Source organism: Schistocerca cancellata, chromosome 2 (assembly GCF_023864275.1).
Source record: "Schistocerca cancellata isolate TAMUIC-IGC-003103 chromosome 2, iqSchCanc2.1, whole genome shotgun sequence".
NCBI classification, from domain to species: Eukaryota; Metazoa; Arthropoda; class Insecta; order Orthoptera; family Acrididae; genus Schistocerca; species Schistocerca cancellata.
The window spans coordinates 46,664,315-46,808,493 of record NC_064627.1 but is presented as its reverse complement, the minus strand read 5'-3'; the positions used below and the strand labels follow the sequence as shown (position 1 = coordinate 46,808,493).

The window sequence follows — 144,179 nt, the reverse complement described above, 5'->3', positions numbered from 1 at the left end:
TTTGTTGTCCTGGTTTATGGGTGCATGGCAGTTGATTATAGAGTATCCTTTGTTTTTACATTTAATCTCAAGAATGGATAGTCTCTCAGAACTCGAGTAGAAGTTAGTAACTGAATCTAAAATTAAGTGATGAACCAGAAATGCTGTTCCCAGGTATGGCATTTGTTTCATTAAGATTTTACCTGGTTTTCCTTTAAATAAACGATAGTTTTCAAAATCTAAAGCAGTTTCATCTACAAACCTTGTTTCTTGCAATGCACATATTAAAATTTCTTTCTGGTTCAGCTTTTCAATCAATGATTTCAATTTTCCTACTTTAATTAGAGAGTTTACATTTAGGGTTGCAAACATAGTTGCTTTCTTAAATTTCAGTGTTGAGGGCTGCATACATGTTGGTTGGGGTCCTCCAAAATCCTTTGACCCCTTTGCATTGTTTCTACGAACAACGGAGGATTTGCCATTCAGTCTACCTCTTGGAGTAGTGTCTATCTTTGACGACGTTCCCATCATGCTTTGCAGTAATTGTTGGATAATAAATTGGGGGATCGGGTTGCCCCGAATCCGAAATTAAAACCAAGGTAGTAAGCCCTGGAGTTAGCTCATCCGCTCTCTCTGCCGTTGGGAAATTGTTCCTCTTCCGCCATTGAGACCGTTGGCTGGGTTTCACCTAGTAACCCTAGGCAGGGGCCCTATGACAGGGTGCTACCATCTGGAGCCGGACGGACCCTGGTTTTTTTACGAGGTTGTTACTCCTCCCCCTCCACACTTCCCCATCCTCTTGTTTTTAGATGGGCCCGGGCTTGTTTTGAAACACAGTGAATTATAATGTTGTACTGTTTTTGTGCAAAACTTTGGCACTACCTATTATACACTCCTGGAAATTGAAATAAGAACACTGTGAATTCATTGTCCCAGGAAAGGGAAACTTTATTGACACATTCCTGGGGTCAGATACATCACATGATCACACTGACAGAACCACAGGCACATAGACACAGGCAACAGAGCATGCACAATGTCGGCACTAGTACAGTGTATATCCACCTTTCGCAGCAATGCAGGCTGCTATTCTCCCATGGAGACGATCGTAGAGATGCTCGATGTAGTCCTGTGGAACGACTTGCCATGCCATTTCCACCTGTCGCCTCAGTTGGACCAGCGTTCGTGCTGGACGTGCAGACCGCGTGAGACGACGCTTCATCCAGTCCCAAACATGCTCAATGGGGGACAGATCCGGAGATCTTGCTGGCCAGGGTAGTTGACTTACACCTTCTAGAGCACGTTGGGTGGCACGGGATACATGCGGACGTGCATTGTCCTGTTGGAACAGCAAGTTCCCTTGCCGGTCTAGGAATGGTAGAACGATGGGTTCGATGACGGTTTGGATGTACCGTGCACTATTCAGTGTCCCCTCGACGATCACCAGTGGTGTACGGCCAGTGTAGGAGATCGCTCCCCACACCATGATGCCGGGTGTTGGCCCTGTGTGCCTCGGTCGTATGCAGTCCTGATTGTGGCGCTCACCTGCACGGCGCCAAACACGCATACGACCGTCATTGGCACCAAGGCAGAAGCGACTCTCATCGCTGAAGACGACACGTCTCCATTCGTCCCTCCATTCACGCCTGTCGCGACACCACTGGAGGCGGGCTGCACGATGTTGGGGCGTGAGCGGAAGACGGCCTAACGGTGTGCGGGACCGTAGCCCAGCTTCATGGAGACGGTTGCGAATGGTCCTCGCCGATACCCCAGGAGCAACAGTGTCCCTAATTTGCTGGGAAGTGGCGGTGCGGTCCCCTACGGCACTGCGTAGGATCCTACGGTCTTGGCGTGCATCCGTGCGTCGCTGCGGTCCGGTCCCAGGTCGACGGGCACGTGCACCTTCCGCTGACCCCTGGCGACAACATCGATGTACTGTGGAGACCTCGCGCCCCACGTGTTGAGCAATTCGGCGGTACGTCCACCCGGCCTCCCGCATGCCCACTATACGCCTTCGCTCAAAGTCCGTCAACTGCACATACGGTTCACGTCCACGCTGTCGCGGCATGCTACCAGTGTTAAAGACTGCGATGGAGCTCCGTATGCCACGGCAAACTGGCTGACACTGACGGCGGCGGTGCACAAATGCTGCGCAGCTAGCGCCATTCGACGGCCAACACCGCGGTTCCTGGTGTGTCCGCTGTGCCGTGCGTGTGATCATTGCTTGTACAACCCTCTCGCAGTGTCCGGAGCAAATATGGTGGGTCTGACACACCGGTATCAATGTGTTCTTTTTTCCATTTCCAGGAGTGTATAAACCAGTGAATTAATTAAAGAAAGTAGACAAAACAAATCACATACAAGGAGGCACTGCCAGTGTGCTTTTGTAAGCACTAGAATATATATATTTCGCACAATGTGAATTGATGTTTACTTCTTCTTGCAGAACATATTCTCTGTGCAGCAATTTTTTATGTCTAAGTATTTCTAAAGGACAATCGAAAAGTTTCCATTCGAAGACCGTACAAGCCAGAACCGGTACGCCAATCAGGCAAAATCGCCGTGAACATTAAGATAATCATCACATCTCTGAATCTCTGACCAGAGAGTTATTTATCGTTGCTAGTCTGCGCTTGACCGCGCGAGAGACAGTAGTAGTAGAGCGCGGGAGACGGTAGTAGTAGCGTGTTGCGAGTCGGCAAGTTCAGTTGCGAGTGGCTCTTTGTCGGCAGTAGTTGTAGCGAGTGGACGGTTGCACTGAGCGGGCGTCGACATGGGTCGGCGGCGTGCTCTCCCTCCATCTCTGGTCACGATTCAGGACGAGGTATTTTGTTATAGAAGGTAATGAAGCAGCATTGTGCTCAGCTAATAACATATGTTAATTGTAATTAATTTGTTCAAGAATTGCCCCAATAATAATTTTTTATAAAGTAAATCTTTTAAAGAAAAATAATCATTTCAATTTAAAGAATTTTTCCACCCTTTTGAAGAAAAAGATTCATTTCAATTCAAAGAATATTTTCTATGTATTTCCTCCAAGAATCAGAATTAAATATACGCCAGCATTGCACGAAGCTGTGCCAAAAATAAGAGCAGATGGAGTTTTACAGAAGTAAGAATTTATCAGGTTTAATTATTTCACAGGGCCGTAGGTCAGTGCTGCTGTGCCTATAAAATTTGTCAGGTTTAATTATTGCTGTTGAGATGTTACATCCAGTTCATGCTTCATAATTCAATTAACATTATTGTGGGTTTAATGAGCAATTTTCATTTATTAATTTTGTGGAAAGTTCACGCTTGGTTCCATTTCAATTTATTGTGTTGGCAGAAGAGCCAACACCGTGTTGCTAGAGGAGGCCGAAATGCACGCGTTAAAGCTCACGCAGACTGGCGTGAGGTCTGGAACGGTTAAGTGAATGTATAGTAGCAAATAAAGTACGTAGTTGATGTAATACTTAACTTTAATCCATAATTGGAGAACATCGGTCTGACGGTACAGGCATCAAGATAAATAACAATCTCAATATAAACTGGTCATGGCGCCTTGCTAGGTCGTAGTAAATGACGTAGGTTAAGGCTATGCTAACTATCGTCTTGGCAAATGAGAGCGTATTTGTCAGTGTAGCATCGCTAGCAAAGTCGGCTGTACAACTGGGGCGAGTGCTAGGACGTCTCTCTAGACCTGCCGTGTGGCGGCGCTCGGTCTGCAATCACTGACAGGGGTGACACGCAGGTCCGACGTATACTAGGGGACCGCGGCCGATTTAAAGGCTACCACCTAGCAAGTGTGGTGTCTGGCGGTGACACCACACAATTTAACGATATTTGGCTCCATTTTTTATTTCATTAATATTGACAAAAGTTATTCTGAGGTGGTTACACTTGGCGACATCCGAACCAGGATCGTATTTCTTTGTGAATCTTCTGATAAGTAGTCAGATATCTGCTCTTATTTATTTAAATATAATTAGGATTTGGCGCAACGCATTTACTAATTTTGTCATTTTCTTCCACACATCATCGGCAATTCGTTGCTCTTTGTTGTATTTGTGTCTTGCATTTTGTATTGTCTTTGTTTCATTATTGAATAATTGTGATTTGTGTAAAGATGCCGCGAAAAACTGTTAATAGTACATCGCGAAGTATAATGAGTGAACTAACCGACTTAAACAACTTGACCGATAGTACTTGCGACATGCAGTGTAATGATGACAATCATCCATTTTCAGACAATCTGTGCGTACCGACCACTAATAATGATTTTGATTTTAGTGATGAACAGACGAATTCCATTGTGTCCCCTGTTAATTTAACGACAATTGATGACGCGGGGCGTTCTGTTGCAATGAGCGCTGCCCAGCTTAACACAACCGGTTTGCAAAATTCACGTGACGAACAGACAAATTTGTCTAATGAAACCGAACAGTGTAATCAGAATGCGTCGGATTTATTTAATTTCGATTTAGTGAATAACAGTGCACATCCGACTGGCGAACCTTTTCAAGAATCACAGAATAACCAAATTGTTACACAAAACGTCACAATTGCAGGTATGTCATCAAACAGCACAGAGAATAGAGCCGGTAATATTGACTTGGAACAAATTATGGCAAGATTGCTACAACAACAATTTAGTGAAAATTTCAAACAACTTAATGAAAATTCCAAACAACAGAATGAAAGGCAAGACAACAATCTCAAACAACTTAGTGAAAGTCTCAAACTTCAAATTAATGAAATTAATGAGAAACAAGATAATAATTTCAAACAACTTAATGAAAATAACGAAAATCTCAAACAACAACTTAATGAAAAATTAGACAACAATTCCAGACAGTTAAATGAAAAATTACACAACAATTCCAGACAGGTAAATGAAAAATTAGACAACAATTCCAGACAGCTTAGTGGACAGATTAGAGCCGTTGCCGCGCAGTGTCATGATACTAAGGAACAATTACGTGAGGAAATTGAGACTTGTGCTAGGAAAAGTAGTGAGGAAATTAGATCTGTTGCTCAAGAATTAAGGGATATGCAAACAGCTACAACAGAAACACTTAGAGACGAAATTAGTGCAGTCGGTAAACAATGCTCTGAGAAGGCAACACAATTACGCGACGAGTTTAAGCTAATGACAGCAGAACTTTCGACCATAATGGATGCAAAGATAGACGCGAAATTCGACCAACAGAACACTCAAATTGACGAACGTTTTAATCTTCACCTACAAAACAGTGATACGCGCTTCCGTAAATTTATACAGGAACAGAATAAAGTAAAACGACAAATTATGGAAACAATCACAGCACAGAGGCAAGAAGACAAACGTAAATTGTTCGCGAAAGCAAAAACATACGTAGGCAACAATATTGCTACAATGTCCGACGAAATTAATACCATCAAACAGTTGAATACGGAATTACGTGATGAAATTTACGATCTTAAATCAAAAACAGATACACACACAGCAGATATTCAAACAGTGACAGACAGGTTCGAACAATTAGAACCAACACAGGATTCCGATGTCATCAAAGTTGACGTTAAAAAATTGAACGAAACCACACGTAAATTACAAAAACAGGTTAATGCTTCTGACACTAAAAACGATGATCAGGTAAAAATACTGACTGAAAAATATGATGAATTGGCCAGTCGTATCGACGTTATAGAAAATAATAATGACAACAAATCAGACGATACTGCACCGATTTTGTTTAACCAAACACCTGAATTCCAAAATCTACAACAGACAATCAGTGAGATAGATTCGTCTAATAATGCATTACGTAGAAAGTTGTCAACCTTACAGCAAGAAGTAACAGAGATGAAAAATATTTCAACGTGTAACACGTCACAAGGTACGTCACATTCCGAACATTTCTCACGATCACACAGCCAGTATAATTTAGGTAATCTACAAAGAGTACGTGAGTTAGATTCCGAACAGTCCCAGTCAAATAGATTTTCATTCAATCCTGAACCTGTTCCGTCATGTTGTTGTTGTGGTCTTCAGTCCTGAGACTGGTTTGATGCAGCTCTCCATGCTACTCTATCCTGTGCAAGGTTCTTCATCTCCCAGTACCTACTGCAACCTACATCCTTCTGAATCTGCTTAGTGTATTCATCTCTTGGTCTCCCCCTACGATTTTTACCCTCCACTCTGCCCTCCAATACTAAATTGGTGATCCCTTGATGCCTCAGAACATGTCCTACCAACCGATCCCTTCTTCTGGTCAAGTTGTGCCACAAACTTCTCTTCTCCCCAATCCTATTCAATACTTCCTCATTAGTTATGTGATCTACCCATCTAATCTTCAGCATTCTTCTGTAGCACCACATTTCAAAAGCTTCTATTATCTTCTTGTCCAAACTATTTACCGTCCATGTTTCACTTCCATACATGGCTACACTCCATACAAATACTTTCAGAAATGACTTCCTGACACTTAAATCTATACTCGATGTTAACAAATTTCTCTTCTTCAGAAACGCTTTCCTTGCCATTGCCAGTCTACATTTTATGTCCTCTCTATTTCGACCATCATCAGTTATTTTGCTCCCCAAATAGCAAAACTCCTTTACTACTTTAAGTGTCTCATTTCCTAATCTAATTCCCTCAGCATCACCCGACTTAATTCGACTACATTCCATTATCCTTGTTTTGCTTTTGTTGATGTTCATCTTATATCCTCCTTTCAAGACACTGTCCATTCCATTCAACTGTTCTTCCAAGTCCTTTGGTGTCTCTGACAGAATTACAATGTCATCGGCGAACCTCAAAGTTTTTATTTCTTCTCCATGGATTTTAATACCTACTCCGAAATTTTCTTTTGTTTCCTTTACTGCTTGCTCAATATACAGATTGAATAACATCGGGGAGAGGCTACAACCCTGTCTTACTCCCTTCCCAACCACTGCTTCCCTTTCATGTCCCTCGACTCTTATAACTGCCATCTGGTTTCTGTACAAATTGTAAATAGCCTTTCGCTCCCTGTATTTTACCCCGCTCCCTGAATTTTACCCTGTTCCGTCATACAGAGACGATAATTTTGATTACAAACATTTTCTATCTGTGTGAAAATTTATAGTGTTTAAAAATGACAGAACACAGATTCACCCACTGGATTGGATACAACAATTTAGCTTTGCTTTTCCACCGACTTGGCCCGTAACACATAAACTTGAATTTATTTGTAGTTTTTTGGAAGGCGAACCGGCAACTCGTATGAGACCGATCGCGAGGCAATGCTATTCGGTAGAAGAGTTTCAGAATGCTTTTCTGTCAGCGTATTGGTCGAAGACGACACAGCGCGGAATTAAGGATCAACTAATTAGTTTACCGAATTATGAGAACTCAAATTTTTCCACTGTCACGCAATTTTTTGAACACATGGTTCAACAAAACCAGTACCTAAGTGAACCATACAGTGAATCTGCACTTATACAATTATGCATTTCTAAATTACCACGGTCATTGAGAGTGTCACTTCTAACGGGTCAGTAGAAGGAAAATATTTCTGCATTCAGAGATCTCTTACAGCTTTTGGAAGTGCAGCAATCAGATTATTCCTTGGTAAACAAAAATTTTTCATATAACAACCAAGGCCAACAAAGTTACAGTAATTACAATCAGCCACGCAATTTCAATAGCAAAGGTAATAGACGCTTTAGGAACGACAACCACCAGAACTTTAATAGCAGACAAAATTTTGATTATCAGTATCGACAAAATTATCAGCAGGAAGAACCACATTTTAATAACAATAGACGTTTTTCTCCGCAACAGCATCAAAGCCAGCCGGTTAGCATACCTAACCAACAATGCAGTGTACAAGGTCAACCAAACTTTAATGTTTCGCCGCGTGCACGTATAGTCCCAGCTACAACAAATAGTAACGCACGCCAGCAAGGAAATAACTACGTGCAGAAAACACAGTATTTCAGTTCATATCGCAATGCACCGTATATGAATGACTATCACGACAGACGTAAAAATAATGAGCACAATTTTCAGCGTACGTTTAATAACAGTCGGTCTTACGTGCAACAAAATGATCAGCAACAACATATTCTCATGAATGAACCAGACAGTAGGTATCATCCAGAGCGTAATACGTCCGGAAGAAATAACAGAACAGTTCAAATAGTGGAAATGCCACAGCATCCTCCAGAAAATAATAACGCGTCAGATACAATTTGACTAGATACTGTACAGGTCGCATCTTCCAGTAACACAAGCACTATTTTAGACACGCAGAATGTTGTTCACGAAAATGTTATTACTTTTGATGACATCAGAGACACTCTTTTGCAGGAAAGACCAATTGTTCAGAAAACCATTTCACATCCTGTCATCGAAATTAAAATTGGTTCATCGAAATTTTCAGCAGTAATCGATTCTGGATCACCTATGTCAGTAATAAATGAAGAAACTTTCAACGAGTGTAACAAGAAAATACCTATCCTACATTACCATTAGGCAAAATGAAAGTGAAGGGAGCAGTATCGAGTAAAGGAGTAGACGTAAAATTACAGACGCATTTATCATTTTGTATTGCAGGTCATACATTTCACTCAAATTTTTGGATTGTTCCATTATTGACAACAGACGTTATTTTAGGCACGAACTTTCTGGTACAACACGACGCAGTTATTGATTTTCAAAATTCCTATTTAATGTTAAAGGATGAAAATGTACAACTGGCTTTAGAATTTCAGCACTCACTATCTGCGGAAGAACAAACAATTAATCGCACAGAGGTCATTTCGGTATCACGTAGCATAGACTGTAATTCCACATTGTTGACAGATACGTACGTACATAACTATAATACTCCAGACGAAGCTGACTATGACGTAATACAGATGATTATCAAAGTTAAACAGAGCAGTGCAAATACAGACGACGAACGCACGCAACTACACAAAATTCTTTTACAGCAAGCTCCAGTTTTTGACAATGTTCCTGGCACTATGTCCGGTTTTATGTATGAATTTCAAGTCAAACAGCACGATACATTTAAAGCAAAGCATTATCCCATTCCGTATATTCATAGAGATCAAGTTAAGAAAGAATTGCAAGCTATGCTTGACCAAGGTATTATTGAACCGGCAGTTAGTCCGTACATAAACCCGCTCCATATTGTTAAGAAAAAGGATGGCTCACTTCGCCTTGTACTTGATTCACGTCACATCAATGACATAATTATTAATGAAACAGATCGACCACAGACACTAGAGGAACTACTACAGAAATTTCACGGTACTGCTATTTATTCTACATTAGATCTGAAATCGGGATTTTGGCAAATTCAGCTCCATCCGAACTGCAGAAAGTACACAGCATTTCTCTGTTTTGGTGACTGTTATCAATTTTGTAAATAACCATTCGGTTTAACTATTTCTTCAGCAGCTTTTATTCGCGGTTTGAACACAATACTTCCGACCGAACTTAAAGGCAGAATCACAACATACGTAGACGACATAGTTATTGCAGAAGCTAACTGGTCTGAACACAATTTGATTCTTGAACAACTGTTACGAACTTTTCGTGCACAAGGACTTACAGTTAATCTCAGTAAATCGCACTTTGATAAAACTTCTATAAAATTTCTTGGACATGTGATTTCAGCAGAAGGCATTACGCCTGACCCGGAAAAACTTCAAGCTTTACGTGACATTACTGTGCCTACGACGAAAAGACAACTACGCAGCTTTTTGGGTCTAGTTAACTTTTTTCGTAAATTTATTCATTACTCTGCTTTAGACACCCCCAGATTATGTCAATTGACAGGTAAAAACACTATTTGGTCTTGGGATAAGCAAGCACATTCTGAATTTGTTAACCTGAAAGAAGCTTTGTTGAATGCACCACTTTTATCGCACCCCGATCTTACTAGAAATTTTTCCATTGCCACCGAGAGTTCTAACACCACTTTAGGCGTACATATTTTCCAGGAAATTGAAGAAGATGGTTGTACAGTAATTAAAAACATCGCATTTGCAAGTCGCATTCTGTCACCTGCTGAACGAAATTATTCTGTCACAGAACTGGAAACATTATGTGTTGTATGGGCTTTTACAAGATTTAGGCATTTTCTTTATGGAAGACACACCACCGTCTACACAAACCATAGAGCAATACAATTTTTACTTTCGGCTAAATTCACATACGACAGACTAAGTAGATGGAAACTTTGTCTACAGGAATTTAATTTTACAATTGTTCATATTCCCGGCACACAAAATGTTGTAGCAGACGCACTATCTCGTTCTCCCGGCAACAATCAGCAAGACATCGCAACCAATTTCTGCAAAGCAAATTTCAGCGTCATGTACATTCAACAAGTTGCATTTGAAAATTTCATTTCGTCGTCATTACAGGACATAGCACAAGAGCAGAATAAAGACAACGTGTGGAAAGAGATTAAACACCTCTGGCAAGATAGGAATAATCTTATGATTAGAAACCATTACACGGTACGCAATGACATTCTGTTTCTCCGCTCTCATCCTGACAGCAACAATTGGTTATTATGCATTCCTGACGAACTGGTTAACAAATTAATCTGGTATACTCATTTAAGTTACGCACATTACGGAGCTAGAAAATGTTTTCTTATACTGAGACAGAACTGTTATTTTACCAACATGGAGAAACGTATACGACGAGTTTTAGCGTCATGTAAAATTTGCCAGAAAGCTAAGTCAGACACAACTTCACATATTCCTCCATTATATCCCATTGTACCTGTTAAATTAAGACACATGGCCGCTGTAGACATTTTTGGTCCGATTCCTAGAACTAATAGAGGTTTTTGTTACATCTTTGTCGCTGTTGAACTCACTTCAAAATTTGTTACCTTCACTCCGTTACGCAAAGCTACTGCTAAAACCGTTTCGAAAGCATTTGTAAAACATTTTCTATTTCATGTAGGGCATGTGTTGAAAGTAATTTCCGACGATGGATCACAGTTTCGATCTGCTATATGGACACGTATGTTACGAGCTAGACACATTTCTCCGATATATATATCCAGGTACCATGCTTCTTCGAACCCTTGTGAACGATTAATGAAAGAAATTGGTAAACTGTGTAGAATTTACTGCCATAAAAACATATTGATTGGGACACACACATACACTCATTCCAGGATGTAATTAATTCCATACCAAACGAATCCACTATGCTATCTCCGTCTGCTATACTGAAAAATCTTGAACCACATAACAAAATTAAAGAATTAGTAAACTTTCCTACATCTCGTCGACTACGACACCGTGAAATAATTGACATTGCGCTGAACAACATCAAACGTGCCGCAGAGCGCCGGAGAAGACAACAAAAACAGGTTTGTATACGCCGTGACTTTCATTGGACAGAAAATATTAGTACGTACGCACTATTTATCCAACAGAGGAAAAGGTAGGTGCAGTAAATTTGAACTTCTATACGCAAGTCCATATCGGATTCGCAGCATTCCTCACCCCAATGTTGTACACGTCGAAACTTTGAGAACCAGAAAATCCAAAGGAAACCACCACGTCTCCAACATCAAACCCTTTATTGAATGAAGATACTTTATGATTTGACATGCTGTAATGCCATTTGCTAATTTTTATGATCACGTACGCAATTATACTTACATGAATACTTACTGATGATTATCGTATTTTTTCTTGGCAAGTGCCCGGCAAGGTAAGGTTAGCAGGTCGCTTTTCTTGTCGTTACACATCAAACCGTGCACATTTTCCATTTTTTTATGTATGTATGATTGTTTTCCTATTTTGTTAGTATGCATTATGAAATAATTAAGATATAGCAAACACCAGTTGACTTTGACATTTTTGCCCTATGGTATCTCAACATCGTGACTGTTTTACGTTTTTTATTTTGCTGCTGTATTGTGATATTCTGTGTACATTTTTGCCTCTGAACACTATCTACGTTTTTCACATGTTACGTGTTTTGTCATGTTATGCTGTATGCTTAATTATGTTACCATAAACCAGTCATTATTTAGTGAGTATGTGATGTAAATGCAAGACATTAATCTTTGTTCATCATTTTCAGAAAGAAATAACGTATAAAGGAAATAATTTAAACAAAATGGGAATTTCACCTTCGGAATGATCGAAAGAAGATGCAATACTTCGTGATGAAGAGTAAATGGATCGGAATTAACAAGCATTAACAAGAATATACTATACACATTGTAGAATAGCAGTCTCAACTAATTTTTTCTTTCAGAATACGAAGCGATTGATGCAGGCTGTCTGACAGAACTTCACATCTTAGTTTTAGTGATGAAATATGCTAGAAATAAGGAATAGTTGTATAATGAGTAATGAAGTGACTTTTTTGCAGATGATGATGAATGGTGATGAATGATGAAGAATATGATAATATGGATAATGAAGTTTTTCTTTGCAGATGAGGATATGAATAATGAAGTTTTTCTATACAGGTGATGATAATAATGGAGTTATGATAATATAGATAATGAAGTGATGGATAACGAAGTTTTTTCTTTACAGATGAGGATGATGTTGAATTTCATGTATTTATGCTATGTAGTTATTTAAGTATTTGTTGCAGTTCGTTTTGACAGTATGTGTTATACTGCATAGTAGGATGACTGAAGGTTTTGGAAAGGACAGCTAGGAAACACACATTTTTTATACACATTTCACTACCTGTTAATTCGAAGTTCACTACTTTTCAGCATGAAATGCGTTTCTCCTTTCAGATTAATATTCCATTTTTGTATATTTTTGCACGAGAAATTATTTATGAAATTAATGTGCTATAAGCAGTTGTTCATTAAGTCTATGTCATTTATGAATGTGATTACATATATTCTACTTATTTCATAATCTTGCTACAGCTGACTCATGACAAATGACGTTACACATTTTCATTTACAGCAACAACCCAAAAGTAATTTTTTTTCTATCCCCTGTAATTACCCAACGCAATGCATTGCTAGCACAAAAAAATGCCACCAATTTAAAAGAGTTATGAGTAATACTGAATGATGTTTTGCTATCACAGACTTCGAGTAATAGTTACAGTATAATAATAATGCTTTGTAACTGGGAAATGAATGCTACTGATTACTGTATTGAGATGACCAATGATTAATTATGAACATTATTCTGTAATACTATGTTATTGACTACCTCCTGTTTTATGCTTTGTAACTGGAAATGAATGCTACTGATTACTGTATTGACATGACCAATAATTAATTATGAACATTATTTTGTAATACTATGTTATTGACTACCTCCTGTTTTATGTAATGACTTCTGATGATTTGTAATTAGGGAATGAGTGCCAATGTTCTCTGTAATACGCCACATGAATATTATTATGTAATATAATTAGGTAATGAGTGCCAATGTTCTCTGTAAAACGCCAATCTATGAACACTATTCTGTAATACTAGATACATGGTACAGAAATGTTCAATAACTGGGCAATGAATGTCGCAAACTACTAATGTAATTCTCAGTGAAGACTAGTATGTAACTTAATGTCCTTCACCTTCTGGCCTAACTACCCTGAATTACTGCAATATCCGTTTGTCCTGTATATCCTCTTGATCACGGAGCACTATATTTGATTTTTGCACTAATTCTACGTTGGTGTACCTTACAAAGACGTGGTGTTGATACGACATGCTGTCCACCACCTTGAGCGATGGAGATGTTATTATGGTCCCACTGTTTGGTGTACCTAATGTACTGCCAAAATGATAACATGGAACATTACTACGACATTTCAGTGTCTTGGCTACACTGATTAATACTTCAAGGAAAAGAGCTTCAGATTGTCTCACTTGGTGTTGTGCTTCTGTAGAAAGATATGGACTTTCAGTGCAGCTGCGTGCAACCTAAAGTGCTACAACCATGATGCAATCCTTCCCTTTCCTATCCTAAGTCTTGTAACATAGTAAAGAAAAGTATATACAGTACATGTACATTTATGTCATTTGTTAGTATGATTTGTATTCATTGCCTTTACATTTTGTGATTTCTTGATATGTTCTAAACTACAGTGCATGTGCACTTGTGTTATTTTGTTAATATGATTTGTATCCATTGTCTATACATTTTTTGATTTGCTGATATGTACTGAACTACAGTACATGTGCACTTATGTCATTTGTCAAGAGATTTTTACTTATTATTATTTGTTGTGAAAACTTTGAAGAATTTTTCAGTGCATGTGCACTTATGTCATTTGTTAATATGTTTTGTACTCACATTTTGTTATTGCCTAATATGTTTTGTACTTGGTGCATGTGCACCATATTTACTTCATGCTCTATATCTGTATATTCTGTAATTGTAAAGTCAATTAATTATGAAAAAATATGTTGCTCATGGCAAGTCCAAATGACTCACCATCGCTGCCAAATTTTTGCCCCCCCCCCCCCCCCCCAGTGGAGGGTTAGGAAACGCGTACGTTCCATATGTATTCATTACCAGCGATGGCGAGGCATGACAGAATCTCTGACCAGAGAGTTATTTATCGTTGCTAGTCTGCGCTTGACCGCGCGAGAGACAGTAGTAGTAGAGCGCGGGAGACGGTAGTAGTAGCGTGTTGCGAGTCGGCAAGTTCAGTTGCGAGTGGCTCTTTGTCGGCAGTAGTTGTAGCGAGTGGACGGTTGCACTGAGCGGGCGTCGACATGGGTCGGCGGCGTGCTCTCCCTCCATCTCTGGTCACGATTCAGGACGAGGTATTTTGTTATAGAAGGTAATGAAGCAGCATTGCGCTCAGCTAATAACATATGTTAATTGTAATTAATTTGTTCAAGAATTGCCCCAATAATAATTTTTTATAAAGTAAATCTTTTAAAGAAAAATAATCATTTCAATTTAAAGAATTTTTCCACCCTTTTGAAGAAAAAGATTCATTTCAATTCAAAGAATATTTTCTATGTATTTCCTCCAAGAATCAGAATTAAATATACGCCAGCATTGCACGAAGCTGTGCCAAAAATAAGAGCAGATGGAGTTTTACTGATGTAAGAATTTATCAGGTTTAATTATTTCTAGGGCCTTAGGTCAGTGCTGCTGTGCCTATAAAATTTGTCAGGTTTAATTATTGCTGTTGAGATGTTACATCCAGTTCATGCTTCATAATTTAATTAACATTATTGTGGGTTTAATGAGCAATTTTCATTTATTAATTTTGTGGAAAGTTCACGCTTGGTTCCATTTCAATTTAACGGTATTTGGCTCCATTTTTTATTTCATTAATATTGCCAAAAGTTATTCTGGGGAGGTTACACACTGTCTCTTCTTGCATGAAGTAGTCCGTAATTGCCTGCTGCATATCCTCGTCCGACAGAAATCGTCCATGTTTCAAAGCATTTTTTTGAGCAGCCGAAGGAGTGATAATCGCATGGGAAGAGGTCCCGGCTGTAGGGCGGTTGCTCATGTGTCTCCCACTTGATACGGCCTTTCCTGCTTTCCGATTTCTGCGATATGAGGACGTGCGTTTTCATGAAGCAACAGCATCCCTTGGCGAACCGTTCCACAACGGAGGTTTCCCACAGACATCCTGCCCCATACACATTCTTCATTCTCCGATGGATGTCGGTTGGTGTTTGTACTTCGGTAGCCAAGAAAAGAAAAGCACCTAGTTGGTCTTGTTTGTATGCAGTTGCTAATAACGTCGCTCTAGTTCACGTCTCCTAATTTCCCGCACGCACGTCGGAAAGACATGATTGTCGCACTAATCCCTCGCCTATATATCGTTGCTAACATACTCGCTCTGAAGTTGCGTTATGTTGCATATACACCTCAGGAATGCCTTCAAACGGAAATTTTTATTTCTCCCGTACATTATAATTGTGTGAAAGGTGAGGCGAATCGGTGACACGTTGTGCGTATTTTTTCCCTGTAAAACACTGGAAGCCATTTCCAGAAGACCGGTTGAAGATTGTCTTAGGTTGCTCTATTTATGTTTCTACACCGACAAAGACGGAAGTAGCAAACAATCCCCAGTAACATGCCTAGCGCCTGCAATGGTGAAAGTGCGAAACTCAGCTGTCTGGTGGGTTGCCGCACGCCGTAGCTTTAGGCGTACAATGACGCCTTCTTTGCGGACAGAAGTGGGAATGGCGCGAGCTGACGCCTTATCCAGACGATGGGCACTGTCACAGCAAACGTGGTTGTTCACCATGCGCTAAATTTTGTGGATTACATTATTATTTTACCTTTCTTGTTGAGTGTCTGGCGGAGGCTGCCAATAATAGGTGAGTACAGAGTTGATGTTCAGGACCACTCTCTCCGCCGCCCCTGTGACATACCTATCATCTGCTTCTTAGACTTCAGCAAACCATTTGACACTGTCTACTTAGACATTAAAAATTTCTCGCCAAGTGCAGTGTAATAGTTACTCTCGTACCTCACGTCTCTGCAGCAATCCGTCGTGCCCGTCACCAAGAAGTCAGACCGGAGGCAGCTAGAATCAGGCGCCCCCAGTGTTCATTGTATGTCAATGATGCGTCATCACTGTTATACTATGAACACAACATGTGAGCTGCTAACCTCCGGTTGTATCTACCCACATCAAAAAAAGTTTTGCATCACCTCGGTTCCGAGAGTTCCGGAACCTGTACAGAAAATTGGAATAGAGATCAACGCCAACATCATTTCTGCCCTTTTAATTGCTCATGAAAACGACACATTGCATGGTGTACCTCCATACAGCAACACTTTCAGAGGTGGTGATCAAGATTGCTGTACCAACCGGTACCTCTAATACCCAGTAGCACGTCCTCTTGCATTGATACATGCCTGTTTTCGTTGTGGCATACTATCCACAAGTTCATCAAGGCACTGTTGGTCTAGATTGTCCCACACCTCAACGGTGGTTCGGCGTAGATCCCTCAGACTGCTTGGTGAGTCACTGTAATACCACAAGAAACCCGAAAACCCAAATAAGAATGTCACGATAATTTAAAGCAGGGAACAGTGTTATCCTGACAGGTACGACAACGTTGACAATAATATAACACCTTAAAGTTTTGATGAACACCAATTTCAATAATTACTGAGTATGTCATGATATAAAGCTGGAAAGAAAGTAAGGTTATTTTAATTAGCTACCAAACATCTTAGTAATAACTGCAAATCAATATGACGAAAGTTAAGTCCAAAGTAAAATGTCGGTCAGAGATAACATTTATTGTGAAAGAGAGTTGTAAACGCGGCGAAAAAGAAAATTCAATGCGCCTAAAATGCTCGTCATGGAAAAGTTAGTCGCTTGCTAGCTTGCTTGCTATCAAGTCGAGAAAGAGCACCGTTTGTTATAGTACTACAAACGGAACGATACGAGATTGTTTCTATTAAAAAAAAGCATTGTATGACAGAGATGCGCGGACTTTGTTCTCAGTTATTTTGACTTGAGAACTTGAACTGAAGTGATATTCTGATAGTGTATGACGAGTCGATGAACTTTAATTATTGGAGATAGTATTGTTGGACTCAATCTTCATCAAAGTGAACAGTTACAACGAAGAATGAGCATAGTCTCGAAGACTGCAATACCTGATTAGCCTGGAGTAGGAAACATTAATACGACCACACGAAGATAATACAAATACGAAGATTGTAAAAGTTGTCGTAATTGTTACGATCACCGAACTGAAAGGAATCGTAATTGATCTGATCCATCGACGTGCGTGTGGTGTGATGATTATAAACTAACTGCTAAGAAAGAACAATAAGATTGTTCGTCAGTAATGGGAACCTCACTTGTTGGCTCCATCATTAACTGAACTGTGTGATAGTTGATGATCAAAATTAATTAACTGTGGACATTTCAATTGAAGGAGTGACTTGATGAACATTGAACAGTGAAAGGAGTTTTTGCCGAAATAATAGCACGACGCACGAAAGCAAGATAGCATTATAGATTATCTCTGGATTTGCGTCGTGCCGTAGTGGACAATTCTGCCCTGCAACGTAACAACAACTACTGATACTGAACCGCAAATGAAATTTTTCTCGCTTCAGTGGTGTGAAACGACGCCGGTGATGAATGATTCACTCAATACTGCAATAACTAACTAACCGGGCATAGTAAATCATCATAAAACCACAACAAACAATTAAAATCAGCAGTTCGCATCGCTGAGAAGCCTGTGCGGACTCGCAAACGGACTTTCATATATTACGCGAGGAACAATTTTCTTTAGAGATTTTCGGGTGCTGTTCCACGTGATCCGACGGGGACAACCATCACTGCGCGTCGCGTCTCCATTCCACCGACCGAGCTGTAGCAGTAGCGGCTCAACATCAACAGCGACAACAAGGGGAGAGGGGACGTCACATCACGTCTCCATAAACAGCCCTTTTCAATCTATCCCACGCGTGTTCGATAGGGTTCATGCACATCATTACGGCGCCTTCCGTGACCACCAGCGGCGTACGTCGGCCCCACATAATGCCACCCCAAAAGAGCAGGGTACCTCCAACTTGCTGCACTCGCTGGACAGTGTGTCTAAGACGTTCAACCTGACCGCGTTGCCTCCAAACACATCTCCGAAGACTGTCTCGTTGAAGCCATATGCGACACTCGCCGGTGAAGAGAACGTGATGCCAATCCTGAGTGGTCCATTTGGTATGTTGTTGGGCCCATCTGTACCGCGCTGCATGCTGTCGTGGTTGCAAACATGGACTTCGCCATGGACGACGGGAGTGAAGTTGCGCATCATGCAGTTTGAGTCGTAACACGACGCCCTGTAGCCGCACGAAAAGCATAATTCAACATGGTGGCGTTGCTGTCAGGGTTCCTCCGAACCGTAATCCGTAGGTAGCGGTCATCCACTGCAGTAGTAGCCCTTGGGCGGCCTGAGTAAGGCATGTCATCGACAGTTCCTCTCTCTCTGTATCTCCTCTATCTCGGAACAACATCGCTTTTGTTCACGCCGAGACGCCTGGACACTTCCCTTGCTGAGAGCCCTTCCTGGCACAAAGTAGCAATGCGGACGCGATCGAACCGCGGTATTGACCGTCTAGACATGGTTGAACTATAGACAACACGAGCCGTGTACCTCCTTCCTGGTGGAATGATTGGAACTGCTCGGCTGTCGGACACCCTCCGTCTGATAGGCGCTGCTCATGCATGGTTGTTTACATCTTTGGGTGGGCTTAGTGACATCTCTGAACAGTCAAAGGGACTGTGTCTATGATACACTATTCACAGTCAAAGTCTATCTTCAGGAGTTCTGGGAACCGGGGTGATGAAAAAATTTTTTGATGTGTCTAAATGCAAAACCAATAAACTTGAAGATAGCTGTAGAGAATTTCAGTACTGACCGTTCTGCACTATCAAAATTGGCACAGAGTATAGGGTTAAAGCTCAATCCATCCAAAACGTAAGTTGTAATAGTTGTTCATTGTAGGTCCATGAGGCAGAAATATCGGGAACTCCAACCATCTCAACTTTTTTCCGTTAGCAAAGAAACTGGACGTAATAGTAGAGGAAAATATAAATTGGACTGAGCACGTAAATGCAATGTCCTGAAAGGCATCATCATCTACAAAAACATAAACAGCTCTTCCCGCATGATGTGAAAAAGAAACTTGTAAAAACACTTGTGCTTCCAATTATTGATTACAGCTATATTATCCTGCAAGGAGTTTACCAGGAAAGCTCACGGCGCATGGAACTGCTTATGAACGCCTGTGTTCGATATGTCTGGGACGTTCAACTCTTCGATCATACACTCCTGGAAATTGAAATAAGAACACCGTGAATTCATTGTCCCAGGAAGGGGAAACTTTATTGACACATTCCTGGGGTCAGATACATCACATGATCACACTGACAGGACCACAGGCACATAGACACAGGCAACAGAGCATGCACAATGTCGGCACTAGTACAGTGTATATCCACCTTTCGCAGTAATGCAGGCTGCTATTCTCCCATGGAGACGATCGTAGAGATGCTGGATGTAGTCCTGTGGAACGGCTTGCCATGCCATTTCCACCTGGCGCCTCAGTTGGACCAGCGTTCGTGCTGGACGTGCAGACCGCGTGAGACGACGCTTCATCCAGTCCCAAACATGCTCAATGGGGGACAGATCCGGAGATCTTGTTGGCCAGGGTAGTTGACTTACACCTTCTAGAGCACGTTGGGTGGCACGGGATACATGCGGACGTGCATTGTCCTGTTGGAACAGCAAGTTTCCTTGCCGGTCTAGGAATGGTAGAACGATGGGTTCGATGACGGTTTGGATGTACCGTGCACTATTCAGTGTCCCCTCGACGATCACCAGTGGTGTACGGCCAGTGTAGGAGATCGCTCCCCACACCATGATGCCGGGTGTTGGCCCTGTGTGCCTCGGTCGTATGCAGTCCTGATTGTGGCGCTCACCTGCACGGCGCCAAACACGCATACGACCATCATTGGCACCAAGGCAGAAGCGACTCTCATCGCTGAAGACGACACGTCTCCATTCGTCCCTCCATTCACGCCTGTCGCGACACCACTGGAGGCGGGCTGCACGATGTTGGGGCGTGAGCGGAAGACGGCCTAACGGTGTGCGGGACCGTAGCCCAGCTTCATGGAGACGGTTGCGAATGGTCCTCGCCGATACCCCAGGAGCAACAGCGTCCCTAATTTGCTGGGAAGTGGCGGTGCGGTCCCCTACGGCACTGCGTAGGATCCTACGGTCTTGGCGTGCATCGGTGCGTCGCTGCGGTCCGGTCCCAGGTCGACGGGCACGTGCACCTTCTGCCGACCACTGGCGACAACATCGATGTACTGTGGAGACCTCACGCCCCACGTGTTGAGCAATTCGGCGGTACGTCCACCCGGCCTCCCGCATGCCCACTATACGCCCTCGCTCAAAGTCCGTCAACTGCACATACGGTTCACGTCCACGCTGTCGCGGCATGCTACCAGTGTTAAAGACTTTTTTTTTTCACTTGCCGCCCTGATTTTACGACCCACTACCTAAGTGCTTAAGGTGGGTCTATTTTGACCACTTGGCCGCTACGACCGGTGTGCGGACACTGATGTAGTTGATGAAACTCACACCAGTTCCCGCATCCGGTCGCACCGTTGCCCGTGTCCCGCCACGTGGAGGCGGGTCTGTGCTTTTTTTTTTTTTTTTCTTATTTCTTTCTTTACTTTGGCAGCTTTCCCAAAACCGATTTAACAAAATTTTTACAAAAATAAATTTTGAATTAGAAGAAGGAAATACAAGGAATAGTTTAGACTGAAGAGGAGAAAAGACGATAGGAAAGGAAGAGATGATAGTCCCACCACCGTAGGGGACTGAGGATGAGCGCCTTGGGATTTATCTTCTAGCCTCTGATCCTCAGTCCCCTAACCTTAGCCTAGGAAGTTCTATTCTATTCTATTTATGGCGTTTGATATCTCTATTTATGTTCTATCTGGTTACTTGTATACAGGTTTAGAGTGCCGTGGTAGCTGATGGCAATTGCGACGGTACGCCGACACTGTTTATGTCTAATTTTATACATTAATCTATTGTCAGGTTTAGGTCTACTTATGTAAGTCTATTGCATGTCAGTTGTTTTATATTGAGACTTAGTTTAGTTCTTCCACACAATGGTGTCTGTCTGGGTGCTGCATATAGGTTTATTGTCTGTGTGGTCTTCTGTTCCTGTACTCTTTGTGGCATTCGTCAGAAATTTTGTCTGTTAGTGCGTTCAGTATGTCCCAAAGTTCAGGTGTTCTGATCGCATCGTATATGTGTTCCTCTGTCTGTAGGTGTTGTATCCCAGGTGTGTTCCTGTGCTGTCTGTATTTCCCGCAGAATAGGATTGTGTGTTCGGGGGTTCCCATACCTCCACATGTACACGTTGATGTGTCTCTAAGACTCACGCGATTTAAGTGCGTGGGATAAGGTCCGTGGCCAGTCAAGAAATGCACCATGCCGCGGCTAGGATCGGCATGTTTCATTCTTAATCTTTCCGTTATGTTCGGAAAAAATGTATAGACTCTCCGTCCCTTATCACTTGTGCCCCATTCCTGTTGCCATGTGTCGATTTTCCATTTTTTGAGGTCCCGCTTATTGTTCAGCGGGGAACCAGTCAATATGTTGACCTGGTCTAGTCTACCCATCTTTAACCAGTACAGAGCGGCCCGATATTTGATTGTGATATCTATCGGGAAGATTCCTAGCACGACACACAGTGCTTCAACTGATGTAGTGCCGAAGGCTCCCGATAGTCGCAGAAGGACGCTTCTCTGCCCTCGCCTAACCGCTGTTCTGTTTGTGACGAGGTTGAGCCTGTGCGCCCATGTACGGGCCGCAAAGCTTAGCACTGATTCGAAGAGTGCGCAGTGGTAAGTTCGTGTGACTGACAGAGGAAGTCTGTATTGTCCTGAATTAATCCTTGCCAGTTTATGTAGTAATTTTTCTGCCTTGTTTGTTGTTATTCTGATGTGTTCATGGAAGTTCAGCTTCTCATCTATGTATACGCCCAAGTAGCGGGTTACCGTCATTCTCTTTATGTTGTTGTTCTGTATTTTAATAGATGGATTGCGTCTGAGTTGCCCTTTGAGCAGTGTGTATGTTGTTTTGTTGCCCGCTATCTTGAGCTTGTTTGTGTTGCACCATTGTGTTATTGTTTGCAGTGTGCCACTCGCCTTCTCCTCTAGCTGGGCTCTTGTGTTTGCTGAGATAACCACCAATAGGTCATCTGCATAGGCGACAGCACCGTCTGTCCTCATATCCTCCTCCAGCAGTTGCAGGAGAGGTTCAAAAATTATGTCCCAGAAGATGGGTCCACAGATCGATCCCTGCGGACATCCCTTGGTAATTTTCCTTATTACCTTCCGGTTGCCCACGCGCCATTCCACTATTCTGTCTCTGCAGTAGTCTAAAAGACTGTTGTATAGGGCTGCGGGTACTTCCATCTGGCGTAACCTCAGAAACAGTGCTGGCCACCACAGGTTGTCAAATGCTCCTGCGATGTCTATCATGATTGCCAAAGAGTATGTTTTATCTGTGTTTTGTGTAATTTCTAAAGCTCTGTTTATTGCATCATCGATGCTTTTCCCTTTCCGAAATCCAAACTGGTGGGGATTCATTCCAAGTAGGGTTCTGTGAGCCTGCAAGCGGTCACACAGTAGCCTCTCTTGGATTTTTGCCATGGTGTTTATGAGGCATATTGGTCTGTAGGATTTCGGATCTGATTGGTCTCTGTCTGATGATTTTCGTATGATGGCTGCATTTGAGGTTTTCCAGACTGTCGGTACACGGCCTAGCCTTAAGGCGTCGTTTAGTAGTTCTGTTAAGTATGGGGTGATCTGTGGTGCTAGCCTCTTAAGCACTTCTGCATGGATCCTCTCGGGTCCAGGTGCTTTTTTATTCTTTAGCTCTCTTATCGCTACCGCAACTTCCTCGTGCGCAAAGGGACAGGTGACGGCGTCGGTGTTATACTGTTCATGAAGTTCTTGTCTGAGTGTGATCTGTTCCTGTGTGTCTGAGTCTGTGGCATCTTCCGGGAGGAGTTTGTTCAGCAGATATTGTGCTGTGTTTCTCCATCCCACTGTCATTGTGCCGTCATCCTGCCGTAGCGTGCTTAATGCCAATGGGGTCTTTATTTTTTCTGTCAGGATCTTGTATTGTTCCCCCCCAGATAATCTGTTGTGTGTGTGTGGTCAAGTAGCTCTCCTAATGTTGTTTCCTGGTCTGAAATAATGTCTTTTTGAAGAGTTCTTTGGCTTCCCTATATGCAGCTAGTCTTAGTAGTTTGTCTCTTTGTATCCATGTCCTCTGGTATAGTTTTCGTTTCCTTGTCATGTCACGTTTGAGTCTGGTTAATTCGTCTGACCATGGTGTTTGCTATGTGTGTGCGTAGGTATTGCTGTTTCTTGTGCTGTTTGGATGATTTGTGTCAGTTTGTGTGCTCTGTAGTCCACGCTTCCCTGTATGTTGTATATATTCTCATTTTGAACAATTTGTTGTAGTCTGTCCCAATTCGCTCTTTTAAAGTTGAAGTGTGTTGTATTGTGTGTGGTGCGGTAATTGTTTGTTGTGAGACTTATTTCTATTATGTTGTGATCACTTGTGGTCAGAGAGTCGTGTATGGTCCATCTTTGCAGTCGTCCTAATGTTCTGTCATTCGCCAGAGTAATATCGATTTTGGTGGCAGATCCGTCTGCACCTCTGTATGTAGGTGTAGGTCCGTCTTCATTTATAATATGTAGTTGTGTCTCCTGTATGACGTCGTTGACTTTCCGTCCTCTGTCGTCCGTTCTGTCCGAGTGCCATAGTGTGGATTTAGCGTTGATATCTGCACATATAATTAGGTTCTTATTTCTAGAATACTCAGCAATGTCTTGTATCATATGTAGGTATGGCTCTATGTTGTCACTGTACTGTGCGTATAGTGATGAGACCACCATGTGTCTCGACCCTTAGTTATTTCTGCCGTGGCCAGATGACTGTTACATAGCTGCGTAATCTTAGTGATATTTAAAGTTTTGTTGAGGACAACTATGGCAGCCTTGTAGTTTCGTCTGTCTGAGATTGTGACAGCGTCCCAGGGTAGGTTAGTTAAGTTTCCCTGGGTTGTCACATAAGGTTCTTGCAGGCAGAGAATATCCGCCTGCAAGTCCAGAGCTACTCGCGGCAGTTCTGCACTAACGAGTGTGCTTCTATTAGCATTAAGTTGTATTATTTTCATGGGTGTTTCACATGAAGGTAGAATTTGTGTCCTGTTTGCGAGTAGTCAAAGTCAGTTCTGCCATGTGCCCTCACTTGGTGTGGGTTATATGTTTCCCCCCTCCGACTACACGCTAGTATGACTAATTTTTCTAGCTCTGCTGGGTCTGTAGGTATGTTTGCGGTCTTTAAAGTCATTCTGTCAGATTGTTCAGTGGTCGGGAAGCATACATAGCTGCCTAGTGGGTGAAGTAGTCTGGTTAGCAGTCTTTGTGCTGTGATGAAAGTATCCTTATATTCTAGCCTACTTAGTCTTAAGTTTAGTTCTACATTGTTGTAGTCAGCATGCCATGGTGTTTGGCCGACTTTTCCCTTCTGCTCTTTTTCTACATATGGGATGATTCCGCTATATTTATCTCGAAGTGCAGATGTCACCGGTGTGGTGTCTTGTTCCGTCTTCAATGGTGGTGAGGCTGATGAGCTGCTACCTGCGGCCCTTCTTCTGTCACCTTTACTTTTTCTTATATTTACACTACCTATTGCACTGTCGTCACCTTTCTTTTTGCTATCACTATCTGTACACTCATCGTCACTATCGTGATCACCCGTAAGTAGGTTTGTGTCAAGGACTACTACCTTTTTCCTATATGTCTCGTTACATCCGGTCATCTGTTGTGTTTCATTATGTTGTTGAGGTGTTATGCGTTGTTGTGTACGATCTGCAGGGTTAATTATCCCTCCACATACAAAATTCACTGGTTTTATATATCCTGTACATCTTTTTGTATTATACCTTTTTGGTGTGTTGTTAAAGACTGCGATGGAGCTCCGTCTGCCACGGCAAACTGGCTGACACTGACGGCGGCGGTGCACAAATGCTGCGCAGCTAGCGCCATTCGACGGCCAACACCGCGGTTCCTGGTGTGTCCGCTGTGCCGTGCGTGTGATCATTGCTTGTACAGCCCTCTCGCAGTGTCCGGAGCAAGTATGGTGGGTCTGACACACCGGTGTCAATGTGCTCTTTTTTCCATTTCCAGGAGTGTATTTCATCATGCGCATACCTCCAGGTTGCGTGCAGGCAGGCGCAGAGATTGCCATGCTCTCTCTCTCTCCTCTGTCGTCTTATCAATGTACTCTGTTCTTCACATCTCCCCCTGACCTTAGCGCTCTTGCCTGAACAACCCTCAGAGGAAAATAATTTCTGTCACGCTTCATCCCTCAGCCACTTTCTCGAAGTCCTTGTCACTAGTGGAAACCCGACTCTGGAATAATTTCCGTCATTGTATTAGAGAACCGAACAACACATTTAATGAAACGTCTACGGAAGCAACAGTAATGACTACCATAGTCGCCATACACCCTAGATTCCTTTTTACACCCTTCTTTCCAGCAATATTTTCTTCATTTTCGAGCTTTTTAACTAGCACATGCAGTCTCCTTAAATTTCCCTTCCCCAGAACTTGCTATATCAGAAAATACGTAATTTGTACATCTATAAATTATTTTATATCTATCACTACATTATTAATATTATTGCCATTATTATTAGTGTTATTATTATTAACGTCATCATTATTGTTGTGAGACCTGAGTTTCTCCCGGCTTATACAAAGTTCAAATAGCTTATGGGAATGCATCCGGGAGTGCAGCCGTCGCCAACCTCAGTCTGTGCTCCTGTTGAAATATCAGCGGTTGTCGACGACGTTACCCGGGTGCATTCCGTAAGTTATTGATCATCATTATTGTTATTTTGAGCAGCAATAGTAGAAGTACTGCCAGTATTAATTTCATTAGCTTTTAATCAGTACTATTTATTCACATTGTCTCTACAGACACTCAAAGAATTTTATTACTATTTGTCATATGAAAACTGTTGTTATTTATTAGCTACCTAAGATGTAACAAAGATAATGTGTGTGTGAAACCCTGGTCCGATGTAAGGAGGGTTTGGACACCCTAAACTTATCAGGTCAAATAAATAAAAAGACAAATTCATAATCTACGTCACTTTAGCAAGGTGAGTGGAAAACCTCCTTAGCATGAGATATCTGGAGGATTCTGGTGGTCTGAGACGAAATTTTGCGAAACATACGGAAGGGAACCGATCCTGTCTCGAAACGGTGGCCTTGGCTTCAGGTAATGCTGTTCCATTAATATGTTAAACAGAGCTACGTGTTAACGTAACTGAAGACATGATATCTGAGAGGACCGTCACCGCTTGTAACTATAATCGACAAAGGTACGTTCTATTGGTATAACAGGTGTTGCCTTTTGATACAGGTAATTTTAGATGAATCTTCATCCTGGTAACTGGCTGCGCTTCACAGAATTAGTTGTATGGATGACCTGCAACACATGAGCAGCTCGAGGGACCAAAATGGTAAGCATCAATATAGGAGTTTGGAGATGCATAGCGTTAAAGTCTGCAATTGATCGACAAATGTGAATAGTTTTACTCTAACACACATTTTTTTCTGGATGACTTTTAACATCTGCATCTTGAACATCAAAGTCACCAGCTTCTCTGAATGTTTTGAACGTTTGCCTTACATTGCTTTCACCTAGTTGTTCAAAACATTTACACCGAAGACCCAAAGAAACTGGTACACCTGCCTAATATCGTGTAGGGCGCCCGCGAGCATGCAAAAGTGCCGCAACACGACGCGTATGGACTCGATTAATGACTGAAGTAGTGCTGGAGGGAATGGGCACCAGGAATCCTGAAGGGCTGTCCATAAATCTGTATGGGTGAGAGGGTGGAGAACTCTTCTGTACAACACGTTGCAAGCCATCCCAGATATGCTCAATAATGTTCACGTCTGGGGAGACTGGTGGGCAGCGGAAGTGTTTAAACTCAAAAGAGTGTTCCTGGAGGCACTCTGTAGCAATCCTGGAGGTATGGGGTGTCACATTGGCCTGCTAGAATTGCCCAAGTCCGTCGGACATGAATGGATGCAGGTAATCTGACAGGATGCTTACGTACGTGTCACTTGTCAAGAGTCGTATCTAGACGTATCAGGGGTCCCATACCACTCCAACTGCACACGCCCCACACCATTACAGAGCCTCCACCAGCTTGAACAGCGCAGAGTCCATGGATTCATGAGTTTGTCTACATGGAGGGTCCATGGATTCATGAGGTTGTCTCCATACCCGCACTCGTCCATCCGCTCGATACAGTTTGAAACGAGACTCGTCTGGCCAGGCAGCCTGCGTCCAGTCCTCAACAGTCCAACGTCGGTGTTGACGGGCTCAGGCGAGGCGTAAAACTTTGTGTCATGTGGTCATCAAGGGTATACGCGTGGGCCTTTGGCTCCGAAAACCCATGTTTCGTTGAACGTTTGGCACGCTGACACTTGTTGATGACCCAGCATTGAAATCTGTAGCAATTTGCACAAGGGTTACACTTCTGTCTCTTCAGTCTTTGTTGATCCCGGACTTGCAGGATCTTTTTCCGGCCGCAGCGTCGTCGGAGATTTGATGTTTTACCTGATTCCTAATATTCACGGTACACTCGGGAAATGGTCGTACGGGAAAATCCCCACTTCATCGCTACCTCGGAGATGCTGCGTCCCATCGCTCGTGCGCCGACTATAATACCACGTTCAAATTCACTTAATCCTTGATAACCTGCTACTGTAGCAGCAGTAACCGATCTAACAACTGCACCAGACGCTGCCCACCGCAGCGGCGTATGCCGCCCATTTACATATCTCTGTACTAAATACGCGACCCAATATCAGTTTCTTTGGCTAATGCTATTTTGTCTAAAACTGACATGGTGAGACCGTGGCTGTGTACAATTAATGTAGGTTAATTCTTACAAAGACGAAAACAGCAACCAGCCACTATTAATACTGCTATTTATTAAGGTAAATAGCGCCGTTACCGGTTTCGAACTGGCAAGTTCATCATCAGACGGATGTTAACATGATTTTCAAGATCCACTTTACATTATCGTCCGTTTTTGATTTTTATTATTCCATTGTGGCGAAGTATTTTTGGTGTGTTGTTACCCTACGGTAGAAAAATGAATCTTAGGTATGTTGTGGAGGATTCTGTCCTGAATACCTCGCTAGTGGCGTTTCATCCAACGATTTCTACTTGAAGTATTTTGCGTATCGTCTATAGCGGTAATGTGGTGTCTCTGTCAAGCAAATGAAAGAAGCGCAGCGGTTATAGTGCTAGTTTATCATGCCGACGGCATGGCTGCTCCCAGCTTAGCTATCGTTTTGTGGTTATTATTATACGCCTTGTCTTACATAAAGCCCCCACAAAAAGCAGTCGCTTGTGTTCAGATCCGGAGCATATGACGTTCGATCGAGGACCACTGGGTACCGCAGAGCCAGAATGCGGTCCCCAAAGTGCTCCTCCAGCACATAAAACACTCTCCAGCTCCGATGGGGTCGAGCTCCGTCTCGCATGAACCACGTCTCGTCAAAATCACGCTCACTTTGGATATTGGGGATGAAATCATCTTCCAAAACCTTCACGCGCTGTTCGGTAGGCACCGATCCATCAAGGAATATCGCAACGATTATTCCGTGACTGGAAATTACACACAACACAGTCCACATCTTGAGGGTGAAGAGACTTCTCGATCGCGAAATGTGGATTTTCAGCCCCCAAATGCACCAATTTCGTTTACTGGCGAACCCATTCAAATGAAAGTGCGCTTCCTCGCGAAACCAAAGTCGCATGCACAAACTAATTCCCATCATGCACCGCAGCCAACTATGCAATTTGAACGTCCTAACGCAAACCGTTCATAAGTTATGACGATTTTGTTTCACATAGTTCAGTAATTATGACCCTGCATAAGGGACAGGTGAAACAGCTCGCACTAACACAGGCCAGTGTACGGTTTCAGAGATTGTAGCTACATTTGACGAGTTACAAGAAAACGATGTTCTTTGTGTGTGTGTGTGTGTGTGATTAGAAGACGAACAACAATGAAAATCGTTTTAAATATCACTATGGATTGTTTTAATGCGACGAAAAGTTACAAAATTAATATTTACCCAACCCGTGTCCTGCACATTATATTAATTAAATTCTTGGGAAATGTATTACTTCATATATATATACACTCCTGGAAATGGAAAAAAGAACACATTGACACCGGTGTGTCAGACCCACCATACTTGCTCCGGACACTGCGAGAGGGCTGTACAAGCAATGATCACACGCACGGCACAGCGGACACACCAGGAACCGCGGTGTTGGCCGTCGAATGGCGCTAGCTGCGCAGCATTTGTGCACCGCCGCCGTCAGTGTCAGTCAGTTTGCCGTGGCATACGGAGCTCCATCGCAGTCTTTAACACTGGTAGCATGCTGCGACAGCGTGGACGTGAACCGTATGTGCAGTTGACGGACTTTGAGCGAGGGCGTATAGTGGGCATGCGGGAGGCCGGGTGGACGTACCGCCGAATTGCTCAACACGTGGGGCGTGAGGTCTCCACAGTACATCGATGTTGTCGCCAGTGGTCGGCGGAAGGTGCACGTGCCCGTCGACCTGGGACCGGACCGCAGTGACGCACGGATGCACGCCAAGACCGTAGGATCCTACGCAGTGCCGTAGGGGACCGCACCGCCACTTCCCAGCAAATTAGGGACACTGTTGCTCCTGGGGTATCGGCGAGGACCATTCGCAACCGTCTCCATGAAGCTGGGCTACGGTCCCGCACACCGTTAGGCCGTCTTCCGCTTACGCCCCAACGTCGTGCAGCCCGCCTCCAGTGGTGTCGCGACAGGCGTGAATGGAGGGACGAATGGAGACGTGTCGTCTTCAGCGATGAGAGTCGCTTCTGCCTTGGTGCCAATGATGGTCGTATGCGTGTTTGGCGCCGTGCAGGTGAGCGCCACAATCAGGACTGCATACGACCGAGGCACACAGGGCCAACACCCGGCATCATGGTGTGGGGAGCGATCTCCTACACTGGCCGTACACCACTGGTGATCGTCGAGGGGACACTGAATAGTGCACGGTACATCCAAACCGTCATCGAACCCATCGTTCTACCATTCCTAGACCGGCAAGGGAACTTGCTGTTCCAACAGGACAATGCACGTCCGCATGTATCCCGTGCCACCCAACGTGCTCTAGAAGGTGTAAGTCAACTACCCTGGCCAGCAAGATCTCCGGATCTGTCCCCCATTGAGCATGTTTGGGACTGGATGAAGCGTCGTCTCACGCGGTCTGCACGTCCAGCACGAACGCTGGTCCAACTGAGGCGCCAGGTGAAAATGGCATGGCAAGCCGTTCCACAGGACTACATCCAGCATCTCTACGATCGTCTCCATGGGAGAATAGCAGCCTGCATTGCTGCGAAAGGTGGATATACACTGTACTAGTGCCGACATTGTGCATGCTCTGTTGCCTGTGTCTCTGTGCCTGTGGTTCTGTCAGTGTGATCATGTGATGTATCTGACCCCAGGAATGTGTCAATAAAGTTTCCCCTTCCTGGGACAATGAATTCACGGTGTTCTTATTTCAATTTCCAGGAGTGTATATACACACACACACACACACACACACACACACACACACACACACACACACACACACATATATATATATATATATATATATATATATATATATATATATATATCATTTGACCATCTTCTTCTGTGCAGATGCACAAACAATGCCCGAACTCTTATGGGAATCGGCAGTAAAGCCGCGAGTAATGAGTATAATGGGCAGGGGCACTATGAATATAATGCGGGACAATAAGTTGCGAATGTGGGTCTCACGGGAGGCGTGCCAGAGATAAGTCTCTGCAGTCGCGCTATCCTCTGTGTCCTCAGTGGCTCAGATGAACGCCGGCACGGCAGCTCAGCGTGTTCGGTCAGAGGGGTAGCTCCCCTCTTTAATAAAAAAAAAAACTGAGTTTATGGATCAACGACGAACTGAAACGAGTGTCTTGCGACATCCACCCCGAGCAGATGTAACGAACGAAAACGAAAGAAATGAGATTACAACAAAAAAAAATGCATAGAGCGTCTCCCACGTAAGCAGGAGATCCCGGGTTCGACTTCCGGTCGGGGCACACATTTTCAACTGTCCCCATTGACTCATATCAACGCCTGTATGCAGCTAAAGGTATTCATTTCATTGTAAGAAATATTTGTAACAAACACAGTGCGCTCTAGATGTCTTGACTCACGACAAGTGCAGAGCGATAAACAGTCCCAAACGTGTTTATATTGACTGTCCGACGGACACTTCAACACACGCTAAGGGTGACCGTCTTGGCTCTGAACGCAGTGTGCCGACATTGTCATCTGCACATTGTTAGCGCAGCTAAAGTGAAATTTTATTCCCGGATCAGATGGAGCATGTGGAACCAGCATCATGTCATTAGTTCACATGTGTGTGAAATCTTATGGGACTTAACAGCTAAGGTCACCAGTCCCTAAGCTTACACACTACTTAACCTAAATTATCCTAAGGACAAACACAAACCGCCGTGCCTGACGGAGGACTCGAACCTCCGCCGGGACCAGCCGCACAGATGTCATCAGCCGTCAGAATATTAACCAGTGATTGGCGACTCTCTTTTTACCCCAGCAGGAAGAGAATTGCCTCGCAAAGTAAGAGGCGGTGACATCAAGAGTTCGTAACACACAAAATGGGAACGAAAGAGCTTTTCTGCACTCAGTAGTAGTACACAAGTAAATAGCTTTTCCGAGAAGCATATAATTCATTTCCTTCTCTGATGTAACAGCACTTGTTTCAGTATGAAGTGAGAGAATAAAGAATTTAGGGTTGTGAAACATAATATGACACCAGAATCTAATTGCGGTCCCGATCGGAAACATAATGAAACCCAAGAGTCTCGTTTCTTTCATGCATAACTACCGCTCACTAATTCTTATTTACGGATTTTCGGACATCGAGTTTTTCTTATGAATGACAGTGTGTTACGTTACTCATTTGGTATGAGGACATGGAAGGATGGAGAGCACGAACTCGCCCTAACTTCGGTGAACATCTCTGCACATGTGTGTATTCAGTACTGACACAAAGTTGGCACAACACGTTACAGAATTCACGCATGAGGCAAAAAAGTTGTCAGATCGTTCAGACGACATTTTGTAAACCGACAAGAAATGAACTGAAAATCAAATTAACGTCCTTTTCAGAGTTACATTCACCCCTGAGTATTTCTCAAAGCAGTCGAGTGTTCCAGCAAATGCGCTTAGATAATTCCCATAAGGATAATTTGATAGCCAAAAGGGCTCGTTAGTGTGAAATTGTCGGGAATTTATTAAGATCAAACTCAAGAATCGTGGCACACTGAAACTAAAAATTCTCATCTGTTGTTGTTGTGGTCTTCAGTCCTGAGACTGGTTTGATGCATCTCTCCATGCTACTCTATCCTGTGCAAGCTTCTTCATCTCCCAGTACCTACTGCAACATACATCCTTCTGAATCTGCTTGGTGTATTCATCTCTTGGTCTCCCTCTACCATTTTCACCCTCCAAACTGCCCTCCAATACTAAATTGGTGATCCCTTGATGGCTGAGAACATGTCCTACCAACCGATCCCTTCTTCTAGTCAAGTTGTGCCACAAACTTCTCTTCTCCCCAATCCTATTCAATACCTCATTAGTTATGTGATCTACCCATCTAATCTTCAGCATTCTTCTGTAGCACCACATTTCGAAACCTTCTATTCTCTTCTTGTCCAAGCTATTTATCGTCCATGTTTCACTTCCATACATGGCTACACTACATACAAATACTTTCAGAAACGACTTCCTGTCGCTTAAATCTCTACTCGATGTTAACAAATTTCTCTTCTTCAGAAACGCTTTCATTGCCATCGCTAGTCTACATTTTATATCCTCTCTACTTGGACCATCATCAGTTATTTTGCTCCCCGAATAGCAAACCTCCTTTACTACTTTAAGTGTCTCATTTCCTAACCTAATTCCCTCAGCATCACCCGACTTAACTCGACTACATTCCATTATCCTCGTTTTGCTTTTGTTGATGTTCATCTTATATCCTCCTTTCAAGACACTATCCATTCCGTTCAACTGTTCTTCCAAGTCCTTTGCTGTCTCTGACAGAATTACAATGTCTCGGCGAACCTTAAAGTTTTTATTTCTTCTCCATGGATTTTAATACTTACTCCGCATTTTTCTTTTGTTTTCTTTACTGGTTGCTCAATATACAGATTGAATAACATCGGGGAGAGGCTGCAACCCTGTCTCACTCCCTTCCCAACCACTGCTTCTCTTTCATGTCCCTCGACTCTTGTAACTGCCATCTGGTTTCTGTACAAATTGTAAATAGCCTTTCGCTCGCTGTATTTTACCCCTGCCACCTTCAGAATTTGAAAGAGAGTATTCCAGTCAACATTGTCAGAAGCTTTCTCTAAGTCTACAAATACTAGAAACATAGGTTTCCCTTTCCTTAATCTTTCTTCTAAGATAAGTCATAAGGTCAGTATTGCCTCACGTGTTCCAGTATTTCTACGGAATCCAAACTGATCTTCCCAGAGGTCGGCTTCTACTAGTTTTTCCATTTGTCTGTAAAGAATTTGTGTTAGTATTTTGCAGCTGTGGCTTATTAAACTGATTGTTCGGTAATTTTCACATCTGTCAACACCTGCTTTCTTTGGGATTGGAATTATTATATTCTTCTTGAAGTCTGAGGGTATTTAGCCTGTTTCATACATCTTGCTCACCAGATGGTAGAGTTTTGTCAGGACTGGCTCTCCCAAGGCTGTCAGTAGTTCTGATGGAATGTTGACTACTCACGGGGCCTTGTTTCGACTCAGGTCTTTCAGTGCTCTGTCAAACTCTTCTCCTATTTCATTTTGATCTACATCCTCTTCCATTTCCATAATACTGTCCTCAAGTACATCGCCCTTGTATAGACCCTCTATATACTCCTTCCACCTTTCTGCTTTCTCTTCTTTGCTTAGAACTGGGTTTCCATCTGAGCTCTTGATATTCATACAAGTGGTTCTCTTTTTTCCAAAGGTCTCTTTAATTTTCCTGTAGGCAGTATCTATCTAACCCCCAGTGAGATCAGCCTCTACATTCTTACATTTGTCCTCTAGCCACGTCTGCTTAGCCATCTTGCACAACTCAGTGCTCAACTTGACATCTCTGTTGGTAGTGCTGTCACAATTGTTCACCAGTTTGGATATTCAAAGGTTTGTTCCCGCTGGGTCCCTCGTTGTCTAACCGAACACCATAAAGAGCAAAGGAGAACCATCTGTGCGGAATTGCTTGCTCGTCATGTGGCTGAGGGTGACAATTTCTTGTCAAAGATTGTTACAGGCGATGAAACATGGATTCATCACTTCGAACCTGAAACAAAACGGCAATCAATGGAGTGGCGCCGCACCCACTCCCCTACCAAGAAAAAGTTTAAAGCCATACCCTCAGCCGGCAAAGTCACGGTTACAGCCTTCTGGGACGCTGAAGGGGTTATTCTGTTCGATGTCCTTCCCCATGGTCAAATGATCAACTCTGAAGTGTATTGTGCTACTCTTCAGAAATTGAAGAAACGACTTCAGCGTGTTCGTAGGCACAAAAATCTGAACGAACTTCTCCTTCTTCATGACAACGCAAGACCTCACACAAGTCTTCGCACGCGAGAGGAGATCGCAAAACTTCAGTGGACTGTTCTTCCTCATGCACCCTACAGCCCCGATCTCGCACCGTCGGATTTCCATATGTTTGGCCCAATGAAGGACGCAATCCGTGGGAGGCACTACGCGGATGATGAAGAAATTATTGATGCAGTACGATGTTGGCTCAGACATCGACCAGTGGAATGGTACCGTTCAGGCATACAGGCCCTCATTTCAAGGTGGCGTAAGGCCATAGCATTGAATGGAGATTACGTTGAAAAATAGTGTTGTGTAGCTAAAAGATTGGGGAATAACCTGGTGTATTTCAATGCTGAATAAAACAACCCCTGTTTCAGGAAAAAAATGTGTTGCATTACTTATTGAACTGCCCTCGTATATGTTCATGTTTATTACCTTGTTCTTTCATTTTACTATCGTAAAGCCTAACTCTGAATGACACTGTTTTCGTAGTCTTTATATTCATGACTGTAGACGATCCAGTCCCATTTATGTGACCACCTGTCAAAACGCTCAACAGCCACCTTTTGTAACGCTCACTTGCAGGCAGAGAGTCAGTGAGGCTCTGGAAGGTATCGACAAGGACGTGGAGCCGTGGCCATGGCCAGCTGCGCTATGGATTTTGAACCTCAAGATCAATGGCGTGAACAGCCGGATCGAGGTGGTCCCGTATAATAAGCCAGATCTTATATAGGGGCAGTTTGGTGATTAGGGGAGTCCAGAAAACTCATCCTGGTTCTCTTCGAATCTCACGAGTACACTGCGAGCTGTGGGATGGTTTGCATTGTCCTGCTGGTAGATGCACGAGAATAATGTCACCCAGGGGATGCCACGAAAATGTACTCCAGACCATGGTGCAGTCCGCAGCTCGTGGTCGTGCGGTAGCGTTCTCGCTTCCCGCGCCTGGGTTCCCGGGTTCGATTCCCGGCGGGGTCAGGGATTTTCTCTGCCTCGTGATGACTGGGTGTTGTGTGACGTCCTTAGGTTAGTTAGGTTTACGTAGTTCTAAGTTCTAGGGGTCTGATGACCATAGATGTTAAGTCACATAGTGCTCAGAGCCATTTGAACCGTTTTGAACCATGGAGCAAGCGCGGAAGCTTGCGACGAATGTCGCAGGGCCGTACGCGCCAACGGCAATCTGTACGATGAAGCAGAAAACGTGACCCACCTGGAAAGGCCACCCGTCGCCGCTCAGAGCACGTTCAATTGCGGTTCTGGCGTGCGAATTCCAGCCTCTGTCGGCGATGAACAGCAGTCAGCATAGGGGCAGGAAGCAGGCGCCTACTGCGGAGGCGCATACACAGCAACATTCGCTGAACAGGCATTGAGAAGACACACATTTAGTAAGGAAAGAAAAAAGGTTTGAAAATACCTCCCTGACACGATGTTTCTAACGTAAGAATTATAATATTTACTATTTAAAACAACTGTCACGAGCATGCGACAGGAATGACGAACAAAAAGCAACGTTGCCTAAACCTGCACTATGGAGAAATAGGAAACGACAAGGATGAAGAAGAAGTAGAAGACGAAGCTGAAAATGAAGGAAAATATGCAGAGATTAGTTTTAAAGGAACCAGATTTTAGTGACCCGTAAGGAATCCTAAAGATTCAGGCATATTGGGAATTTTCTTTGTTCATGGCGTCAGGTGAAATGTGAGGTGTACAAACGGAAGGTGAATACGAGAAATGAGCTGCTTGTTGGCTTCACTGAAGGTGCTGCTCTCATTATGGAACGTACAGAAGCACTCGGACAACCAACAGTACATGTCCTCCCAAGAGTGCGCATATGCAATGAAGCTGCCGGTGGGATACTCTAGAATTTATTGTCAACTATAAAACACTTGTAATGTGATATGTACAATAAGGCTTAAGGGGAGTCCTTTAAAAAATTTGTTTTGGAATTGTCACTCCGTAAAAAATGTTGTAACGTTTACAAACTGTTGTATGTGTATGCACGTGTAAACCCGATATTTTACTGATCAGTACTGCAGCTGTACATTAAACTCTACTATCTCGGAAACTATTACGAATATAGCGTACGTCCATATGATGAATTTGCCTTCAAATGATCGTTCTCTTTATATGCCTGAAAAGTGACCACACCTGCCGAGAAACCCTGGACATTAAGGGTTTGCAGTTTAATTGTTTCCGTGTTTACACATTTAATACTTGGTTGTGTGGACCAGTGCCTGAAGCTATTTGAACTGAAATAATAGTGTAAGGGACGTTCAGTGTGTAATGCAACAAATATTTCTGAAGGCAGGTTGGTTTGATTTACCATTACAGTGCAGGATATTGTTTCCCTCTCATTTGGATACGAAACTCTACTTTTTAGCATAATCCTCGTACAGTGAAAGGGCCTTACACCTCCCTACCACGCTGGCCTCTATGCCCGCATGGTACCACGTGCTGGTCGGCGTCGGAGCCAACGTCAATAACCTCCCCATCATCCACGCACTGGTTCTTGCGGAGTGCATTGTTCATTGGACTGGAGAGATGGACCTCGGAAAGTGCGAGATACATCCTAAAGGGTGAATGAGGAGTGGAGTTTTGTAAGCTCCTCTAGAATACGCAGACATGTGTGTTGTTATGGAGAGGGAGACAGTCATCTACATTTTTGTGGCAAAGAAAATACTGAAGTCGTTCCTTCAGTTTCATAAGTGCACCAGAATAAACTTCAGAGTGGGTTATTACATTATGAGGGGTACATCAAAGTGTCCACACTACGAACAGAGGTGTCCAGCACTGCAGCGAAGAGTGGGCCAGAATCTTGAAAACGTGTCCAAAAACGAAAAAAAAAGTTTAAAGATGGGGATTTTGGACTCTCAGGTTGGCAGCAGCAATGCTGGGACAACTGAATGCCGCCTGCGTGGACGACCAGATGTTCATTTGTTCGGTAATGTCTCAGGTCAAATGCGACAGTTCATTGTTAGCGTGCGCGCAGCTGGCCACGCTACAAAAACAGTCGTGTTCTTGAAGAAAGTTATTTATGTTTTGTGCAAGTGAAACCACCCTCCATGAACCACGGACCTTGGCGTTGGTGGGGAGGCTTGCATGCCTCATCGATACAGATAGCCGTACAGTAGGTGTAACCACAACGGAGGGGTATCTGTTGAGAGGCCAGACAAACGTGTGGTTCCTGAAGAGGGGCAGCAGCCTTTTCAGTAGTTGCAGGGGCAACAGTCTGCATGATTGACTGATATGGCCATGTAACACTAACCAAAATAGCCTTGCTGTTCTGGTACTGCGAACGGCTGAAAGCAAGGGGAAACTACAGCCGTAATTTTTCCCGAGGGCATGCAGCTTTACTGTATGTTTAAATGATGATGGCGTCCTCTTGGGTAAAATACTCCGGAGTTAAAATAGTCTCCCATTCGTATCTCCGGGCGGGGACTACTCAGGAGGACGTTGTTATCAGGAGAAAGAAAACTGGCGTTCTACGGATCGGAACGTGGAATGTCAGATGCCTTAATCGGGCAGGTAGGTTAGAAAATTTAAAAAGGAAAATGGATAGGTTAAAGTTAGATAGAGTGGGAGTTAGTGAAGTTCGGTGGCAGGAGGAACAAGACTTTTGGTCAAGTGAATACAGGGTTATAAATATAAAATCAAATAGGGGTAATGCAGGAGTACGTTTAATAATGAATAAAAAAATAGGAGTACGGGTAAGTTACTACAAACAGCATAGTGAACGCATTATTGTGGCCAAGATAGATGCGAAGCCCACGCCTACTACAGTAGTACAAGTTTATATGCCAACTAGCTCTGCAGATGACGAAGAAATTGATTAAATGTATGAGGAGATAAGAGAAATTATTCAAATAGTGAAGGGAGACGAAAATGTAAGTCATGGGTGACTGAAGTTCAAGCATAGGAAAAGGGAGAGAAGGAAACATAGTAGGTGAATATGGATTGGGGCTAAGAAATGAAAGAGGAAGCCGTCTGGTAGAATTTTGCACAGAGCATAACTTAATCATAGCTAATACTTGGTTTAAGAATCATGAAGGAAGGTTGTATACATGGAACAACCCTGGATATACTAAAAGGTATCAGATAGATTATATAATGGTAAGACAGAGATTTAGGAACCAGGTTTTAAATTGTAAGACATTTCTAGGGGCAGATGTGGACTCTGACCACAATCTACAGGTTATGAACTGTAGATTAAAACTGAAGAAACTGCAAAAAAGTGGGAATTTAAGGAGATGGGACCTCGATAAACTGACTAAACCAGAGGTTGTACAGAATTTCAGGGACAGCATAAGGGAACAGTTGACAGGAATGAGGGAAAGAAATACAGTAGAAGAAGAATGGGTAGCTTTGAGGGATGAAGTAGTGAAGGCATCAGAGGAACAAGTAGGTAAAAAGACGAGGGGTAGTAGAAATTGCTGAGTAACAGAAGATATATTGAATTTAATTGATGAAAGGAGAAAATTTAAAAATGTAGTAAATGAAGCAGGCAAAAAGGAATACAAACGTCTCAAAAATGAGATCGACAGGAAGTGCAAAATGGCTCAGCAGGGATGGCTAGAGGACAAATGTAAGGATGTAGAGGCTTATCTTACTAGGGGTAAGATAGATACTGCGTACAGGAAAATTAAAGAGACGTTTGGAGAAAAGAGAACGACTTGTATGAATATCAAGAGCTCAGATGGAAACACAGTTCTAAGCAAAGAAGGGAAAGCAGAAAGGTGGAAAGAGTATATAGAGGGTCTATACAAGGGCGATGTACTTGAGGACAATATTATGGAAATGGAAGAGGATGTAGATGAAGATGAAATGGGAGATACGATACTGCGTAAAGAATTTGACACAGTACTGAAAGACCTGAATCAAAACAAGGCCCCCGGACTAGACAACCTCGGAAAGTGCGAGATCCAGCCTAAAGGGTGAATGAGGAGTGGAGTTTTGTAAGCTCCTCTTGGATACGCAGACATGTGTGAGGTGTTGTGTTGTTATGGATGGGGAGTCAGTCATTTACATTTTTGTGGCAAAGAAAATACTGAAGTCGTTCCTTCAGTTTCATGAGTGCACCAGAGTAAACTTCAGAGATGGTCATTACATTATGAGGGGTACATCAAAGTGTCCACACTACGAACAGAGGTGTCCAGCACTGCAGCGAAGAGTGGGCCAGAATCTTGAAAACGTGTCCAAAAACGAAAAAAAAAGTTTAAAGATGGGGATTTTGGACTATCAGGTTGGCAGCAGCAATGCTGGGACAACTGAATGCCGCCTGCGTGGACGACCAGATGTTCATTTGTTCGGTAATGTCTCAGGTCAAATGCGACAGTTCATTGTTAGCGTGCGCGCAGCTGGCCACGCTACAAAAACAGTCGTGTTCTTGAAGAAAGTTATTTATGTTTTGTGCAAGTGAAACCACCCTCCATGAACCACGGACCTTGGCGTTGGTGGGGAGGCTTGCATGCCTCATCGATACAGATAGCCGTACAGTAGGTGTAACCACAACGGAGGGGTATCTGTTGAGAGGCCAGACAAACGTGTGGTTCCTGAAGAGGGGCAGCAGCCTTTTCAGTAGTTGCAGGGGCAACAGTCTGCATGATTGACTGATATGGCCATGTAACACTAACCAAAATAGCCTTGCTGTTCTGGTACTGCGAACGGCTGAAAGCAAGGGGAAACTACAGCCGTAATTTTTCCCGAGGGCATGCAGCTTTACTGTATGTTTAAATGATGATGGCGTCCTCTTGGGTAAAATACTCCGGAGTTAAAATAGTCTCCCATTCGTATCTCCGGGCGGGGACTACTCAGGAGGACGTTGTTATCAGGAGAAAGAAAACTGGCGTTCTACGGATCGGAACGTGGAATGTCAGATGCCTTAATCGGGCAGGTAGGTTAGAAAATTTAAAAAGGAAAATGGATAGGTTAAAGTTAGATAGAGTGGGAGTTAGTGAAGTTCGGTGGCAGGAGGAACAAGACTTTTGGTCAAGTGAATACAGGGTTATAAATATAAAATCAAATAGGGGTAATGCAGGAGTACGTTTAATAATGAATAAAAAAATAGGAGTACGGGTAAGTTACTACAAACAGCATAGTGAACGCATTATTGTGGCCAAGATAGATGCGAAGCCCACGCCTACTACAGTAGTACAAGTTTATATGCCAACTAGCTCTGCAGATGACGAAGAAATTGATTAAATGTATGAGGAGATAAGAGAAATTATTCAAATAGTGAAGGGAGACGAAAATGTAAGTCATGGGTGACTGAAGTTCAAGCATAGGAAAAGGGAGAGAAGGAAACATAGTAGGTGAATATGGATTGGGGCTAAGAAATGAAAGAGGAATCCGTCTGGTAGAATTTTGCACAGAGCATAACTTAATCATAGCTAACACTTGGTTTAAGAATCATGAAGGAAGGTTGTATACATGGAACAACCCTGGATATACTAAAAGGTATCAGATAGATTATATAATGGTAAGACAGAGATTTAGGAACCAGGTTTTAAATTGTAAGACATTTCTAGGGGCAGATGTGGACTCTGACCACAATCTACAGGTTATGAACTGTAGATTAAAACTGAAGAAACTGCAAAAACGTGGGAACTTAAGGAGATGAGACCTCGATAAACTGACTAAACCAGAGGTTGTACAGAGTTTCAGGGACAGCATAAGGGAACAGTTGACAGGAATGGAGGAAAGAAATACAGTAGAAGAAGAATGGGTCGCTTTGAGGCAGCAGAGGAACAAGTAGGTAAAAAGACGAGGGGTAGTAGAAATTTCTGGGTAACAGAAGATATATTGAATGTAATTGATGAAAGGAGAAAATATGAAAATGCAGTAAATGAAGCAGGCAAAAAGTAATACAAACGTCTCAAAAATGAGATCGACAGGAAGTTCAAAATGGCTCAGCAGGGATGGGTAGAGGACAGATGTAAGGATGTAGAAGCTTATCTTACTAGGGGTAAGATAGATACTGCCTACAGGAAAATTAAAGAGACCTTTGGAGATAAGAGAACCACTTGTATGAACATCAAGAGCTCAGATGGAAACCCGGTTCTAAGCAAAGAAGGGAAAGCAGAAAGGTGGAAAGAGTATATAGAGGGTCTATACAAGGGCGATGTACTTGAGGACAATATTATGGAAATGGAAGAGGATGTAGATGAAGATGAAATGGGAGATACGATACTGCGTAAAGAATTTGACACAGTACTGAAAGACCTGAATCGAAACAAGGCCCCCGGACTAGACAACCTCGGAAAGTGCGAGATCCAGCCTAAAGGGTGAATGAGGAGTGGAGTTTTGTAAGCTCCTCTTGGATACGCAGACATGTGTGAGGTGTTGTGTTGTTATGGATGGGGAGTCAGTCATTTACATTTTTGTGGCAACGGACATACTGAAGTCGTTCCTTCAGTTTCATGAGACCACCAGAGTAAACTTCAGAGATGGTCATTACATTATGAGGGGTACATCAAAGTGTCCACACTACGAACAGAGGTGTCCAGCACTGCAGCGAGGTGTCTGTCTGTGATCCGTCACTCACCACGAACGAAAACGTCCACACGTCCCAAAAGTGCAAGAGTCACAAACGTGTGCTGCGAACCGGCACCTCGGACATCGGTCAGGTTTCCACCAAGAGGAACATAATGACAGCACTCCGCTCTTTGAACGCACCTGCATTACTGATGCCATTTTGAAGGCTATGTATAGAGCCGCCACATATCGAAGCTTCATAAAACTACAGAAGCTGACGCACGGTATTCCACGATGTCCGCCAACAAATCTTCATGTTTTCAACAGGAAGGGACAGAGAAAAAAATGTGTTACATTACTTATTGAACTCCTCTCGTAGAACAATACCTTCATTTGAAATGTGGACTTTACTCCGTCGACGTTATGTAGCTTAACAAAACGGTCGTCTGCAAACAAATTGTTTGGAACAAATGCTGCTACGTTTTTATTTATTCACATACAGCTGCGGTCAAACCGAATGTCGATTTGAATAAGGCAGAAACTGCTCTTGTACCTGTTCCAGGTTCTAGAAGCTACTCGTTAAGGCGTTCCACAGAAGTCGTCCATCGGAGAGACAGATCTGTTTGCCCGCCGGCGGAGGGGAGTGTGGACTGCGGCCGGGCGATAACGGGCTGCCCCGCCGGACCTGCTGGGGCCGCCCGCCCTCTGGAGGGAACAGCCGCCGAGGCCGCCACTTGCTGCCGGGATGGAGCGGTACGCAGGCCGCGTCGCCCTGGTGACGGGCGCCAACTCCGGCATCGGCGCCGCCACCGCACGGGCGCTGCTCAGGAGGGGGCTCCAGGTCGTCGGCCTCGACAGGAGGATCGACAGGGTCCAGGTAGTTAACGAACCACCAGCCTCGGTACAGCATCTCAAAACTGGACAGGTCCAAAAAATTGTGCCAGTACTTCAGTTCAAAGTGTTATTTAGCTAACTGCAACAGAAACAGCATGGGTTTCAGAGCAATAGAGAAATGAATGTGATGTATTACGAGTAAGATATTACTTTTTTCTATTTTTAGCTCAGTCACTTTTTTATGACACAATCGTAACTGGTTTTTAGACTTCAAAGCCCATCCTCAGATGCTACTTTGCTTGAGTCATCAGTCTTCTGACTGGTTTGACGCTCCCGCCACGAATTCCTCTCCTGTGCCAAACTCTTTATCCCGGAGTAGCACTTGCAACCGACATCTTCAATTATTTGCTGAATGTGTTTCCATATCTGACATCCTCTACAGTTTGTCCCCTTTACATCTGCCTGTAGTACCATGGATGTCATTCCCTGATGTCTTAAACATATGTCCTACCTTGCTGTCCCTTCTCCATGTGAATGTTTTCCTTTCCTCTCCGATTCTGTCCAGACGCCCCTCTTTATTACCTTATCATTCAATCTAATTTTCAACATTCGTCCGTAGCACCACATCTCAAATACTTCGGTTCTCTTCGGTTCCAGGTTTCTCACAGCCCATTCTTTACTACTTCACAATGTTGTGCTTCAAATGTACTTTCTCAGAAATTCCTTCCACAATTAAGGCCCTTTTTACCGGCGCTAGTCTGCTTTTGATGTCCACCTTGTCCCGTCCGACACTAGTTATGTTCCTGCCTAGGAAGCAGAATCCACCTACTTCATCTACTTCGTAATCGGTCCTGACGTTAACTTTCTCACTGTTCTCATTTCTGCTACATCTCATTACTTTCGTCTTTCTTAGATTTACTCTCAATTCATATTCTGTACTCATTAGACTGTTCATTCAGTTCAGCAGATCATGTAGTTATTCTTCGCTTTCACTCAGGATAGCAATGTCATCATTGACTGGTATCATTGATATCCTTCCATCTTGAATTTTAATCCCTCTCCCGAACATTTCTTTTCTTTCCCTCATTGCTTCTTCGGTGGTACAGTAGGGGCGAAAGACTGCATTCCTGTCTTACACCCTTCTTAATCCGAGCACTTGGTTCCTGGTCGTCCACTCTTATTATTCCCTCCTGGCTCTTGTACATACAGTATATGACCCGTCTCTCCCTGCAGCTTACACCTACATTTCTCAGAATTTCGAACTTGCGTATTCCACTTCTTTGCGTATTGATTCTTCCTGACTAATCACTTACACTTCAGCCTGCTCTCATCACTACTGCATTCTGATCTGCTCCTGGCTACGCCTTACAATCGAGTATCTGATTTCGGAATCTCTGCATGTGTATGGCGTAATCTACCTGAAACATTGCCGTATCACCCGCACTTTTCCAAGTATACCTCGTCCTCTTGCGATTCTTGTACAGAGTATTCCCTGTTACTAGCTGAAATTTATTAAAGAACTGAATCAGTCTTGCTCCTCTCTCATTCCTTGTCTCACGCCAATATTCTCCTTCCCTTACAACTGTATTCCAGTTCCCGATTACTATTAGATGTTTATCTCCCTATTCGTGCTGTATTACCCGCTCATTATCCTCATATACTTTCTTTGTCTCTTAATATTCAGTTTGCGGCGTCGGCATTTACACATGAACTATCGTCGGTGTTGGTTTGCTGTCGATTCTGATAGAAACAACACTATCAGAGAACTGTTCACAGTAACACACTCTCTGCCCTTCCTTCTATTTTTAATGAATCCTACTCCCGCTACACCATTTATTGCTGCTGTCGATATTACCCTACACTCATCTGACCATAAATCCCTGTCTTCTTTCCATTCCACTTCACTGACCTCTGCTATGCCTATAATGAGCCTTTGAATTTCTCTTTTCAGATTTTCTAGCTTCAGCTTCCCGACCACGTTCAAGCTCCTGACAAATCCACGTCCCGACTCGTAGAACGCCATCCTTTCGTTGGTTATTTAACCTTTTTGTCATGGTCAGCTCCCCTTTCGCAGTCCCCTCCCAGCGATCCGAATGGGGGACTATTCTGGAATCTTTTACCAATGGATAGATCATCATGAAACTTTTTCAGTTACAGGCTACATATCTTGGGGATACAGGTTATGTTTCTTTAATGCAGTGATTTCCATTGCCTTCTGTATTCTTGATTGCGGTTACTTAAACTTATGGCCTGACTTTTTTCTGGTTCATAAACATTTTATCTTTACCTGTTATTACTTTTATGTTGTAATTTCATGTACTGACACGTTGCATGACCTTGGACATTTGATATTGTAGATTCTTCCGCCCTTAGGGGCAGTTTCCCAAACCGAGGACCAGAGGGTGGCCTTAACCTCCGCCCGCTCCTCCGCCCTCTTTGACAAGTCCGTTGGCAGAATGAGGGTGATTTGATTCTTATGTCGGAAGTCTTCGCCCGCCAATGCTGGTTATTAATCAACATTTAAGTAGTTTCGTGTTTCGAACTTGGGACCGAAGACGTCAATCAAATCAATAATCAAAGACGACACCCCTCGACCACTTGTGCATCACCAATGCTGCTATGGACAATACGAAAGGTTACAGTAAGATCTGAAACAAGTGCTATTTTTTCACTTGGTTTACTTGTGAGCTTATTAATGTGCTATAACAATGTACATGGTTTCATACATATGAGCGGCATTTGATGGGCAAGTGCTCATCACCGTCTTCACAAACGGCATGTTGTTTCTTCCAAAATGTATTAACAGTTCTTGCTGCTAACAAGTGAGTCCGACTGTAGGACTGTAAGACTATAAACACTATTCCCTGAACTTGTCATATTCACACAGATTCACAACTCGCCTAAAGTTTCTGATGTATTTGTGGGAAGACTGTTACACGCAGAGAAACAACAACCAGCACGATGATGAGTGGGCGTCAAGGTCCCATGTATGAGAATATCCGCATTTGCAGCTGTTACAGCCTGTATAATCACCGTGTATGTGCCCTTCAGCACAACACTAATAGTGTACCGAACAATACAGGAGTGTTTTTCCTAATCATCCGCATTAACAGACACTTTTATGCATTTGTAGCAAGCTGTCATTCATCATACCATATTGAAATTATCTCAGATTCATCCTGTAGCCTCTAACACACTCTACGAAAACACTGTCCCTTACACAGCAGTGTAGTCAGCAAACAGTTGCCTTATCCATCACATCGTTTATCCATATATAGAGAATAAGACAGGTTCCATCACTCGTCCCTGACATACTCCAGGTAATAACCTCGTCTCATTTGCCCTCTGGAGCAACGTACAAGGTAGTGTTCCATGTTGTCGGACCTTCATTAAAACACATTAGAGCACTGTGTGGCAATGTGTGGAATGCATTCTGTAAATCTAAAAAAAATTGAATTTGCCTGTTGCCTTTCATGAATGGTTCGCAGGTTTTCATACAAGAAAAGGACAAGCTGAATTTTTCACGGGCGGTGCGTTCTAAATCTGTGCTGAATTGCGGACAGAAACTTTTCTGTCGAAAGGAGATTTATTATTTCGCTCGATAGCGTTACGGATCCGTTCATTTACTCTTCTTACTAACACGAGTCACCTGCGGTTTTTTTCCACTCAGTTGAGACTTCGCCCTGAGCGGGAGATTATGCAAGCTAAGTAACAGACCGGTGTCAAAGACTACTCCCCGTAACACCGAATACTGCATTCCATACGGACCCGGCGACAGATTTCTTTTCAGCTTTTTCAGATGCTTATCTATACCAGAGATGACTATGACTATGTTTCCTGTACCGGGGTTTGTGTGACGGACAACCGGTGATGTCTGTACTATATTCCGCCGTGAATGATTTTTTAAATGCGAAATTAAAATTACTGTTTCCATTACTGTCTTCTGTTGTCACACCAGACTGGACTGTTCGATGAGTGACTGGATAGAAGCCTTCGACTCAGTTGCTGATTTTATGCACGGCCAGAATTTTCTCCAGGCCTCGTCAAGATCTGATAACTTATGGAGGTGGAATTTGTGTGCTTCTTGCTTCTTCTTATATATGCATGAACTTCTACTAACTTTTGCCTGTCGTCAGTTCCGTTTCTGTTTTGAACGTAGTGCAACATTCCGAATTTTCTTATTACACCACGGTGGGACTTGGCAGTCCTTAACCCACTTAATACGCGGCTAGCTGGGTTGTGGTGACAGACGGGTCTGTAGCGCGCCCCAAGGTCTTGGTTAAGGTTGTAAGGTGAGAGATGTGCTGTCTAGTGAACAGCGGGCGCCAACAATAAATAACTCGTAAGTGTGATGCAGCGTGTTGCATAATTGATGTTTCCGATGTTTTTGTTTCGAAGTCTCGGTTGTAGATGTCGTTCATGTGTTTTGTTGACAAAGTGTCTTTTCGTTCTTGTCGATGTGGCTTAGATCGTGTTGTTACAACGACGATCTTATTAAAATGGCGAAATTTTCAGTAGCAAGAAATAACGAACGAACGTCGACAGTAACACGAACACGAAAAATGTTTTAAAATACCAAAACTGAAAAGTGTAAGCTTCACGTTAATGGGTGGCCTCTTTTGTTAACTGTTTCTTGTCGTTGCCTAGTAGTGCAATGTAATGCATGAAAAACACAATGTTGTGTGTGTTCTACAGGATTAATTTATTTAGTTGGCCGGTGTACAAGGCCATCATTAGACTTTAAAACACTATCATCATCTAACGAGTTACAATATTTGTAAACAATATTCGAAAAGATGTTACTCATCTAGACTGATGAAAAAACACATAATAAATATCGTTTTTGAAAGTGCGGTAGCATCGCAATTAAAAGGTAAAATTTTAACAGTGAACGGATACAAAATGAGCAAACAAGGAAAAGCATTAACAATAAACTCACGAACACTGCCTATGTAACAATTTATATCAATCAAATGAAACTTCATCGTTCCAAAACAATTTTCTCAAGTCTGAAACATCTATTGTGTATGTATGGAGACAGACGTAGCGGACGAAAATTTGTACCAAGGCCGGGATTCAAACGCGAGTGCCCTGCTAGTTAGGCAGACGTGCCAACCACTACACCGCCCTGGCGCTGTGGGTTTGCACAACTGCAGGGCCTACCCCAGCAAGCCTCCATCCTCAACCAACCTCCCATTCATTTCTCCGTCCACTTGGCACAGCCTCTAAACTCGAACAGTGGAGAGACCCAGGTACAAACTTCCATTCGTGGCTTCAGTTTACATATATACAATTTATATTAAATTAACAACCCCAATAATGCTGGTACTTGTGAAGACTAAAAAAAAAGTAGCCTGAAGAGATATTGCATACGGAAAATGAGACAGCAACAGAGTAAAAGATAAACTGAAGAACTGTAACAACAGAATTTATGAAGTACTTAAAGAAGCACAATAAAATAAAAGTAGATACAGGAAACTGAAAGAATGGAAATAAACTAGGCAGCGTGAGATGGAATGGCAAACAAGATATTAAGAGAAGTTTATACGAGGAGAAGTGCCGAGGGGACTTTTATCGTTTAATAATTTGAATCAGAATTCTGGGCCAGATCTATGTTGGTTTCCAGGGCTTCCAATACACTTAGTTTCTCTCCTTAGTCTGCTAAGTGACGTGTGACAATAACTGGTAGATGTACATTCTTCTCAGTACATGCTCAGCGAATGTGGGGTCATCATTCTGCGACCTCTCGTTGATTTCATGTTCTGACAGCCAAGTTGCTATCCGTCTGCTTGATTGGCCAACATAAGTCTTATCATATTAAGGACAAGTAAGTTTTTATACCCTCTTCATCTGTCCTAGCTATGGTATTGTACTCCGTTCCTGCAGTCAATGCAAAGAGTAGCAGAGCAAGCATAGAAGAGGATTTAAATTTTCGGTTCTTGATTCCGATGAAAGTTGCGATCTATCAGCACAGGATTGTAGCTATAGATTATGACAAGAAATTTGTGCCTCAGCCTAGAAGAGTAGCTTCCATTCCAGTTTTACGATGTTGCAGTGCCTGTGTTGTTAAGAAGAACGATGAAATGTGCTTTCGGACATGCATGCATGTCTAGCATTGTGGCAACTACAGCCGTTATGAAATACATAAAATTTATTCACATTTGCGAATACTAAGAACCATCAGCTTAATAAGTGAATGACGACAGTGAAAATTTGTGCCGACCGGAGATTCAAACCTGGACTTCCAGCTTTATATGAGGATTCACGTTCACCGCTTTCGCTATCCGTAAAGGACTCCTGGCCTGACCTAAACTTCCATACGACGTCTTTTCTGCAACACAACCTGTACACACATTATGTGAATCCCGTACAGGGGAGGAAAGTTTAATTGAAATTCGCTGCCTGGCATTGGCAGATAAATTCGATATTGCAGTGCCTGTCGTGATAAGAAGGAGGATACATTGTCCTTTAAGACACGCATGCATGCACTTCTGAACCTCATGGACAGGAAATATAGCAGCCGTCCATCTCGCCTCCCTCCCCCACCCCCCTACCACCACCCCCAAGCAGTTTCAGCGTTCAATTTCAGGGCAGCTAACGACTTTTGCAATGTCTTACTGACGTCCAGAAAGAATTTTAGTCTGCATCAGAATACGTGCTGATCTGAAACGCCCTTTGTACCAGACTAGGACTCAAACCTAGAACCTTTCCCCTAACTGGTAAGTACTCTACTGACTGAACTATCCAGTCGCAGGTCGCGACTCACGACCCACCTACAAATCTATAGTTCTATCATAGTTTCCACACATCATAGATCGGCATACCTTATAGGTTCAGAACTCCTGGAAAAAAGGATATTGTGGAAAATTGACTTACCCACAGCCTGAATCATTGATCTTGGAATCAATTTAACACTTCAGAAGAGTGTTTGCTTGATCATTACGTCATATTAGAACCGTGTGCTGCACACTGGAGTGGACTTGTAACTAGAGAGAGAACAAATGTGTCAACATCCAACGTAAAATTTGGAGCGTTGATAGAAGAGATAAGACCCACGTGAGACACCAGAAGGATGAAGATGATGATATTTGGTTTGTGGGGCGCTCAACTGCGTGGTTATCAGCGCCCGTACAATTTCCCAACCTTTGCTCAGTCCAGTTTCGCCACTTTTCTGGATGATGATGAAATGATGAGGACAACACAAACACCCAGTCATCTCGAGGCAGGTGAAAATCCCTGACCCCGCCGGGAATCGAACCCGGGACCCCGTGCTCGGGAAGCGAGAACGCTACCGCGAGACCACGAGCGGCGGACACACCAGAAGGAGGTATACTGCGCATGAACAGGTGATGTTACAGGTTACAGCAGTAATAGGGCAGCCTTGGTTCTGGTGCACTTTTGATACCAAATTGATATGCAAGATAATTAAATTGTGGCAGTTGATTGATTTATGACGTTAACATATTATACTGCTAAGAGATTTTTCATGTAACGCCTCCCCCTCCACCTCGCCTTAACATATTGTTCTTTAAATTGATTTATGACATCCTTGTGGTTCATTTAAGATCCCCTGAGGATACTCTGCACTTCTGAGAAAACCCCTCAACATCCCTCTCCTCTGCCTCTTCCTTCGCCCCTCTACGAATTCTCTTCGCCCATATAAACTCACATTTGACGTCAAATTAATTGACTAATTAAATTTATTAACTGGTTAAATCCATGCCATCTGGGGAATGTTCTAGCCACACCTCCCTCACTCTCCCTCCCCTCCCTATACTAGAAATTAGTAGGAAAAAACTCAGTTGATTAGCTGTTTGGCGAGATATCGATTGCTCCATATGAAATATTGTTTAAACAATTTCTGCTAGACAAGGCAATGTGTGGAATATTGTTTATTCAATATTTGTGGTTGACGAGGCACTATGGAAATTTCAAATTATTGTGGTGCTTCTTTATTCCAATCATGCAAGGAATGCTGTCATCGAACACTCACCACACGTAACTACTCTGTCACAGATCGCCCTAAACATATCTGGCGAAACAAAGCAGCTGATCATGTCGCTGACTGCCAGACTGACCACACTGCACAGCGCACGCCACTGGCCAGGGACTGCCACAGCTACGGGATCGCGATAATGCTCCACGAACAAAGAATCGGGTACTGGCATCTGTCCCAGATTGATACCAGGCTCACTTCCTGTCCCTCTCTCCCTCTCAAGAGATTGCTTCCTGTTTGTGTGTACCAAAGTATGCAAATACACACACCAAGATATCCTCCCCACACATCCTCCCTTCCAAACGCACCTGTCCCCCTCAACATTCACGCAGACGAGACGCTATTAGTCGCTATGTACCTTTGTTCTCACACTTCCGCTGCTATGAAAGCCTGTAGCAGATGGAACAAAGACATTAAGACATTCGGGAAGAAGTAGGCAGAGTGTGTTGAGTACCACACTATTCCCTTGTTTGATATGAACGAAGTACTGGATACCTGATAAACCCGCAACTGTGGATGTCTTGGAAATACCCCCTCACTCCATAATATCGATTGAATAATTAATTAAACCGATACTCTTCGTGGCTCTACCCTTCATTCGAACCCTGTGAAACCCTACATTTCAGCAGGATAATGCACGACCGCATGTTGCAGGTTCTGTACGGGCCTCTCTGGATACAGAAAATGTTCGACTGCTGCCCAGGCCAGCACATTCTCCAGAACTCTCACCAACTGAAAACGTCTGGTCAATGGTGGCCGTGCAACTGCCTCGTCACAATACGCCAGTCACTATTCTTGATGAACTGTGATATCCTGTTGTAACTGCATTGGCAGCTGTAGCTGTACTGTTTGACTCAATGCCCAGGCGTATCAAGACCGTTATTAGGGCCAGAGGTGGTTGTTCTGGGTACTGATTTCTCAGGATCTACGCACCCAAATTGCGTGAAAATGTAATGACATGTCAGTTCTAGTATAATACATTTGTCCAATGAATACCCGTTTATCATCTGCATTTCTTCTTGGTGTAGTAATTTTAATGGCCAGTAGTATATTCAGCAATTACGTCAAGAGCCCCTGCATGATGTGAAAACAAGAGTGACCTGTGAAATTACTACAACTTGAATTACTGAGTCGGTCATTTCCCTCCAAACTGAAACATCTTAATCGGTACAGTTTACGTGATCAGTATACTGTAACCTTTGTCGAGAACTCTCTACTATTGAGAAGACCTACGGCTGTATCATGCAAAACAGTGCGAGAGCATGGAGAGCAATTGAGTCAGAGACAGTAGTAAGAGATACGGTATTTGTTCCTTAGCAAGAGTGTAACAAAATTTAATTTGCACCGATTTCAAAATGTAGTCTTACTATTTAACCAAAGCAGGGCATCGTCGTCTTTTTATTACCTACACAGAGATCTATAGTAAGTCTGAACGTCAGCCACAACTCGTCTATGATTTTGGAATTTGGAGTAAATGTTCTATTGCGTCTTGCAGGTAGAACTGTCTATCAGTTCCAATATTTGCGAATGATCCCCTTGATTTCTTTATAAATGTTTTCTCTTGGTGACCAACATCGCTAACCATGTTCGCCAATCACTATCTCTTCGTCGGCGAATTCAAGAACTTCTACTTTTCTTGCTGTCAGCAGGGCTAAAGTGTTTCTCTCACGTGATTGTTCTGAAACTCGTTTTTCGGAGCAGTTATCTGATGACGGATTTAATATTACTTTACAAGATTGTTTGTTCTTACTGTCGATAATGTAAGTGAAAATTTCCTGGTTTGTACTAGCTGCATGAAAGTAGCCCCTTTCTGCTAATGTATAATTGAGCTACATCCGTGTAATTCAATTTATGCTATGTTGAATGACTTTACGACCGGCGCTTCTAATTCTGGCATCATATGCAAGCATGCAGTTATCAGGCTAACTGGACCACCGTTAATTACTTTCGTCTGTGTGTACTAGCAGTTACGTTTTATTTGAATTTCGCCTAACCTAATAATTTTTCTCGCCCAACCACGAGAAGAGTTTCTGTCCCAACTTTGCGATGTATATTCCCTTTACTGTTGAACACCGTGTCTAGTGTTATGTGAGAGTTATTTGAAGCTCTCGCTCCGGCAGATGGCAACTAACACTTCAAGAACCTCACGTCCCATATTTGATATTACATCGGTTTCAGTTATTGGGTTTTCAGATTACGATTTTTTATCTGGAGATCTTGGGGAATTTCGAGTCACACTCAAGAAAATGTGTTCCACATGCCCTCTCTTCCCTCTTGGCCGCTTCTGGTCTTTGGTGGACACTGGGGTAACTGTACTAGTCTCTGTAGCTTGTGGATTCTTCAGGTAATCCCTGCACCGAACTGACGAAATTTCTGCTTTAGACAGTCCACTTGGCTCTAGTTCATAGCAACATGCTCGGGCTTTACATAGTCTTTTACTGTACGTTCGTAGTATACATATATCCAATATGAATATACCCTGAACTGGGGTAATTTGATGTCAAGCAATAGATATCCCAGTTCGCGTTTGTTATTCAGTACAAGATAATGAAGTTAGCAAAGCGGCGATATATACAAGCGACTTGAGACTCAACCGTGTCCAAATGATACTGCTTTTGGAAAGCCTGGCAAATAGTTGTTCACAGGTGGCTCGACGACATGAGGCATCCTTGCAGAAGCTGTGTACTTTGCAAAGATAAATATGAGCCGCTTCTGTCTGCGACCCACAGAAAAATCCGGGCTAACACCTATGTTACCTCCTTTCTCACAGATCATACAATATGAAACAAGTTGGCAGACTCTTGATATGTACCGATTCCATGAATACTTTCTTGCCCGTTGCGATGGCTGCTTGGAGAAAAATCTGCGAACTATATAGCGCAGGTCGTCCTAAGATATCTTGCTACATCGCAAGAACTCCTTAAATCCAAGTTTCGTTGAATAACGCGCTGCTCAGATTGCCCGACAGGAGCAACAACTGGTACACACTTTAATATTCCTTCCTCACCATGACAATTACCGACTGCATTTAGCTGAGACAACTGCAGAATGGTTGACGTTATGTTGCGACATCAGCTTTAAAGAAACTGGGTACCGAAGTATCTAACAGCACATATCACACTACCCCTGCTTCCCCACGATTCTAGTCTGAAGGGGAAGAAGATTTTCACCATTAATAAGTTAAGAGCACCGACTTGGAATCCAGTAAAATAGATATAGTTAAAATCCTACCCAAATTGTGATTACTGTTCAGATGAAGAGGTGGTCCCATACACTGACGGAAATCTCAAAACCAAGAAGGAGTTTTGCGACGTAAACGAAAGATGGAAATCGTGTGTCTTCGTATGAAAGATGATGTCGATTCAGATTTCGCCCCTGTCGCTTAAGATTTGCGCTAGTAGATCCACTGTGACAACGCAAAATGGATTGGCTTCAAATACACGCTGTAACGGTCGTAATGGTTAGTTACCTTTGAGATTCGACGTGGTGAGTTGATGTCAGTCAAGGTTGCCTCTACAGGGACAAAGACGCCATTATCAACACCTCACTGAGTTTAAACGAGGTCCTGTAATAGGACTACGAGGAGCTGGAGGTTCTATCTGCAATCCTGCAGAAGGACTTGCAGGGATATAAGCACAGTACATGACTGTCGGGAGCAGAGGTCACGAGAATGTACTGTCGCAAGAAGACTTTACTCCGGACGGCCACGTGGCATTTCCGAGAGGGAAGACCATCTGTTTCGGCGTCTGGCTCCGAGACATCGCTCTGCATCTGCAGCAGCCATTTGAGCAGCAGTTGGCACCACGATGACACAACAAACCGTTACAATTGGGTTGCCTCAAGGACAGCACCGAGCCAGAAATTCTGTAGCGTGAATTCCACTGACCCCAAACTACCGCCGTTTGCGACTTCAGTGGTAATAAGCGAGAGCTCGTTGGAGGGCTGAGTATAGGTCTGTTGTGTTTTCTGATGAAAGTTGGTTCTGCCTTGGTGTGTTGGTAAGAAGAAGGCCAGTTGAGGGCCTTCAGCCATCTGCATGCTAGACACACTGGACCTATACTTGGAGTTATGGTGTGGGGTGATATTTGGTACGGCAACAGGAGCCCTCTCGTGAATAGCCCACACATCCTGGCTGCAAATTTGTACGTCAGTCTGGTGGTTCGACTTGTTGTGCCGATATTCATGAATAACAGACCAGTGGTTGTTTCCAACAGGATAATGCTCTCCCACATACCGCTGTTGTACTATTCGTGGTCTGCAAAGAGTCGACACGTCGCCTTGTGCTACTCGATCAGAAAATCTGTCTCCAGTCGAGCACATATGGAACGTCATCGAACAACAACTCCAGAGTCATCCACCAACAGGATTAACCGTCCCTGTATTGACCGACCAAGTGCAATAAGCATGGGACTCCTTCCCACAAACTGACCTCCGGCACCTTTGCAACACAATGGATGCGCGTTTGCATGCTTGCATTCGACAGTCTAGTGGTTACACGGGTTATTAATGTACAAAAATTTCACATTTACAATGACTGATCTCGCGCTTAACCTATGACCTCGTAATGTTAATCACTTAAATATGTTAACTAGGCAAATGTATTCCGTAAATTTCATTACTCTACATTAATCATTTTTTGACATTGCGATTTTTCTCGTCAGTGTAGTTGTAAGCAGTAGGGATAGATAGATTGGAGTAACTAGTTTTCATTGTTCGACAGAACAGGTGGTAGTGTCATGAAATTTAGTCCATATTTATTAGCGGTTTCCCTCAGTGAAGAACCCACTATTACTTCCGTTGCTACTTCGCTCTATGTCTGTTTTTGTGTTATGTCTGTATCTGTCTTCCTTTTATAATGCTTTCACAATCAAAAGAACAAAATCATGAACTGCACGTGATACTGATATGTTGCTGTGTTGTTATATTTTGTAATAACATTGTGAATAGATTCCTGAAAGTGAGTCGTTATGTTGTGACATCAACTTCAGAGTACCTGGGGCCGAAGTATTTAACAGCGCATACCACATCACCGTTGCTACCCCACAATTCTAGTCTAAAGCTGAAGATTTTCGTCAACAATAGATTAAAAGCAGGCCACGTGGCTTCCATTAGAACGGCACACCTGACATAGTCGATATCCTATCTGAATTGTGGTTATTGTTCAGTTGAAGAGCTGGTCTTTTAGTTTCTGGTACACTAAGTACAACAGCGAACAGAACACCAACTGAAGTCCTAAAAATTGGTTATTTCTCATACCGATTTGCTTTAAGTTCTTTGAATAATTCTGAAAATGTAAGTTTTTGGTTGTTACCTGCTTCGTGCTTTAATTCGATTAGTCAGTGGTAAAAGCTTAACATTGAATGAATATGTTAAGTTTCTTTACACATACGATCAAGGTAAGTGAGGCTACCTATCTTCACGAATTCCGAGGTTCTGGGGGGAGGCACAAAAATATTATCATCCTTGGTGGCAACAGCTTCTTTGTTTATGGAATTACGACACTCACTTGTGTAGGATTGAAGTTTGTTAAATGGAAAACTTGATCTATCTCCTAATAATCTTTCTTCTTCTCTCCCTTGCAGATTCGACAAATGTGTCGTTTATTTGTTGCAGGCTCCAGAACTGAAGGACGCTCCGGGTACGCTCTATCCGTTGCAATGTGACGTCAGCTGCGAGGAGAATGTTCTACGCGCCTTCAAATGGATCAGAGAGAATTTAGGAGGGGTCGATGTTCTTATCAACAGCGCCGGCGTTTGCAGAGAAAACCTTCCAACAAGTAAGTGAGCTACAGTTCGTCTCCATTCAAGTAAGAACCTTGAGACGTCATGAAGTTGCAAAGAATCTGGGAAGAGATTTATAGTTTATATGGACATGTGGTAAATTACTCACAGAACCGGTGCTGTAAAGGTTCTTGTACGCTTACTGTTTCTCCCTGGCCACGCCTGGATGTATTGTTTATCTCGTGTGATATGTTTGAGACCCAGAGGAAGTATTCTATTATAAACCAACTAACAGTTACCAAGAATCTTGTCAAATTAATACAAATAATTGAGGTTTTTAAAGTAATATCACAATGCATAATGACATTTGCACTATACGTAAAAGTACAAGTGGTGCTCTAAGAACATGTCAACCGTGCAATACAGTGATGGCCCGATTAGAAAGGCGCCCGTAGTGACCGTGCGGTTTGAGGCGTCATGTCACGAAGTGCGCGCCCCCTCCCGCCGGAAGTTCGAGTCCTCCCTCGGGTATGGGTGCGTGTGTTGTTCTTAGTATAAGTTAGTTTAAGTAGTGTGTAAGTCTAGGGACCGACGACCTAATCAATTTGGTTCCTTAGGAATTCACACACACCGATTACAAACAACTGATGAAATAAACGGGCGGCAGGGCTGCGCCCGGTCGTCTAGCAGCATAACTGTGGGCCAATCCCACAACAGGACTTGAATTAAAGTTCAACAATCGTCAAATAAAGGACATTAAAATGCGTGCATCTCCACTGCAACAGTAAACTCCAGACCTACCTCGAGGCAAACATTGGACAGAAGTACATATAATGTTGGTGTCCAAAGTCTATTAGCCACACTAGTTGGTACACAATCATGTTAAATCTTCCTTTTACTTACAATAAGGCGGGGCGTAAGGCAAACGACAACACTTTGGTGTCATAAGACATTGTTATTCTGCTCCCATATAGACAAGGAAAGGAGAAGCTGACCAAACGCAATTGTCGTGTAAAAACCGTGCAAACTGTAATGCTTCACTGATTGGCTACAAGGCTGTTAGACACAAATCAAGTACTTAATAAGCTACTGGGCCCCTAAAACAAAATATACTACCGGGCCCCTATTAAAATCATAATGACAATTAAACCCATAATTTCTTAAAGAAATCGAGAAACTCTCTGCTCGGTTTTCCCAAAGGCTTTCATCACACTCCCACAAGGATCTTACAATAACAGACTCACTGACAAAATTACTTTCTCAAAATGACCAAAGCCATGATACCAAAAGAATGGCAATAAACTGCTCAGCCTGAGGTTGAAATGGGAGATCCAAAGAAGTGTGTGTGACCTGCCAAAACCTAGGCCTCGGGCGATGACGGGAAAGCCGCCGAAGCAGAAGGAAGATGGCTCAGATGGTTCAAATGGCTCCGAGCACTGTGGGACTTAACATCTTAGGTCATCAGTCCCCTAGAGCTTAGAACTACTTAAACCTAACTAACCTAAGCACATCACACACAGCCATGCCCGAGGCAGGATTCGAACCTGCGACCGTAGCAGTCACGCGGTTCCGGACTGAAGCGCCTAGAACCGCACGGCCACCACGGCCGGCTGCAGAAGGAAGACGCGTCCCTGCATCGGACCAGAAGAACAGCACCGCGTCAACCGCTGCCTATACAAAACTGTCAAGATATACCAAACGACAAACAGCAGACAAGTTTGACAGATATTAATATACACAGTAGTATTTAAACTGACGTTTAAAATTATTTCCAAGGAAACCAACTATTAAAACTTTAGTATAGCAGCACCCCGCTCATAAATATTGCAAGTCAACCTTCCTACAAATAACAAGGAACAATGTAAAAAGTCATTTAAAAGAAAAATTACATAATAATTGAAACAAGACAAAAAAAGTCAAACTTACACCTTTACTGGGACGTCTTGGTGACTAAAAGACACTGTAATTTGCTACGCACCAAATGGCAGATGGTCGGCCATAAGGTCTACAACAAACAAAAATCACACTCAGTAGTATCAAATACTCAATGATAACAGTGATTTCAGGTACCAGATTACCATTGAAAAATACAAGCTTGGCGCTTAAAGAAACCTCCAGACTGTCACACACAGGACCAGTAGGTGTCACTGAAAGGCATAAAAGAACCGGATTCCTGGTCAGTTAGCACCGGAGGAAAATTAACAGTCTTTAAGTAGAGTAGTTACTGAATAGTCTTCGTACTTGATTTCACATAAATGCGAAGGAGTCCAATAGCTTCAGGACTCCAAGTAGGCGCTGGATAATACTGCCCTCCTGCTCGTAGCTGCTAAGAAGAGGTTCAGTACATCTCGGTGTATTCAGCCCACCGCAACTAACTGATGCATTTCGCGACGAGTGCCGCTCTTTGCCCTCTCAGCTCACCGGTAGCAACAGTAAATGCTGCAGGAAAAGGCGGGCACCCGTGGACTAACGGTCAAAGGTTTCAACTCTCTGCAACCGTCAGTACGCCGGGTAATCAGACACACCCGTCCAGATCCGTCTTCCATACACCACTCCTTACTTCACAGCTCCAGAGATAACACACAACCAAGCAAAGATGATACGACGAGGGCCAGAATCGATGGAACGCGCGCAGAAATGGCGCCAGTACGATCGCGCTTGCGCACCTTCACAGAAGCCTCTACTACTCATTTTTGTTGTACAAATTGCGTGTAGCATAAGAAGTAAAGCTGTCACACAATTTTCGATAAAGCATTGTTCAGTTAACTAAGTCTGATACGCTCAGTCAGTGAAAGAGGAAAAGAGGCAGCAGGTACGACAAAGAAAAGAATCATACGCTACTCTGGGAAAATGCCGAAAGCAAACCAGCCGTCTACGACGTTGCAACATGGCAGATGAGGCAGTTCCATGATGAAATAGCAAAGACAGTGTGTGGTGGTAAGCCATATCATGTGCCCAGCTATAGACCATGTAGCCAAAGAAAACAAATAGTATTAGGCGTTCACAGGCGGGCAGATAAGGCAGTGCCATATTGAAATGGCAAACACACTGCGAGATAAACCAGTTGTTGAGACTAGAGATAGGACACGTAGCTGTTGTTCACAGCTCACGGAATTTGAACGAAAAATAAACAGGAGGAATCTCTTAGCAGACACACACACACACACACACACACACACACAAACGAGGGAGGCCTAATTTCGTCCTATATACGTATAAGCAGGAACTACCTCGAACTGGGACACAGGCTGACAATTGCAGTTAATGTAGTGCTGCGGTATGAGGGGGATACCAACGTATTACAGTTTCCGAATCTGTGGAATTAGTTTCAGATAAAGCCCACTTGCTAGTCTGCTTTGTTCTGAACTGAAGTAATATCCGTACAACGACAGTTACGATCATTCCATTATACAGCTGATGTTTGCCCATAATCGCATCTGCGAATACATTTCATGTTACTGAGGGCTGTCGTCCGTTGATTAACAGCAGAAGTAGCGGCGCAAGATTGAGCTGACCTGACTGGGGTTTGAGTGAGGCTCCAAGATGTGTGCTGTACAGGCCTAGACAGTTATCCTGGTAGGCGACACAGATTAATATAGCGTTGCTATAGCCAGAATGCACTGCCTTTCGGTAGCATTATCTCTGATCTCAGATACTTATTACTTTCCTCCATGCCTTACCAACAATTGGTAAAATCTTATTAAGTAAATATCACGTATTTTACACACACTTATGAGCCAAAACATATTGATCAATTGTCTGTCGGTCCACATTTGGAAAACAATACAGCGGCGACTCTGCGTGCAGTGGATTCTAGAAGCTCGTGATAGGTTTTCAGCTGTTTTCCCCGGTCAAATATTATTTTTAAGTATACCTGACGAAAATTTTAATTCCAAATGGTTACTGTGTGATTGGAAATCTTCACAAGTGAAGAAGAATCCTTTTTATTAATAATTCGTGGCAAAAATTTGTTTCCTGTTGTCGCCAATTCAAAATGGCTGAAAGCACTATGGGACTTAACATCTCAGGTCATCAGTCTCCTAGACTTAGAAGTACTTAAACCTAACTAACCTAAGGACGTCACACACATCCATGCCCGATGCAGAATTCGAACCTGCGGCTGTAGCAGCCGCGTGGTTCTGGACTGAATCACTTAGAGCCGCTCGACCACAGAGGACAGCTCTTGCCAATTAAGAACTTCCGAGCCGTCATTCAGCTTCGAATTTTGGAGCATGGATTATCCGGAAGACCAGCGAGTGATCACAAAGTCCCATTAGCAGCTACCGCGTGTCCGTATATTCTTAGATTTATGTGGTAACATGACAGAGGACAACTTTGAGGTTGTGTGACTGTTCTAAATTATTTATTCCGGAGTGTCTGGGTTCGCCATCGTTCACACAACACAGTATGGCGGAGAATTTCGCATCTTACATGTAAGAGAATCAAATTGCTGGCATGATGTCAGTAAACGTACGTCGAGCAGAATTCTTACGTATATCTGTCTCACAACGTGTGACAGAAACCTTCTGTTTAATGAACCCCCTAAAACGCATTGCTGAGAGCTTTCTAAAAACATGGTCTGCGTTCCATAAGCATTGCGCAGCGTGGAAGAAAATTTCTACTATCAGAAAGTGTGAACCTATTGGATTGAGACTGATAAAGAGAAGTTTGCAAGTATTGGAAGCCAATAAAGATATGGTTGGATCCCATCTACTGGCGGTGACGAATCGTGAATATACAGAGTTGTCAGAAACAGTGTAAATGCTGTTGCAGGGTAAGTTGTGCTGAGAAATAATTCGATACGTTGCACCGTGTCCGAATAAAAGACAATGGAATTCAGTTCGTTGCGACTTGAGTGCGTAAATTGAAGAGACCCGCCAGAGGCAGCGTCGCCAAACGTGTTTGTTTGTTTCCGGAATACCGAGCAAGAAAGCGACACAATAATTGGACATAGGACGGCAGTAAGGATCGAACCAGAGCTGAAGGCTGAGCAGTCTCGAAAGTCGGCATCCATGTTATAACGACTGATACTAATTGCATCTGGAGGGCAGCTTCAATTTGGGTGCTCAAGGACCTTCAGTGTTTACTATTTCGGAAACGGTGCAACGTATCGAGTTCTTTTCCTAACAAGTATTTCTCACCTCAGCCTACTCTGCTACACCCTCAAAAGCTTTTCAGATTGTTTCCGACCACCCTGTATATAATCCAAAATGAAAAAGGTCCGGGTAGAAGCGACGTATCTCCTTCAGAATACTAAACAAATGTAAGAGGCAGCTAGCGGCAAAAAAACCATTAGTTCTATTTTTGTAATGATAAGGACGCGTTTCTTGATTTTCTGTAATACCGCTGTTCATAAATAGCGAGAGACACTTTCATCTTTCACAAGCATACAGGCGTCATTACCACGAAGAGATTACACAGGAACACGGAAGCGATCCAAATTCACAATGGTAATGCAAAACCGCACGAATCTTTGGTAACTAATCTGACCTCTTCTTAGACTGGATCATGATCCCTTACGCATCGCACAGTCGAGATGTGACACCCTCCGACTTTTACAGGTTGGACCCCGTGGAAGACAGTCTTCAGCGTCTGAAATTGATGATACTGGTGACATAAATTGGCCGTGAAGAGGTAGATACAACACTATGCACTCGACTTCTTGCGACAAGGATTACAGAATAAGCTTAAACGACGATGCTCTGTCACCACATTTAAAATTTATCTGAGTAGCTTCATTGTATACAGGATCAGTAACTTTAATAGCATAAGCATTTCGAACGATGTGTCAGTTGACACGGTTCCAGTACAGTCCTCGTCCTTCGCTTTATTGCTGACTGATGATGGCGGCATGGTGTGTTCCCAGCTGGACAGACAGCCGAGTGGCGGCACACACTGGACGTCAACGTCCTGGGGCTGTCCGTCTGCACGAGGGAGGCCGTCCAGAGCATGCTCGACAGGGGGGTCGACGACGGCTTCGTCATCCACATATGCAGGTACACCTCAAAGCGTCTATAGCGATACATTTTCGTCTTGTGAGGCTGTATAGAGGTATTCTCAAAAACACAGCCATTCAGCATTTAGCTTCCGATAAACGTCGACATCAAGTACCGCGTGAGAATCATTGTCTCTGGTACCTCAAAACCGCCTTATGCTTGAATTCTGCTCTGACACCTGCCATAGCTCTGACATGAAGATCATTTCATGAGATACCTTAGGGAGGAAGTAATAAGTTTCTTGACAGTTCTTGGATTACAGTACTCCTCTTCGTCATATACAAGATATATGTTGCAATGTACAATCAGATCGATTCAGAATTCTCCAGTGCCCAACTGTCTATTGTGATTCTCAACGAATAATCCTCATAGATTACTTGGGAAAATGTACAACCGAACCTGAACCCTGTTATGCTTCATTCCTGGATCGTTTGAGACTTGTGTTGGCTGAAGAAAAACTTAGGCTGGCACACAAAAGAAGTGCTCTTTCACTAGTATAATGTTCCATCCCACACATCAACGATAATTGCGTGAAATGGGCCTTTAACTGCTTCCTCATTCGCCTCGTACACCAAGCTCAGCTCCAAGTTACTTTTTCCTGTTCCCTAAATTGAAATTTTGGCTTGCTGGGAAGGAATTTTCAACAAATGAAAAAGTGACAGCCGCAGTCAATGCGTATTTCGCAGAGTCTGACAGAACCTCTTACTATTGATGGGATGACAAAGCTGGAAGATCTCTGGACCAAGTGCGTGTCCCTCATAGGAGACAACGTCGAGAAAAGGTGAGTTGTTTACCGAGCAAACTTTTTCCCTTTATTTTTTACTACACTTAGTAAACCAATTTCGTATTACCACACAGCTTGAAATATATTGTTGCATTACGCCTGATTTGGAGTTAGCTGTTAGGTTGCAGATATTTGTAATCTTGTACTCTGTGTTTCGATTTTTTGTTGTTGAGAGCAATCATAACTATTTCGGTTTTTCACGTTCACCAAATTCTCAGAGCAGAAAAATGAACATCTTTAAATATACTTTTTTCAGGATATGTAGATTATCTACCCAGCCATAAAACTAGAAATGATTTTTCGTGATGTACAAATTGAATCTTGGTTTGAAAAACCACAAGCAATGTTATCTCGTAAACACACTCTTGCAAATTTTCGTACAGGGGTATACACTGGACCTGACGGGATAACAATTCGATTCTACACAGAGTACGCGAAAGAACTTGCCCCCCTTCTAACAGCCGTGTACTGCAAGTCTCTAGAGGAACGGAAGGTTCCAAATGATTGGAAAAGAGCACAGGTAGTCCCAGTCTTCAAAAAGGGTCGTCGAGCAGATGCGCAAAACTATAGACCTATGTCTCTGACGTCGATCTGTTGTAGAATTTTAGAACATGTTTTTTGCTCGAGTATCATGTCGTTAGTATTGTAACAAGGCCGGTGCCATTCCAAAGTACCATTATCCATGATGGCGGCCTTGACGTCAGAGTCATTATGAACTGTTTTGATAACACCGCCACCATTCCAAAGCATCGTTAGTCGACAACAACAAGGTCGCACGCAGTGTATCCGGCACGTGTTGACTCTCTAGTCTTTATTACCGCCACCAGAGTAATCTGTCATCAAGTCAGCTGATGGTTTTGTGGGGTGGTGGAAATGGCTGTATCCAATACAATCCCTTAATTGAGTCACATGTTCGACTTCTACCAATAGGATTCAACTATCCTATGACCTCATTGTAGGACATATATAGGTTAAGTTCCGGGACCTCAGTCTTGGTCACTCAGTCAGCGGGAGACTAAGAAGAACAATCATGAAGCACCAGTCGACCTCCAGTGCAGTCACTCAGAACAGGATCAAACGGAAAAGTAAGTATCATATTTCACATTATTCTATCTCGTTCATTATCCTTATTATTCAATGTTTTCACTTATTCGCTAATATCTAATCAATCATCTTCTTTTTTCAACAGAGTCAAACGCAACCATGCTTAGCTCCGCAGACACGTCCGAACCTGCATCATCATTAGCTTCGTTAACCATCTCATCCAGACCTACACCAGCGACAGCCAACTCATTTGATCCAGTAGCGACCACGTGGGATCCTGTAGCTCACATGTTGGAGCAGGACAAGGAGTTGCTGCTCTCCATCCCACTCAGCAACTTGTGTGATGAAGACGCTCGATCTGCTCACCACACAACGAATTCAACCACTGGTGGTGTTAAAGATCAACTAAATGGTGGTCAGTACTGGATGCCTACATATAACTCATCACAATCGAACACTCCCGTGATAGTGCAACCACCGAGTTTAGATACTGTAAATAAAAAGAATACGTCTAGTGCGGCTATGCTATTCACCACGACATATAATTTAACCTCCAGTGGTTCCAAACGTGTGAACATTGCTATAGACGTCCATCATGTCTGGGGGATCCAAGCTATAATGGAGATTGAAAATATTTCCAAAAGTGTTAAAGTCCCGATTTCCGAGTTCGACTGGGCCGGGATCTGTCATGCAAAGCGCTACATCAATCAACAAATGACCACCGAATATGATCCAACTCATCCCCCACCAGAAATTCGTCTTGCCGATGTCACACTTTCCATTATTACTGTATATGATGACTGCGCCTTATGCATTAAATCAGGTGTCGACAGCGTCTATCTAAGGCATCCATCAGTTATCAAATTATTCAACCTAGACTCCTCTATACGGTTTGCTCTCGAGAGACTGAATCGTTGGGTTCCTAGCATAGAGGCAGCATATAGTGATGTTAAAAACTCTCTACGTGTTAATAATATACATATTGACGATTTTGAGCAGCATCTTTGTTCGCATATGGCCATTAAAACTACAGACATCCAATTGAAATGCGTGTGTCAAAAACCAGAGTACTCAGAGTCACCTATCGGATTGCGTGAGATACGTGCAGAATTTATTGCCAACCAAAGAGAATTATTTGGTATATATTGTACAGGTTCTAAGAAGAAACGTGCAGATTATGATAACACCTCAGAAATAGTACATCCAATGTATGATTTTTAAATAAATAATTTATATTTAATCTTATCTCCTGTTTCTCTTTTATTTCAGACCACCACTCCTATTATAATCAAATTGATCCAATAATTTTTTAATTCTACTCAAATTATGACCATCTTACTCTTCATACATGTGTTCCTCGTGTAGGCAGTTAATTGATCGAACTATACTGGCTACACACAAATATTATTATTATCCTCTCAGTTATATTTTCTATATATGTCAAGTACTTGTTTGTACATGGCTCATTTACTATCATGGCTGGCTGGGTGAAGCACCCTCACCACAAGGACTTTGTTGTCGGTGACTGGTCATGTGAAGATTCAAGTGAAGAGCAGAAGAAGAACAAGAAAAACGGAATTCTCCTTCCCGATAATATAAGAGCAATTATTGTAGGCCCATCCAACTGCGGCAAGACTAATGTCCTCATGACTCTGCTAACTCATGTGCAAGGTGTCCGATTTGAACATGTCTGTCTATTCTCAAAAACACTCTTTCAACCCAAGTATCAGCTATTGCATGAGATATTTCGAGGTGTAGATGGCGTTACATACACAACATTCAGTGAAACCTCTGATATCCCCCCACCTGAAGAAACAAAACCAAACACAGTATTCATATTTGACGATGTTGCAGTAGAAAACCAAGACCAAATTCGCAAATATTTCTCTTTCGGTCGCCATATGGGTGCTGACGTATTTTATCTAAGTCAAACATATTCCAGAATCCCCAAACAACTTGTTAGGGATAACGCAAATCTCATTAAAGCCTTCAACCAAGACAATCTTAATTTAAGACACATTTACCAAGCACATGTGGGGACGGATATGTCGTTCAATGATTTCTTAAAGATATGTGCAGACTGTTGGAACCATTCACAGTATGGGTTTCTCGTTATTGATAAAACAAGAAAACTGTATGGTGGTAGATACAGACGAAACTTTCAAGAATTTTTGCATATATAACAAGGTAATAGACGTTAACACATCAGTCTACGTCATACCATGGACAAATTCGCGCGTATGTCCACCTCTCAACCTGAGATGATTGGTGTACACAGACAGAACATTCGCTTGTACATGGATGCGAAAATTCAAGCTATGGCTCTTAAAGTTGCAAGTATGCGCAGGGAACTAGAGACCTATTACCAAACCCTTCTGAGAATGGTGAATCAGTTAAATGAGCTAGTTAATCAAATCAGTAAGAAAGTAACCGACTTAACTGAAAAGGTCGATCATATTCAGAGAAAAATAGATGTAGACCTCATTGTTGTCGATAAGGGTGATCGTGATCATACTAAGAAGCTGAAGAAAATGAATGCATATATAAAGCCTCATGTCGCAGAGACGTCTGATTAGTATACGTTGAGATGTCGACGACCAAACAGAAAGTCATTCAAGCCCGTAAAGCAGTCCGAGAGAAATTACGGTTGCTTAGGTTAGGGTATATTGATCGTCAGCAAACACTAAGAGAGACCTTTAAGCCCGTTACTGAGTCTCTCCGACAGCTCTCACCAAAAACAAAAACGACCCAAAACGACAGTCAAGCCATTGATGAATTCATTATTAGTCACGCACCAGGCCAGATAGATAGAACATTCGGCGTTAGCCCGGGAAGACCATACATGTTGGGCACGCATCCCATAACTGTAACAGAAGACAAAATACAAATAGCTGATAGACAGTTTGACCGAACACCAGGCCTAATGAATCTTATTTTCCTAAGACCAACTAAAAAACCTATAAATTATTCAGTTAGTGATAAGGACACGTACCGTCAAATACTACACATGACTGGTGTACAAAAGGCCACCAAAGGCCTAACCAACAGGAAGTATAAAACCATTATAAAACCAATACTTGAAGACCAAAACAACAACAACGGTGCCAGCAGCGGAGATGGTATTGACATTGGTCTTAAGACAGTGAACAATCGAGTCCCTCAGTATATATATTATGACGACCCCAACGAACTAATAGATCGACTACGTCTGCTCATGGCATCAGCTGCTGCAGGTAATACAGCTCATTCGAATGAAGTTATCTCCATAATCTCTGAGCTTCGAGAGAGAGGTATCATCGAATAAGTATGGAGACCGTAGTTCGAGAACTACACAAACCAGCACGCAAAACATACCCGCGCAGGCATTTCATGATTAAAGGGATGGATGACTTGTGGCAAGCTGATCTTGTAGATATGCGACAATATTCACATGAGAATAATGGCTTCAAATACATTTTAATTGTTATTGATACATACTCCAAATTTGCATGGGCAGTACCAGTCAAGACAAAAACCGGACCAAATGTCGCTGATGCTTTTGAATGCTTGCTACAGATAGGAACCAATCGATGCCCGGACAATCTCCAAACCGATCATGGTGGTGATTCTACAATAGGTACTTCAAGACAGTGATGCAGCGGTATGGAATACATCACTACTCGACATTCACTCACCTGAAGGCAAGTATCGTAGAGCGCTTGAACAGAACAATAAAAGGCAGAATGTGGATGCGGTTTAACCTTCGTGGCTCATACAAATGGACAGATATCCTCCCAGAAATAATTGCTCAATATAATAGAACCAAACATAGCACAATAAAAATACGGCCAATTGATGTTCGTGATAACACACTCATGGATACGGTATACTTTCACATTAAGATACTGGATCCACGCAAACAGAAATTTAATGTAGGTGATTTGGTGCGTATCTCAAAACACAAGACCGCATTTGAGAAATCATACCTACCGAACTGGTCAACTGAGATATTTACAGTTTCAAATGTGCAGCGAACGAATCCTAGAACTTATTTATTGAAAGACAGTAAAGGTGAAGAAATTGCAGGCTCCTTCTACACTGAGGAGAAGCAGAAGAGCTCACAACCAGATCTTTTTCTCGTGGAGAGAGTCATAAGACGACTTGGAAATAAAGCCCTAGTCAAATGGCTTGGTTTTCCTGCTACACAAAACAGTTGGATTGATGCCAGGGATTTGCTATATAATGAACATTCATCGTCCACAACCACCACAGTAGCCTGACATGCGCGATCGAGGGCACATTAGAGGAGGCGGTGGTGTTCTGGACAAACTACCTTTGGAATTACACATCCCGGGGTATAACTACTGCGGACCTGGGACAAAGCTTCAGAAACGCTTGGCGCGAGGTGATAAGGGAGTGAATGTGCTTGACGAAGCGTGCATGGAACACGACATTGCATACGAAGCAAATAAAGATCTACCAAGTCGTCACATTGCAGATAGGATTTTAGCTGATAAAGCTAAGGCGATACGGAAAAGAAAAGATATTGGTATAGGTCAACGCATCGCAGCATTCGCAGTTATAAAACCATGCGCGGAAAAATCAAGTTAGGATTAGGAGGGATGAATTTCAAGCGCGTTATGAACGCTGCACGTCGCGCACTAAACATGAAGAACAAGAAGGGTTCTTTGAAGAAATGTATCCTGACAGCGATGTATGCAGCTAAAAACGCAATGAAGGACAAAGAATCACCAACGAGAAGATCCGTTAAAGCACCTCGCATTCTACCGATACCCAAGACATCCGGCGGTTTTATTCCTTTTCTCATCCCAGCCCTCTCCGCGCTCTCAGCGGTAGGTTCGCTCGCCGGTGGGGCTGCAGCTATCGCTCGAACAGTCAAGAATGCGCAAAACTCGCAAACCCAGTTAGAAGAGGCGAGAAGACATAACCGCATGATGGAAGCAGCAGTCATTGGAAAAGGTCTATACTTGAAACCGTACAAGAAGGGTCTTGGTCTATTCATAAATATAAAAAAAGCCCAATAGCGGTCCTACCAGATCGACCACTCACAAATACAGACCTTCTTAAGTTTGTTAGACATAAATTCAAGATACCAAGATTCCGTGGTGTGTTTATGAGGGATACATTACCTAAGACTATGTGGAAAACTGGTGAATGCGGTATTGTGAATTTAGATGTTGTCGGAGGTCCTGGCACCCACTGGGTGGCGTACGTTATGAAAGACGCTGGGGTAGTCTACTATTTCGACTCCTTTGGTGACCTGCAACCACCCGAAGAATTACAGCAATACTTCACTCACAGAAGACATGTGCTATACAATTATCAACGGTATCAGGACTTTAATACATACCTCTGCGGGCATCTTTGCATCATCTTTCTCTTGACGTTCACAAAGAAGAAGAACAAGAACTAACGTATATAAGCAGGATGTTTAAACCTTCATTCATCAGTTGACGTTCAGATGCAATGTCGTACACTTTGACGTTGAAAGGACGGTCATCTGTATTGCGTGCAAATTACTTCCCACCAATTGATTTGAGTGCAGGTCAATGGAGTGTTGCATTGATTGGACTGGAGACGTACAACAGCATCCCGAATATCACCAACACTAACAATAAACTGCATCTCGATATTAATGGTGAAAAAGATTTCTTGAAATAGAATCTGGTGCATACGATATTGACGATTTAAACGAACTCTTAAAACAGTCTGGAAAAGGTATTGAACTACGTGCAAACATCAATACACTTAAATCTGAAATAAGGACTCTAAATGCAACGATTGACTGTAGCCAGAAACATTCAATAGGACCCCTGCTTGGATTCACAAAAGGGCAGATTTTGAAGAAAGATCCAACTAAATTTTACAAGTCCAATCAGTCTGTGGATATACTCCCAGTAAGCACAATACGTGTCGAGTGTAACATTGCTACGAATTCCTATATCAACGATACTCTCATTCACACTATTTACGGATTCTTCCCCTCAGTTGCAGCGGGGTATAAGATTGTTGAGACACCTGCCAATGCAATATACCTTCCAGTGACTGCTCAGACATTGGGCTATTTGGAGCTGCGTATTGTGGATCAGAATAATAAACTTGTCGACTTTCGCGGTGAGGAAATCATTATACGATTACATCTAAAACAAGATGGGCTTGCGGTATAAAACAAGTGCACGCAATACACAGCGCGCCACTTCGCTACTGAACAGCAAACTGATAACACCTGTGAACTACGAATTTCTTAAATCAGTTGGTCTCAAACCCTGCAATGAAGTCATCACTCAATATAACCAATCCAGTAGAGTATGATGACAGAATTATAAGTCAAGAATACTTCTCTCATAAATCTTACGCTTCAACCACGTTTAACAAGAATGATGAAATCAGGATTGTCATACAACACCAGGACACACTCACCCTTCCGTGCAAGAGTTTCATATATCTCGAAGGGTCATTCAAGAAAACTGATGGCACCGATACAGTGGGGTCCAAGCTGACACGCAACGCATTGGCATTCCTGTTCCAAGAGATTCGCTATGAACTGAATGGTTCTGAGATTGATCGTACACGTAATGTTGGTCTAACATCGACCCTTAAAACATACGTCTCGGCATCACCAGCAGATCGGCACAGTTTAGAAAATGCTGGATGGTTCATAGACGATGCGGAGGGTAGAACACCCCAGGAGTACAAGCGATTTACTGCATGCATACCTCTAAAAATACTTATGGGATATTTTGAGGATATGAGACAGATTATTATGAACGCTAAACAGGAACTTATTCTCGTGCGGAGTGCGACAGACAATAACTCGTACATTCAAGGAGCTCAAGAAGAGAATAGCATGACAATCAACAAATTAATATGGAAAATGCCTCACGTCAGTGTATCCGACGAGGAACGATTGAAGCTTTTGAAAGTGTTGAATTCAGGTACATTTCTGTCACTGACCTTCCGCTCATGGGAGATCTTTGAGTATCCAGTGTTACCGACCGCGAGCAGACAAACATGGGCTATGGGCTATTAAGACCTCCAGTCATATCGAGACACCCAGATTCATTATACTTGCGTTTCAGACTGATAGAAGAGCAAATACATCAAACGATTCCACCGTGTTCGATAACTGCACGTTAACTAACGCCAAAGTCTACCTCAATTCAGAATTCTACCCATATGACAATCTACATCTGCAATGGAATGAAAATGTATACAGCCTCGCGTATGACATATATGCAAGGTTTCGTCCTTCTTACTATGAAATTGCTGAAGGAGAGGGAGGGGGGTGTCTACTGAGTCCTCGTAAGTTCAAAGAGCTTTCACCGATCATTGTAATAGACTGCTCTAAACAGAATGAGATAATTAAGTCTGGACCTATAGACGTTCGAATTGAATTTGAATCATCGACAAATTTCCCAGAACACACCGCTGCATATGCATTAGTCCTACACGACAGAATAATCAATTACTCACCGCTCACAGGTGTTGTGCAACGAGCTGTATAAATGAAAATATGCTGTCCTGTGCATTGATCATTTGACGATGGCAACTCAGCCTGTGAAGATCATTGCAGATGTTCAAGGATTCCATGATGGAGAGCGAAGACAGTTCGTATTTAAACAAGTTGCTTTTGTGTCCTACACACAAGACGCAGGAATAATTGAAACCTTCTCCGCAAATATTCGATCACCAAGACCGTTCACGCAAGTGAAATCTTGTAAAACACGGACCAGTGCATTGTGGTTAACTAATTTTTATCATGGAATTCACTGGGATGATCCCGGCATACCCTATAAAGATGTGGTGATCGTACTTAAATTATTCGATCACAAGGACACCATCGTTTACGTGAAGGGAAAGGACAAAACCTCCTGGATGCGTCAAATATTTAAATTTGCATCTATTCAAGACCTTGAATGGTACGGTTGTCCATCCATCCATCGACTGAAGAACCATTACCAAAAAAGTGCTTTTGTATCTGCATATGAGAATGTAAAATTACTTTTCACTTTTATTAGAAATAAATAATAATTTATAAGATTGAGTGTTTTTTCTTTCTATGACATCCAACGTCCCTAGTATTGTAAGTTTATTATTTTTATATTGTATATGAAGGGAACTGTCATAGTTAGGCGCGGATGCGTCAGATGCCGATCTCGCGGCCTCCGTCGAAATCGGCAGACACGCGCAGCCGCTAACGCTTGGTAGGGGGTTGCACGAGTTGCCGGCCTCGCGGCCGCTGTGGAAAGCGGTGTGTCAGATTACGATCTCTAAAGTATCTGTTGACATAGGACTGTAAGAGATAGCGCTGCAGTGGGCTGTGTGTGTTCGTGACAACTAGCAGAAGTCCGGCACTTGTGATTAAAAGCAGGAAACCTTATAACTTTATGCATTACGATGTGGCTGTATGTACGTATTCTGCATACACACATAAATAAATTTATAATATTTTTAATAAAAAGAATAATTATTAGGGTATCAAATAATAACAACATTTTTTAGAAGGAAATAACTGAGTTTATTATTGAATTCAGAATTTAACATTTTTCACATTATATATAAATATGAGTTTACAGATATATGATTGGTTTTTAACCAAAAATCTGAAATTCCACATCTTTTTAGATAATTTTTTTAACAATTTTAGATAATTAAGAAATATATATAAGCATTCTCTTCAGATAAATTATATATATATAATTTTAAAGCTAATGCAGAGGTACTACCCTATCTTACAAAGTAACTAGTATCGCTAATGAAGTTCCACCAGAAAAACAAAGCACTTTTAATTTATACCAAACCTATTTGCTTCAAGTCAATGGCTCTAAACATTTTCGAAAAGAACAACAACAAATTGAATTTATATTTTTTTCCAAGTAAGTCGATTTAAAGATTTTCAACTACAAGAACAAGGTGAACATATATATTTTTCTTTAAAGTGGACGTCTAGAAACATTTTCCGCTAGAACAAGCAATTGAACATATAGAAAGAATTTAATTAGTGGAACTCATACACTTAAAAACTAGTTCTGGCTGGGTGGCTAGCGGTAGGTGAAACTTACAAACTAAAATCTAAGCTCTATAATGACTAGAAGTGATGCATATATTACGTGAGAAAATTTTATTATTATTTTTTTTTGTTCATACAGAAGTTAATTGGCTAAATTTATAGCCTTTTCATATATATATATATATATATATATATATATATATATATATATATATATATATATATATATATATATATATAATGGTCAGCAATATGTAGATATAAAGACTATTTTATTTATTATGATTTTCTTTGAAAAAATAATGATTATATTTACATACACACACAAGTTCGCGCTCATTCGCACACTCAGACATGCATGGAAGCACGCAAACTGATACACGCAACAAAACACTCTCATCAACTATTTACACTATGATAAAAGAGCCATACTATTTCCACGCATAGCCCACATTCGTAACATTCACACGCTCATTCCCTCTCTATCACTCAACCAGAGTACCCCACCCCTACTTTCGTTTCAAGTAAATAGTGTGAGTATGGGAGGGTTCCCACCCCATCCTCACAAATGACTCTTTTATCGTCATGAGGAGACAGTCCGACTTTAGACTGCAGCACAGTGTACACCTCGTGAGCTCGTGATCGAATGCTAGTTTGTTGAACCATGTGCGGATGAGCGCCTTCAACGCTACGACCGTACAGGCACTGCAAGTAGTCCTCGACCGTAAGCGCACGAGACGCGATCCGTCTAACACCCTTTGCCCCTTCTCAGAGTGACCCCGTCTACTGTGCGATATGCATACATTTTCGATCTCAGTCCCACAAACTCTACAATTGGTAAACCATTCGACTCGTCTTTCATGAGACCGATAACCTTCTTGTTCTGTGGAACAATACCATAAGGATTATTGGCCTCATAAGAAGAGGTGTCGAATTCTTTACCATTGCACCTAATTACTTCATATGGATCACAGTTCTTCATCCAGTAGATAAAGCTGTCTGTATCCATATAAAGTAATTTTCGATCTACGAAATGAGGTTTCGCAAACTCATAGTGGAATCGGTACATGTAGAATTTGGAGATATCGAGTATACACATCCCCAAATAGATGGGTTTCATAAACTCTACTGCAGTCTTCGACATCTCCACAGCAACAAAGTTTTCATTGAAGATGGTGGCACGCTTAAAATTTGGCCTGGCTATACATTTTCTCACGCCGTAACGCCCTTCCCATGCGGTTCTAATAACAATATCGCGTTCATTTCTTACATTTTGCATAGTTTTCCCGAAAATGGAATTATTCATTAATTTATAAAAGTCTTTTTCAAAATCATTACTCGCGACCGCCCTCTTTTCGGTATTTAGTTCAATATACTCCTTCAACCAGGGGGATTGCTTGAAGGAGATTGCCCGGGTGATTTTAATGAGCTCCATTCCTAATCTGAGACACTGCTGGAGGTTACGATAATGAATAATATACCTCTGCTTATCCCCAACAGTGGCCATCAGTTTAGGGATTGTGCTTCCTCGTGGAATTTGTTGCTCTGGACATAACGGCAAGTCGCTTGTCTCTCCATGCAAATTATTAGGGTACGCGATGTCTGCCTCAAGCACATACCCTACATCAGAATCGGCCGCAAGACCCATTATCTGTCCACCTAATCCCTTCAATTCGTCTTCAGGCACCCATTGGAACCCGGCAACCGGCAGCGGTTGCTTCATAGCATGCCCATATAAATTGTTAACATCTAAGTACAAAATGTAACTAGAATCAAGGGATGCGTTGTACTCGACACCCATCCGCGGATTATTTGCCCTGGCGTGTCTGTGAACACATTGACAAAGTCCACTGCGGATCCCTCGCTCAAAAAATAGAAGCATTGGAGCATTAGTCAAAAGTTCAATGTTGCAATCCGTTTTTTTGAGCATAGCGTCCCAGGACAACCCAGGTGCCGTGTAATAAAAGGCAGGGTCCAGAGAGTACGTGGTCATACATACACTCCGGAACTTTTCGAAAACATCTGCAAGCAAACGAACGTCCGTGTCCATGTATAACCTTGCATATTCTCCCAAATTGGGGATGCTGAATTCCTGCCAGACATTAACGGCATGCTCATAATCTCTGATAGTTATGGTATCGCCAGTGAGAGTACTGGTAAAAGAAGTTATGTCGGGAAGCCTGGTTTCATTGAGTTTTGCCATACTATCAAGATACTCGTACGGGAAAACTCCTTTCCTCGTCGCAAGCTGAAACTTTTCCTCATCGGTAAATGCAGATCGAGTGATATGCATATCATTCCGAGGTAAAGTCTCAACCAGTTTCTGAAGCGAAGTTTGCATAAATCGTAGAGAGTCAAGGAAGCGGAGCGTAATTTTCGGCGTCATTCGTTTTGAAAAAGAAATGTACTTTTCAACACTTTCAGGCAGGATATTGACCTGATTATTCTTCATACCGAACTTAGCCAAGTGCTCAACGAGAAAATGAGCGTCATACCCGCTCAGATTATGAAAAAAGACGGGTATGTGTGTAGGTAACTGATACTTCAAGTTGCATGCATCTTACCCGTAAGATGACAATGGTCTCTACGAGGAGTCTCCGCTTTTCTATCTAAGACCAGCCCGCAAATATGACAATTAACAGCCTTTTCATACAAGTCATCATTTTCCTTTGATTTGGTCATGGGAATATTGATGCTGTAGAGCTTGTGAACTTGCCAAGAAAGTTTTTCAAGCTCTGTGAGAAGCCAAACCGCCGGGTCGTTCCCTACATAAGACTGATAGCTATTAAGTTTACAATCATATGCGCATACAACTTGGAACGCCGCCGCATAAGGTACGTGTTTTTGTGTGAAGGTTGTGTGTGAGGCTAAGGGGTTCCCTTCACAACGAGTAATAGGAGCCAGCAAGCATTCAAAATCGGCGTACACAACAAAAGGACAACGCTGCTGGTGGTGAGCATTTTTAAATTTAATGAAGTTATTTTCCTCAGTGGGCATAACAACACGTACCGGGTCCTTGCATGCACAATCTAAAAGATGTGTTGCTAATAACTCTTGAGATGAAAAATAATTCAAACACCTTATACAAATATGTTGTTTGTGATCATTTTTACTTAACTGGGAGGAAATGAGTCGGGATATGTCTTTGATCCAGACGTAGTGATAATTATCACGTTCGGAGAAGAGCAGCATGTTGACATGTAACTCTCGCTCACCTGCAAATTTTGATAAATGGAGGGGGCCTACTACTGTATGCTTGTTCTGCTCATCTGACTTGCTTTTCTTCTCCAGGCCATAAACGTGGACCGATATTGCGGTATTCTGAGCCTCAAACTTAGGTATGTCCTGGATTCTTAAAGGGAACTCTATTCCGTCAAAGTTATACTGTCTCTTAATATCTTTGACTTTGTAACTGCTGGGACGCTCGGGATGATGTTTGTAATTGTAATTTCTCTCGCAAGCCAGGACTGACCATGAAAAACGCGCATTATCATACTTATTTTGAACATTAATGCATGCTTGCTTTTTCTCAGTATCTATAGGGAGTTTAATATAACTGGACCCTCCATTCACTGGATCATAGACATGTATATGGATGTCGAGGTGTGGTATACTGCTGAGCGCTTTAGCGGATCCACGTACTTCCATCTCGGAAAATCGGGCCATAATAGCGCTCAAGGTGGATTCTCGATACCACTCAGCAATCGATGTGCTCCGAGAAATAACGCCATTGTCACCCCATATATAATGCAGAGTAGCCGTCTCCGCGTCACCTTGATGTTTAGGGGGTTGACTCAGTTCACAGCATAACACAGCACTGCATTTAAAAGCGTTAAATTCCGGATCTTCTAAGAGTTTGAGGAGCTCGGTCTCCAAGACGGGGAGGCACGCCTCCAAAAACCTTACAGGATCGCGATACCTCTCGCCTGGATTCTCAATTATGGTGAAAGAGATTCGCCCCTCAAACGCTCTAGCAACTGCTGAGTATTCTAAGGGAGTCATTACGCCGTTATTCTGATCGAATTCGTTATCGATAGGACGGGGGAGAGAACTACCGCTAGCCATAAGGAAATTACTATTATTACTGTTGCTACAACTAGGAGTCCACCCGATAGATGAATGGGCTGGTGATGGGTGATCGTAATCATCATCATTTGCGGGGAGAGGTATACGTCTCGGAACGCATACCTTGCGTGGGCGGCGGCGGCGAGCTGCTACTTCTAGAGGAGGAGGGGGTGACAGCCGGTTTGAAGGGCCAGGCTGTGGCGACGGCGGACGGGCTGCGCAGCCAAACGGTTGAGACAGCGCTGGGGGAGGAGCTGGTGCGTGTTCTGCATCCGCCTCCCGCGAAGCCCTTATAGGGGCCACGCAAGGCGCGGCGTGTCTTTGCGGTTCGGTGCGCCCGAGTCCCGCCCCTGCAACCACCGCTCTAGGAACACGGCCTACGCCGTGTGATATACCTGTAAGATAAATAAGGAAAAAAAATTAATTTAGTGATTTATATTTAAAAGAGCGATAAATAATAACAATAAGAGTAGATAATGGCGGTTATGTGAAGGAATGTTAATGTCCAAATTTTTCACCTTCTCCGCTCTGACTCCATGGTTTGAGCAACTCATTGCCAAAATCAAGTAGATCCTCAAACCACTCAGGTAGGTTGATCTCCTCCTCAAACGGGTCAGGCAGGTTGGTCTCCTCCTCCTCTAAAGACTGAGTGTCCTGTGTGGCGGGCACCGTTTGAGCGCTACCGGCGCCTCCTTTAACGTTTTGGGTGACTGAACCGAATGCTGAATTAGGCGCATCTACAAAGGAAAGACCGGTTTATGAGGACTAAATGTATACAATCAGGAAACGGGTATATATTACATGAAATTAATCAAGTTTAAGAAGTATGATTGTATTATAAATGTACTTACATTCGAGCTGCGCTTGAGCCCTTTCCATCTCGATCTGGTTGTCTAGATCAGCCATGATTTGCTGGAAGAAATCTGGAAAGATGGAGAAGACTGAATATAATATCGCATATGGAAAGGGAAGTGTGCTTTCAGTTAAGTGATAGAGAAATAAGCGGACCAGCAAATTTAAAAAAAAAAAGGAATGAAATGAAATATTTACAAAGAGCATTGCACAACGAATATAACAGATACACAACACGTGGAAGCTCTATCTTTATAGCGGATACGGTAAATTAATTATAACACATGCAACATGTGGAAAGTCATTCTTTACATAGAGATGTCCAAAACGGATATAAGACTTAACACATACACAAACAAAGAATCCGTTAAAAGACTTAGTAAACTTTACAGAGAGAGATCGAAAACGGGTATAACACGTAACATACAACACGTGGATGAACAATATTTATAGAGAGCAGTACAAAACAAATGTAACAGTTAAAATAAAAGATTCAGACACCCAAGTTAGAGGTAAAAAAAAAGGCGTGGATAAGCAATTTTTATAGAGAGAGAGATTCAAAAGGGTAAAAAACGTAAGCCGGAACACACACAGAACAAGTGGAGGAGCGATCTTTATAGAGAGCATTATAAAAGATATGTAGCACTCATACACAGACTTAAAGGGTGTAGATATCAGAATACTGAAAATGTACTTACCAGGGAATGGAACTTCGTCCACATGAGCACGTTTGCTGCTGCTGCTGCTGTCACTGGCGGTTCGTGATCGTTTCATTTTTACACGTTTAATTACGAAGACGTGACAAGTATTGGATGAATGAAGTATACGAGCAGTGTGAGAGTGAGGTAGGTCGGGCATTGATTTATATAGGTCCTGCCTAGCGCGTGTATGTATGCGCGGGGTTGCGGCATAGAGAAAGATGGCGCTAACTCTCTATCTATGTCACAACCCCGCGCCGGTAATAAAGACTAGAGAGTCAACACGCGCCGGATACACTGCGTGCGACCTTGTTGTTGTCGCCTAACGATGCTTAGGAATGGTGGCGGTGTTATCAAAACAGTTCATAATGACTCTGACGTCAAGGCCGCCATCATGGATAATGGTACTTTGGAATGGCACCGGCCCTGTCCCAATACTGTCGTTTTTGGAAACCCAGAATCTACTATGTAGGAATCAACATGGATTCCGGAAACAGCGATCCTGTGAGACCCAACTCGCTTTATTTGTTCATGAGACCCAGAAAATATTAGATACAGGCTCCCAGGTAGGTGCTATTTTCCTTGACTTCCGGAAGGCGTTCGATACAGTTCCGCACTGTCACCTGATAAACAAAGTAAGAGCCTACGGAATATCAGACCAGCTGTGTGGCTGGATTGAAGAGTTTTTAGGAAACAGAACACAGCATGTTGTTATCAATGGGAGACGTCTACAGACGTTAAAGTAACATCTGGCGTGCCACAGGGGAGTGTTATGGGACCCTTGCTTTTCACAATATATATAAATGACCTAGTAGATAGTGTCGGAAGTTCCATGCGGCTTTTCGCGGATGATGCTGTAATATACAGAGAAGTTGCAGCATTAGAAAATTGTAGCGAAATGCAGGAAGATCTGCAGCGGATAGGCACTTGGTGCAGGGAGTGGCAACTGACCCTTAACATAGACAAATGTAATGTATTGAGAATACATAGAAAGAAGGATCCTTTATTGTATGATTATATGATTGCAGAACAAACACTGGTAGCAGTTACTTCTGTAAAATATCTGGGAGTATGCGTGCGGAACGATTTGAAGTGGAATGATCATATAAAATTAATTGTTGGTAAGGCGGGTGCCAGGTTGAGATTCATTGGGAGAGTCCTTAGAAAATGTAGTCCATCAACAAAAGAGGTGGCTTACAAAACACTCGACCTGTACTTGAGTATTGCGCATCAGTGTGGGATTCGTAACAGATCGGGTTGACGGAGGAGATAGAGAAGATCCAAAGAAGATCGGCGCGTTTCGTCACAGGGTTCTTGGGACTGTGATAGCGTTACGAAGACGTTTAACAAACTCAAGTGGCAGGCTCTGCAAGAGAGGCGCTCTGCATCGCGGTGTAGCTTGCTCGCCAGGTTTCGAGAGGGTGCGTTTCTGGATGAGGTATCGAATATATTGCTTCCCCCTACTTATACCTCCCGAGGAGATCACGAATGTAAAATTAGAGAGATTAGAGCGCGCACGGAGGCTTTCAGACAGTCGTTCTTCCCGCGAACCATACGCGACTGGAACAGGAAAGGGAGGTAATGACAATGGCACGTAAAGTGCCCTCCGCCACACACCGTTGGGTGGCTTGCGGAGTATAAATGTAGATGTAGATGTAGATACGAGTCAGCTTTCATGTTCGTTAATAAAGCAACAAACCACTATTTTTCCCGTCCTGTGTCTAATTCACGATATAATCATACAAAATGTCAACAGATATCCGTACAATGGTGATCTGCATGAAAGATCGTATTCCGGTCAACAGACAAGCACACCAACGATGACGTCAGAGCACCCATCAAACGAGGCAGTATTTCTCGAGCAGTCCAACATCTGCAGTCGAGGAGTGCACTGCCACAGACGGTGCAGTGCGGCACAGAGAAGTCGCCTACCAGACTCTCTGCAGTGGAGAGCCGTACAAAGAACGGAAGCGGGACAGTCGTAAATTAATGTACCTCTATGGCTTAATGTGAACTGTTGTTTACAGAGATCAAAACCGTATCCCGATGATCAGGGCGGGGCCGACCACGTGTAATATCAGAAAGAGAAAACCATTATTTGGCTGTAAGAGCACGACGGACCGCCTTAGTAGTGCATGGCAGCTGGCGCCTGACGTTGCAGCACCTGCTGGACGTGTTGTAGCGAGGCATGCGTTGTGTAGAAGGCTGCAGCATACAAGCCTTTACTGTCTGACACCTGCTGTATGTGTACCTCTGACGCGTCTTCTCAGAAGGGCCATCAACATGCCATAGTGGGCCAATGTTCTTTTCACAGATGAGTCCCGTTCTGGTCTGGAGAGTGATTATCGACGCAGACGCATCTGGAGGGAACGTAGAACACATTTTCGGAATCCAAAAATTGAGGAAAGACGGCGGTATCGAGGAGGATTCTTATGATTTGGGCAGGGATTATGTTGACTACTCGAACACATCTTCATAATATTGTACGAGTGAACAGGCAATGTTTATCTGATGCCAGGTATCGCGACGAGAACTTGGGACCCCATGTGCAGTTCTTGCGAGGTGCTGTGGGCCCATACTTCTTACTGATGGATGACAGTGCTGACCTTTAAAGCACGGATGATTGATATTTTTTGTAAGCGGATAATACTGCTCGCTCTCCCGATTTGAATCCCACAGATCATGCCTGGCATGCGCTACGAAGACAGGTTGTATGACGTCAGCATCCACCAACCACTCAGCAAAACTTCCGAGCAGCTCTACAGGAGAAATTGGCGTTATTGCCTCAACATGAGACTGATGACATGATTCACAGCATCACCACTCTTAGTCAGACATGTATTGCTGCCAGAGGTGGTAACACCCGATGCTAAGCACGTTAACTAGTTGTCGGAATGTGTGTGAAAATGCGATATGTTGGAAAAAACGAAGAACATCTTTGTCTACCGTTATAAATGGTGCAGTTGTTTACGTTCTGTATTTTTTACGTTGTTTCTACTTTACTGTCACCTGTTTATATCGTTTTGTTGCAAAATTAACGCAATCTTGCACTATTTCTGTTTGTTGCTTGAATTTTGGGCACCGGTGTAGATAAGAAGTTTGATTTAACTCTTCACGCTTTCCCGGCGATCTAATGACATCTTGGGTTGTCGGGTGTTCTGCTGGATATCAGCGTCGTACTTGCACGAAATTTCGGTCACGTAGCTCGTGACCTTCATCAGGTGCGACCTGAGACTGCTCCTCGAGTGGACCTGGTCCAGTATTTATGCCTATGGCCTTCCCCCTCCACCAACGGCTGCAGGCGCTTCCTCTGTGGTCCGCGCCCATTCCCTGCGACCTGCTAGAGCGTTGCTGCTCCGTTTTCCGTCCGCTGCGGTTCTACGTGTTCCCTCTGCGGTCCGCGCCCACCAAACCCGCTCCTGGGGGTTTCATCTACGGTCTGGGGTACCAAGCGTTCCCCCTGCGGTCCGCGACCGCTCACCACGACCTGTTGGAGCGTTCCCGCTCCGTTTTTCGTCCGCTGCGGCTCTGGATGTTCCCTCTGCGGTCCGCGCCCACCAATCCCACTTCTGGGTGTTCCATCTTCGGTCTGGTGCGCCTGGCAGTCCGTCAGGGGCTCGTTTTCCATCTCTATCTCTCTGGTTCTGGAATGGGCGCGGACCACAGAGGTAGCGCCTGCAGCCGTTGGTGGTGGGGGAAGGCCATAGGCATAAATATTGGACCAGGTCCACTCGAGAAGCAGTCTCAGGTCGCACCTGATGAAGGTCACGAGCTACGTGACCGAAATATCGTGCAAGTACGACGCTGATATCCGGCAGAACACCCAACAACCCAGGATGTCAGAAGTTTGATTGTCAGAAGAAATTATTTGCGTTTTCCCGATTGAAGGAATCGCTACAACGGACCTATTTTCACTTCCCTTATAAGACAGCGTCTGTGAAAGTAATGTACCATTCGGGTACGATGTAGAATTCTCATGCATGTAAGGAAACAGGAAAATTCGCATTGCGCGAGATGGTGTGGTGGATAGAAATGGTGGAGGTGTGGATTTTAGATCCCCGTCCAGCGATCCCCAGAAAATTTCCTGTGGTTTCTTTGTTTATTTTAAGGCCCAAGCCAGAATAATTCCTTCAAGGTCACTGTTGATTTTCTAACATGATCATTGTTAAACTGAACTAGTAACCCCCATATCGACGGAGCATTAAAAGTTGTTCGCCTAGACCTGACAAAGTGCATTACAGATGGTATCCGCAACATAGAGAAGACTTTAATGCGAGGCACCTTCTCTGTCCTGTGTAGGGCCATTTAGCAAAAAATAAAAAAAAATCATGGTATACTTTTTTTGTTCACTATAGAAACGAAGGCGCTCAATTATTGTAACCTACAGATCTTCATAACATACTCTCTGTAGAGTTCCATGCATTTTGCTGTATCTGTGTACTAACGCATCATGTGCCAAAACCATTGCCCAGTAGTGCTAAATACTGTGACTTGCTCACTGTTACGACCAACAACATGCTGCAGAGTTGAAAGTAACATTCGTAATATTCATCAACGAAAATCACCACGGAGGAACTCAATGTACAGCACATCTGATGTATCAATTCCTGCACATGTCGAATCTATCAAACATTCTCCCCACACGTACCCCTCTGTTTCGTTCCCATGGTCGGTATGGAGGGATATGGAACTTCTTCAGTATCACACTGAAGTTTATGTATTTTGAGGAGAGAAAATAAAGATAAATACAGACTTGTGTTCATAAGGTCCCTGTCACTTCAGTGCCAATTGCGTGTGATTACGTGTGATGGCAGTAAATGACGTGATGGCAACGGTGTGGTAACGCCTAATAAGTGAATTAAATTAGCCTTGCCACTGAGAGTCCCCAGCTGCGGTAATCCCCAAGTTGCAACAAACTCCACTCTAAATTGACCAAGATCGGTGACTGGAGTCTAATTCTAGGAAGAGTAGAACAACCGGGCACTGACAATACTTTTATTATAAAAACAACTACCAGAGATACAATGCAAAGTGAACATTCACTCAGACAGAACGTTAACTCCAACTCACTAACCTAAATTGGAGATTCTCAAATCGTTCATGACGTGACTCGAAATCGCGTCCCCGCTAATACGACGGAAACACTCATGCGGCCGATACTGATTAACATCGAATTTATGAAAGCCTCTAGCCTTACTGGCACTGACAATGAAGGGCACTGCGATCAAAGAAATGTAACTTAACACACGTACTGTTAAAAGAGTTCCTATGTGCCGAGCCGTGGTGCGTATATCGCCGAATTCAATTCTGTGAAGAACAATTCTGCAGCGATTATCTGGGAACTGCTGCCAGTGGTCGCAGAGATAGTGCGTTGCGTAGCTGAAAATTCTGACTACACAGAGGACGTCAAATGGTGTCTGCAACCTCCTGGAGTCGAGGCCACTTCCGTCTAATGCTGGACACGAATTAAGAATTCTACTTCCTTATAAGCCCGGAGCAGAGACATTTCATAAATGTAAGGTCGTAAAGAAGCACTCTGTAATGACTTCGTCTCCCCCGAAGAAGCACAGGTTCGTATCTCTGCTCATAGAGAGACGAATGATGCAGTTCATAGTGGCAACATCAGCAAATTCGAATCTAATGCTGAGACAGTTCTCTGACACCTCGCCAGCAATGTCTCAAAACGCTATCCACCTAAGTTTATCACTCAGGAACACTCACCAGAGAGCTCTCAAAATCGCTTTGTAGCCAAATATATCCTACCGACACCACCAAGAGCCCCCCCCCCCCCCCAGAAGTGTCCAGTTAGTAGACCTCCCGTCGTTAGTGTGTATTCTCCTTACAGCCAATCACAGCCCCAACTAGAAATTGAGTACCTTCCACTCTACACATCAAGAAGCTATCAGTCAACCTCTTACAGCTCATGTTCATCTCAACAGAAACATATTATGACCCCTCCTCCATCTGCAATTGAACTAACCAAATTCGTTTCTGTGTCTTTTAGCAGGAATGTGGCTTGACCTTCTCATAAAAACTTCTTTCGGCCACTAGCATGCATTTGCGGCAGGCATTCCACGTACAAAAGGCTGTTCATGGCACTCTCTACAATCTCATGCTTTCAGCGTCATCTCGCCTAAGCCTCCTTAGCGACCACAGGTCAATCACGAGAATCCCTTTCCACCGGCCTCACGATGAGGCGACTGTCTTGGGCTGTAAACTACCAGCATTATCCTTTTAGATCCATGAAACTGGCTTCCCAGCAGCCCTTGTTCCATGTCGATCACAGGGACCATGAAGTCCCACTTTCGTCTTTCTGTCAGAAAATTACACTTTCAGTTTGCATCTCCACAGAAATGTTAGTATGAGGCTACCCAGTATCAACCAAGAAACGATTAATTATTCGATAGCTCCCGCCTCCCTAAAAAATGCGATCCCCTACTAAGTAAATGAAATACGAATTGTAAAAATTATTCATGTTTGGTGGTTAAATCTGGCAGTGTATAATCTGTATCCATACAGTACAGGCAGTACAAGTTTGTTTCTTTTTCTTGTTTCCAGTATAGCTGGCCACATCATGCCATTCGATCCATTGTGCTCGATGTACCACGCCAGCAAGCATGCTGTCAGGGCTCTGCTTGAAGGACTGAGGAAGGACCTGGTTGTCAGTAACAGCAAGATACGGTGTGGGGTAAGTTTCAAACGCATTATGTTGTTACGTTTCGAAGCCTCCGCGCAGGACTGGTGTTTCATAATTTTTTGATTACGTAAATACACTTTTCAATCATACAGAATTTTCCAGTCTGGTAAACACACAGTTCAAACAAGTATATATAAATTGAAGAAAAGGGAATGGATTGAACAGAACGTTAAAAAGCAAATTATAAGTATCCAGGCTTCGTGATAGAAATAGGAAGTTAATTAAAGAAACCATTGCTAACACAATCTCACAGACGAATTCTCCACTATGGAGCAGACTGTGTGCCCCTCTTAAACTTGCTGTCTGTCTGATACAGTGCTCTGAGTTTTCGACTCCAACCTGAAACCTTGACTTCGATAGCAAGACCCCTACTGGCTGACGTATCCACACAGAACCCGTCTTCTTACTTCCGCAGTCGCTCTGCCTCCCTCCACTCCCTCCTGCGCTCCAACCTTCACAGAAGCTTTCCATGGGCACCTTGGTTCACTGGCCTTCCTGAAAGAATGAATATGGGAAGAAATGCAATGAAGTAATCCTCTGTTGTGGCATAAGACTATTCGAATATTAAAGACGTGTAACAGTAATTGCTATTACGTGCTTGGATTCCACAAATAATCCGAATTCTCAGGCCTTGTACGATAAAGGGACTGCTCAGAAATTAGACTTGAAGCGAGGAATTGACCATTTTATGTGCCATGCTGAAATCAGTTGTGCACGAAGGCGAAGGTGTGCCGACATGACTTGTCAGTTTGCAGTTGGGGTTGCGTGGTGCCACGTGGCCGTTGACAGACATCCGGTGGCTTTTATCTTCGCATTTCTCTGTAGCCGGCCGTGGCTTTACAAACACCACTGAGAACAGCTCAACACGCGTCATGTGCTCAGTAATCGTTCTGCAGGATAAACCGTCACTAGACATTTGGCACAGAGCTGCTGTCCCATCGCCGGCCGGAGTGGCCGTGCGGTTCTAGGCGCTACAGTCTGGAACAGAGCGACCGCTACGGTCGCAGGTTCGAATCCTGCCTCGGGCATGGATGTGTGTGATGTCCTTAGGTTAGTTAGGTTTAATTAGTTCTAAGTTCTAGGCGACTGATGACCGCAGAAGTTAAGTCGCATAGTGCTCAGAGCCATTTTCTTGTCCCATCCAAATCGATCGTTTGCTGTCTCGCAGTGCAACATGAGGGGTATTTGATTTGCAGTAATTTAACTACAAAGGTGACATGCAAGCTATACTTTTGCAGTTTTAGGTCAGGTAACAAGAACACAATCGGAAAAGTGGACTGAAAGAAGAACCATCCAACACTGAACGGAAGCTGATAATGTCACAAAATGACAGTAGATCTTTGGATGAATGCAAGACTCAATCAGTCTGAAAACTGAATAGGAGACAGACTGAAATGTCCCCTAAATGCTAAGTCAGAGTGCCCTCTCTGAAACACGTTCACCTCTCCACTTTCAATGCCCTCAGATCAAACAATTCCGTCCCCTCGATGGCCCGTGATCAGGAGTTTTCTTCTTCTTCCCCCCAAATACTGTTTTTGATGGCACTGAATTTCCCATAGTGTTACCATGTTAATTGTGGGCTCATTTCCACAGTAGCACAATAAAGGGCAGAAATTAAGTAGCTCCACCCTGTCATTCGACGTTACAGGCTGCCAACCACTTCGATCCCACTCCAGAGAATCACTCCACAGCGACCAGTATCGAGACAAGATGTTTCCACGGCAGACTCACACAACTCGAGGCACCAGTCACAGTCTGCATCGAGTTCCCTACATACTCACACGCCAGCTTTTCGTGAATGCGTCCAGGTTTCTGTTCTGCGTATTGAAGAGTCGCCAAGATGGCACCAGCTCAAGAGAAGGTCCCTTAGTATCTACTGGGAAGGCATTTAAGGTTCCCTCCCAGGTTTATCAGGTACTTGGAAACTCGGTGTCGTCCATTAGCTGTCGCAGCCTTTTAATGGGACACACATTTCAGTGTGAAGTGAAACACAATTAGCAGTTTTCAGTGACTGCCGGGAGAGTCCTGATAATAAAGCGTGGCTTCACTGGAACCCTATTGCTCAGAGCGTTGCATACTTGTTAGTACACAGAAGAGGTCGTCACTTCTGTACATTCAAATGTACTTCTCTGTAATCACCTCCGTAATATCTTACATAGAATTGTTGTAAATATTTTATCAACTTATCATCAAAGCTAAATGTTTCGTGGGATGATAATCATTGAACACCTTTGAGTAAATGAAATCTGGTTTGCTGCGTTCTTTCTATTCCACATCACGTTAGCTCTAACTGTAAACGGCATGTATTCACGTATTTTACATCCCACTTTGCTGCGTTCCAACGCCCTTTTCCCTCTCAGTTCCTGTATATTCTCTACAGTTGGTGTTTTTGTGCTTTTGTTTCCTAACTGGCAAACTGCTGTGTATGTGTGTGTGAGTAAATCTCTCGCTAACTATCTGGAAGAAGTGTTCTAAATTTCTGATTAAAAAAATGGTTCAAATGGCTCTGAGCACTATGGGACTTAACTCCTGAGGTCATCAGCCCCCTATAACTTAGAACTACTTAAACCTAACCAACCTAAGGACATCACACACATCCATACCCGAGGCAGGATTCGAACCAGCGACCGTAGCGATTGCGCGGTTCCAGACTGTAGCGCCTAGAACCGCTCTGCCACTCCAGCTGGCATTTCTGATTACAATGTCTGATATTTAATCGTCTACTACTACCCTACTTCTGAACGCGAACAAATCCTTGCAAATAACTTTTTTGTGTATGAGATCCTGATTAATCTAAAACGCACGTGACTGTCTGTAAATTAGATTGTATGTGAATAATGGTTCAGGACGACTTTATCAGGAATAATCTGTCTTACACAATGGTTAACTGTTACGTAATGTAAATGTGCCCTTATCAGAAAAATGCAGCTCCAGACTTTATGTGAAACTCTGTAAATCAAAACTGATCTTAATTCTCTCTCAAAATGTTCGTTTAGGCCGTACAGTTGTTCCTTATTTGGAAACGGGTAACTCGGCTTTGCTCTGACTGCACTGCAAAAATGATGAGCTGAAATAAATCACTGCGCAGCAGTTTGCCTGTTGATATTACTTGTCAGACTGATTTTTGCTAATTCTGTTGTGGACTGACAAGACAGCCAGTCCACAGTGACGGGTAACCGAAAGGCACGCGTTTACACACGCCGGCTGGCGTTAGGTCTGAAACAGGATACGTAATGAAGGCTATAAAGAAAAGTACGTAGCTGCTGGAATACTTAACTTTAATCCATCATTTGTATACAGCATTCTTGATGATACAAGTGAGACTCTCTCTAGATATGGTTAATGGCGCCTTGCTAGGTCGTAGCTGAAGGCTATTCTAACTGTCTCTCGCCATATGAGAGAAAGGCTTCGTCAGTGTAGTCGCTAGCAAAGTCGTCGTACAACTGGGGCGAGTGCTAGTACGTCTCTCTAGACCTGCCGTGTGGTGGCGCTCGGTCTGCGATCACTGGCAGTGGCGACACGCGGGTCCAACATGTACTAATGGACCGCGGCCGATTTAAAGCTACCACCTAGCAAGTGTGGTGTCTGGCGGTGACACCACAAATTCAACTTTTCTTCCATTTTTTTTAAAGTACAGTATTCGCTGTCCAATGCAACAGTGAAAGGCATGACGGTGCTGGTCTTGTCTCTTCTATCTATCACGTAATACTAAGGATAATCTACATGAAATATTTATGAATGAGTATTGAAGTATTTTGAAACTATACAGGGTCGCGTCAGAGATATAAAAGTCAACTTTGTTTCTCAAAATGGGATGCTGTAGTTTGGTACTTATTTTCTGATAGCGGCTAACGAGACGAATCCAATGATGTTTAAGAGTAATGTCTTTGAAGGTCAACGAAGGTCACAAAGGTGGCATGAACGTCCATTTACAGAAGGTGTACGAAGTGATGACCATTGGTATCAATGCAGTTTTGCAATTTTCTTATCATGGATTGAGTGGTGTTCCTTATCACTTTGGCACTTATCGAAGCACATGCTCTGGCAATTCTCTGTCGTATATTGTGCAAATATTAAATATACGCCGAACACGGCGTATCAATCTAAAGTACCATTCACATGTAAACACCATTCGGCGGTTTCGCAATACAAAACTGATAGGAACGGTAAGACTAGTATCTTCGAATCAAGCGAATGTGAATGATGTATTCCTTCGTAGAACAAGTCTATATGCTTCTCATTTATAGAAAATGCTAACGAAATTCAGTGAGAGCTAGAGACTTATACGCTGAAGTATATCGTTCTCATACCCACCCTGCATGTCGTACATTTAAATATGTGTGTGATTACTTGCGAACAACTGGATTTTTAACGCATCGGAAACATATCTGTCAAAGGAAAGTTACTAACGAGGAAACGGAAATTTGTATTCTTGCCACTGTAGTTCTAGATCCCTGGGTCAGTTCGTGTCAAATCGAAAGGGAATCTTGCATGAGCCAGAGTAGTGTTGTTCGTGTTCAGCATCGCCATAAATACCATTCTCCTCGAAGAATTAACTGGTACAGATTGCATGCGTCGCATTGAATTCTGCCGATGGGTGAAACGCCCTGCTTACGTCCGCAGGACAGAACAGGTAGTTGGAATTTGGAAAGGGACCAAAAGACGGTTGTCAGTTACAGTCAAACACATGTAACTTTATTTAGGTGTCCAAACAATACAGCAAAAGTTTTTTGACCTTATTTATCCGCTGAATAGGTCACACTATTTTATTCCTTAAGGGCAAAACCACTTAAATTTAAAAAGGGCTGAAAGGCATTAACTTAAAATTCACACTCAAAACAGAATAGTTAGAAGGCAGAAGGTCTCACGTAAGTAAGTTCTATGACTTGGCTGAAGGCTCAACAAATCTAACACTTGAAAAGCAAACAAGTTTAATTTAAAGATGGCTAAAGGCCCATGATTCAAGATTTTTTTTAAAAAAAATAACACAAGGCAGAAGGCCTTATCTTCAATTAGACTGAAGGCCCCACACAGTCTGATTCTTGAAAGACAAGAACTTTAATGTAAAAACGGCTGAAGGCCGATTATTTAAAACAACTAAAATAATTTTTAGTAGGCAGAAGGCCCAAAGCTTTATCTTTAAAGAATATTTTACACAGGCTGAAAGCCCAAACAATCTAAAATTTAACAAGTAAGGAACTTAAATTTTAAAGCGGCTGAAGGCCCATTATTGAAAAACACAACTACAATAAATTTTCAAAAGGCAGAAGGCCCAAAGCTTTATGCAAAAAAATATTTTAAATGAGGCTGAAGGCCCAAACAATGCAAGACTTGACAGGTAAGGAACTTTCAGTTTCAAAGCGGCTGATGGCCCATTATTTAAAACCCAACTAAAAGCATACCAATTCAAACCGTCGGCTGTAAGCCATTAAAATACACAATCAAACACGAATAAGAAAAGGCAGTACAGGCAGCGGCGCTCAGAAGTTTTCGGGGGTCGGTCTGCACTTGGAATATTAACATTCGTTTAGGGGAGACAGGTAGTCGGCCCAACTACGTCAAATCCTCCGGCAACCCAACCAAGAGACAGTCGCCGGACCCACCGACAAGACGAGTTACGTTCCACCCGACCAGTGCACAAGGAACTCCAAAGCCTAAACGTAAAAGGCGTAGCCACCCACAACCAAGTACGCATAAGCTTTCAAAACTACACACACGAGTTGGACGGCGACAACATGGTGAGGAGAGGATACTACCTGAATTTTACGTCAGCGACGAGGGCAAGTAAGCGGAGCGCCAACGGCCACAAATCAGGAAATTCCGCTGGTGCATTTGGACTTCAAATAACCAAAATACAGTTAAACTCCACCAGACGGTGGTCAGACTTTCGCCAACTCGAAAACTCGATGTTGCTCATGGGAATACCCCCCACAGCCAACGATGAAAACCAACGGCACAGTGTGAACAGTCAGGCTTCGGTAATTAAATCACCACTTAACTTTGATGTCCTGGGTCAGTGAGCCACGAACCCTGTAATAATTGGAACAGCTCCCACACACTCCGACACTGCGCAGAGACCGCCACCGGGCCCGACCCGCTGTGTCGCACGGAGATTCCCTGGCTGATCCACACCAACCGACCGACTGCCGCACACCTGCTAGCCGGAAACTATAAGCACCAGATCAAAGATAGTACAAGGCGCGAATACCGATACACACCGCTGCTGCCACACGTAGAAACAGGAAGAACCACGGCATCGCCACAATAACCGCGGGATACCAAAAGCAAAGTAACAGTCATCGTTTAAACCAACACATAAGCCGGGGCCAGCACAGGTCAATGGGCTCAGCTTCAGAATCAGAGGGATGACATATTTATTAATTTGATTTTTTTTAGTGACGAGGCTACATTCACGAATCATGGAAATGTTTATCTGCATAACATGCAATATTGGGCAACTGAAAATCCATGGTGGCTGCGGCAAGTTGCACACCAAAACCGTGGCCGATGAATCTATTGTGTGGGATTCTGGAGGACTGAATTATGGGACCCTATTTCATCTTAATCTTAATGGTAGGAAGTACACCACATTCCTGCAAGAAACGTTAGGACTGTTATTGGAAGAAATACTTTGGGAACAAGGAATAGAATGTCGTATCAACACAATGGGTGTCTGGCACACTTTTTGGCTAGAATGAGTTTCAGAGACAATTCCCAAATTGTAAGATTGGATGCGGAGGAAATGTGTCATGGCCGGCTCGTTCGCCAGACTTAACGCCTCCGGTTTTTTCCTTGTGGGGATTCGTAAAAGACATATTTTATAAAGACGTTCGAACTACACCTGCAGAAATGCGAAAGAGAAATGTCAGAGCATGTGCTTCGATAAGTGCCGATGTGATAATGAACACCACTCAGTCCATGACAAGAAGATTGCAGCACTGCATCGATACCAATGCTCATCGCTTCGAACACCTTCTGTAAATGGACATTCATGCCACCTTTATGACATTCATTGACCTTCAAAGACCTTAATGTTGCACACCATTGGATTCATCTCGATAGCCAGTATCAGAAAATAAGTACCAAACTATAGCACCCAATTTAAAAAAACAAAGTAGACTTCCATATCTCTGAAGCGACCAACTAGCAACAAAAACCCAACGTCATATTATGGCCCCCGTTGTCCCATACAACTTTTGTCCTACAAGGTTTCCAGCTCCTATCGTACTTTCGGAGTTAATCTTGGTGGCAATAGTTAGAGACTCACCCTGTATAGAATGCTTTTAATCACACAGAAATAACTCGCACTAGCGTATATTATGACATCTCTTCTGCGTTCTCGCACATCGTTACCTTTGCACACGATCTTCATATTATATTAGTTTAGCACTTTTCCTTTTTAATGGTATAGTTCAACTACGAGCGGAGGAAGCAAACTAATTAAAATACTGGGCGCAATCCTGATAATCTTTCCTGGATACCAAGACATAGATATTATCAAACACAACGAAAACTTTACAGCACAAATTAGTCTTAGTTAAAAATAGTTCATTAACAGAGCTATCAGTAGAGCAAGTAGGATAATTAGAATACTGAGCACATGACTGATAATTCACTCTGGATACCCGCACGTAGATACTGGTAAACACAAAGAAACATTTGCACTACTGTACGTGTAATTACTAACTAGCGCTTGCAGTAATAAAAATCAGTGCAATTACCATTTTTATTTTAAATGAGCCGTCTCTTTTTAAATCGCCTCAGGTCTTCCCCTAACGTCACTCACGCATTACGGAACATCTCAAATAGAAATCCCCGTGCAGCCACATCCACCATCCCAGATCCTTAGTCAGCCATGACACAACATTCTCTCTGGCTGAGACAACTCCACACAACTGCCAGTTACTTCCTTCGCCTACTCGATTTTTACTCAATAACACAACCTCTGGTATGTCGTTGGTGTGTTTAACTATTCAGAGCTGCTTGTAGTGGCAAACATTCAGTACAACTAATTTATCTTCTGCTATTTACATACAAACATGCGCCAAGTGTCACTTCTCATGATATTTCCTATTTTTACAACACTTCTCCTAATATGTGTACCTTCCACACTACTGATACACCATAACCTCTCCCCCTGTCTATCTGCCTCAACACACCAACGCTATGTGCCTTGTTTGCACATTTGCTATAGCTTCTTGTTTCCCAAATCGCACTTTTGTATCGGTCCCTTGTGACAGTTTTCTTCGCGATATACTCCTCTTTTGTTCTTTTGGCTTCGAACCCTTATATTTACAGTTTTCTATTCGTACACACAATACAGTAAGTGCATTAAAAGGCGAAATTTCTTTGACTGGCGTGGTTTAAGACTGGGTGATACGTTTACTCTTTCTCTTGGGACTGTGGAATGACTTTGTTTGTGGGTACTGCTACTAATTCGGCGATACCTACATCCAACGGTGTGGTGGAGAACACTATCCTGAAGTGAGAGAAATATGTTTCTCCCACTGTAATATAGCACTTCTGTGTAATACTTATATTCTCTTTGCTGTGGTCAGTGTTAGGAATCTTCACATAGTTTACAGGTAGATAAATAAAAGTATATGCAGACAGTGTATAACGTACAAGCATTTCTCAGTCTTGAGAGTCTGACCGGCTTACGTCAAAAACAGTCAGTTTCCGGGTTATCTTGTTAACCCAGTAGACAAACCGCACAACGTTGTTAAACACCACACAGCAGCTATTCTGTAAGTTATTATTTAGCTGAAACCACATTAATGTAAGTTGCACAGGGTACGGTGGAGCACATTGTAATACTGTTTGTTAAAGTTTTAAACACTGAAACAGTTTATACAGAATCGAATACACGAACCATTCTGTAATTATAAATTGTAGTCTCCAGTCTGGTAGTACCATGTTCCTTAGCCAAGGAGGGCGCAAAAGTTTCTCGTGGTCGCATTTCTGGACACTTTACAAAATCTGCAAGGTGGTCACCAATAACTTTGTTTACACATAGGCTTGTGATTTGACATATGAACTGCCTTATTGTTGTCCACAATAACACTGATGTTCGCCTGGTAGTCTTCTCCCATGCAGAAGGTATTAGGTAGTAGCACATCTAAAGTTTATTATCTGATGTCCAAATCCGAAAAGTAATAATAGTCGTCTGCACGTAGCTGCTGCAATATTCCGGGCAGCCCTTCTATTCGAGCACACATTTCAATGGTAGCTAATTCCACTTCATATGGTATAGCCACAGAATTTTTGTATTCCTTCAAACTGATATCCAGTGCTTCCTTGCCGATCTTGTCCAATATTTCTCTTTCGGCCACACTAACATTTCGTGTAGGAGAAATGGTAGCTGCGCCTTGACACTATGTCTTGGCGTGACGAACTTGGAGAATTTACTTCGTATAATAATAACTAAATGAGCTATACATGTGTTTCTTTAACATTACGGGTTACCCCTTCTCTAACTGATCCTGACAGTCCGCTTTGTCACAGTTTTAACTACCATAATGCTATCGCAAAACGGTTCTGTAAAGGGGCTAATAACATTTAAGCCCTCCTTGCTAACGAGCGTACCATTTTCGGTATACTTTATGTTGCCAGTGACAGAAACAAGATTGTCCAGGTTCACCATCAGCTGGTCTCGTCCTCCTCCATAATAATCCTTGCATGTTAAGCACTTTGGAGGAATCCATGTTGACAGTTTCAACTACCACAGAAGACTGATCAGTTGTGGCTGTTAAGTCTCCTCTTTACTATTTATTATCCACGATGGCCGCACTTCTAGTAAAGTGATCTTTCGCTCATACAATCTAAATTTAATCGTGCTTGCAATCCAACTGTAAACTCATAGCCTAATTGCGGTATTTAGTGTGCAAGGTTTCCGTGGGACGCTGGGAGGGAGGCTGAAACACCCACGAGTGGACAGAATAGTGTAGGGCTTTATCCTATCATGATAGTGGGGTTTGCGGCGAGAGATAGGGTGGTAGGGGCAGTACTGGTGTATTTACAACAGAATAACGTCAACATACTGTTTGCAGCAGCGATATGTGTGTGTGCTGAAAAAAAAACCATGGTTTATCTAAAACAAACTCACCCTTTTACCCGTCAAGAAAACCAGAGACTGCTTGGGTATCGTGCTATAAAAAATATGATACAGATGCAAGGAAAGCGTTTCTGAAGAAGAGAAATTTGTTAACATCGAGTATAGAATTAAGTGTCGTGAAGTCGTTTCTGAAAGTATTTGTATGGAATGTAGCCGTCGAAGGAAGTGAAGAATGGACGATAAATAGTTTAGACAAGAAGAGAATAGAAGCTTTCGAAATGTGGTGGTACAGAAAAGTGCTGAAGATTAGATGGGTAGATGGGATGAATAGAATTGGGGAGAAAAAGAGTTTGTGGCACAACTTGACTAGAAGAAGGGATCGGTTGGTAGGACATGTTCTGAGGCATCAAGGGATCATCAACTTAGTACTAGAGGGCAGCGTGGAGAGTAAAAATCGTAGAGGGAGACCAAGAGGGGATTACACTACACAGATTCAGAAGGATGTCAGTTGCAGTAGGTACCGGGAGATGAAGAAGCTTGCACAGGATAGAGTAGCATGGAGAGCTGCATCAAACCAGTCTCTGGACTGAAGACCACAACAACAACAACATATTTCAAATCAGAAGTGCAGAAGCGGGCAAGTTTTTAGTAGGCAGCTTATAGGTTTTACAAAGTGACCACGCACGGGGCTAAACAGGGTCGTGTGTTTTATACCTGTGCAAGATCGTGTAGGTAATAACTTGATGTCTTTTCAACTACTCTGTTATGGAATACTATTAAACTTTGTCGGCTGCTATTGGAAATTGCGCACTACTATTGCCGCTGTAATCACATTATTTACCGTGTAGTGTGGCTCTGTTATCTTCGTCCATTCAGAGCGGCACCGTCATACTGCTACACTGCGATGTTGAGGTACGTGCCTCGTAATATTTGCAGCTATTTTGTTTAAGCTTTTCTTATTGGATGTCCTGGTATGGATGATGTGGGAGAGGGCTTGAATTAAGCGTATATTCTAGCTCAGCCAGCGTCATGGTCTTGTATAACCTCTGGTTGTGATCCACTAATTTCTTAGAACACGACAACTTCCACATCTACATATCTGTACGTTATAGATAATAGCATCTCATTAATACGTGTTGTGGCATTTGTTTAGCCTTTATAGCAGTGGAGGGTAGTCATACAAAGCTTTGCGTTAGGCGTATTACGATTTCTCTTTGTCTGCAAAGCGTACGAATTAGAATTCTCCTGGCGATTTTGTTTGTATTTCGATAATCATATATTTTAATGAATTATACAGACAATTTAGATGCGGCAATATTTAATGTGTGCTTGCAAAGTGCGAGGCGCCTCTCAATATATTATGGTGCACAGTTTTTTTTCGGAGGTCTCAACTCTGACGTTGTGTTTGAAAATACCACATATCCCAGTGCTACCTTCTTCCGTTGTGTAAATAACATTTTTGGTAATAAAAAATATTGTTCTTTGCCTCCTTCCCTAATACGATAATTATGTTATAAATAGGTTTGTGGTGGTATAGATAGTTACTGTTTTCTATTTTCGCAAGGCATATTTTGCGGAAATGCGACTGTACAGATCGAATACTCGCAGTAAATATTTAACAACGTGAACAGCGTTGCTGACGTAGTTTTTAGAATATTGTGGTCATTAACTCTGGCAATACCACGCCATTTTCAGTAACGCGTATTGCTAAGGGGGGCGGGCGTACTTTGTGCCTACCACAAAAAATTTAAAAAATAAATAAAACTCATTAATTGTACTTGACTTAAATTAATAACATACTTTTGAAAGCTCTTTTGACGCATAATCAGAATGCAGAACATGAATATTTCTTTCAAAACCGTTTTTAGAAATGCGTTTTACGTCTTTCATTTAAGTTTAGTAAGTCTAATTATCTCGGAATCTATTTCACACTTGCAACATACGTTTGTCACATGAGTAGCTCTTACAATTGTTGCAGATTATTGTTGTTTTGTTCACTTTGTTGTACTTTTCTGATTTTGAATGGCTTACACTAACACACAAACGACATCTACCTTTACCTCCGTGAGCTTTCTTTGCACCGAAGTTCTGCTTGATTTTCCATCCGAGAATACCCTTCATACTTCTAACTACAGGCTTGGACAAGCATGCAATATTTGTAACCCTTTCATCAATTCGTGGTTTCATGAGCTGTAGTCCCAGTTCTTGAAGAAAGAGTCGTCGCTTATTAAGTTTTTTCTTATTCCTGCCTGGGTGGTTCAACAAAAATAGTGTATAATTTACCGCTGATATGTCCACATGAGTACAGAAAACACCTCTTAGTTGAATATTTCCCCACCATTTGATCTATCTTTAGTCTCATTATAATGTAAATTTCTAATTGTTTTCTTCTTAGTGTCAGTAGGAGAACCAACTGCGGCGCCACAACGTTGAGATGATAGAAACAACAGATTTCTTTAAGGTTTTTCACTGGGAATATAAGAAACAATTGAAATATTTCCCGTACCAGTATTACTGAAAGCAAATTCACTAGAATGTAATTCTCGTCATGAGATATCTTTCAGTTCTCTAGGTATATGCTTCTTATTAGCTTGTAATATTCCCACGAGAGTTTGCTTGTGATTCCTCCATAGATCTTCGGCCAAATCAATTGAATTGTAATATCTGTCTGTGGTGACATGTCGCCCTGATTTATGTAGAGGAACCACCAGGCGTTTGACCACAGCTGCAGCGGAATTTTATTGTTTTGCACCATCATTTCTTTACCCAGCATAATGCTACATGCTGATAACATATCTGGTTTTAGCGTCTGTGAGCATGCGTATATGTATATCGTATTTACCAGGTTTTCCCTTCATGAAGATCTTGAAGGGACACTTGCCATGGAACAATGACAAAATTTCATCAATAGCAATGTGCATCCCAACAAAATAATATTTTCGCAGTAGTTCATTCATTTTATGAAAAACTTCTCGTATTGCAGCAAAGTTATCAGGTTTCCTGCGATAGATTCGCGACTCTCTACCATCAAATCTTACTATTTTAGTAAGCTGGTGGAAAGTGGTTCAGCTCATGGTAGCAGTATAAACAAACGTTCCTGAAGTGTAGGACCATAAATCTCTAACAGATGACTTACTGTCATTCTCCTTCCCCATAATAAAAAGAATTCCTATATACACCATGAATTCTTTACTGTCTGTCTTGGTTATTTTCTGCCTCAATGTCTCTTCATCAGTACGCTTTATGATATTGACAATTTCTGGAGCAGAAACTTTTCAAATGATTCTGTTTCTGTTCCTACTTTACCTTCGTCTCTTATGCCTTCTCATTCTGTCACTATGTTTAGTGCCACTAATCTTCTAATGTGAGGAGGTTTGCAGCTATAAATTTTCCCAGTGCTTGTAATGTACCTATCACTAAACTCGCAAGCTGCCTCGTCATCAGTTCAGTTGCCCAGTCTTAGTTTCTCTCTCACTGTCCACATCCTCGAACACAACACATACTTCTTCAGGTTCACTCACTACGTCGTCAGTTTCATCAAATTCAATTTGAGAATCTGTAGATTCCTCCAGAATCTGTGGTATTCCTCCGTCACTAGGTGACTGTCGATACGTTTTCAATCACAGTTGTATCTAACACTGAACTAAGTGCCCCTGAACAGGAAACAATAAAGACCCCAAGGGAAATGAATCATTGTTGAGACCATTGTTACTGTCAACCCAGAGAAATATAATTCCCATGCGATCTAAGGTCGCGCAGTGTTATTATTTGTGGAGTAAGACGACTGTCGTGGGAAGTCGCATTACTACCAAGAGCGGGAGACTCTATGACCATCTCACTTAAACTTAAAGTTTGCGATTAAGCTTAAACGAGAAGTGTGAAAGATTCATACAATCTGGGGGAAGACTTCATTAAAGACAATACATATTTTTTTTTACAAAATTTTAAAAAATAAAGTACCTGACTAGATTTCGACGTTTTCAAAAGGTAGGCATAAAGTAATGCATCCCCCGCCCCCCTTGGGTATTGAGAGGGTAAATATCGGTCAAATACAGTCTGCAAAGCTTTTACAGGGCCTTCTGACTGCAAGCTGCAGTTAATTACATGGAATTTAGTAGGCCTGTGCTGTTTGTAATAATAGCAATAATTGTCACTGGAAAGCTTCGTTTATATTTTTTATAGCGAACAACACGATGCATCATCGATGTCCCTCATAAACTGGTGCTTCAGACTAGTTAAACACGTTGAAATATATACGTTGAGGGTGTGTTTTGAATAATTATATTCAGTGTCTCTATTTGAATGCCAACGTAACATATTTTTCTGCAGCTATAGGCCTGGATAGGGTAGTTTTACGACATAGAATTGTAAGGCCTAATTTCTAAAATGACGACTGTTGATCTTTACCTTGGAGTGCATTCTTTAGACTTTGGTCACTAATTTAACGACTGTATATATATGGAAATTAATTCACACTTTCTTTTACACCGCAATATTTCAATATTGCAACATCAAACAGCGTTTTAACTTCCAATAGAAATGTAAATTTTGCATTTTTCGCGCTGCTGCTATTTTTTAATTGACACTAGAGCCATCAATTGGCGTGGTACAAAGATCGAACTATGGACTCGATTTTACAGTGTAATATTCTGCTGGTGATTGGAGGAATTGGGATTTGCAATTATTTCGCGTTTTCTGGGTTTGTGGAGTCGCATTTAAGCTACAGATCACTTTCAACAAATACGAATTTTTAATTTGTTATTTGTATTTTCGAAGCAAATGTTGACTTTTAATAATTTACAGAGAAATATCGATTTTTCATGCAGCCATCTGATAAGTAACAGGAGCAAGTAGGATGTGAAAATGGACTTGATCTTACTTATGTTTTCAGACCTTGTGGGATAGTATTTAAGTTAAAAGTCTCATTTTCAGTGAATAAGAATTCCTAATTCAGTACTTATATTTTAGAGCAAATGTTGGTTTTTATTTGTGAATTAAGAAGTATGCAAGTTACTCCTTCCAGTATGCCACAGCGAATGATACTTGGCTACCAACCTGAGGACTGGCATAGACAGTTCTTAAACGAATTTTTGGAAGTTAGTAATGCAAAAATAGCTTTAGAGTGGAAGCGAAGGTTTGTGGGAATGTTGGGGTGTGGTGTAGTGGGGTGTTTCATGCAAATTTTGCAGTAGTGCAGAGGAGGGGTGGGGGGTGGGGGGGGGGGTTGAAGTCAGTTTAACATGACATACATGTGCACTGCAGTAGAACCTCGCTGATGTTGACATCAGTAAAATATGAAAACCTCAACTGCATGAGATTTCCCAGAATGACCTCTAGGATGGGCTCATGGAAGTGACCTCTAGGTTGGGCTCATGGAAGTCTCTTTCTCTCCTTGCCCTACTACTTCTAGAATGGACCAACTTGGTGTTGTAAGATATTTGCTCTTAAATTTTAGTAACTCAAATGTAAATGAGTTTGAAATGAGGGAAGCAGTAGTGTAAGCGGCTACTGAGAATTTTGAAAAGTAAATAATAAAATGGTTTAGAGAAGATGAAAATACAGCTGGATAAATGCAGTGGTCAATAATACAATTATTCTGCATCTATGAATGGCAATCAGGAAGCAAAGCAGTTTACCTAGATACTGAGTTTACATGTTGTTCATTACGCAACAAAATTTGGTACGAAATGAATATGTAGGAACTGCAACAGTTTTACGACAAAGGTCCATGAATGTATGTGTTCTTCCGTGATTATGTGTCTCATAGGTGACACTGATGAACTAATAGACGTGTTAGGCTCTGAGGAAACTGTGCCCAACTAGATGGACTTCCAAATTTGATTCATTCCTGCTAAACAGAATTTCATACACATTTCGCAATGCCTAACCAATACAATTTCGGGGAGCAACGAAAGAAGGGATAGAAGTAACTTTCAATTTTATTGATGGATGGAGACATTTGAGTTTGTCCTGCTTCTTGTATTCAACATTAGGATTTTGGAAAATACTGACTTAGTTTCTAAACTACCGTATTCTTCTACTACTGATGTTTCTGAGCGCGGGTTCCGGTTCTAGATTTGTTCCTCAACACACATGCAACACCACCTCGCCCCCTCCCCCCCCCCCACCCGTCCACCCAAGTTGGTTGCAGTATTCCTGGGATACTGTGTGTGTGTGTGTGTGTGTGTGTGTGTGTGTGTGTACCCACGAGTGTATAAAGCTCTGGCCCTATACTTCCGTTTCACTCTCTTGCCAGAAAGCTCTGGCCCTATATTTCCATTTCACTCTCTTGCCAGATCAGCCACCTAAAGACGCACGTAGAAATTTTACACATGTTTCAGAAAGAGTGCCTAAAAGTAGTGAAACGAGTCTTTATGTAATTTTACTTATGTAACATAACTTACTAACAGCTATGGATTTGTCAAGACTTTTTGGTCGAGTAATGCATATATAAGTTCTTTCATTAGCTAGGAACACACACCATTCTGTGGATGCACTACACACTTACTCGAAAGCATCTGTCTCACAATACTTATATACGATTGGAAAAATAGTAGCTCGTTAATCAGACTGAGTAAGACAAGGCTTGAACTTTACTGTACATAAGCCAAACATACGCAACTGTTTGGATACTCGAAGATGAATTCACACAATATACTAATCAAACTGAACCACTGAATTCTCAAGACAGACGCCATAAAAAAATAAAGACGTTTACTAAAGTCAACTTCACACTTTGGATGGCGTCTAAAATACGACGTTTAGGGAACACTAATTAGATTATGTAATTGAAATTATTCTCTGTTTATGAGTTTAACACTTTTTGAAAAGTGAATCTGTCCTATCAACTCTTCTTTATGTGTTCTAGACTGAACAAGTCATGCAATGTAGTGGTAAAACCTTTTGTTTATTTCAAAATGTAAGAGGGCTAGTTCGGAAAGTAAGGAATGATTGGTCACGAAATGGAAACCACAGTGAAACTCCGATCAAACTTTGCACAAATGTGTTGGGCAGTGTCTCTAGTATGCCAGTAGATAGAGTCAAGTCACTCTTTTTGGTTCTGAGCGCACAATGAGCGTGTAAAGATGCCCAGAGAATAGTGCTTCCGCAAAATATGATGCGTGCCGGGAGTTTTTGGCTTGGTTTCATGCAACTCCACGTAATGTAACTGTCTTGCATCATCTTCTTCATGGAAGTTCCCGGCCGCACACTTCAGGGACAGTGAGACGCTCCTGCAGCGTTTTCCATGGGAAGTGTTTGATCACCCACCATACAGCCCGCAATTTGCTCCCTAAGGTATTCGTCCCTGCTCAGATGAACTGCCGGCTATGAAGACAACATTTTGGCACAGACAACGAGCTGCAGACCAGCGTAGAAAACTGTCGGAAAACGCAGCAGGCTGCCTTCTTGATGGGGATGTTGTAAAGTTGGTACAATGCTAGAACAGACGTCTAAGCCGGAGCGGCGTCTAGGTAGAGAAGGAGGTGGACGTTGTAACTAACTGTTGCAAATAAAACATTTTTGATTTTCACTGTGGTTTCCACTTTGTGACCGATTGTTTCTTACTTGCCGAATAGCCGTCGTACGTGTAATTACTTGAACTAGGATAATAAGTTTGACAAATATATAAATGATCCTCAGATAAATACATAATTTCAAGGGCAAATAAAACAGTTTTGAAAATAACCATTATCTTATATTTGTTAACGTTTGATCTTTGTTTTAGGAAATATCGCCAGGAATTGTCAAAACAGATCTATACAATAACTTAAAAAAGTATTCGCTTGAAGCACTGGAAAATATGCGTACGCCTATGATGGAACCTGAGGACATAGCGGATGCAGTTATCTATATGCTATCGCAACCTCCACGTGTTCAAGTACGTGCAGATAATGGTCATAAAAGATGCAGTTAACTTTTTCTGTGTACAAAAAATATTTATTTAACTAGCCATTTCTTCTCCCTACGAAAGTTACAGACTATCATAGGTTTTTTACACTAAAAAGATAGGTGTTTGAAGTGTGATAAAAGTTTCATTAAGTTTTATAATGTTAATAAATAAGACATTTGTTGTTACAGACGCACACAGCCCATTGCAGATAAACATTAAATTTGTGTTAAGGGCCAATAATAATAATAAAAATAACAATTGAAGGTCAACCTTGAGATACGATAACAGGATGTAGAATATTGACAGTGTAGTAGAGCTCATGGAGAATTTATGCGGCACAGAGGTAATTGACATAAGTGAAAATATGTTATTGGGTAAGAAACAAGAGTAGCATATTCAGTTCACCTGATTCAAAGGGAAATAAAGGAGGGTATAAAAAGAATGAGAACAATAAGACATAATTTTCCTCTGTTCACCTGTGAAAAAGAAAAGAAACTTTGGTCGGCAATATTACCACTATCACATAGGAAACGCTACGACTTATTGTTAAAAGTAGCATGTATGTACTAGCAGTAAAATATCACTATTTGAGCGCAAAGAAGGCATATGCACTCCTCTTTAAAAAAGTTTAACTGAAAAGTGGGTTACCAACTGCGTCAGTCCTCATTCCGACGACATCAGCAAATATTTTGGCATGTGAACTATTCACACTCTTTTAATACAGAACATTCTATTTCCTTTTACCCAATCCCTCTTTGTAGCAATGCCATTATATTCATCATCTCCCTCTCACTGCTACTCTTTGCATACACGCGTCTCCTTCCCAGCTACAGAAAAGCTAATCAATGGAGCAATTTGTGAACTCAGGATATAGCTCGAATTAATGTTCTCACATAACTATTTTTATTCAGTGGTAAGTATTATACACAAGACATTGGTCTGGCAATGTATAGCAACCTGGTGTGTTTGCTTCCTGGCTTATTTATACACTACTTGCCATTAAAATTGCTACACCAAGAATAAATCCAAATGATAAACGGGTATTCATTGGACAAATATATTATACTAGAAGTGACATGTGATTACATTTTCACGCAATTTGGGTGCATAGATCCAGAGGAATCAGTACGCAGAACAACCACCCCTGGCGGTAATAACGGATTTGATAAGCCTGGGCTTTGAGTCAAACAGAGCTTGGATGGCGTGTACAGGTACAGCTACCCATGCAGCTTCAACACGATACCACAGTTCATCAAGAGTAGTGACTTGCGTATTGTGACGAGCCAGTTGCTCCGCCACCATTGACCAGACGTTTTCAGTTGGTGAGAGATCTGGAGAATTTGCTGGCCAGGGCATCAGCCGAACATTATCTGTATCCAGAAAGCACCGTACAGGACCTGCAACATGCGTTCGGGCCTTGTCCTGTTGAAATGTAGGGTTTCGCAGGGATCGAATGAAAGATAGAGCCACGGGTCGTAACACATCTGAAATGTAACGTCCACTGTTCAAAGTGCCGTCAATGCGAACAAGAGGTGACCGAGACGTGCAACCAATGGCACCCCGTACCACCACGCCGGGTGAAACGCCATGATGGCGATGACGAATACACGCTTCCAATGTGCGATCATGGCGATGTCGCCAAACACGGATGCGACCATCATGATGCTGTAAACAGAACCTGGATTCATCCGAAAAAATGACGTTTTGCCATTCGCGCACCCAGGTTCGTCGTTGAGTACACCATCGCAGGCGCTCCTGTCTGTGATGCAGCGTCAAGGGTTGGCTCTGAGCGCTGTGGGACTTCACATCTGAGGTCAACAGTCTCCTACAACCTAAGGACATCACACACATCCATGCTCGAGGCAGAATTTCAACCTGCGACCCTATCGGTCGCGGGGTTCCAGACTGTAGCGCCTAGAACCGAACGGCCATTCCGGCTGGCTAGCGTCAAGGATAACCGCAGCCATGGTGTCCGAGCTGATAGTCCATGCTGCTGGAAACGTCGTCGAACTGTTCGTGCAGATGGTTGTTGTCTTGCAAACGTCCACATCTGTTGCCTCAGGGATCGAGACGTGGCTGCACGATCCGTTACAGTCATGCGGGTAAGGTGCCTGTCATCTCAACTGCTAGTGATATGAGGCTTTTGGGATCCAGCACGGCGTTCCTTATTACCCTCCTGAATCCACCGACACCATATTCTGCTAACGGTCATTGGATCTCGACCAACGCGAGCAGCAATGTCGCGATACGATAAACCGCAATCGCGATAGGCTACAATCCGACCTTTATGAAGGTCGGAAATGTGCTGGTATGCATTTCTCCTCCTTACACGAGGCATCACAACAACGTTTCACCAGGCAACGCCGGTCGACTGCTGTTTGTGTATGAGAAATCGGTTGCAAACTTTCCTAATGTCAGCACGTTGTAGGTGTCGCCACCGGCGCCAACCTTGTGTGAATGCTCTGAAAAGCTAATCATTTGCATATCACAGCATCTTCTTCCTGTCACTTAAATTTGGCGTCTGTAACAAGTCACTTTCGTGGTGAAGAAATTTTAATGGCCAGTAGTGTACATAACCTACAACAAAAACTATTAACTCATCCATAATTTCCCGCCACAATTGTATGGTATAAAAGATATGTGAATTACGCAAAACCACTTTTCCCCGGTCCAAAAGAGGAAGTAGATACAGGGTGTTTCAAAAATGACCGGTATATTTGAAACGGCAATAAAAACTAAACGAGCAGCGATAGAAATACACCGTTTGTTGCAATATGCTTGGGACAACAGTACATTTTCAGGCGGACAAACTTTCGAAATTACAGTAGTTACAATTTTCAACAACAGATGGCGCTGCAAGTGATGTGAACGATATAGAAGACAACGCAGTCTGTGGGTGCGCCATTCTGTACGTCGTCTTTCTGCTGTAAGCGTGTGCTGTTCACAACCTGCAAGTGTGCTGTAGACAACATGGTTTATTCCTTAGAACAGAGGATTTTTGTGGTGTTGGAATTCCACCGCCTAGAACACAGTGTTGTTGCAACAAGACGAAGTTTTCAACGGAGGTTTAGTGTAACCAAAGGACCGAAAAGCGATACAATAAAGGATCTGTTTGAAAAATTTCAATGGACTGGGAACGTGATGGATGAACGTGCTGGAAAGGTAGGGCGACCGCGTACGGCAACCACAGAGGGCAACGCGCAGCTAGTGCAGCAGGTGATCCAACAGCGGCCTCGGGTTTCCGTTCGCCGTGTTGCAGCTGCGGTCTAAATGACGCCAACGTCCACGTATCGTCTCATGCGCCAGAGTTTACACCTCTATCCATACAAAATTCAAACGCGGCAACCCCTCAGCGCCGCTACCATTGCTGCACGAGAGACATTCGCTAACGATATAGTGCACAGGATTGATGACGGCGATATGCATGTGGGCAGCATTTGGTTTACTGACGAAGCTTATTTTTACCTGGACGGCTTCGTCAATAAACAGAACTGGCGCATATAGGAAACCGAAAAGCCCCATGTTGCAGTCCCATCGTCCCTGCATCCTCAAAAAGTACTGGTCTGGGCCGCCATTTCTTCCAAAGGAATCATTGGCCCATTGTTCAGATCCGAAACGATTACTGCATCACGCTATCTGGACATTCTTCGTGAATTTGTGGCGGTACAAACTGCCTTAGACGACACTGCGAACACCTCGTGGTTTATGCAAGATGGTGCCCGGCCACATCGCACGGCCGACGTCTTGTAATTTCCTGAATGAATATTTCTATGATCGTGTGATTGCTTTGGGCTATCCGAAACATACAGGAGGCGGCGTGGATTGGCCTCCCTATTCGCCAGACATGAACCCCTGTGACTTCTTTCTGTGGGGACACTTGAAAGACCAGGTGTACCGCCAGAATCCAGAAACAATTGAACAGCTGAAGCAGTACATCTCATCTGCATGTGAAGCCATTCCGCCAGACACGTTGTCAAAGGTTTCGGGTAATTTCATTCAGAGGCTACGCCATATTATTGCTACGCATGGTGGATATGTGGAAAATATCGTACCATAGAGTTTCCCAGACCGCAGCGCCATCTGTTGTTGAAAATTGTAACTACTGTAATTTCGAAAGTTTGTCTGCCTGAAAATGTACTGTTGTCCCAAGCATATTGCAACAAACGGTGTATTTCTATCGCTGCTCGTTTAGTTTTTATTGCCGTTTCAAATATACCAGTCATTTTTGAAACACCCTGTAATTTAGTTGATGACATGAATGAAATGCACTTAAATATCAGTATCATAGTTGAAGGTAAGGAACATGAAGGAATTAATTAGGTTAATATAACCATTTTCAGCATTTGTAGTCACAAGAACAAGCATACCTTCCAAATACATAGAAAATCCCTCCACTCCCGATGTTACAGTTACCAATAACTCATGCCATCCCGACCACCACAAAACTTCTTCAGGTCATCTTGTAAGTGCATAAATAAATGAACATACTTAAATCTATATCCAAAAATATATAACAGTTCCCTCACAAACACCCCAGTTCAATCGAAAGTAAACTTGAGCAACTACCACCGCCATCAGAAGCCAAGAAATAAACGACAAAATTGCCCACCTTACATTCCTTGACAATGTGTCTTACAAATTTAGAAATCTTTTCAGACCACATAATATAAGAAATAGCGTTCCACACAGACATTAAACTACAGAATGAAAATTGTTCACATGAATCCAATGGAGAGTGGCATCGAAAGGCTGGCAGATGTAAAATGGCATGCCCCTGTTCTCACTTCTGTATAGGACAAACGGGAAAAATTTTGAAACATGCTGCAAAGAATATAAAGAGGACTTAGGATAGAAAAACAGAAATAAGACCAGATTTGCATCGTATATTGCTCATCATGACCACTCTGTTGGTAATATCAATAACAATTTGTGCCCCACATTTGTAGACAAAGGGTTACAGGAGAGATTTCGATTCACAAGTAAAAATCACCTCAAAGAATCCTTAAATAACAATAGGATTCAATGTAGAAGTTTTTTCCAGAATTTTGAAGACATCCGGGACCAAAACAGTAAAAAGTCTATAATAAGAAAAGGCCTAAAAATTTGAAATGAGTATATAATGAAAGCTGTCAAAGAAAACAGGATGCATATATAAAATACTTAATCAGCCCCACTATTGAGAAGAAACAATACTATAAGGAGAAAAAAAACTCTAAATGCAACGTAAGGAAAGCACATCAGGAACACTGGGATAGGTTTATTTCTAATGTCGAACATGATATCCACGGAAGACAACACATGTCATTTAAGGTTTTAAAAACTTTAAACACAACAGAACGAGAGAAGATACAAATAAATAGTATTGAAGGAGAACAGTGGATAAATCATTACAGCGAATTGTGGTATGATCATACAGCACAAGAAACTGAAATTGAACAACTAGACGAGAAAGGATTAGCTGAAATACAGTCTGACGAATTAACATCTACACAAATATCACTTAAGAACAGAAAAGCAACAGGAAAAGACGGCATTAATGCTGAACTGTTAAAATATGGAGGAATGATGCTACACCAACGACTGCTACATCTCTTTAACGAATGTTGGAAGATGAAGAGTATTCCCAAAGACTGGAAAACAGCTAGATTGATATCAATTTTTTAAAAAAGAGATAAAGCCTGTGCAATAATTACAGAGGAATAAGTTTACTGGACTTGGCATACAAGGTGTATGCTAAGATTTTAAATACGAGACTTAAAAACATAGCGGAAATAGTACTGCAAGGGGTGCAAATGGATTTTAGGAGAGGACGCTCCACAATAGATTCAATATTTATTCTACAGAAAATAACAGAAAAACGGAGAGAGTGTAATAAAGAAACACATTGCTTTTATCGACTTTAAAAAAGCTTTTGGCAACGCCAATAGACAGAAACTTTGAGAAATAATGACGAATCGCGGTTATCCAAATCATCTAGTAAATGCGATAAAAGGTTTATATCAAAACACAAATATCACTCTAGATTTCAATGGTAAAACAACTAAGGAGGTTCCAACTAACAAAAGGGTGCAATAAGGTTGCTGTAACTCTCCAACTTTGTTCAACATCTAAATTAATGAAATAATACATATATGAAAATCAGAATATCAGAAAGGCATCTACCTAGTTAGGAACATTCTTTTAAATAATTTACTATGTGCTGATGATGCAGTAGTCCTAGGAGATAAGGAAGATGACCTTTAGAAATGAATCTACTTGCTATAAAAAATAAGTGCAAAATTTAACATGGAAATTTCAAAAGAAAATACTAAGACAATGGCCTTCATGGGGAAAGAATCAATCAGAATCAAAATAGTGATAGATCAGAACATTTTAGAGCAAGTGAACCATTTCAATTACCCTGGATGTGAAATGACATATGGCTACAGCAGATATATTGAAATTAAGCTTAGTAAATTCAGCTGGGTATGTGGAAAATTAAAAAAAAACCTAAGAAACAAAACCAGGAAAGACACTCAAATTAAATTTTACAAAACAATTGCAGTTACCATACTGCTCTATGGAAGTGAGACCTGGGTAATTACCAAGAAGCAAGAAATCCGGGCTGAGGCACAAGAAATGAAATTCCTTAGAGGCGTTAAAGGTTGCACAAGAGAAGACAGGCTAAGAAATTAAGATATTAGAGAAGAACTGCAAATCTTTATCCTCAATGATAAGCTTCGAGATTACAGAAGGAAATGGAACGAACATTTACAAAGAAGGCAAGAAATTATGATAAACTTCGAGATTACAGAAGGAAATGGAATGAACATTTACAAAGAAGGCAAGAAATTATAAGTTCCGTAGGAGAAGAGACAGGGGAAGACCCCGACAGAGATGGGTGCTGTAACAGGCAAATCCTGCCTAATACCTGAAGAGAAGATGAAGGTAATAAGAAATATTCATCCTCTTGCATAAATTATATTCTCCTAGTCACGTAACAAGTATGGCATTCTGTAACCCATTTTCTCTTTGATTACATACGTAATATTTCATGTTGTCTGTTTATCTCTCGTGTAACTTTTTAAACCATATTAGATGTACATTGCCATATAAGAACTCACGTGCAGCTAGGAAGACTGACTTAAATATGTTATCTGTGCTCGTAAAAAATTATTCTCTGATGCAGTGCCCTTTGCGCCGAAGCTCATGAGTAGGAAAGCCAGACATCTTATCATTTTCATATTCTTTGTAATTACATCCAGAGTCTTCATCCTGTGAATAAGTATGCAAACAGGTGTAGTTAACTACTGAGTATATTCGATAATGTGCATTGTGGGAACGGATTTATTGTGTATATCAGCATTCAGTGCCCTGTAAGTACCCATAATATAACAGCCTTTCCGTTTCTTTGCCAGCACCATTACCACATCGTCTGGATACATTTGGTGTACGACATAATGTTGGTGTAACATCTACATCATGTGATGATTCTGCAGTGGCTCGAAAACTAGTTATTGGTACAGTAAGTCGTATCAAAAATCCAAAAAGCAACTGATTGCATATTTATATCTAAACAAATCGAAAACTCATTCATTAAAGGAGAACATGTGCTCGCCTCTGATGTTTTCGCTGTCGACATAGACCTATCCGTCCGATCAAAGAGAAAACTGGTTATGTATCCCACTTGATACAGCCTTTCGTTTGGCCGACTTACTTGTAGCCACACTCACTCATCTTAGTTGAAAGCTAGTCTGGATGTAATACAGAATGACAATTCTTGAACTATATGAAACACAATATTGTCATAACTTCTGAACGGTTCGAGTTAGAGAGTTTAAACTGCACGACTGACAGCAGGACATGGTGGCAATTGTATGGTTTGGTTTAGTGGCGAATTCCACATCCATTTGGAAGGAGAATTAGCACATTTGGGAGACTGAGAATCTGCATTCCGCGATCGGAAAGTCTCTTCACCCTCAATGTATGGTGCGGTATTTCTTGATGGTACGGTGACTACCGAAGCGTATGTGAAGGTGTCGCAAGATGATTTCATCCCCACAACCCAAAGTGCATGAAGTTATGATTCATGCAAGATGGAGCTCGACCTCATCCAAGCGGGAGAGTGTTTGATGTCCTGGAGGAGCACTTTTGGGAGCGCATTCTGGCTCTGGAGTACCCAGAGGCCACTGGCATGGGCGTCGATTGGCCGCCATATTCTCCGGATCTGAACACATGCGACTCCTTTTTGTGGACTGCATGAAAGGCAAGGCGTACAGAAATAGCCCCAAAACCACTGATGAGCTGAAAACAGCCATTCAGGAGGTCATCTACAACTTCAGCGTTCCAACAATTTAGCGGGTCATGCAGAATTACGCTATTCGGTTGCGCCACATCATCGCCAATGATGGCAGGCATATTGAACATGTCAAAATTTCATCAGAATATTTGTAGTGACGTTTATATGTTGAGTAAAGTGTGTGCTGCCGTAGTTTGTAACTAAGTGACGTTTCTGTTTTTCACATAGTTCAACAACTGTCACCCTTTACATGTCCGTGGTACTGATAATATATCACAGGTAGTTGTGGACACGCTTAAGAGTACTTGATGGTTAATGTTAACCATATGAGAGAGAGTTTTACTTGCTTCTTCCAGCAGCCTTTGTTGTAGAAGGTTACACATACATGTCGTAATTTGGAGAGTAGTATCTGCTTGTCGCAGATGGATCCGACCAAAGGATTCACGGTTACGAATGGAATGTTAGGTTACAGTGGATGGTGCCAACTGCTGACTATTAGGTACGGTGCTGTGTGTTTCATCTTGAAGATACAATACCCACAATAAAGCACGGATTCTTCCGCATGAGAAGGTCAACGAATGATAGCCCCTTATTGTCCACCATCGCTACAGTAAATGGCACTGATGGGTCAAATAAGTAGGAAAGTAAATGTACATTATGGTGGTTTGCAAAGTTCATACGTAGATGCAGTAAGTGGCTGAACGACGGTGAACCACGAATGGGCGACAACGTGGTGGATGTCACGCCTCATCACAGAATGGTGAAGTCCGAGGCTTGCCCACTTCGGGAAGCAGGCTAGGCGCGATTTGTGGCAGATGCTACGACAGAACACAAGGCTGGGGCAGGCACAAGTGTTTGCATTCCATGCACATCCTTCAACAAGAGCGTCAACAGCAGGCAGCTCCCAGGTATTCCCACACCAACCGAAGTAATTACGATTGCATCGGGCACTGGATCGTTGTGATTGGGCCATGGATCAATGGAGAAGTGTCGCCTGGTCGGCCGAATCACAGTTTTTTGCGTCACCAGGTTATTGGTCTTGACGAACTGTTCGCTGTGGATAGGGGTCGGTTGGGGCAGTATTGTGCTATGAGGGACACTTATCCTGGCTTCCACTGGAACTGTGGAAGTTACCGAAGGCACATTCATAGCTGTGAACTACGCGAACGTTTTTGTGGACCCCCTCCATCCCTTCCCGCTTGAAGTACTCCTCAACGGCTGTGACACCTTGCAGTAGGATAACTGTCTGTGCCACAAGTCTAGAATTGTGCTTAAGTCGTCTGAGCGGTGTTACAGTGAATTCACATGACTGTCCTGTCTTGGTCACCAGTTTCAACTGATCTGAAACATATAGAACACGTCTGGAATGCTATTGGGCGCAGCTTCTTTCCCAGAAACAGTAGGTTCGTAATTTGTGGGAATTGCCTGACCTGTGCGTTGTAGTCTAGTGCCACATGCCTGCAGAAACCTACAAAGTACTTCAGCATTCCATGCCACGCTGAATGGCTGCTGCATTGCGCTTCAAAGGTGCGCCAATACGCAGCTAAGCAGCTGGTCCTAATATTATGTCACATCAGTGTAGATGTTTCTGTGAACGCTGTTGGCGTTTTACGGGAATTACATAAATGACTGGGCCGCTCTGATTCCACGCTCGAATGTCCTCGTTCTCTTTTCATCTCACCTGCCAAGACTTAGCAGCGTGTGAAGGGAACAGATGGATATACAATTCTGTCTCACTCTCAGTAACGGAAAGTGCTGCGACATTGAGATGCATTACTTCCACCAGCTTCACTGCAATTGTTACATTTGTTAAAAATAAAGTTATTGTAATTTGGATTCTGGACATAGAGTTGACTCTGAGCAAGGCAGGGTTGCACTTGCGACCGAGTCGTACTTCTTTCACATCAAAGACACCGCACATATTCTCAGTAGCTGCCAGGTGGGAGACCAGAATGCGGGAGCGAATGGGCATTTGCGAGCAGCAGGGACACCCAGCCTTGCTCTCTGCATGGCTAGCCGCGAGTGTACGCCAAATAGCCGGCCGGAGTGGCCGAGGGGCTCTAGGCGCTACAGTCTGGAACCGCGCGACCGCTACGGTCACCAGGTTCGAATCCTGCCTCGAGCATGGATGTGTGTGAAGTTGGTGGGTTGGTTGGTTTGGGGAAGGAGACCAGACAGCGTGGTCATCGGTCTCATCGGATTAGGGAAGGATTGGGAAGGAAGTCGGTCGTTCCCTTTCAGAGGAACCATCGCGTCATTTGCCTGGAGTGATTTAGGGAAATCACGGAGAACCTAAATCAGGATGGCCGGACGCGGGATTGAACCGTCGTCCTCCCGAATGCGAGTCCAGTGTCTAACCACTGCGCCATTCCGCTCGGTGTGTGTGAAGTCCTTAGGCTAGTTAGGCTTAAGTAGTTCTGAGTTCTAGGGGACTGATGACCACAGCACTTAAGTCCCATAGTGCTCGAGCCATTTTTGTGCGCCAAATACTGCCCCATAAAATCAGCACGGATACTTAGTCATACAGCAACAATTTTAATTGAAATTACTTTTTGTAGCTTGACTACGAGGCTCACTGAAAAAAGAAAACAGGAATTTAACACTAGCTAATGCTGAAAAATAATATCACAGGTACGCAGCCTAAGAGGATGGCTGCCTAAAATATCTTTTGATTGACACGCTGGTGAACTCTTGTTGCCAAATAAACAATCTTGAAGGAACGTGATTGTAACAACGTTAAAATATAATATTCGCGCTTGTGGACCGCTAAGTGACGGTTACTATTGTTATTTAAGTTAAAATGCTTGCTACTTCATACCGATTCTGTTGAATGAACGGTAAAAAAACTTCCTTTCGCCTGTGCTATGGAAAAGCACTCTTGTAGAACGAATATCTTTCACACGTTGACGTTACAACAGTCTTTATTCTCTGATAGTAGTTTTTCCTGTGAAGACTTCGAGTGGAGAGGAGCTAAAGCTAACTTTGCAAGCGGCCAGGGCTCGAATAATGAAAGGAAGTACCTCTGCTGCTGGTATTATTTTACAGTTTGTTTCCTACTCGGCTGTCAATACAGCTTCGATAGGCCTCAGAAAAGTTCGTTGCAGCCTAAACCGCCAACCTGAAGCTTCAGTAAGATCTGTTCCTTCTTACTTCGTGGCATTGTCGTTTCCAGAAATGCTGAAATGTCTCATAAAAATGCGAACATTGGACACAGAGAGATTGGTTACTACTACGTCAGTTACAGTGACACAGTTCTGGTAACGTCAAATCTATTCTGAAAGCTGTTTCTTCACTCGCCTGCACTGTTCACATGCAACTCGGGCACATAAAAAGGAATCACTTTCACGAACAAACAACTCAACTCTACCGATCTCTAATTCGCGAGCATTTTTAGTTTCTTCCTTCTTCCATAATCATTTGTACTTCCCGACAAAGTATGTGAAGCACCCACAACACATGACCTGATGTCAATGTGTCTTGGTACATGTACATACCATCGGTGGGTACTTAAACATCAGACTTCCAGATTTGTGACCTGTATAACAGGACCCGCGGTGCGTCAGTGTCATTCATGTACAGTGTTGTTACCAGTCCTCATACGGTTTACGAGGGGCGTAAACAGCGCCAAGTGTTGAGTGATGACTGTGCAATCCACATAAATACCGCATCCTCGAGTGACACAGCGTTATCAACGCTTGACAAAAGTACGAAAAGTCTCCATTTGGCCACTAGGGCGAATAGTGCAGTGTCCAGTTTTGCAATGTAGCCTTACATTGGACGGCGTGGGAATATGAGAGCAGGCATACTTGTTAGCAAGGTTCCGGGCCTCTATAACAGACCACGGAAAGGGAGGATCACCGAATCTTACACACATCCGCACCTGCCATCACAGAGAGGGTACTGAACATTCTGTCTAATCTCGCACCCGTGGTCAGAGACCAGCAGCAGGCAGACTAGGGAATTACCGTCCCCTGCGTAGGGTAAAGTTACCAACACGACACAGGTGGGTGCGTGTGGAGTGGTGCCGTGACTAGAGAGCGTGGACTGCTGACGAATGGCGTCGCACAGTGTTGAGGGATGAACCGTAGTTCTGCACGACCCCGGATGACCATCGACGGCGAATATGGCGGCGAACTGGGGAGAGATCCCCTTCCTCCAGTGTTTCGGAGAGGCAAAGTGGTTTTACTGCAAACTGTTCGTGTGAGAAGCCATCGGGTGTGAGTTCAGGTTAAGGCTGGTCGTCGTTGAGGAAACTCTGACGGCAGAGCGGTACGTAGCAGACGTCGTGCGTCCTCAAGTGTTACCACTCATGCAACAAAATCTTGTTGTCATTTTTAACGGGACACGGTACTTCTGCACATGGTGGTGATTCCCTGAACTGTCTGGGGTATAGTGAGTTATTCCTGTGGTCAGGAAGACCGCTAGATCTCTCCTGGACGAAGAATACGTGTGGCCAGCTCGTTCGTAAACTCCGTTCAGTAACATTTTCCAAGGTATCAAGGAGCCGTTACTGAGGGCCAACGTGTCTCGGGAGAGGACACAACGTCCTTACGGCTCACCTCCTAACCGAATCTGTGCGTGCATCCATGTCAAGGAAAGTGAGGCTGTTATTGAGTCCTTGGGAAGCGTTACTCGGTATAGGCGTCACCACGTCTTCTAAAGGGGGCGTCTAATTTTTTTTTCTTTTCTTTTCTTTTCGTCCAATGTGTTATAATTGCCGCTGGAAGGCAAAACTGATGTTTCAGCCAAGGTTTCTGTGACCTTCCCCTGCGAACGCATTGGGTTTAGTCATCTAGTGACAATATACAAGTTTTCAGGCTACAGACCACTCATTGTTGTAGGTCAGTTGACACAACCGATAGCACCTTAAAGCAGAAATGTTGTTCACAAAATTGCAAGTGCTTTTGCGAATCTGTGTTCGTACGGTAATACATATTTGCTACTAATGCAGCATTTTAAATCTCTGTTTCTTGATTTCTTACTGCCTGTGACAGACGTATTTGATAGTTACAGTATATACTATATTTATGTATTTATTAACTTGCTTAAAAAAATGGTTCAAATGGCTCTGAGCACTATGGGACTCAACAGCTGAGGTCATCAGTCCCCTAGAACTTAGAACTACTTAAACCGAATTAACCTAAGGACGGCACACACATCCATGCCCGAGGCAGGATTCGAACCTGCGACCGTAGCGGTCGTGCGGTTCCAGACTGTAGCGCCTTTAACCGCTCGGCCACTCCAGCCGGCTAACTTGCTTAAGATGTATACTTCACAGACTTGAACGAAATTAAAATTTATAAATGACAGTGAACTTTCTAATACTGTCTGCAGATGTTTCGTGCTGTGTGTAGTTGTAGCAACCAACGCTAGAAACGCATTTTATTACAGTCATATATTAAACAAATTTTTACATAATGTACTACTACAACATTATTAACTTCTAGACATCAGGCGTGACATGACATGACCTGCCATGTTGTAACTGACTCAGGCCATTGCCTAATTAGGAGTAATCTTATTCTAACATTTTAACTTTGCCAAACACAAAATATACAAACCCGTAACTGACAGACAACAGGGTGGAGTGACGAAATACTGAATCATGGGCTAAAGATGAAGAGTCTATCATCTGTCTGTGAGTCTATCATCAGTAGATAATCATCTACTGATGATAGAGTCACAGTATCTTTGCAACTGGACTCAATGATTCCTAGATACACACTGCTAATACACTTAGTGAATACCATACTGTAAAATGGCTTTAAGAAAATGTCGCCTTATGTCTTTGTTTTGGTGCATTTCGATTTCTCAATTGTTTACTTGTCTTCCCTTCTGTCTACTTGTATAGCTGCGAATAATTATCCTTTTTCTGTTGCAGGTCTACGAAATTATCATTCGTCCAACAGGAGATTTATATTGCTGACTGAATATTAAAGTGCTTCATAAAATTCGCCGAAGACGCTGCGAATCCTCTTACAGGAGCCGTACTCTAGTATACGACGCAAAATGCTATAGAAAATCTATATGCATAATATGAGTGTAAACAGCCAAGAAAATAGTTCCTTGGTATAGTACTTGGTAACGAAATCCTTCAGATTATAGCTTGTTGTTAAACCTTCAGCTTTCATGAATAGCGATGTTCAGATTGGAAAAAGCTCAGAGAGCCTCCGAGCGGGAGGCTACATCTGTGGCATCATCAGTAACACAGTAAAAAAATACACAGTGGAAAATAAACATGACACACGCTACAACACAGACAAACTGAATCAATCTATGCATGTGAAGCAGCCCTGTCAATTTTCTGAAGATCATTGGTTAATAACTTGTATATCAACATACTTCATTAACACCAGTCTTTTGTTATGTGTCTACGATCGTAAGGTTCTTCTCTCACAGTGAAAGATTATGAATTTAAATATATATGTACCGTCGGTGCGATCCAATGTGAGTGACTGATTACTTACGAATCAAGTGACGTGAATGGCTGGGATTCGCAATTTCAGATGTATTCAAGATAAGCGGAATCATGTAAGACAAGAAATACATGAAGAGAGGAAAGAGTCAACGTACTACACACATTTTGTTTTCAAAAACGCGTTTTCACAGCTGTCGTGTTTTTAGTACTTCGTTGCATGACATTAGACTTGTTCGTAAAGTCAAATCACGGAGAAAATGTTTGAAACATTCTAGGTCTTTGTGCGAAGCAGTGAATACCTCAGCAGTTCAATCAGCTAAAGTTACGAACTCGTTCCAAGCGATTCAGATGTGTAGAACTGGGTATTTTGAACTTAAAGGCGCTGCTGAAACATTGTCTGTGCAGGCGGTAAGATCTCCTAATGCGCTCTTTTCAAGGTGTCTCATCGTCATCAAACTGCTGTTAAAAAACTGTAGTCCGACACAGAAGAATGGAAAACTGTCATTGTTTTCAAATGAGGGAAGACCATGGCAGATCCATGCCATGCCGTACTTCATCTGAAAACCACCCATGGTTTACATTTTGACGATGCTGCCATTTCTTCCTCAACAGCACAGGCATTTTACGTGTAAAACTTCGCAACAGATGAAGCAGCAGAAGATGATACCGAGGGACTTTTTCATGAATTAAATTTTGCCACCCCCTTGTAAAAAAAGAAGAAAACCCTTTCATGTGATGGTTCATGTTACAAAATGTAACTTACCATTATGGAAGCAAACAGTAATATCTAACAAACCTGTAGTTGCATTCATTATCCTGTGTATTCGACTGAAATATTTTATCAATGTAGGTAAAACATTAATATTAGTGTATTTACAAATACTTGGTGGAAGCTGTTTAAGAGACCAGAAGGGCAATAAACTATTTATGCACGCTTAACTTTCATTTAAAGTTTTTACTCCTCTCAACAAGATTAGTGTGGCCGAAAATATTGTCCCTCTGGTTGCCGGAGCTATCGTGAAATACCTCAGTTTTTCATTGTCTCCACAAACATGTCACTAACCTTCCTAAAGCAAAATCGGCAGCGAGTTGCCTCAATGCAGCTCTTCTTCGCCAGCACCTAGTTACAAGTATCGTAACACACTTACAGAAGTATCACAAGCTCATAAACTTACTATCCCAACTACTACGAGCAATACATTTAGAGTTACTGATCTGTTATTACCCTGAGAAATACAGAAATATTCTCAAGATTGTTTCTTTATGTTTCTTGCACAGGACTGTTGCTATCACTCCCGATCCAGTTCAGAGTTGGATGCTTATCAATGCTGTTCGCCTAATTATCCGTAATGCTTGAACGACGACTTTTATGCACTGCAGAAGGAACATAAAAACCAAACTTATACATAAATACAACAATTAAAAACTTATTTTGCATGAAAGTATCGTAACTGCGCATATCAAGTTAGTCTAGTCTGACCTCAAGGTGTTTTAGATGCAGTCCTCTCATAAAGTGTAACTCCTGTTTGACTGGAAACAGGAAATCTGTTGTGTGAAGTTAAATGAGTTTGGGGCTACGTTAGACACCAGTGACACACAATGAAAATTGCGGAGATTTGCAGTGTTGTCAGGCACTGACTGTCGACGTTGTCACCGACACTTGAGTTGACTTTTAGAACATGTCAAAGTGGTAAACCTACCTTGTCACTCATATCGTTTTAGCATTAAACAATGTTTTACTTGGGAGAAACAAGGAAAAACACGCTGCCACAATCATAGGCTACAGATAATTTTCTTTGAATCTCTTTTCAAATGACTTCATTTCAGCCTGAAATCATCAACGTCAATATTCGGGCAGTGCTGACTCTTGAACGAAGTACCTCACTCGTGGCGTCACCGATGGCGCCATCGGATATCCTCCCCCCTCTCCCTTCACCCACGTGACAAAGTCTAGCTGCCTTGTGTATAAAATGGCTGGATATTCAAGAATTGTAAGGTTTTCGTATGTTTTCTGCCATTGAAAATAATTCACCTTTGTTATTCTGTGATGACGCTGAATAAGCGCACTGCACGAGCAGTGAATAATATCCTTGACTGTGTTTATCTATGGTTCGCTTGCTCGCCTGTCAGTTGAGCAGCGCTAGGGCGTTCTTACTTGAAGTATAATAGTGAGCTGTTATGGTTTGTAGAGAAGGATATTTGGTAATTGTGAATCTGAAAGCAATTATCTGAAATATTTTTTATGAAGATAAAAATTGTAAATATATGTCATTGACCCTACTCATAAAGAAGATCTTTGGAGGAATACTTCAAGACTCAGTGCACTGTAGGAAGGAAATGCTTGTTTGGCAGAACTGTTAACTGAGGATATTTTTGTCCCTTAAACGACGAATAAGATTCATGATTGGCGTTAATTTGATCTCTTTGTTTTTATTGTTCCACAAATAACACTTAACTATATGTCTGTAATTTTTGTAATTGGAGGATTTCGTAATTTTTAGTCGTCTTATGTTATATAGTCCCTTTTTGTCAATAATCAATGGTTACTTTTTCAAGAACGATTTTCTTTAAAGTATAAGTCATGTCCATTATTCTAAGTGAAGTTCTGAATGTTGTGTCCAGTGTGCATTGCACCTTACTCCACATGAAGAGACAGATTATTTTTGACAAGCAAAAATCAATTTTGTAATGATTAGCTTATTTTTTCTTTAGCTGTTGCTTATGCTGATTTCAGTTTGCTTTCCAGAACGCCATTACATCAGACATACAAAAGCATGGTGAGTAAGAGGTAAGTTACATTTTTTCAGGACAGATCTCACTTCGCACAGTTCATAGTCAGATTTCTCAGGTGTTGAGCCAAGCAAGGAGATTAATTTTCAGAATTTTTTTTCTGAGTAGAACAACATTTTATTTTTTGGGGTATTTCAAATCAGAAATTGCACCTCATGTCATGCAACTATCATAATGCAGTTCAGTAGTGAGTTTCAGTTAAATATTACGCTCTGAAAGCACAGTATGTTACGTTTGGCATTTAATTAGATTAGTTTTAATTATTTCAGATTCAGTATTCCAGTGATTCTAAAGTTTTGTTACATAACACTGTTCACATGCGCATCACAGGGCCAATCAACAGTCAGTATTCCTCAGTAGTTGAATACAATATGTGCTTGCACATCCCACAGGGAGAGAGAGTTTATTTACAGGTAAATTTTTATAAAAAAGCTGAAATTAGGAAGAAAATCAGGAAAATGGATGAATTGCCTCACCCCTCTGACGTCATGGTGGAAGCAGAGAAGTTTTCCAAGCGTAAAGTGGCAGGAAATTCAAAAATCTGGCATGTCACATTGTCATAGTGACAGAAATAGGCCATTTTAACTAAATACAGAATTCACGATGGCCACTTTGTTTTCCCTCGTGTCACTGCGGAATAAGTGCGAGACCTGCGAGAAAGACAGGCCGCTGCACATACGCTACGAAGGTAGGCCGAGCTCGGTTGCCAGCTCGCTCAGCTCAGGAACAAACTACTTTTCTACACCTCTTAACTCGTAACTGGGTGTGCATCTACAAACGAGAATTGCACCTTCTACTGGAATACACTATCACGTAGTTTTATTGTTTAGTAGTCTCATAACGATAAGTCCGTAAACCTACTACTAATTTGTTACCGCTGTACTGGGGTACAATAAAATACAAGTCATGCCGAATGACTACCAGTTGCATAAGGTACCAAATCTTGCACGAAATGAGGACTGTTATACATAAAAGAGTAACTGCTGTAAAAAAGCCGTTATACCATTTATGTCAAGAATTGATCGTAAATTTTATTTCAGGGCTAGTAATCAGTCAGACTTCGTAACAGCAGATTCCAGTAGAAGATGCAATTCACGCTAGTACATACATCCCTAGTTATGAATTAACAGGTTTGGAAACACATTTTGTCTGCCGAGTCCAGTGAGCGATCGAGCTCAGACCTACAGGGTGTTTCAAAAATGACCGGTATATTTGAAACGGCAATAAAAACTAAACGAGCAGCGATAGAAATACACCGTTTGTTGCAATATCATTGGGACAACAGTACATTTTCAGGCAGACAAACTTTCGAAATTACAGTAGTTACAATTTTCAACAACAGATGGCGCTGCAAGTGATGTGAAAGATATAGAAGACAACGCAGTCTGTGGGTGCGCCATTCTGTACGTCGTCTTTCTGCTGTAAGCGTGTGCTGTTCACAACGTGCAAGTGTGCTGTAGACAACATGGTTTATTCCTTAGAACAGAGGATTTTTCTGGTGTTGGAATTCCACCGCCTAGAACACGAAGTTTTCAACGGAGGTTTAATGTAAGCAAAGGACCGAAAAGCGATACAATAAAGGATCTGTTTGAAAAATTTCAATGGACTGGGAACGTGACGGATGAACGTGCTGTACCTTACGTACGTACCACGGCCTGTGTTTCTTGTCGGCAATCTCTATGGCGTCAGAATCCAAGACGCTAGGACAGAGGGAGCTAACGCGGCTGGCCACTTGTTCTAGGGGTGGGAGTCCATATCACCCGTGAAAATTCAGCCACAGCCCGCTAGTAAGCTCTGGTAGCCTCGACGCTTCTCACAGGGGCTTGTCAGGTTGTGAGGTTCAACCTGTTGCGGCGAAGCGCTGACAGCTGACTGTTTCGAACTGGTACAGAGTGGAGAGCCTGGTGTTAAACAAGCGGCATCTTCTGATTCTGCGGCTTGGACTTCAGGATCTTCTGTTTTTCTTATGCTTCTGTAGCATAGGAACTATATGCTTAAGCACAACTTGGGATAAATATTCATACATAAGAGCATTTATCAATCTTGAATGGTTTTCCCCACTGTTACAACAAAAACGTGCCGGATTTATATATCTGACACTATATACGAGGGCAGTTCAATAAGTAATGCAACACATTTTTTTTCTCGGCCAATTTTGGTTGAAAAAACCGGAAATTTCTTGTGGAATATTTTCAAACATTCCCGCTTCGTCTCGTATAGTTTCATTGACTTCCGACAGGTGGCAGCGCTGTACAGAGCTGTTAAAATGGCGTCTGTAACGAATGTGCGTTGCAAACAACAGGCAGTGATCGAGTTTCTTTTGGCGGAAAACCAGGGCATCTCAGATATTCATAGGCGCTAACAGAATGTCTACGGTGATCTGGCAGTGGACAAAAGCACGGTGAGTCGTTGCGCAAAGCGTGTGTCATCATCGCCGCAAGGTCAAGCAAGACTGTCTGATCTCCCGCGTGCGGGCCGGCCGTGCACAGCTGTGACTCCTGCAATGGCGGAGCGTGCGAACACACTCGTTCGAGATGATCGACGGATCACCATCAAACAACTCAGTGCTCAACTTGACATCTCTGTTGGTAGTGCTGTCACAATTGTTCACAAAAATCTGAACGAACTTCTCCTTCTTCATGACAACGCAAGACCTCACAGAAGTCTTCGCACCCGAGAGGAGCTCACAAAACTTCAGTGGACTGTTCTTCCTCATCCACCCTACAGCCCCGATCTCACACCGTCGGATTTCCATATGTTTGGCCCAATGAAGGACGCAATCCGTGGGAGGCACTACGCGGATGATGAAGTTATTGATGCAGTACGACGTTGGCTCCGACATCGACCAGTGGAATGGTACCGTGCAGGCATACAGGCCCTCATTTCAAAGTGGCGTAAGGCCGTAGCATTGAATGGAGATAACGTTGAAAAATATTGTTGTGTAGCTAAAAGATTGGGGAATAACCTGGTGTATTTCAATGCTGAATAAAACAACCCCTGTTTCAGAAAAAAAAGTGTTGCATTACTTATTGAACTGCCCTCGTACATTTCCAACGCTCACACTAAAGGCTTACAAGTACGAAAGAAAACTTCCCATAAAATACGACACTGCATTTAGGAAATTCACGAATGACACTGATGGATAGTACCTGCTGCCTCCAGCGATGTTACGGGAGAACATCAAATCCATTAATGAATATTTATTCTCATTATTAAAATGATAACGTATCTTAGGGTGGTTCTTATTTTCCCAATATTTCTTCATTTTCTCCCTGAAGACTTTCTTTCGTCCTTCAGCCCACTTTGGTCGGTATCGTCTTGGTTCAATTTCTGGAATAAACTTCCACTAGTCAATTTTGCTTCTGAATGCAACCCTGGTTGATGTGTTTATTACCTCTATTTTTGCTTTTATCAAATCCTTCTTAACTTTAGTTGATCCTTTAAAGAATGTCACATAGTTCAATAGACTTGTGGTTAGTCTGTTTCCAGGTAAACTGTCTAGGTGTCCATAGAACTTTATTCGTCTCTTTCTGACGTCAATTTCGATGTTTGATACTTTTTCTGTTGTCTCGATCGTTTGCAGTCTGTATCTACCTTGTGTGTATCGTGGTGTCAAAATTTTTCTAATAAACTTTCTCTCTACTTTCTGAATTTCTTATAAATCTAGTTTTCGATTCAATGAGTGTGTTTCACTTGCATATGCGACTGTCGGTTTGATTACTGTGTTGTAGTGTCTGATTTTAGTGTCTTTTGGAAGGCATTTTTTCTTACATACATTTAAAACAAGTCTGGCCACTTACTGGATTTCCTGCAATCTGTTTTTTCTGCTATTTTTTAAAGCCCTATTGGTTCAATAATTCCACCGAGGTAGTTAACGTGTTTGACTCTGTTGATCTCACCTCATTTTTTTAAAGTTTCGGAATATCTAACTTGGAACACATGAATTCAGTCTTGTCAAAGTAGGTTTCCAGGCCAACCTTCTCTGCACATTCTTCGAGGGTCTCGATTTGTTTTATTGCTGTTTTGTTGGTTACAATCGCCAAGTCATCTGCAATCGCGAAGCATGGGAAGTTCAGTTTTCCTTGCCCTCTTCCTAGTTCGATTGGATTCCAAAAGTTTTGTTTTCTTAGTTCCATTTCCCATTCTTTCATTACTTTATCTAAAACTATGTTGAATAATAGTCGCGGGATCCCATCTCCTTGTCTTACCCCTCTTTTAACTAAGAATGGTTACGACATTTCCATGTCAATTTAATTTTTGATTTGGTTTCTCACAGTGTTTGTTCGAACAGTTTTAGAGTTTTCGTATCTAGTCCGCGTTCTTCTAGAATATTGCATAAAGATGGTCTGTCTATAGAATCGTATGTTTTTTTTTAAAACATCAACAAATGTGAAGAGCAATGGTTTCGTATTTATTGATTTAATTTTTAAAATAGTTTTAAGATTAAAGATCTGTTTCGGGAACGACCTATGAGGTCTAAAGCCTCATTAAATTGAAACTGTATGTTCTAGCTGTTGTTGTGCTCACTTTAGAAGACACGAGGATAAAATTTTGTGAGTGACTGCAAAAGTAAAATGTCTCTGTGCTTGTTTGCATCTGATCAATCACCCTTTTTGTGCAATATATGAATTAAAGCACATTTCCAATCTTCTGGAATTTTTTCTGTCTGCCAGATTTCTTGGATGACTTGATTAATCTCTTTTCAGGAATTTGGACCACTGTTCTTCAGTAGTTCATCTACAGTTCCACCTTCTATCAATGACTTATTATTATTGAGCTTTTCAATGTGATTACAAATTGCTTTTTCAGTTGGCGGTACTGAAGTTTCTTTCGTATGTGCTGCTTGTAATCTCGGGAATCTCGTACATCGTTGTGTGCAGTTTTGAAGTCGTGAGAAAGATTTGGCTAATTATTGCCAATTTTCTTTGTTAGCTAGAGCCAATTTTCCGTTTTGTTTCTTGAAACAGATGTTTCGTGGAGTGTATCTTTTGATTTGATTTGCAAGCGTTTTGTAAAAGTCGTCTGGTTTGTGGTGGTTCCTAAAGTCTTCTTCAATTGAGTTTAGTTGTTCATTAAATGTTATCTTTTAGTTCGTCTAAGTATTTTAGCTGTTTGTTTTCTCACTTCAAAAATATTTTCTTGTGTGATTTCCCATTTACCACAGTTATAGTTTAGGCGGCTCGTTATCTCCCTTCCATTGCATCATCAAAATTTGAATTCCACCTTGGGTGCTTGGACTTTTTCTTTAATGGGATCAGTTCTCTTGCTTCTTCTATAATTTTTGTTTGGAAATCTTTTCAGTTGTTTGTAGGTTGTTTTTCCATTCCTCTGTAACTTGATTCTTGTTTTTTTTTTTTTCAAATCAAATTTAGGAATTAGTGGTGTTCTACTTTGGTATTTCCTTTTTGGTTTTAATTTAATTTTGATTCTGGTAAGGTAGTGGTTAGAATCTATATTTGCTCCTCTTCGGATATCAACGTCGTGTATTTCTTTTCGGAAACCCTAGTAGACCGCAACATGGTCTACTTGAAATTCACCTAGCTGAAAGATCAGGGATCGCAAAGTTTTTTGCTTCTTAGGGTACTTTCGAAGTGATGTTGACATTTTTAGATTGTTTTGTTGGCACAACTGAGTCTGACGCCATTCTTGTTCATCAATTTGTGTGCTGGGTAATTGCCACTATCTTTTTATACTTCCTCTCTTTACCATTTTGTGCGTTGAAATCACGGAGAAGAATTATTATGTACTCCTTTCCAATTTTGGTCATCTGAGTTTCAACTTCGTCCCAAAATTTTTCTGTCTTGTCTCGTAATTTTTTGCTGTCAATGCTAGTAGGCGCGAAGAACATTAATAATTGTATATGTCTTGTTTGTGCGCTTAATTCGCATGATCATTAGTCTGTTGCTGATTGGATTTTTTTCTGTAACAGGTTCAAGATTGTCATTCACAATAAAGGCCATAACAAATTATGTCTGTTTTGCTTTTAAAGATACGGTTGTTGTAGTCTCGTTCAGAATCAGTGAATCTAGTCTCCTGAAGTGCGAGGACATGGATTTTCTCTCTGTTGAGTTCTGTAGTACGATTCTGTAGTCTGTAGTCTGAATAAATGTTCCCAAGTTAAAGTGCCAATATATGCGTAAGACTTTCGTGGAAGTTTACCAGAGAACTCCGACTTTCTTCCGCGTACTAGCCCAAGCTACGCACAACCCGATAGCTTGATTGTCGCCACAGGAGTAACTTCAGTGTTACTTGCTCTCATCTTTTACTTTCCCCTCTTTGGGGAAGTGTGAGGGGGAGTTTGTAGCCTTTCGGCTTCTACTCCCCTGTGGACGTGTGTGTGTGATTTTTCTATAGTTTTTAAGGTGTCTGTGATAATGTGATGATTGTTGTGTGTGTGTGGGGGAAGGAGCAGGATTAGGGATTGTGTGTTGGGATTTTCTCTTCGACTTAGTCGTCGAAGATCGTCATAGGGCGCTTGTGTTTATCGCAGGACATGTCATACCGACCTAGGGAGTGGATAAGTGCGTTTCCGGATCTGGAAGAACCCTCATAGAAGGCCCTTGTCAGATCCTGGAAACGCTCTCTCAGGAGTGGGATTTCGGCTGCGGCGTGCAAGTCGTCTGTGGGGAATCCAAGGGGTAGACGCAGTGCCCTTCTGAGGGCGCGGTTCTGCAGCCTCTGGAGTTTGTCCAGGTGCTGCTTCGCCGCGTATCCCCAGACAGGGCACGCATACTCCATTACTGGCCGGATCAGAGCCTGATATACATGGGCAGGGAAGGGAGCTGGTTGTGTTCAGGATAGGGTATAGGATGGACATTCTGGCGCAGGCCTTCCTGTGGACCTCGTCTATGTGGGGTTTCCACGTAAGACGAGAGTCCAAGGTTACGCCAAGGTACTTGGCGGTTCTGCGCCAGGGGAGTTGGTTTCCGTTTAGGTAAAGGTGGAGGAGGGGGGGTGGGCGTTGAGGAGATTCGTGCCTTCCGAGCCTGCGGGTTACTTGTACGAATTATTGTGCTTGTAATCGGGTTCCAGCTAATGCTGGTTGGACAGAACCAGGAACTGTTAGTTCCTGAGGCTCAGTGTTGAGCCGCACCTCACATGGTGAACAGACGCTGGCCAGGGTATCGGTGTTTGCCACACAGACGTGTCTGGACTTTTAGATATGCTTTATCTTCTTTACAAAACTTGCCTCTTCTGCCATTTCCACTGTTTCGATGATCTGCTGCTCCGCTTAAACTGCTGTTGATGTGTTCGCCGTTATCCTGGCAAGGAACCCTTACAAGGTACTATCACTCAGGTCAGGTGAACCAAGGTTTTTTAACGAGGCGTTACTCTTCTCACTCCTTTTTTCAACGGGACTTGGGACGGCTTAGGTAGAGTTGTTTGTTATCAGTTGTTATTAAAAGTGAATAATTTGGAGAAAATTTAAAATCTACTTTTATGAGACAGTAGTATTAAATTATTTTAATACTGGTAGGAGCATAAGTCAACAATTATTATGTTGCATTTCGCGCATGGCAGTTAGGATGTTGACAATGTGAGCAGGTAGCTGTATTGGTCGACCACAATATCGTTGCACTTTGTGTTGAGGACGCTACGGTCATCTTATCGTGAATGAGGACGTAATCGGGGTTGATAGTATATGCACAACCGACCTGACATCACTGACAATGTGATGCATTTTGCTCTGTAGACACTGTATTTGTTTACTCTAACATCACCGCGTTTTTTCGATAACGGCCAAGTGCAATTATATCGTTGTTGAGTAGCAGTTTCTCATTGTTTTCCCCGTCAATGTGAAGTGGTGATGGTTACGTAAACGAAATTTTCTATACTGAAACTGCTGTTTTGCCCGTATCTGTATTGATACCTGAAGGGACCGATAATTAACTAGTTTTGATAATTCTTTTCACTATGCAGCTTTCATGCTTAGGGCACGCACTTGTCTTATGTCTGAAACGCACCAGATATTGCTACTACCGCTTTTTGTGGAGAGGATAATTTAGCTGGGAGTGATACCTGTTCTCAGATTGTTTCTTTTCGAGCCACGATTATTGTCTGACCCGGTAAAATGTTAACAACAATTTACTAATGAATTAGTTAACGTATCTGTCGTGAAGTTTTGTAGAAAAATCTCTCGTAACTGCCTGTTTATTAGATCATTATCAACCATAAATACGTGGTAACTTATTACATTCGTTGTTCCGTTTTCTTCCTTACAGAACGATCACAGCAGTAAGGCATCTGTAACGAATAATGAATGTATGTTAGACATTTATACATCACAAATATTCAATAGTATCAACACTACATCACTGTAGTACAAATGGAAACACTACGACAGTATTTTCAAATATATGCTTTCTCTATTACATACCTACGTTAAAAGGTGACTGCAGTTTTAGGGAAGACTTCAAACATGGTAAGTCCAGTGTGGGGCGGCGGTTAACTTGTGAAAATAAAATTTTGCTGTATAAATGTCTGAATGTTGAATCAGTTTCAGGCTTTTAGAATGTTGTTAATGCTGTCTTTCGCCGTTCTCAACACTGGCTCTCTATTTACTTTTTAGCACCCAGAAAGTGATTTAAGAAAACGTGAAGCCTGTAATTAGAGTTCCTAGTGCCCACTTCATCTGAGAATACCATTTTAGCTGCAGCTTATAGCTCTGAGGAATTAGGAGATTGTCCAGGATTTCTAATCAAAAACGATTTTCCAAAATAGTTTTTGTATATTCTGAAATTCACTGATAAAAAACACAAGTATCCCTACAACCTAACTAACAGAGCAGTTCAGAGTCTAATGCGCTGATGCAACTATAAATGTCCGAATTAAATGTTAAAAAGAATGCTCGCCAAAATTTGATGAGAATATTTCATCAAACGCCACACTAAATAATTGGTAGAATGTCTGTCCCGCGAAGGCACGTGAAAATACGACAATATGCAAACTGAAGCTAGATAATGAAAATCATCCCAGAATTAACCCTTCACTTGAAATGATTTCATGGTTCCGCGTATCTCTAGTAACTTAATATGGCACCCGAGGCTGTTTGTAGCAGTGATACCGAAGCGACGCGACTCCCGACACAGCTGACGTGCTATTCAGCGTTTGGAGAGAACTGGGGCCTTCCTTCCTCGCGCAGCGCTCATATATATAGCCGCGGTGCGGACGGCTAAGGGAACGCCTGATCAAATCGGCTCTCCCGACTAGCCGCTGGGCTAGTAACGCACCACTTCAAGTTACATAATAATTTATAGCTTCTTTTGCTGATGGCCGATGAAGCTCTTAATTTAAACGTGCATTCAGCACGCAGGTAAGTATTGATAATAAAATTTTGACGTGGCTAAGTTAAATATTTTGGGCGAGAGAATTAATTAAATTACACTGCACACAGTAAATGAGCTCTAAACTGGCCCTTTTGAGATCCGCTATCGCTATAATTTTATAGGTATTCAAAAGAAACTTTTCACATCTTCACAGTCATAGCGGACCTCCAACCTATTTAAATCTAAACATCCTAGCCTTATTTATTAGCCTACTTAATCTATCTTGCTTCCTTCAGTTTTGAGACGAAAACCAGAAAATCATGAATTTCCACTAAAGTCTTAATCTGTGAAATCCAAAGTACTGTTTTTATTAAATCATTATGAAAGATGAATCTAAATATAAATTTTGAAGTCTCTAGCTCTTTTCTGTTGCGCCAATGATTTTTTCAGAAAAACGTCCAAATTTCGAAAATGGCTGAAGTTATCGAACTGATATTTAACACACATTAATTTAGTATTATTCCTGACATGCTAGAAAAGTTTTAGGTCATTTGCTTGATTTTTAAGGTATTGCGCAACATTTATGACGTCAGAGCTAGTTACAGCAGACTGGCTGGCACACAATGGAAACTGATGTGAATTTACTACAGTGTGAGTAGGCTGCTTCCCTACACCAGTATATCGCATAGGGTGAAACTTTTATAGAACAATATTCATGGCACCAAGAAAATGATATTGTTAGAGGAGTGTCATTTTTATGATAAGGTTTCCTTAATAATGACTACTACACTACTGCAACTTAAAAGGCGCCATATGCAGTAACTGTAGCAATTTTTCGATGAGAAATAACATTAAAAACAAACAACAAAACACAATTTGTTCACTCCACTTATTAGAGTACCTTACGCTCGTGTACAGAAAAATTCGCTTATTTTTCTTTGCTCCGTTTTCCTTAAAGATTTTGTTGTAAGTATTGTCTTTATCTCCTCTCCCGGAATCAATTGTTCAGCTGAAACACTGGCGACTGAATATCCTACTTGCTGAACATTTTCCAATTGACCTATTAGTTACATCAGACGAAAAGGATTCTCATTTATTACGTCACTGTCATCATCAGTATATTCAGCAGGTAAAATTACCCTGTAACTCTTACATGACAGATTCTAGAATCATGTCACAAGCCTGCTTCGCATTTAAGAAGAAATTAAAAGAATTTCTGAATGACAACTCCTACTCCATAGAGGAATTTTTAGATATAAATTAAAAAAATAAAAATATTAAAAAAAAAATAAAAATAAAAAACACAAAAAATTAAAAAGTTGTTATATTAACTTAAGTATGTTGTTAAATTAACTTAATTATGTCATGTATTGGAAAATTTGACTCGTTCCACATCATTACGAAATATCGTATTCATGATCCATGGAACTAGTATTAATGTAATCTAATCTAATCTACACTAGGGATTGTCCACCTTTCTTTCAATATCTGAAATCACGTCTTGAACTAGAGGTGAACGGTATTTCGTCATGAAGCTCTTAATTATTCCCTTGTCTAGTGACTGAAGGATCGGAGTACATTTCGGGGATAAGTAGCATGATTCTACATTTTTCAACGCTGGCACTTTGTTACGTGCACTACAATTATCAACCAGAAATGCAGCATACTTATTTCTCCTTTTATCTCGTTATCAAGCAAAAGCAGTCACCCACTAAAGTTAGCAGACGTCTTCCATGCTTTTCAATATGCCTTGTAATTGAATGCAATAAAATAAATGACATTTATAATAAGGGAAATACATAAAATTACTCTAGTATAGTACTGTCCTGTATGTAGTCTTCATGCACACGCGTAACATTACAGATGAAGGTCCCAAATCAATTTTAAAATTAAAGGAAATTAAGATAAAACATATGTAGTCCTACGTGCTAGGTTTCTAATATTTTTTTAAGCACCAGGTATTTATTGATCGTCCGATCGCGAGAGGTGTCAACTTCCGTCTCAGCGACTCGTTGTTTCCAGAGGAGGACCCTGAGGACTACTTTAAAAGAGAAAAGTGTAAAAGAGGGAAGCAGTTTGAAGGCCATCGATTTCTCTGGCATCAGCTGGTGAAACAGCCCGCTCTCATATGCACTGTATTTCTTTTTGGGACTGTATTATTCCACCAGTTTACACGTGCCAACATTCTGCATCAGATAAAGCAGCTAATTTTTCTTCTCCTGAAATCACTTTAAAAATGATCTAATGTCTTTCTCAAAATCTCTGCAATCATCCGTAAATAGCCTTAAAATTGGAATCGCCAAGCAAATCATCGGAATCTAAGCCTTTTTGACGTTTCAATGAGCCATTAATTGCTTTTGTGGTCGCAATTCATTATTAAATAGCAGTGAAGCACTGTCCACATCGTCCACCGATTCGCTTTCATTCTTTTTCTTGAAATGTTAAACTTGCCACATAGAGAACTTCCTTCAATTTCTTTTTGACTATCGAGGAATGCAGATAACGTTGATTGAGCAAGTCTATAGTTCATCGCGACATCTAGCTGTTTCATTCCGTTATCGATCTCTTTGAAAATCTCCTTTTCAATCTCTAACCTTATCTGTTTCCGAATTGCAGCCATTGTCCAAATATTATTAGTCAAGGCCATGCCGTATTTGCAACAAGATAAAAACATTCAAAAATCGCTTAAGTCACGGAAATAAACTTCGTTTGAGCCCCACACAACATTGAAGAATGCAACTCAAGTTCGACAATGTACATATTCAAGCATATAACAATGGTTCAAACGCAGGAGGTCTATGACTCTGTAATTGACGCTAAGCAGGCGTCTCCCGCGGCTATAAGGATTTCGGTACTTGCTTACCGCTGTAAGAAGCGAAGCTTCCGAAAATATAACGCTGAACGTCCTTAGGTTTTAGAAACTATACGTACCCTTACGGTAAGTTCTTAGAAGCTGAAAACAGATACATCCACGAAAGTTTGTCTTCGTTATTACAGGGTATTGCTAAAATTACCCCGTCCTTATAATGAGCTGTATACAGAATAGTACATATAGGGAAGCAGCCGGGACTCTACACAATTATCGCTGCACCCGGGTTCGTCAGTGTATCGGTAATCGTTGTACGGAGTTTCGACTGTACTACATATTCACTATTCACAGAAGACACAAGCAAATATGATGTTGACATAAGCAATACGACAACCCAGGATAGCCCTGCTAACCGACGCTGTGTGGCGCCATGTGCAGGAAAAATTGTAAACTCAACCGACACACTCACCCTCAATCGCCTACGAGAAGTCCCAGCGTTGTTACAGCGTACCAGAGGCCTGTGTGTAGTCAATACCCCTCTGTCATTAAACTTCAAAGAACCCACCCTTCTGGCTCCCCACAATGACATTACAGGTTAAACGATTGCTCACTAGCAACCTTCAGTTTCAAAATTCACAAAATTCTCTTAACGCAGGTTTAAAGGAGACATGAAAATCAAAATCTTGTCGTTCTAAGTTCAGAGACATGGGAAGCTCTCTGATTGTTATGGAGCAGTACTTGACGGAACTCCAGCGGATGTCGGAGCCGTGCCTAACGCACTCATGGAGTCTATATGGTTGCCAAACACACGTCGCTGTAGTGTGTAGTGGAGGGAAAGCAACAGGAGAGGCACTCAGTTGGGTCTTTATTTAACCACCGCAGCTGCCGTGAGGTGCAGCAGCGTGCCGGATGGCGGCAGGCAATGGCCGCTCCAACACCGCTGCCACAGCCGCCTCTTGCCGTAAGCCTCGGTCAGCTTCACAGCACACGCCGTATTCACAACTGACCTGCTGGACGCTCCAGCAGGTGGTTTGGTCTCGTGTAACCAGCTGCTGTTACATCTACATCTACATCTACATTTATACTCCGCAAGCCACCCAACGGTGGGTGGCGGAGGGCACTTTACGTGCCACTGTCATTACCTCCCTTTCCTGTTCCAGTCGCGTATGGTTCGCGGGAAGAACGACTGTCTGAAAGCCTCTGTGCGCGCTCTAATCTCTCTAATTTTACATTCGTGATCTCTTCGGGAGGTATAAGTTGGGGGAAGCAATATATTCGATACCTCATCCAGAAACGCACCCTCTCGAAACCTGGCGAGCAAGCTACAACGCGATGCAGAGCGCCTCTCTTGCAGAGTCTGCCACTTGAGTTTGTGAAACATCTCCGTAACGCTATCACGGTTACCAAATAACCCTGTGACGAAACGCGCCGCTCTTCTTTGGATCTTCTCTATCTCCTCCGTCAACCCGATCTGGTGCGGATCCCACACTGATGAGCAATACTCAAGTATAGGTCGAACGAGTGTTTTGTAAGCCACCTCCTTTGTTGATGGGCTACATTTTCTAAGGACTCTCCCAATGAATCTCAACCTGGTACCCGCCTTACCAACAATTAATTTTATATGATCATTCCACTTCAAATCGTTCCGCACGCATACTCCCAGATATTTTACAGAAGTAACTGCTACTAGTGTTTGTTCCGCTATCATATAATCATACAATAAAGGATCCTTCTTTCTATGTATTCTCAATACATTACATTTTTCTATGTTAAGGGTCAGTTGCCACTCCCTGCACCAAGTGCCTGTCCGCTGCAGATCTTCCTGCATTTCGCTACAATTTTCTAATGCTGCAACTTCTCTGTATACTACAGCATCATCCGCGAAAAGCCGCATGGAACTTCCGACACTATCTACTAGGTCATTTATATATATATTGTGAAAAGCAATGGTCCCATAACACTCCCCTGTGGCACGCCAGAGGTTACTTTAACGTCTGTAGACGTCTCTCCGTTGATAACAACATGCTGTGTTCTGTTTGCTAAAAACTCTTCAATCCAGCCACACAGCTGGTCTGATATTCCGTATGCTCTTACTTTGTCCAATAGAAGTGTAGATCAGCCCGCGCCACGTCATTTTGGATTGCAGGCAGATGTTCGCCCGTCACCTACTGATGGATACGTGCTGGATACCTCAGCACAGTCTTCTTCATTATTTCGCACTTACGAACTGTACGACGTCTTAAGGTTCTTCACCAATATTACGAGCCACACGCTACGACTATGACTGCCTTTAGTGCTTTGTGTTTCCGTCTCCTTTCGTATTTACAAACAATAGTGCCGTCAAAATATTTCTTACATGTTGGGAGATGCAGTTCATTCCAGTTGAGTACGTCACTTAGTAGGTACTTAAACAGAGGCTACCGTGAGATCTTAAACACTTCTCAGTTTAGGAATTTTACAGTAGCTGACTATCTCTAAGAACTTCCGGTGATAATATTGTTTAAGGCTGGTGCTTTAATTTGTTAACCTTTAAAAAGGCTGAGGGTCACTGAAGTAGCATCGCAAATGTGTACTTTAAGTTACATGATTCTCTGCCAGATTTGCAGACAGTTTTATTGTGGAAAATATTAAAAGCATCTCTGACTGAAATCTGTGCTAAATTTTGAGATTCTGTAAAATTTCACCATTATTTTGGATATGGTGCTCCTTTAAATTTTTTAGTGTCTTCTCACAGCTTCTGCAACTGTGTTCTGACCTGTTTTGCCGGCCGCTGTGGCCGTGCGGTTCTAGGCGCGTCAGTCTGGAACCGCGAGACCACTACTGTCGCAGGTTCGAATCCTGCCTCGGGCATGGATGTGTGTGATGTCCTTAGGTTAGTTAGATTTAAGTAGTTCTAACTTCTAGGGGACTGATGACCTCACCTGTTAGTCCCATAGTGCTCAGAGCCATTTGAACCATTTTTTTAACCATTTCTGACCTGTTTTGTGTACAATGGAGGGTCTGTGGCATCTCCTATTAATTATTTGGTATAAATCTTTGATGTCAATACTATTTCTCCGACTTTTGCACCTGGTCTAAACTTACGTTATTGGATGTGACTTGAGTAGCATCCACTCCTTCCAAATTAATGACAGTGTGTACTAGTGTCATGGGGTCGACTGATTGACCCATTCTGCTGTTATTGCTTCTTTCCTGACAACACAATACAACCCATTTCCTTCTATGTAGGTATGCTGGTGGGCCCACCTCTCTGGAAGTCTTGTGGTTAATTTCATCTAACTTAGGGGTGTCCAGACTCTTTTCTAAGATATTTACAATTTGTGCTTATACCATTACTGTGATCCCATATTCATTCTGCCAGACTCAAAATATATTACAATTTGTGGGTTCCAGTTTGCTTATTATATAATCTCTGATAATATGAATTTAGTCTCGTGGCAGATATACAAATTTTCAGTGCATAAGCCATTAAAAAGGCTGAGGGACACTTCAGTAGTATCACAAATGTGTATGGGAAATTGCCAAGAGAGATAGGGAAATATGTAAACGACTCAGTGAGGGAACTGGAGTGGGAGAAAAATGGAAATTAAGTGGAGGTGTGTGTCACATGGGCTGAGGGAGTCCTCTGCTGGAGTCTCTACAGAGAGGTGAGACAGGGAAGTACTGAGGCTGACAATGGGAGGTGGAGAGGTGACTTCAGGAGGTGGGCGGCAAATTTAGGGATGTTAGTAGCCTGTGACTGTAATGGCTGGAGAAGTCTGGAGGGAAACTTCACCCAGCAGTGGAACTCTAATGTCTGATAATGTTAATACTCAGAAAGATCAGAACTGCAAGATTCAGCAGTCACCTGCAACACATTAAGGAAGCAACTTAAGAGAAATATTCATATGAGAGCATCTATATAATTACCAGTTACTGATAAATTCAACTTTTTAAAACTTTAGAAACAAACACTTACTTTGGCAAAGGCTCACTTAACGATTTTCTGACCATCCAGATGTACAGATTTCAAAAACACATTTGAGTCCCCACAGCTACCAGAATGGTCCCATTTCTGTGGGGGCACTGTAACCCGTTGCCTAGTTTGCATACTATTTGAATCCTACAGTACTGTAAATGGTGCTAGAGGAGTGGGCTTTGCTTTGTTGGTACAGTGGTGTAGAGTACAATGTGTTGCAGCAGCTTGCAGTATATTGTTTCAGTGTTAGTGGGTGGTGGTCAGTGGACACATTTGCCTTTTCTACATTACTTCCTATATATACAGGGTGAGTCAGTAACTATTGCCACCAAGAATAACTCTTAAAGTATGACAGGAGCTGAAAAGTTTGTGGGACAAAAGTTGCATGGGACAAAGGGGGCCATAATATGATGTTGGTTTTTGGGGTCGCGTCAGAGATATGAAGGTCAACTTTTTTTTTAAATGGGTTACTGTAGTTTGGTACTTATTTTCTGGTAAGAGACAAATCCGCTAATGTGTAATAGTACGGTCTTTGAAGGTCAATGAAGGTCACAAATATGGCACAAACGTCCATTTACAGAAGGTGTTCGAAGTGATGAACATTGGTGTCAATGCAGCACTGCTATCTTACCATCATAGATTGAGTTGTATTCCTTATCACATCAGCACTCATCAAAGCACATGCTCTGACAATTCTCTCTTGCATATCTTCAGGTGTAGTTGGAACATGTTTATAAATAACGCCTCTGGATTTTTTCTTATGGGGATTCTCAAGAGACATTAAGTAGGGCAAATGAGCCAGCCATGACACATCTCCTCTGTGTCCAATCCAATGATTTGAGAGTTGTCTCTGCAACCAATTTATAGCCGTCAGCGAAAAATGTGCTGGACACCCATCGTGTTGATACCACATTCTGTTCCTTGTTCATAGAGAGATTTCTTCCAATAACTGACCTAACGTTTCTTGCAGAAATGTGGTTTACTTCCTACCGTTAAAATCACCTTTGATAGAATAAGGGCGTATAATCCTGTCCTCCAGAATCCCACACCATGCATTCACCAAACACACTTTTTGGCGTGCAACTTGCCGCACCCAACATGAATTTGCAGCTGCCCAATAATACATGTTATGCAGATTTACATTTCCATGGATAATGAATGTAGCCTCATCAGTAAATAAAGTCAAATTAATAAATGTGCCATCCCTCTGAATGAAGGTTGAGCCCATCAGCAGAATCCAATGTGATGCATACAATCCGTAGCAGTTGATTCTTGGTGGAGACAGATATGGTAAGAATGATATTTCTGGTGATACAGAACATGACCAATACTACTCTGGCTCATGCCAGATTCCCTTGAAATTTGACACAAACTAACACAAGGACACCGAACGGCAGTGGCAAGAGTGCCACTTTCCATTTCCTCGTTAGTAACTTTCCTTTGCCGGATATGTTTATAGTGCGTTAAAGATTCAGTTGTTCTCAATTTATCATACGCACATTTAAATGTATGATGTGTAGGGTGAGTATGTTTAGGATATCTTTCAGTGTCCAAGGCTCTAGCTCTCACTGAATTTCGCTGGCATTCTCCACAAATGAGAAACATATCGACTTGTTCTTTGAGGGAGCCCCACGTTCAGCGGCAGGAGGCAGAGTGGTTCTCCTCGAGTATTTTTACTTGGTGGTTATGGCAGTGAAGCAGTAGCCATAGATTTGTTATTTTGTGCCATCAGAAAAGTTTTATTATTTGAACAATGTTTTCTCCCCACCCTCCCCCATAACCCATGTTATGTGCACACAGGTCACCAGCTTTTGTAGTACTCATGTGCCATTATCCCTTTATCTGGCAAATGCTTCTTGTAGAACTCAATGTACCTCTGCAGAAATGTTACTTCTGGTCACACTACCTGTTAATTTCTTCAAATAATCAATCTCGACCATTCTCCAAGTTTTATAGAAATGAAAGCTGTGTTCGTGGGACATTTTTAGCACTTAAAACTTACTCCATTGTCTTAGGGCTGCATTAACATTAGTGCCAGCCACCTATCACTTTGTATAACGCATTCTGTGTGTATTTGGAGGGTGGATGGTTGGGTTCTTATGTACTGTAGCAGATATAGCCACTCGACAACTCGAGCACTACACTAGGTGTGGTTATTTGGGTTTCCTGCACAAAACTCAATCACTTGGGACTACCTGCTGTGACAGCTGTGGAAAAACCCTCCTAATGGTCAACACAGTTAAATCACATCTGAATTTTGTTGCTGCCAAATAAAATGGAGAAATACTGTTCTGCCTCTGGAGAAACTGTAAGCACTAACTTCAGCCACCTGGGGTGTTGCCAAATTGTTTGAATTCTTTGTGATGTTGCTGACATAACTGCTGGAAAAGTTAGAGTAGGAACACACTATTACGTGAAGCTGGGAGCAATGTCGTCAACTAACTGGACTCCTGGTTTCTAAGGGACAGGGATTTTTCCTTTCAATCCTCAGGCAATTCCTGGATATCCATTTACAGCTTCAGATTTGATATAACAACCTTTCAAGACAAAATAATAAAATACTGTACTATAGAAATGCACAAAAATTTCATGTAAGTTGACAAAATTTTTTCTGAACCCTTTTTCTAACTGTCATTTTTCTGTATCAAGTGATAAAATTCTTACATTTCTATACTGTCATGCAGGATTCTCTTTAAATTGTCATATTTCATGCTGTATGCACTCTAAGGGGATTTGTATCAGAATAACAGTCAAAAAATTGATTTTTTAGTTTTTGTCTTGAAAAATTCTCTGTAGTTTTCTGAACAAGGAAAAGTTAACTTCCAGGAAAATGGACCACAGAAAGTACCAAACTTAGATGAATTTAGAAGTGGCTGCAAACACCATGACATCCTCATTGCAGACAGTCAGCTCCATTAAAAATAAACTTTTGCTCTCATTTGTTTCGTTTTGATGACTTTTTAGTCCATGAAGTTTGCTAACCTATGAGAGCTTTACAGTTGCTTATCTTTTGTTTATACAGACAGTTTAGTCAATGTTACCTGTGTTTTGGCGTGAATATTTTGTTTACAGTGAATATATGTGTGCATGAGTTTCCTATTCTACTTCAAAGCAGTGGGAAGAATTAAGAAATTCGGTGTTGAACAATGTAAATTTCAAAGAAATTGGTTCACCAAAGAAATTTGCTCTGCTAATACTGAAATACAAAGTGATTAAACACTTGAATCAGCTTCAACTTCTCAAAGTACTTCAAAGCTAAAACTGAAATATTTGGACAATGGACTTGACAGTATTAATGCTGGTAATATAGAGATGTCAACTATTGATTCAGATAGTGTTCTTGTTGAACACTCTGCTCTATCTGAACTAATAAAGTTTTGCAATATAAGGAATGTGGTAATAGTGGTGTGAAGGTAGTTGATGTGCTAGAAGAGCTTGTGCATAAAGATTAAGAATTGTTGGTAATATTTGTAATTTAAGTGAATATGGTTATACTTTTGGTTGACTAAACAGAGTGTGCATAACACAAATATTATACTTGCTTATGCATGACGTATATAGGCAAAGAATACAGAAGTGCACATTTGTTCTGTGTTCTTATGGACTTACCACCCCTACAGGGTTTGACAAGTACAATAAAGTTTTTCTACAGGCTGTAGAAGAAGTAGCAAGTGATAGTATGAAAAATGCTGTTCAGGTAAGTGTAGATGTGAATGACAGCAGTACTTGTTTGTCTACAGCCCTGGATGCATCCTGGCAATGATGAGGCCATAGTTCCCTAAATGGTGTAGTAACAGCTACCTCCTTGGACATCGGGAAAGTCATTGTGGAATGTATTATCAAGTACTGTCATGGCCGTGCTGGTGGAACTGAAAATCATAAATGTTTGATTAATTTTAGTAGTTGTAGTGGAGGGAAGGAATCTGAATGTGCTATGCAGATATTTCACAGGACAGTGAAGAAATATGGTGTGATGTATACATCTTACATAGGAGATGGAGACTCAAAAGGGTACCAGAAAGTTATGCTAACACACAGATAGAAAAAAATGGAATGTGCTGGATATGTCCAGGAAAGATTAGGTACAAGACTGAGGAATGTGAAGGGAAAGAAATTAGCTGATGATAATGCCATTAGTGGATGTGGTTGGCTTACAGGCAAAGAAAGAGATGGTTGCAGTATTATTATGGATAAGCCACAAGGCAAAATAAAAATGACCTTGAGGAAATGAAAAAGGCAGTATGGGCTACCTTCTTTCATAAATTCTCCACAGACAAAACTGAGGAGCAAATCTCCAACATCATGAAATGTGTCAGTACATGAAATTAGTACATGAAAGTAATAACAGATAAACATAAAAAGTTTCTGCAAGCCATGAACTTAGGTCATGAACTGCACTATTTGAAACCAAGCCAATGTTGCACACAACATGCTTTACTACCAAGCTAGTGTCATTAGCAAACAGCAATATTGTAGAGTTACCCCATAATACTACAGGGCATGTATTTATATAAATAAGGAACAGGAGTGGCCCCAGCACTGATCCCTGGGGGCACCCCCTACTTGACTGTGACCCACTAGGACCCCACATCACAGCCATTCTTAACATTGTGAATAATGACCTTTTGCTGTCTGTTGCTGAAGTAAGAGGTGAACCAATTGTGAGCTACTCCCCATATTCCTTAATGGCCCAACTTCTGGAGAAATATCTTAGTTAAATCAAAAAATATGCCTAGCATTGAAAAACTTTTGTTTATCCCATCCAGTACCTAACAGAGAGAAGAGAATATAGCATTTTCAGTTGTTAAGCGACTTCCATAGCTGAACTGTACATTTGATAGCAAATTGTGTGATATAAAATGATCAATTATCCTTATATATGCAGCCTTTTCAATAACTTCAGCACACACTGATGGTATAGAAATAGATCTAAAATTATCTACATTACCCCTTTCTAATTTTTATAGAGTAGCTTTACTACTAAGTACTTCAATCATTCAGGAAACTGACCATTCTGAAAGGAAAAATTACAAAATGGCTAAATACAAGGATAACATATACAGCACAGTAATGTAATATTCAATCATGATGCTGAAACAGTTGAATGAAATGCACATTGGTGTCACCAGTTTGATTAGCTATCTTTACCCGGTCACCATTTACATCATATCCCCCATCCCTGTCACGACTGTTCCCTGCTTCACCCACTATCACTACCTGATCCTCCTCTGTAAAATTCCTGCATAACTCCCCTATTCTGTCAGTCACCTGAGCCAACCCTGCACAAGACTTCACAATGCTGGTGACGTGGCACTCACTCCAACACTTCCTGCAACTGCCTGGCCACACCTCTACCATGCAAACTGCCTAGCAGCAGAACATTTTTCTTTCTGTTAGACTTCGCAACTAACCTAGGCTGCCTAACTGCTGAGGACTGCTGCATTTTCCCTACATCTACAGCTACAGGAGGCTCCTCTCTGCTCAAATCCAACAGTTCATCAGATTGCATATATGTAAAGTATAACTGCCTGAATACCTCCTCATCCTAGCTGCCTTGTTGCCAACATGTCTCTCAGTTCTTTCAGATTCTCTATGTAACTTGTCTACATATCTCAAAAACCGATCTACAGATTCGTCTGGTCCGCATATCACTTCCCACTGTACTCTCTTCAGCTACTTTCTTTACAAGGCATTGATTTGTGTTAATTTATTGAACAGCTCGTCTAAATGAAAGAAGCTCCTTAACTGTTTCTCACAAAAGCAATTCATGGTGCCATCACTTTCCCTATAAAATTCATCTATTTAAAAAATCACTCTTCATCCTAGCTTTTTCAGATTTTGACCAAAACTTATTTAGATACTTCCTTTCAGTCATTGAAAGACATGCTAAGATTGTCCCACAAAATTGCTTTTCTGTCCAAAAATTACTTAACAAATTTAATTTTTACAGAAGCTGTCATGACATTACTAAAATTATACTTGCAGTGCTGCAAAAAGTCTGTGGGATGCAATTTCCCATCTCCTGGAAAGCATTTCAAAGGTATGCCACACCCTCTTGAACTTCTACAAATTTCTGACTTAAATCTACATTGTTTTTACACAAAGCTGTGTTCTCATTACATTTCAATTCTACATTAATCACTTTACTGTCAGTTTCAGGAATTTCTGATTCAGAATTACTTTTGTAAAACTCTTCTTTTTCTTCCACAAATCTTCTAGTTTGAACAATTTCTACCCTAAGTTTAGAGTTTTCTTCATCCACATATTTCTGTAATTTTATGAACCTCTCTGTTTTCGGACAACTCTTGTGTCAAAT

At 42.1% G+C, this 144,179-nt stretch overlaps 1 protein-coding gene across 1 annotated transcript; it reads left to right on the top strand.

Moving 5' to 3' along the window:
- The first annotated feature begins 43,448 nt into the window (after positions 1–43,448).
- Positions 43,449–140,782, top strand: LOC126150688 (dehydrogenase/reductase SDR family member 11-like). Its single transcript, XM_049915892.1, has 5 exons — positions 43,449–43,580; positions 57,147–57,309; positions 63,120–63,249; positions 86,261–86,390; positions 140,660–140,782. The coding sequence occupies exons 1-5, from the start codon at positions 43,449–43,451 to the stop codon at positions 140,780–140,782; spliced, it is 678 nt and encodes a 225-aa protein (XP_049771849.1).
- The last annotated feature ends 3,397 nt before the right edge of the window (positions 140,783–144,179 follow it).

Excerpts from the sequence above, each read along its gene's own strand:
- LOC126150688 (XM_049915892.1), top strand. The coding sequence starts at position 43,449 with ATGGAGCGGTACGCAGGCCGCGTCGCCCTGGTGACGGGCGCCAACTCC. Across the intron at positions 63,250-86,260 it reads TTCGTCATCCACATATGCAG|TATAGCTGGCCACATCATGC; the intron begins GTACACCTCAAA and ends TCTTGTTTCCAG. Across the intron at positions 86,391-140,659 it reads ACAGCAAGATACGGTGTGGG|TTTTCTGAACAAGGAAAAGT; the intron begins GTAAGTTTCAAA and ends AATTCTCTGTAG.